Source organism: Adiantum capillus-veneris, chromosome 23, assembly GCF_014529385.1.
Source record: "Adiantum capillus-veneris isolate H3 chromosome 23, ASM1452938v2, whole genome shotgun sequence".
NCBI classification, from domain to species: domain Eukaryota; kingdom Viridiplantae; phylum Streptophyta; class Polypodiopsida; order Polypodiales; family Pteridaceae; genus Adiantum; species Adiantum capillus-veneris.
In genome coordinates this window covers 19,371,131-19,496,122 of record NC_140953.1, presented here as the reverse complement: position 1 = coordinate 19,496,122, position 124,992 = coordinate 19,371,131, and the positions used below count along the sequence as shown (strand labels likewise).

The 124,992-nt window shown below is 44.4% G+C and overlaps 3 protein-coding genes and 1 pseudogene across 3 annotated transcripts; 3 read left to right on the top strand and 1 right to left on the bottom strand.

The window, feature by feature from the left end:
• Positions 1-11,799: 11,799 nt before the first annotated feature.
• On the bottom strand, positions 11,800-117,083 carry CAND1 (cullin-associated and neddylation dissociated). The gene is made up of 29 exons (XM_086496345.1): positions 116,935-117,083; positions 116,438-116,552; positions 116,197-116,366; positions 84,216-84,426; positions 83,907-84,072; positions 50,121-50,250; positions 45,791-45,905; positions 45,486-45,646; positions 45,293-45,416; positions 45,119-45,169; positions 44,961-45,034; positions 44,787-44,871; positions 44,598-44,699; positions 44,415-44,513; positions 44,231-44,344; positions 44,069-44,152; positions 43,846-43,986; positions 43,646-43,738; positions 43,426-43,547; positions 14,865-15,027; positions 14,531-14,773; positions 14,199-14,444; positions 13,940-14,125; positions 13,716-13,862; positions 13,511-13,627; positions 12,822-12,990; positions 12,656-12,733; positions 12,435-12,573; positions 11,800-12,361 (listed from the first exon to the last, which is right to left on the bottom strand). Exons 2-29 carry the CDS (start codon positions 116,471-116,473, stop codon positions 12,232-12,234), a joined length of 3,696 nt encoding a protein of 1,231 aa, XP_086352471.1. The 5' UTR covers positions 116,474-116,552; positions 116,935-117,083; the 3' UTR covers positions 11,800-12,231.
• LOC147427488 (uncharacterized) lies at positions 52,228-52,891 on the top strand (annotated as a pseudogene).
• Positions 78,214-79,071, top strand: LOC147427487 (uncharacterized). Its single transcript, XM_086497750.1, has 2 exons — positions 78,214-78,993; positions 79,041-79,071. The coding sequence occupies exons 1-2, from the start codon at positions 78,284-78,286 to the stop codon at positions 79,069-79,071; spliced, it is 741 nt and encodes a 246-aa protein (XP_086353876.1). The 5' UTR covers positions 78,214-78,283.
• Positions 79,101-80,655, top strand: LOC147427486 (uncharacterized). Its single transcript, XM_086497749.1, has 3 exons — positions 79,101-79,667; positions 79,780-79,848; positions 80,527-80,655. The coding sequence occupies exons 1-3, from the start codon at positions 79,101-79,103 to the stop codon at positions 80,653-80,655; spliced, it is 765 nt and encodes a 254-aa protein (XP_086353875.1).
• Positions 117,084-124,992: the final 7,909 nt, after the last annotated feature.

Genomic DNA, 124,992 nt, shown 5'->3' with positions numbered 1-124,992 from the left:
ACTTGTCTCTTTCCCAAAGAGTAGGGAGGGGTGTCTCTTTTGGATATTCAACATATAGCCATCACAATAGTGCAAGTGGGTACTCAGGGCTCCCAACTATGAGTGCTTTTGGGCACTACTACTAAAAACATATTGAACCTGATGATTGTAAACCAGCATGTTATTACCATCAAGATTCAATTCTTTTGGATGCAACTTACCAAAGGCAAGAAAAAGAACATTTTTAGGTAGTGTTAAAAAAGTCCAAAACTATAAAATCCCAACTCGGTATACATGAATAGAATACCATATCAACATGACCAAAGCAACCAAAAAGTGAGCCAAAAATATTTGCTAAGTCGAAACTAGGAAATCCTCAACACCTCAAGCCTAGAAGCAGCTAAAGGCATTGCATAGTAGGCTTTTCAAACTGATAAAAGTTCATTACGTAAGCATTGTTATAGTAATCACTCACCCATGAGCTTATTGAGATCAGGTGACTATATTCAAGTGTATTGTATCAGAGAGAAGCATTGGATAGAGCAGTAAACCATTATAAGCATCCTCAAAGGATTCAATCTAGTTAAAACAAAATCCATATTCTAATCATATAGGTATTTAGTAAACTATCAAAACTATATGCTTTAGTAGTATCGAAGATCCGTTTCAAAGTGAACACCTTTTGTCACAAAGGTAGAACCAATATCTAGATTCTGGGGGTGTATCAAAGTTTCATGAAGGTTTATAAGAGGAAACTACGACCAGCGAAGGTATCAGGACAATGCCACTATAGCAAACCATATCCATTCTAAAAAACAAGCCATGCCAGAGCTGTGAGCTAGAAGATCCTAAAAGCTAACACAGTCAGATTCCAAATTTAAGTCAAGGTGCTTGGAATAAAAAATAGTAAGCACTAACCAAAATGTGATAGGCAGAACATTAGTAGGTAAAGAGTCGGCTACCAAGACATATTGACCGAGTTTTTAATTAGTTATCATGTCAACTCCATAGAGAAATATCAAAGCTAGTAGGCTAAAGGATTCAAAGGATTCTTAGTTAGAAAAACAAATTAGTAATCAAGCCATGATGTAGATGGAGTGCATCTTCAGCAATACAACCGTAGTAACAACTAGCAAAATTATGGCAAAAAAGTGCCAGTAATCTCAAAAGTGAGTGTTGACAAATTAAAACAAGAGTAGAAACCATATTTAAACTCAAGAGTTAATATGCAAAACAATGTGCCACATTTAATCACAAAGGCAAATTATGTAAATGAAAGTGGGTTGACCACGTTAGGCTTGAAAATTTGGTGTTTGGGGGTCTTTTTTATGGTCCCTAGGTAGTGATTTCCTACTTTGACTTCTCTCGAAAGGTTTGAGGCCTTCTTAACCTTGATTGCTTATCTAGCTCTTGAGCATGAGCTCTTTATCTAGTTTCCCTTGTCTGACTTGAGTGGACCATACTTTATTGATCATAAACTTTCTTGTCATAGGCTACTTTACAAGGATAAATATTTTCTTTGTGAGGTTTTTGATTGTATGATAACTTTAGTACAATTGATTTTGATTGTAGCATTATGATTTATTGACTTGACATTTTATTGATGATAGTATTTTGGTTTGGGTCTATCTTCCCGTTATTCTTTACTGTGATGACTTGATTCCTTTTTTATATGCTAAAATCCCAAAATCAATATAAGGTTCCTCCTAAGTAGCATGTTACCCAAATTTGATGATACTAGCAAACTTGCGAAAGTCTCTTCATGACATTGTTTGCTAGTTCTAAAGTACCTATCCGTTGTTGACATGAGGAGTAGATTTGAGCTCTTACTATTATATAAGATTAATGATATGCTATTGAAATTAATAACTAGGGTCTAGATTCTTGCGTTACTCCTAAGGGAAGCTACATTAAAAAGATTGCTTGACCTTTATGGTTCTTAGCAATGCTCATATTTTCTACTTTCTTTGCCTGTTTTGAGTACTAGTCTCTTGAGTGGATTGATTTGGATGGAATGGCTACAATTTGATTATAAAAAATTGTTTCAAAACCCTGGCATCTAGTTTTTTATAACTAGACCTACCATTTGAAAGCTTTGAAATTGTCTGGCATATGGTTTGTTGGTCAGAACCAATCCTTTGAACTTCAAAATCTGGTTGGAATGTGAAAATTATGGTTACTTGTAAAATGGTATTTCATGAATAGATTTCTTGGCTCAATAATTTTATCAAGATCTACTTTTATATCTCTAAAAATATAAGATTGGATTGTATAATCTCTTTTTGCTTGCCAATGTGTAACGCGTGGCTGCATCCTGAAACTGAACTTGTTTTACATCTGATTGGAACAGTCTCAGATAGCATTAACGATGATCAAAACTAGACTTAAGGGGTTTTTAACATTTGATAGGAACAAACTCATGATAGCATTAATCATGATCAAAACTAGACATAAGGGTGAATGATAATTTAAAATGAAGAAGGGTCTAGTAGTGAGCTTGATTTACAAGAGGACTCCTTTGATTACCTTTATACTACTCTAATAGTTAAGAAACCTATTGTGGTAAATCACACTCATTGATGTCATGCACTTGAAAAAAATTCAACTTTACTTGAAAAGAAAACCCAATCTACAAAACTCTTGGAACAAAAGAAAAGAAAATGGAAAATAGTCTAAAAAAGAATCATTAATTACTTCATACACCTTCACTTTAAAAATAAAATTTACACATTTAGGACAATAGCTAGTATAACAATTTTAATAACTGATAAGTTGTGTGACACGTGTATTACGCATCCAAGGTGAAAAAAATATATTGTCTTATTTATATGGATGCAAGTGAGAATAATATTTTTACTTAAAGAGGATTAGGTTTGTTGCAGTCCGACCTTGGAGATGAACACCTGTTTCATCCATAATTTCATTTTTTTCTCCAGATTTATATTCATTCTAGTTATATTGTAGGATTTATATAATAACTAGAATGATGCTTCATGTTTCATTCTGAATAAATTGCACATACATCATTTGAATAAAGAAAAGTTTATGTGCAAATACCTTCATGTTGTCAAAAGCTAGTTATCTTTTGAACATGATGTTATTTTGTTTATAGGTATTATCTTTAAAACAACAACACAGAAATAAGCTAAACACAAAGTCTTCTCAAGCAACTGGGTAGGCTAGGGTGATGGCTTTGGCTTACTATTATCTTTAGTCTTTGACAAGCCCACTGTTGGTAATTCTCTTCATGTTGAAAGGTGTTAGGTGGTGTGTCTATGACTATAGACAGGGTTCCTATTCACAACCATTTTGTTCCTTTGGCTTGGCTAGTTTTAAAAAGTAAGAGCTACGATTCCTCTTGCTAGATTTTGTATCTACATTTGATGTCTTTTATTTTGAGGATAAACTAATACTATATGAACTACTCGCATAACGATTATTTTTACACTGTTTTATACTCACTTACATATCCTTAAAACTCCTACTAGAGTGCAATATTCACAAAAACATTAACATTGATTGATAATGTTTATCAAGTATGGCTTTAATAATTATGACTTATGTCATACTTTCTTCTGTGATATTAAGGATAACAACTAGCAAGGTCTCACACTTGATTGTAATACTCTCATCGACTTGATGAGGCAGTAGGCCCATACTCAATGGGCCTACTATCGAAACATTGCCTAGGATAGGGTGTGCGTACACACACACACACACACACACACACACACACACACACACACAATCATTCTAATATTGGTGATGATTACTGCATGAGGAATGTACACCTCTACACTAGTCTCTGTTGTTGAGAAACTCTGGGCCTGATTTAGTTATCACCTCCCTATTGTTAACTACACATAAATTAGCAGGGGTTTTAACCCCATTCTACTGATTTGACCTTATGGTTTAGATCTTAAGAACATATCTTGTGGAGGCCCTCTCAAAAAAAAATGGCGCTCTTACATAGTACCCAAAATTTGGGGCTCTTCTCTTTATATTTCAAAAGTAATCTCCCTTAATCCTACTTAAACATTGGTGGGATCCTCCCCTAGCTAAAGTAGGGGTAGATGCTTGGAGTTTTGATTGAATTTATTGCTTCTCTCTCTCTCTCTCTCTCTCTCTCTCTCTCTCTCTCTCTCTCTCTCTCTCTCTCTCTCTCTCTCCATAACTTCTCCCAAGCGACCTATGAATAGTGCACACAATTTCTTTTCCCAATTGTTGACATTGCCACAATGTCTGAACCATATCAAAGTATGTTCCACCTCACCCAAATACTCTCCTTGTAGTGTGACTACTCTCCCCCTTGGATCTACCAATTGGCGCTCTTTTCTAAGGTAAGTTATGTAGGGGTCTACTATTACAAGACGATTCCTCTTCCTTGTTGATAGATTGTTTCTTATTTGGGAAAGAATTCCCAACCCTAAGCTTGCTTTGAGCATGTTTCCATTTGTATAAGGGAGTACACGTACACACACACACACACACACACACACACACACACACACACACACACACATACACGTAGCAATAGGCTCGTCTTGGTTCACCATCCTTTGGTGAATCCACTCCATCTTTGTATGTACCTCGACTCTAGCCCCGTCTAGTTTTTCACGTAGCTCATATTCCTAAGAATTAAAAGACATTGAAGGATGGGCCATGCTGAGGCTAGAAAGGACATGGATGACAGCATACTCTGCCCCTTGACATTATTTAAGGTCAGCGTTTTATCCCTCACTTTTTTGGAAATTCTTGTATGCACGGATAAAAAGAGTGAGTGGGAGGAACTGTGTGTTTGTGGTGGCATCTGGTTACTCTCTTATATATTTGGATTGCTTCTTCCTTTGGCACTTTTATGGTGATGATGAGGGTCCTTCTTATTCTTAGGCTACCTACTAAAAATATGATGTTATCTTGCCTAATTGACTTTATCTCATACTCATGGCTCTGATTTGACCCTGTAATGAATAATTTGCTTGGAAATTTTGTCAAAATTAAAATGGAATGCATTGCCAAGAAGATTTAGGCAAACTAATACTTCTTTGGCCGGTTCTCGACTTCATGCTTGAGAAAGTGTGTGAGTAAATAGAGGAAGATTTTTAGGTGACTAACCATTTTTGTGTTTGAATAGAACTTGATGCTTTTTACCTTGCAATTACCAGATAAGCTTCTTTTGGGATCTCTTTGAGAAGGATTATTACTCCTATTTGATTTTCTTAAAGCACCAACTTTTTGTAGTCTTTGAGAGTGCTTTGAAACTAGACAAGAATACTCTAAAATGGCCCTGATACTATGGCAAAGGAATTTTCTTTGCTCAAATAATTACAATTTAGCTCAAAAAAACAAAAGCAACGTCCCTTACTATGTATCAAGGACATTTTAGAGTATTCTTGTCCAATTGCAAAGCACTCTTAAAGACTAAAAGAAGGTAGTGCTTCAAGCTAATCAAATAGGAGTAATAACTTAATCCCTCTTTTTCTTTGCAGGCAAGAATTTCTAAAAACTGAAGGCTAAGTGAGGGCTAAAATGCTCTCTTTAAATAATTTCAAGGGGCAGAGTACGCTAGCATCCATTTCCTTTTTAGCCTCAACATGGCCCATCCTTCAATGTCTTTGGATACGTAGGAATAGGAGCTAGGCGACAAAGCAAAGGGGGTTAGAGTCGAGGTACATACAAAGATGGAAACGATTCACCAAAGAATGGTGAAGCAAGACAAGCCTATTCCTACGTGTGTATGCATGTGTTGGTGTGTGCGAGTGTGTATGTGTACTCCCTTACATAAATGGAGACAATGTATTCAAAGCAAGCTTAGGGTTGGGAATTCTTTTTTAAAGAAAAAACAATTCGTCAACAGGGAAGAGGAATTGACTTTCGTAGTGGAGCCCTACAAAAATTACCTTAGAAAAGAACAGCAACTGGAAGATCGAGGGGGGAGAGTAAAGTCACACTGCCATGGCAATACCGCGAAGGAGCAATAGCCTCTATACGTTTTGGACATGGTGGCGATGTTGAAATGGGGTAAAAAATCATCCGCACTATTTGTAGATCGTTGAGCTATGTGTTATGGGGCGGGGGGTGGGGTGGAGAGAGAGAGAGAGAGAGAGAGAGAGAGAGAGAGAGAGAGAGAGAGAGAAAGGCAATAAATTTCATTCAGAACTCCCAACATCCACGCCTAATTTAGGTAGGGCAGGAACCCACCAATGCCTAAGTAGGATTGAGGAGAGTAGTACATGATTACTTTTGAAATGTAAAGAGGTTTAGAAGAGAGCCAAAATATGGATATTATGCAAGAGGGCCAAAATTTTCCGAGAGGACAACCTTCCACAAGATATGAACTTCTTAAGATCTAAACCATCAAGTCAAATAACTGTAATCGTGGTGAAAACCTTGCCAGTTTATATGTAGTTAATAATTGGGAGGTGATAACTAGATCAGGTAGAGTTTCTAACAACAAAGACCAGTGTAGAGGTGTGCATTCCTCATGCAATAATCATCAACAATATTATAGTGACACATAATTGAGCGTTGGTGTCCAAGCGGTCTCTTATACCGCCAAATAAACAATTATTGAAGTATCCATTTCCATTTTCTATGCCAAGGTTAAGAGACAATTTTCCTCAATTGTTACCAAAGGTGGTGGTGGCCAACCACTCACATCAAAGGACACGTCTAGATTTGTGGTGTACCTCTAATGTTTCTTGAAATGGTCAGTGTCCTATTAAAATAGTATAGGAGAGAGAACATTTATGACATGATTACCACCTCAATGAAATCTTGAATTAAAAATCAACACTTGGGTCTATTCCATATGTTTGCAATCATCCAATGACTTTACAAAATAAAGGAAAAAAGTTGTATTATTTCAAAAAATACAGGTTAACACCATAGCAAAATAGACATCATTATCAACATGATAGTTATAATTTTGTAGACCAAATTGAACAACTAGAAACAATAGTCCATAATTAAGTAATGTGGATGAGCCTCACTATTGATTAAGAGAAACGTCATAAGCATACAAGCAACAAAACACATCTACAAATTTCAAAGGTCCATCGATAGGTTATTTAGGTTACACACAAACTACATTGTCTTTATACTTCCATGGTTAGTTATGTATTCTCATGAATTTATTGACTTTGGCATATCGATGCATCCACTTTAGATACCCAAGTGCGCACACCTCAGTGCCCATTATTGCCCAATGCGTTTAGGAGGATCAATCCCTAAGAATAAATTATATAGCTAACTTTAATTTTGTTAATAATGCATGTTTTAAACAAAACTAAGAATTAATAAGGAGAAAGAAAAGCATGGTGCTTGTCAAAATACCAAAGAGATACTTTCACACATTTTCCAATGTAGTATGGTCACACATGAAATAAATGACCGTTACATATCCATATGCAGGGTGGGATTCCCAATTTATATATAAACATTAATATCATAATCATTGGAAGTTGAATGCTCAGCATATCACACAAAGGCATTGGAAAGCATGAAACCTACTTACGGTAGTATTTGAATTCAAATATATAGAGAGCATTCAACTATGATTGTAGTAGGGCCTATCATGAAGTCATTAGAACGCTTTGGTAATTCTACTTGTCTTTGTTATTATTATTATTTCTTATAATCTTGTTGTGATCTACAAAGTGAGAATCTTTTGTCACAAAGGTGTGGGATTCCTTATTACTTAAACAAAATCAAGCACCAATGAAACTTTTAAGTTCCCCAAATTGACCCAAGACCTGAAAAAGAGCACATGCTGAGGATTTGCATCTTAATCACTATACATTACTCTACTTTTTAAATCACCAAGATAGTGGCATGGCATATGTACATCCCTTTGTGGTGTTATCGATGATTGCACAAGTCATCCCTTTGTGGTGTTATCGATGATTGCACAAGTAAATAGAGTTTCTTTGAATGCATGTAATCCCGAAATCTATCATGAGCCGAGAAGGTAGTAAATGTGTGTGCTACGACCAACAAGGGGAGGAAAATAGATGCTACCATTGAGTATCTTTGATGATGATAAGATTCCATGTAGTCGTGAGGTAGAAAAGCAAGGCAAACAACGGCATGAGCACTGGGTATAATCTATCCATAAACTCTATCAACAACAAAAATATATTTGCTATAATAGTCATAGGTACACGGCATCCGCATAGTTACTCACTTCCCAAAAAATGATATCATATCATGTGATCATAATAGAAACATCAATAAACATTGATCATCAATGAAGTATACCAAATAAATAATAAAGAATTATTGAAATATTCATTTTCCATTACGTGCTTAAATATCTCTTGCCCATCCTTTCAAGAGATACAAACAACATATATATCCCAAGAAGGGCATGGATACAAAAGCTGCAATAAGCCCTAATATACATAACTTTTTCTTGATCTCTTTAATACCCAAAAACGTCTCAACCAAGGTCTATGAAGGTTTATGTAGCATGCCAACTAGTAGTGCAATGCCAAGAAATATAAGGGTACTCTATGGTAAATTTAAGTTATGGAATTAAATGATCCTCACATCAATAGTTTTCTTCCATCGATATTTTTGCCAAGCTTTTGCCCTTAGTTATACTTTTGCGTAGCAATATTTATTGCTTGCAAAATGTGTAAAAAGTGGCGTCTTCAATGAGACCTCAAGGACCAAAACAAAAGACTTAATGTCATGATAGTTGCAAGGGCATAAGCCTTTTTTATGTAGTTGTTACAAAGTAACCCAAACTGTAAAAGGTGGCTTTCAATTATCTCCATATCTAATACATAGTTTGAATTTTCAATCGAATCGTTTTCTACTTTCGAGCAATCGTAATAATGGTGAAGATGAAGCCTGTATCCAAGACTCTAAACCTACGAGCTTGACTAACTCATAAATTTGTGCAACACGACAAGATACCATTGTTTTCGTACAAAAAATTGTCGACAATTTAATTCCCACAGCTTGTGCGTCTAAAGTACTCATTTTCTCACTCTTAACTTTTAACAAATTTTTTGTTAGCTCAACCATTTACCTCAAGGATAACAACTTGCTTGTAGTACACAATAGTTACGTCTAGTTCTAACATTAAATCTTCTTCTCATTCCACTCCCTTAGGATATATCCAATGCTATTGTCCATGTTCCCCATGCAAGAGGATTACATGAGACCATCACTATTAAAAAGAGCTTTGGATCCACCATGGTGATTTTGTCCATCATCACAACGCACGTGTGGCTTTGAGTATTGTTGAGCATGTGAGCTTTGACAAGGACGAAGGTCAATAATGTGATCTTTAATTCATTGCGGAGGAAGTCTACCAGGTAAAGATTAAGAAATAGTCAAAGTTGAAATTTAATAAATTGAACGCACGGAGTTGAACATGAGGCAACGTGTACAAATATGAAACCAATGTTCGTATGCATAAGCCCCCAACTAAAGTGAATAATGTTTAGCTGTCCCATGCTTTTCCAAAGAGACGCTCAAAAACAATGGATAGACCAACTTTGCAATGTGGTTCCAAACACAACCTTCCAATGCTTTATAAGCTCTGTTGTTTCAAACCTAGACTTCGGTCTTCATCGCGTATACAATTGTGCTCCTCTAATTGTTGCACATGAGCTGATGGGTCCTTCAAAAGTGGTCAAAATATACGTTGCATAACTGGATATTGAAAATGATATTTGAATACAGTTTATTGAAATGATACCTCAATTCGTATATCTATACTACCCCTTGGGCCACGTGTCAAAACATCCCGAGTACGAAACATGCACGCACGCACGCACACACACACACACACACACACACACACAAAGAGAGAGAGAGAGAGAGAGAGAGAGAGAGAGAGAGAGAGAGAGAGAGATGAAATGAAGTGAAGTGTTATAATAGCGTCTTCAAAAGGCCAAAGTGACCTATGAGACCAAAAAGTTACAATGTGGTGGATCTGATACAAAGTCAGAGTAACAAGATGACAAAATAAAATACTATGGAGATGGAGATGGAGAGAGAGAGAGAGAGAGAGAGAGAGAGAGTTCTAATAATGCAACACCATTTTAAATTTTAAATTGGCACGTCTAAGATTACATATTTTTGTGTTTTTGATCCCACCAAGTGCAATGTGCGATTCCCTCTTGATGTATTGCAGAAGTGGGGTTCTTCAGTAGGTGATATTGTGCATGCACAAGCAATGAGAAAGAGCAAACCAAGCTTTATTCAGACTGTACACATTAATAATTGGAGAAAAAATATCTCTCATAGATAATACAGACTAGCATAACAAAACATGATAAGCAAAGAGAAAAAATAAGAGACACAATAGAGCATCATAGACTTGCAAGAATCAATTGTTGGTTTCAAAAAATTGTAGACATATGTGAGCAAGGAGATATAGAATGCCACTCATGATCGGGCTCTATGAAAACTACTCAATAATAGCCATGGATAGCAATAATGTATACTCTTGAAAGTAACACTCTACATGGACAAGGATTTTTGATGTGAACAAGCCTCAAGTTCGATATCAAAGAATGACGTGGATTCTTTGAGGCACCCACATGTAAAACTCATGGTAACCAACAGGTGAAAGTCCGTATCGATATAATTGCTACCAAAATCCTCTCCAAGTAACAATATGCAAAGGCATGTACAAAAAAGCCAAGTGTCTTTGGCGAATATATTGCAAAAGAATCTTGCACTGTTAAATTGTAAAGTGCCTATGCCATGGTCCTCTATCCCTGAAATTCCTTTCCATCATCTATCAAATGATCCGCACGCAATGCTAACATTTGCAACCCTCTAATTCACGTGAGATAGCCCATAGTGCAAAGGATAAGTAGGACCCAGACAGCATAAATAATGAGCAGATACCTTCTAAACCATGGATTTACTTATCCCATCTAAGTAGTCTCTCTCAGAGTTTAAGAAGCTTGTTGCAGGCCTCAATGGTTTTTTCCTATGAAGGTAACATTCGTGCAAGTAAGCAGAGGTATCAAGGCCTTCTCTTTGAGGCTTGAGGCATAGCTTCACAAGGGAGAGAGAAACAAGCAAAGTCTTTGAAGTAAATTTCAAAGCTTCAAATGGGTTGAAAACTTCAAGGTTTTAAACTTCTAGGAAACTTCAAAGAGCTTCAAAGTTTCAAAAGCCTCAAGGCTTCTTTGAGAACTCAAAGAAAAGGACTCTCTCTAACACACACTCTCTCTCTTCCACGTAATTCTTCAAAAGCTAAAAATATTTGCATCCAAGGCACAAAATTTTTAATGTATGTCATAATTTTGATTTACAGGGATGATATCATTATAGTGCTCTTGTAAAGAGGTACACACTGACCTTGGCACACCGCTAGCTATTAACACCCCTCTATTTTGCACTAAGGGGGGCAAAGGGGTGAGAAGTTTGCTTTCAGTTCCACTTACCAAGCATGAGAAGAGGAAGCTTGGCATCATCAAGCCCACATTCTTTATGTAGAAAGCTCATAACATCCATAAACATGGAAAAGAGTACAGCTCTATTTTAATGTGCACGCCAGCAACAAGAAAATACCTTAAAAAATAAATGGAATGTCCGAAAAACACTACACATTCAGACTTAAGTAGTTCACAAAATCCATTTTTTTTCATTTGCAAGCCACAGAAATATCCGACTAAAGCAAAGGAGCATTTCCACATGTGACAAAATTCATTTAATCTAGAGGCCCTCAAAGAGACGTCAATTTACTAAGCTAAAATCACTTCAAACGAGTTGGCAATGCCAGCCACCCACTGGCAGCACAAGAAGATTCAGCTCTGAAGTCATTAGGGTTAAGACGGATACACACAGTGATCTTCAAAGCCTATCCTTTCTTTTTGAGATTTTGATAAGAGTTCAAAAATGCCCTGTGGTTGTAATTCAATACATTTTGGGGTCCTAGTGTGTTAAGATAACTAGCACCCTTGATCTACACATTTTGAAACCATTATACATTTTTTTTCTACATAGGGTCTACAATGCAGACCCTTCTGAAAAAGCAAGAGATGCTCAATTCAAACACACTCACTTCACCTCATTCAACTCGAGCAAGAAGTAAATGCATATAACCTGAGGTTTTCAACAAGCATACATTACCTACAGACCACCGCCAAAAAAAATTCGCAAACAGGAGGGAAACACAACACAACCATGCTCCATGCTTTCCTGTTCCGATGGTTAATCTACAGCTCAATGCAGCTTTTGGCGCTCTTGTGCATGCATCTCGTGCAAAAGACGAGAGCTTCAATGAACTAAAATGTCGCCCACGAGTGTGTCGCTCTCCTGCCGAACTGCATTGTATTTCACAGCAAGATGACCATTCTTCACAACCGTATTCATAAACGCCTTAAACTTGGCACTGCACTCGCCACCACTGCATAGAGAATACCAATCAGACATGCTTTGTACTTAAAAGAAAAACGTTTATCTGCTCACAGAAGTAATACCTTATTCGATGCAGAGAATCAATGGCACGTAGTGCACTACGTATCATATCTTCATTTCTGTCCACTTCTTGTTTTACAGCATCCTGCTTTGTCTTGTTTGTTACCGTCTTTTCCAGTGGCTCCACTAAAGCATCCAAAACTGAGGCCAGCAAACAGAAGATGATAAGAGGAACAAAAAAGGGATACAATCACCAGTATGAGTCAACTTGAGGGTATATCACCTGCCAAAACAGCTGAGCCACACTTCTCTGCAAGCTTGGACAAAATAAGATGGCATGGCATTTTTACATCATAGTGGTCTGAAAACGCACTCACATTAGACCACACTAGAATGAGAAGCATCTACATTCTTCTGAAATGAGAATCAGCAAACAAGGAGTTACAAACCTGAGAGACCCGATAGCAGGTAGGGATTGATGAACGTTGAATAGTTGATTTGGTCTGCACAGCTGTCTAGTAATGTGTCCACACATTCAAAAGCTCCCTTTCGAAGTTCAAGCCCATCATCTACCGAATGCTTGAATGGACCAAGATCAACTGTCCTGATAAGCTCTTTCTACAAGTCCAATCGAAGGATATAAATTACATAATGCATAATAATAGCAGCTAATACGAGTGCTATGTTAAAGATTCACGACTTGATATTTTTTTGATGTAAAGTGCGGAGGATTGATAAAATACACGTAGGTTTATTGAAACTTAGAAAGTTTGTATAAAAACATTATCAACACCTTGTACAGATACAAAAGTGAGCATTGTTTTGTATGGTTTTGCTCATGCTTGTCTCTTGGAAATTATATTAGCAAACGAATATTGAATCCCGATACTTAATGTTAGTAAAGTTGAAAGCTGAATCTGATTATGAATTTGTGTGTCATGTCAAATTACATATATCATTACTAACTTGTGCCTAGGGCTATGCAAGAAAATACTAAATAAAAAAACACGTTTCTTATTTGGGGTCCTTAAAAAAGACATCTAGTACCCATTTTATACTTGAACGCATTATATGTCCCATCCCCTACCTGGCTGCTATGTGCATAATAGCATTACAAACGGATAAGCATGAGCACTACCTTGATCAAGGTCTGATCATAGAGAAGAGGAAGCAGTTCAGGCAGTAGATCCTTGATTAGTGCAGGTTTGTTGTGCGCTGCTGTACTTAATGCTGAAACAGCAGCACGCCTCACATGCTACAATCGTTCAAAACAGGGAAGGTCTTGAGTTCACCATAAAATATAGCACTAAGAAAGGTGCAAACCTGCAAGGAAAACAACTTACTCGATCTGCATCCTCAATAAGCATCAGGAATGAGGAGATGCATGGCCTTATGTGATCATCAATAGGTTGAGGCCGTTCCAAGATAGTGTACTTGATTGCAATGACAACAGTGGCCCTTGTGAATGCTGAAGGACTTGTGCATCTTGCCTGAATGAATCATAAACTCCATCAAAACATGGAACAGAAAGCTATCTGAGTCAGCTTTTATCAAAAGTTTAAGATACCAGTAACGCCGGGAGAAGTTTTGCAGGTGCAATAAGGGCCAGCTTTCCGAGGCATTCTGCTACAACATTTCGAACACCCTCCTCATCACTTTCACAATGACTAAACAAAAGCGATAAGATCTTTTCTAGGTCTGGCTCCTTCAGCTCTACTTTCCCAATTTCACCCAAAGACGGTCTTGTAATTACCTGCCCCACAGGAAAATCCTTTCATCAATAAGCTAAAGCTTCATATCATAAGCTTCAACATTGCTAATCCAACCTCTTTCAATGAGTGAAGCAAAAGATATTGCTGTTTGGATTGGCTGTCAATCTGGCTCAGTATGAAAGGAAGATACTTGGCTAAATTTCCAACTGCAATATTTCCCAATGCGAACGATGCTGCTGCCTTGATTTCCTCCGATGGAGATTGAAATGACTCAATAATTACATGCTCTATGTTGGGATGAGAGCTCAAGTTTCTCCTCCTCCCTATTTCTCCAAGACACAGCAATGCCAGAAGTATTGTCTGATACACAGGAAAAAAATCAAAATGATATAAACACGGCCCTAGACAAAACAAAGCACGAAGAAATGTTCATGAAATGGACTGACCGTTGAGGAGCCATTGCTTCCCTTCAACATATCGATGAGCATAGAAACAGTAGAAGAGCAATTTGGATCTCCAGCCGCAAGACAAACAACAGCTGCACATTGTGCAATAGAGTAGTAGGCTTGCTTTCCTGCAGGTCCACCCCCAGTTGCTGAGCCCTTTGAAGCAGCTATTAAAGCATCAAACAAACTCTCGAAGCTTGTATGTGATGAGCGTACTAATGCAGCAAAAAAATTCTGCAAGGCCTGTCAAACAACTCCCAAAGTGTTGCACACATTTTTCATCATGCTTTAAGAGTTGATAAACCAGTAGAAACAAAGTCGATAGCAAGCATACCTGCAGGGCTTGACCCTGCAAAAGAGAACTGCGAACAAGAATAAGAGCTTGTGGAAGCACTTTCCCTGTTACTGTGGAGTCCACATTAGTTCGGTGCTTCTGATCTACCATCATTGTGCAACAAAGATCCAAAGCTAGAGCAGTCATATGCAAGTCTGCATCACTATTAACATAAAAAAACCTTCAGTGGACTGAAGACCAGCCAAGTAGGTCATTTCACTGTGTCTAAAGATAGAGAAAATAATTGGTCTGGCTACAAGTTTTCTTAGATGCAAATCAAATGTCGAACATGGACATATACAAAATTAGTTTGATTTGGAATCCTGGGCCGGATCAAATGCAACCCTAATCTTTTGGCTTTGTAGGTCAAATCCAAAAAAACACAGTAAGTATTTAAATAGAGCATTAGAAAGCAACGAGCATTTCCATCACATTATGATAATGAGCTTTAAGCTGTATCATGAATCCATGGCAATGGAAAAAGAAAGACCGTTCAAAACGCGAACGCTAAAACCTGGGGCTTAAGAGCTTAAAATACTACCGCCTATAATAAGTTGACAAAAAGCACCTCAAAACTTAAACCCGGTCCATCATTCGACTTTCTCTTTCCCTAGAGGAGAGAGTCGACATGTGCCTGAAATCGTGGAGTGCACCATCTGACTTTCTCTTTCCTCAAAGGAGAGTGAGCTTAGTATCTGAGTTCGACCGCCTTAAGGTGATGCGTCACAAAGTGATGACGTGGCATGGCTTAAAGGGCACAGCCCGGCCGGACAGAAGGGATATAAACCCTAGTGCAAGAAGCAAAAGAGGTTATACCAACCTTGAGGTTCCAGCCGTTTGTCCCAAAGGGGGTTATAATTAAAAATTTAACCCACCCAACTTATAAAACCTGGCCGAGGGGCCTAAAACCTTATGGAAAAAAAGCCCTGGCTCAAAATTGTGTAGCGCTGATGACATGGCAGACTATACGGATGCCCGCAACTTGCAGTATGATCCGTGGGGTGCTGATGTGGCAACAACGCGTACTCTTGTGAAAGGAAGCACCCACCTCATGGATAAAGTTCAAACAAGTTTTCACCTCCGCATGGCAAACTAAAGAATACGAAGAGGATGTTATCACAGCATGGAATCATCTTAGGATGACCAAAGAAGACACCCTGACGATTATTGCCAAAGGTTTTGGGATACTTTTCTACCAGCTTCGTCCTTCAAGAAAATTACATTTAAGCAACAAGTTGAGCGGTTTTGTTCTGTTTGCCCAAGGAGATTTGGCACAACTGTTTGCCAAAGGAGGAGGACTCCATTCAACAACTCATGGGTCACGCCAAGCAGGGATTCAGTATGCACGTCGGCACACAGATGTATCCCACAGACAAGTCTGTGTCTGCTCAACGAGGGCCAAACCAACCCAATGTGAAAAGAAGGGGAAGCAGCAAAAGAAGAAGCCAACTGGCCCTAGACTATCAACCGAGCAACGAGCTGAGTACTACAAAGAGGGCAATGTTACGGATGCGGAAATAGGGGCACGTTCTTGCCAAATGCCCTAACAAAGCGTCCAATGATCAGGCCGAGGACAAGCTAGAGAGTTTCAAAGTGGCAAAGGAGCGAGCAAAGAAAGGAAAGACCAAGGTAGGACTGGTTTTAGACTTTGTGGGGACCGACCCACAACAAATTGATGGAAGTACTGAGCTCTACAGAGGGTGGGGCAAAGTCCGAGATCCGTAAGTCCTTATTTTCTTCGAGAGAGGAGCCAAGGCCAACTTCATTTCGATTGAATTGGCGCTCGACTCGGAATCACGCCCGAGGAAATGGGACCACCGATGGAGGCAATTCTAGAGGCACAATGACGGGATGTTGCCCATTACACCTGTCATAAAAAAAACTTCGGTTGCATTGTAAGGGGTGTATAGGGCACGAGGACTTCTACATCATGCCTCTGGAGAGTTGTGACGTCCTTTTGGGAATCCCTTGGTACCACAAGAATGGTGTTGTGGTCGACTACATGGCACGAAAGGCAACGTTGGAGAACGAGACGAATAGACTCTAGAGATATTATTCTTGATGTACAATTAAAGGGCGAGTCCGTCCATTTGTATCGGCTTCGGCCATTTCAAAATTAATGAAATCCACTCTTTTTGTTTACTTGATCTACTTGAAAGAACTAAATGACAATCAAACGTCAAATATGTCGGACCCGCACAAACTGCTAAAGTGTAGCCATTGAAGACCCAAAGAATTAGGTCTCCCTAGCCCTAACCCTAGCCAACCTACAGATCCTAGTCAAGGGGCCTAAACCCTAGGAGAAGCAGAAGAAGAAGAAGTCCTCACCAACTTACAGATCCTCGCGGAGTGGCGTATGGGTTAGGACTAAAATCCTAACTCCCAACAACTTATGGGACACCGGCCAATAGGGCCTAAATCATTGAAGACACATTGTCACGGGGACGGGCACCACGTGCCAACGAGAAAGAATACACTGAACCAACGAGAAAGAATACACTGAACAACTTTAAGCACTTCAAATAACAACTGAATTGAAAATCTGTGGGAGGACTTGTGTCATCGATCATGACCCAGCTGCTCTTGCGATTGGACATTGTGGGCTTGGGAGTGTTGTCCACTGGCACGAGTACAGTGGGATCCTATAGGCTTTGGAGGGACCCCTTTTCTTCTGCAGACCACCTAGGTGTCCCTTTCTTTCAGTACACTATTCGACTGGGACGTCACATACTGGCAGCACAGAGAGAGGCTCGCCCTGCTGCAGCACCTCATTGGCAGGAGGAGGGTCTCATAGCTGAGTTTTTTGGGAGAGGTTGTGGGACTCCAAACTGCCGAGGCGAGTCACTTTGTTTTAGTGGCTGGTTGCACACAGAGCTACAGCAGTTGGAAGCTGGCTTGTGCATAGTGGCCTCTCGTCGGCATGTACAGCTTGTGACCACCTTGTGGAGAGTCAACGTCACTGTCTTTGGGACTGTCCCTTGGCACAGCAGGTGTGGCTTCGTGTTCTTCGGCTGATGCCTGCTCTTTCCACGGCTCGGCTGTACACTTGGGGGGCAGCTGCTTGGTCCACTCTCACGGGCCCGGCACTTCAGTTTGAGCTATCATCCACCAGCAGGATGATAGTGATGCAAGGGGGGCGACCTACACTCCAGCCTACCACAGAGCTTACTCCACAAGAGTGGTGCAGTGAGAGAGAGGAGTGTTGGGAGCTCATCAATGGCCTAACACTCTGGTTCATCTGGCGGACCCGTTGCTTCCGCATCTTCGAGGCGCAGCCTGTACCACCAACAGAGACCGTTCAGGATCTTTCGCTTGAGCTAGTTCATACTCTCAGAGGACAGTTCGAGAGACTCCAGGGCAGTTCCACTCGCATGCGGGAGCGCAGAGAGACTTTCCTTCGACTTTGGCGTCCTGGGCCATTTTTCACCATGGACCAGGGTGTGCTCAGATGACACTACCGTCCACCTGTGTGGCTCTTCCCTCCTCCCATCCCCTGATCTAGCCTCATTGTACATATGTTGTTTTTTCATTAGGAGTCTCCCCATCATGATTGTTGTAGTCCTCTCTTGTAGAGGAGGTTGTAGCCCTATGGGCAGTTTCATTAACTAATAGAAGGATCTTTTTCTCGAAAAAAAAAACAACTGAATTGAAAGAGATAGACGACACACGAGACGGGGAATGGCGGAGTTCCACCCCGAGAGAGCAATGGCCCCAAACCTTGGCACCCCTTTCGGTATTTCTTTATATTGCTTGAACTCAATATAGTGCCGATACTCTCGCTCCGCACCTTCACCTAGAAGCATGCCAGAGAATGCTCATATTTAAAGGCCCTTAGCCTATGAAAAGCAGTTACATAAAAAGCTTCAGACTCAAAAGCGTATGGTCACAAAAGCATTATCGCCAAAAGCTGCCAACATATTTTGCGGAAATCCGTACACGCTCCCATGTCATCAAGTCATTGCGAAATCCGAAAACTCAATCAATTTTCTCATAACAGATTGGAGCTCTTGATAGCCTGGGTTGTTGGCTTCCCATAAAAATCTCATCCAATAAGGAGTCTCATTCCTGATTGGAGCTCTTGATATCCTGGGTCATTAGCTTCCCAAAAAAATCTCATCCAATAAGGAGTGTTCAGTGGTTGACACATCACAATGCAACACAAATGCTCACATATGCATGTTACAAGACACAACGAACAGCGCCATTGAACACTCCCTTGAGACGGATGGTCTATTGTGTGAAGCTACTCAACGACTACCTCGTCACTCCCCCCACAAATAGCCTAAAAAGGTCCAAGCCATGAGTTTAGAGAACTGATACAACCAAACGCTCCCCAAACATCCCGTCTGCGTCGTTCAGAGATTCAGACAATACCAAAGCAACATTTCTCACTACTCCACCCACGAGTAAATCACCAAGCATTGAAACCAGTATTAAAACTAGAGTCAAACAATTCCAATCGACACCAAGACAGGTTTAAAACAAATATCATCCATTTCAAACAAATTCCAAACAATGTTTCAAACAATTTCCCAAACAGATTCTCAAACAAAGTTCAAACTTAAAAAGCAATCTCGACATCAGTCGAGCTCAAAAAGACAACTCGCTTTCCATCCTGAAACCTGCACCAAAATCAGGGTTAGATTCTTTCCATAAGGTTGTAGCCGACCGCAACATGGTCCATAAGCTATCGAATAGTCGAAACACGCCTCAAGAGACAGTGTTTCTGTGGCGATGATGGTAGTCCCAAGACAGCAATCACATTGGACCTCCAAGGTTACCAGCTCAAGAAGAGAGACCTATTGCGAGATGTCAAGTTATAATCTGCTAGGGTTTCCATGGCAAGCATTTCAGGATACCCCACTCTGCCAGAAGCTACACACCGAAGGAAGATGTCTGAAGGCATGTAACTTCGGGCAAAATAAATTCTTCTTTATAACTTTATGAAAGAAGTACTTCAAACTGGGAATTTCCGAAATGAATATGATATATGTGTGCTCTCTCATGTGAGTAGTGTTTGAGTGCATGTTTGAAAGACAAAATGACTGCAGCATTTGGGTCTTGATTTTCCAGAGAGATGAGATGGACATGATAGTAGGAAGATTTGGTCAATCGAGACATCTATGGAGATTTGGGATGACATGGCATGACCACATGGACGAACACTAGTAGAAAGTGCCAGAGGAAATTTTATAAGTTGTTCCAACTTATGGGGTCCCGACCAATGGGGCCCACGGGACAAAAGAACTCTATAATAAACTTTGAATGGAGCTGCTGACGTGGCAGGTAGTACGGTTTTCTGTGATTCACGCTGACGTGGCAGGCTGTACGGACGCCCGCAAATTGCGACACGATTCACAATGGCTGCTTTTGGGCGCTAGCTTGAGAGATGCTTTTGGGACTTAAAGCTTTTCATTGTAATGCTTTTAGGCCTAAGAGCCTTTATAAGGAATTGCCAAGGCCTCTCCCTCAGATTTGGGAGCACTGAGCAAAGAGAGGATCCTCAAACATTGTACTTTGCTAAGAAATAATATAAAAATAAATACCGAAAGGGGTGGCATACTTTGGGGCCAATACCTCTGGGCACAAAAGTACGCTAGGCAGTGTCATCTCTCTCTCTCTCTCTCTCTCTCTCTCTCTCTCTCTCTCTCTCTCTCTCTCTCTCTCTCTCTCTCTCTCTCTCTCTCTCTCTCGTGATTAAGTTACTTTTCAGTTTCTCTCACGTGTGTTCCATCACATTCTCGACTTGGGGTGTCCAAGTCTGTTACAATAGGATTGTTGTCGCTAGAGTTGTTTTGCCTACAGCTTAGCAAGCTCCTTGGGATGTTAGAGATGTGCAGGCTCATGCAATAATTGCATTACCTGTGAAGGGCACTATTACTCCTCACATTCGCTTGGCTAAATCAGCTAAACAAGCTTGGGATATTTTGGCTGGTCTTTATGCAAGTCACAATGAGTCAATCGAAGATTATGCATAAGGAAGATGACATGGACACTTTCCTTGCCGGTATCAAGGATATTAATGAGCAACTCATTTCTGCAGGCAAAGTCATTTCAAACAGTTCCCTTGTGCAGATTGTTCATGATGCATTGCCAGATTCCTATTAGACTTTTGCTAGTACTTGGAGACTTATGACCCAAGAAAATCCTCATGTTGTCAAGTTTCATGCATTCGAAGTAATTTTCAAGAAAAAACAGGGCTAAACAACATGTAGTTGAACAAGTTTTTATTGTTGCTCAAAGGACCGTGGTAACAGCAATGTAGCAAGTTCTCATGGTTCTTCAGCGAGTGGCAAATCACCTATTCCTAATGCTTCTGCTCGAAACACCTCGTCTGGGAATTCTGGTGAAAAGAGCAAAAAGCAGATGCGTTGTCATTCTTGCAAAGCTAATGATCACATGATCAAGCAGTGTCCTAAATTGAAGGCAAAAGTGGCCAAGAAGAAAGAGACAGGTTCTACTACAACTACAGCTATTATGGAATCTTTTGTGAAAGGAGATTGTGATGTTGATGTAGATGCAGAGTGGGCGTTTAGTGCAGAGTGCACTTATAAATCTTTTGTCCATGATGAATGTTTCACCAGGAGGTGTATTTTTCCTGTTGCCTTCCGTAAATAAGTATTAATATATTTATTTTATTTTTACTTGTTTGTCCCGAAACCCTTGAAAAGGTGCAAGTGGACATTGCATGGCCAGTGTGAAACGGCTGCAACCAAATGGGTTTCTCACATCGGGGATCTAGGTCGGTCAGACAGGGACTGCCCGGGCCAGTTAGCACTGAATTCTGATGAGTATGGAAGCTCGTGTGCGCCAAACTGGAATCTGGGCCACTCGTCAAGTCACTACAACTTCATAAGTTGAGAGGGGCCAGTAAATTAACCCACATTGTAGATGTTGGTCAAATGGTAGTCTTCAATGATGGTCAGGAGACCGATAGGGACGCCATGGAAGCATCTCCTAAAATTTAGGGAATTGCTATTTTTCACCGGAAAATGTGTTCGCGTCATTAGCTCTGGAATGACAAGGGGTACATTTTATTGCTCTGTTGCCAAGTCAACTGACGCACCAGTTGAGATATTTTTAGCAGGGAAAGCCCAAACTCGGAAACTGGGCGACGTGTCAGCTTGTGAGCGATTCTGCCACTCTGGGAGGCAAAAACGAGCTGCATATCAACAAAGGGGGCGCCATTATTTTCAGCCTCAGGTGGATTGTAGCAGGTACAGAAGCTATGGAATGCTTACCTTGCCCTCTATGCACAGTATGGTGACGGGAGTGATGCCCCGCACGCTACATACTGCTCTCTTTCTCCCCTACGTACAGTATGTTATGCCCCACTAGTGGGCTTCTCATTTGACCTATGTACAGTTCTGGGGGTTTATGTGCGTTTGCCAAGGCAAGAGCCTTCTGAACAGGAACCGGATTAGCTAATTGCTAATCCCCCACAGGTACGCACAGTTCCATCACGAAAGATTGCGAGTTTGGAGAGTTTTCTCGCGTGAAAACTCGTCCAATTCATAGGGGAACTATCCCATTGCGTGCGGGAGCCCTTGGGACACACGTAGGCGTGTTCGCTCCGCTAAAAACGATCCGAAACAGGGAATTAGAGCCTGCTGTGTTTTTCTGCAGGTTTAGGGTTTCGCACCTAAACTGCAAGGGAACATCGGGGGAGCCTCGTGAGAGCCTTGGGATGCGTGTACAGGCTTTTGGGCTCCCCGCAGTGAAAAACAGAGAATTACAGCCTGCTGAATTTCTGTGACAGCTCACCAGAAAGCTTCCAGATATCGAGGGAATCCGTCCTAGACAGGTGTTTTTGACCTACAGGGGTTTTTGCGCCGTTATGCTGTCGAAATCCGGTCGAAAACCTGCGTTTTCAGCCCTCGCCAGGTTTGGACAGCTTTGTGAAAGCTTGTGCTAAGTGGTCGGATCGTCTACCTTAATTTGAATAGAGAAATACCGAAAGGGGTGCCAGTCTTTGGGGCCTACAGGGTGTCGGTCTCGTGTGCGTAGTGACATTCTAGTCGCTGGACGCAATTGTGTTCTCTTCCCTTCTCAGTGCTCTGTGTAAAGTTAACAGGTAATTGAAATAGTACCGCCTTCTACGTTGTACGGGCCGGTTATATGGTTCCATCGACGGGATAGTCACTTTTTCTTCAAAAAGTGCAGCGTGGATTGTTGTGGGTGAAAGCAACACAGAGCTTGTCGATATGGCAGAGAAGAGAGACCAAGTACCTGAAGAGGGATCTTCCTCACATGGCACAGAGAAAATTCCTTCAACTCTTCAAGAAGAGGACAGGTTGTTTAGAACTCAACTGCGTTGTTGCATGGACATGTTTCAGCAGTTGGCTAACAACCCAAGGATGCAGGAATTCTTACAGGCTTCGACACGGGGTTTTCAGCCTCCTACACAGGGCATGACTGAGCCGTTGCAGGAAAAGGACATATCCAATGCGAAGAGGACTCATGATGCTCGAGGGAAAGCCCATGTGGTTGAGCAACTAGTGGTGTCCAATGATCCAAAGCAACTTGCTTTAGGTGGACAGGAACCGTTTGTGAATGGTCAAGGGAGCAATGAACACGCTATGCGTCAGACCCTTCGATTACCTAATACTTATCCTGGTTATTTTCGAGGTGGTTCAGTGTTTCAAGCTATGGCTGGACCTTCCACAGGTTATATGCCAGGGAATGTGTTCGGGACAATGCAAACAGGCATGGGTAACCCTATGTACGCGAACATGGGTGTCCAACCAGGTTTTCAGGGTGCCTATGGCCAGTTTCGAGTGCCTGGAACACAATTTGGTATGGCTGGTTTTTCGCAGCCATACGTACAAAATGCAGATATGACAGGGAAAACAGTTGATGCGAGTGCTGGAATGAACACTCATGGAGCACCACTGCTACAGGCACCTGTTTATGATAATGTGGCTCCTTTGAGTCAGCCTAAGGATTACAAGGAAGGTGGGCAGGGAGTGAAGTTTGAAACTTTCAGAGGAACTGAGGATCAATTAAAGGCTTTGACATTCATACAGCAATTCGATGCAGCTTATGCTGGAGGAAACTTCACGGAATCTTCAAAGATACGCAAGGCTGCCACTTTCTTGAAAGGGAATGCGCTCCAATGGTGGACCGCATTGTTGAACCAGGGTCAAGCCCCAACAACGTGGGTCCAATTCAAACAACTTTTTGCGCCTGCATGGTTGACAAACACTTTTGAAGTGGATGTAATGACGGAATGGCACGAGTTGAATGCTAAACAGTGTACGGATCTGGAACAGTACAGTAAACGGTTTTGGGCCGCACTGTTGCCAGTCACCTCTTACAGGTTTGTGCCTTTGTCAGAACAAATTAAGAAGTACTGTTGCGGATTGCCCAAGAAAGTCAGGGACTACTGCACAAAGACTACTGTCATGAATATGTTTCAATTGATAGAGAATGCAAGAGTGGCCAGCAATCTCTCGAAGGGAGATTCCGATGGATTTAATAGCCACAAGAAAGGGTCCCAAGGCAAACAGTTTTCAGCCAAGGGCAATGTTGCAGCAAAGCCTTCTGAGCCTCCCACAAAGAAGCCCTCCACTCAAGAAGGTGATACGTCCAAGAAGCAGTCTAAGTCTTCTTCGGGACAAGGACAAGGACAAAAAAGGCATTTTTCTGGCAAAACTTTTCAAGAAAGGAAAGCTGTTAGGGAGGCCAAGAAATGCTACATTTGTGAACAGGAAGGACACTTTGCAAATGAGTGCCCACAGAAGAAGTCACAGGATAAGGATGACAAGTCAGACCATAAAGGGAAGAAGCCAAAGCCGAGTGCAGGACTTGTTCCAGATTTGGTTGGAGATCAGCCAAACACAGATGCCACGGAGCTGTGCAGAGCTTGGGGCAAAGTTAGAGACCAGACAATGCTGGTTTTCTTTGATCCAGGAGCCCGTGCAAATTTCATATCACCAGAATTGGCATCAAAGTTGGGCATTCGTGCAGAGGAGATGGGTATGACAGGCAAAGCAGGTTTGGCATGCCCAGGACATTCAGAGCCTGTTACTCCCATTCTGGGAAAGCTTCGTCTGCACATTCAGAGCTATGTGGATGCAGAAAAATTTCATATTATGCCGCTTGAGGGCTGTGATGTGTTATTGGGTATCCCATGGTGTTACAGGTTGCATGCTATGGTGGATACTTACAACAAAAAGATTACCCTTGTACATAGAGGAAAGACTCGTGTCCTTGATGTAAAGCTTAAAGGCGAGTCTATTCCAGTTGTTTCTGCTTCTGCTATTTCATCTGTAATAAAGAATCATCTTTCTCTGTACTTGATCTTTGCAAAAGAAGTACCTCAAGTTGTATCTAATTTGTCTACCTTAGATACAGACAGGTCAACTTTTTTGAGTGGTTTCAGTGATTGTTTTTCGGACTCTTTGCCAGGGGAGTTACCTCCTGAGAGACCTGAGGATCATACTATAGATATTGTGCCAGGTTCTAGTCCACCGAATAGACCACCATACAGGGTTAGTGCAGCCCAGCAGAAAGACATTATCGGTCAGGTCAACGAGCTTTTAGAGAAGGGGCTGATTCAGCCCAGTTCATCCCCTTTTTGTTCGCCTGTACTCTTAGTGCAGAAGAAGGATGGTTCATGGCGCATGTGCATTGACTATCGTGCCTTGAATAAGAATACTATCAAGAACAGGTTCCCCACACCGAGGATAGATGACATTCTTGATCGGCTTGAGGGAGCGTCATTGTTTACAAGAATAGACCTAAAGAGCGGGTATCATCAGATACGCATTAGACCAGAAGATGTCCATAAGACTGCGTTCAGGACAACATTTGGTCTCTATGAGTTTCTTGTCATGCCATTTGGTCTCACAAATGCTCCTGCCACATTTAATAGAATGATGGATAGAATTTTTAGACCACATAGAAACTTCGTGGGTACCTTCTTTGATGACATGATTGTCTACTCAAAGTCTGAAGAGGAGCATAGGGATCACTTGACCGCAGTTTTCAATGAGCTACGCAAGAATAGGCTACTCATTAATGCGAAGAAAAGTGAGTTCTTTTTGCAAGAGATTCACTTCCTTGGGCACATTGTTTCAAAGGATGGGGTACGCATGGATCCCGCTAAAGTGGAAGCAATTAGGTCATGGCTAGACTTGAAGTCCGTACATGACATTCGAAGCTTTCTAGGCTTATGTTCCTACTACAAGAGGTTCATCCGAAATTTTGCTGAGATTACTTCTCCACTCCATGCACTGCAAGGAAAAGGAGTTACTTTCAAGTGGACAGCCAAGGAAATTTTAGCGTTCAAACACTTGAAAGAGAAGCTGACTTCATATCCGGTAATTATTTTGCCAGATCTTTCTAAACCTTTTGTGGTTCAATGTGATGCGTGTGGCCATAGTCTTGGTGCAGTTCTAATGCAGAATGGCCGAGTAGTCGCATATGAGAGCAGAATTCTTTTGAAGATTAAAAGGAACTTGCAAGTCTATGAGAAAGAATTGCTGGCAGTAATTCATGCTCTCACTAGTTGGAAACACTATTTGCTAGGGGCTGATTTTGTTGTCCAAACGGATCATCAAACCTTGCGATATTTTCTTACATAGACGAAGTTGTCTGAGAAGCACATGAGATGGGCAAACATCTTGTCAATGTTCCATTTTCAGATTGTGCATGTGCAAGGGAAAAAGAACGTGGTGGCTGATGCGTTGTCACGAAAGCCCCAAATTTCAGCAGTGTCAATTCCGTACCATTGTGAACTAGACGAAATGAAGACACAATATGTTGAAGATTCAGATTTTGCAAGGATCTATGACCAGCTTGTTGATGGGCAACATCATGAGCACTATATGCTTAAGAATGACTTTCTCATGATGCATGGAAAGTTATGCGTTACTAAACAGTTATGGCCAAAGATTTTGATGGAAAGTCATGCTCCACCTTATGCTGGGCATCGTGGAATTGATGCGACAGTGAAAGGGGTTGAGGCATTCTTCTATTGGCCAGCTTTGCGTCAAGATGTTGACACATTTGTAAGATCATGCTTGGTATGCCAAAAAGTCCAATTTGACAGACAAAAGCAACCGGGATTGTTGCAGCCATTGCCGATCCCTGATAGGCCATGGGAAAGTATAGCAATGGACTTTATCTTTGATCTTCCAAGGACGCAAACAGGAAATGATGGGATTTGGACTATCATTTGTAGGTTCAGTAAGCAGGCCCATTTCATTCCTATTAGGAAGAAGATAAAGCCAGAACACATGGTCAAGATATTCATGAGCAATATCTTTAAATATCATGGGATGCCTCAGTCAATTGTCAGTGACAGGGATCCACGTATGACGAGTCTTTTCTGGAAGGCATTGTTTGAGAACATGGGCACTACGCTCAAGTTCTCTTCTTCGTTTCATCCGCAAACTGATGGACAGTCAAAAGAGGCAAATTCTACTGTCTTGGACCTACTCAAATGTTATGTCTCAGAGCACAAGGCAACTTGGGAACACCATCTCCCATTGGTTGAATATGCTTACAATAACACTGTGCATACATCAACAGGTAAGGCACCATTTGAGATAGTGGAAGGAGGAAAGAAAGTCCCACCCATTTTGCAGACTAAGGACAAGATATTTGAGGCAGACAAGTATGTGCAAGATATGGATGAAACATACAGGAAGATAAAGATTGCTCTTGAGAAGACTCAAGCTTACCAAAAGAAAGCTGCTGATCGTCACCGTCGTGAACTTGTATTTTCACTTGGTGATTGGGTACTTTTGCGCTTTGAAAAGGCCAGGTTAAGGAAAAGGAAAGGCAAGGAACGCTTGTTTCCTAAGCTCAGTATGCGATATTATGGTCCTTTTCAGATTTCAGAAAAGATCAACGATGTAGCTTACAGGTTAAAGCTACCAGAAGGCTGGAAAATACATAATGCTTTTCATGTCAACCTTCTAAGGCCCTTTGTTGGTGATGTGCCAGAGAATATGCTTGATGAGGAACAACCCGAAGTGGAAGAATTGGATGAAATCCTTGTTCCTGAATAGATATTGGCACATAAAGAAAGAAAGGTTAGAGGAAAAGTTGCAAGACGCTATTTGGTGAAGTTCAAGAACTATCCATCATTAGATGCCAAATGGATGGAAGAGTCTGAATTGCTTGATTCACCTCAGCTATTGCAATTGTATCTTGAAGCCTTTCAAATGGAACCCACAGTGACTTGATGCAACCTTTTTGGAGCAAGGCAAGAGCATGGTTCATGATGCTCAAGAGAGTAGTTAAGCAATTGTATCTTCTCTTTCCATACAGAATTTAGCTAGAGAATTTTGTGCTCAAGAGTACACTAGAAGACTTCTATGCTTGATATATGTGTCGTAGCCAGGTTGGTGGGATTGTTTAATCGTCCAACGCTACATTTCCGGAAGCATGTATATCTTGGATTCCCATCATAGAATATATGTGATATCAGGAGATATCTGCATGTATTATTGGCATGCAAGCGAGGTCGCTTGCAGTATTTCAAGGGTGGGGTGTGTCACCAGGAGCTGTATTTTTCCTGTTGCCTTCCGTAAATAAGTATTAATATATTTATTTTATTTTTACTTGTTTGTCCCGAAACCCTTGAAAAGGTGCAAGTGGACATTGCATGGCCAGTGTGAAACGGCTGCAACCAAATGGGTTTCTCACATCGGGGATCTAGGTCGGTCAGACAGGGACTGCCCGGGCCAGTTAGCACTGAATTCTGATGAGTATGGAAGCTCGTGTGCGCCAAACTGGAATCTGGGCCACTCGTCAAGTCACTACAACTTCATAAGTTGAGAGGGGCCAGTAAATTAACCCACATTGTAGATGTTGGTCAAATGGTAGTCTTCAATGATGGTCAGGAGACCGATAGGGACGCCATGGAAGCATCTCCTAAAATTTAGGGAATTGCTATTTTTCACCGGAAAATGTGTTCGCGTCATTAGCTCTGGAATGACAAGGGGTACATTTTATTGCTCTGTTGCCAAGTCAACTGACGCACCAGTTGAGATATTTTTAGCAGGGAAAGCCCAAACTCGGAAACTGGGCGACGTGTCAGCTTGTGAGCGATTCTGCCACTCTGGGAGGCAAAAACGAGCTGCATATCAACAAAGGGGGCGCCATTATTTTCAGCCTCAGGTGGATTGTAGCAGGTACAGAAGCTATGGAATGCTTACCTTGCCCTCTATGCACAGTATGGTGACGGGAGTGATGCCCCGCACGCTACATACTGCTCTCTTTCTCCCCTACGTACAGTATGTTATGCCCCACTAGTGGGCTTCTCATTTGACCTATGTACAGTTCTGGGGGTTTATGTGCGTTTGCCAAGGCAAGAGCCTTCTGAACAGGAACCGGATTAGCTAATTGCTAATCCCCCACAGGTACGCACAGTTCCATCACGAAAGATTGCGAGTTTGGAGAGTTTTCTCGCGTGAAAACTCGTCCAATTCATAGGGGAACTATCCCATTGCGTGCGGGAGCCCTTGGGACACACGTAGGCGTGTTCGCTCCGCTAAAAACGATCCGAAACAGGGAATTACAGCCTGCTGTGTTTTTCTGCAGGTTTAGGGTTTCGCACCTAAACTGCAAGGGAACATCGGGGGAGCCTCGTGAGAGCCTTGGGATGCGTGTACAGGCTTTTGGGCTCCCGGCAATGAAAAACAGAGAATTACAGCCTGCTGAATTTCTGTGACAGCTCACCAGAAAGCTTCCAGATATCGAGGGAATGCTGTCGAAATCCGGTCGAAAACCTGCGTTTTCAGCCCTCGCCAGGTTTGGACAGCTTTGTGAAAGCTTGTGCTAAGTGGTCAGATCGTCTACCTTAATTTGAATAAAGAAATACCGAAAGGGGTGCCAGTCTTTGGGGCCTACAGGGTGTCGGTCTCGTGTGCGCAGTGACATTCTAGTCGCTGGACGCAACTGTGTTCTCTTCCCTTCTCAGTGCTCTGTGTAAAGTTAACAGGTAATTGAAATAGTACCGCCCTCTACGTTGTACGGGCCGGTTATAGCATGTATGTCAGTTGCTGTAGATTCACATGTGTGATACTTTGATAATGGTGCTACAAAGCATATTACACCACATCGTGACTTGTTCACCTCTCTCGAGGCTATACCTCATGGGAATACAGTCACTTGTGCCAACAATGCCTCTTATCCGGTCCAGGGAAAAATATTGTGTTTATCTGCTGCGAATGGTACTTCTTTCACACTTCTTGATGCACTTTATATGCCTGAGATTAAAAAAAAAATTTGTTTGTATCTACATTCGCAAGACTTGGTCGTGTTGTGAAAAGTGGATGATAGATGTTCAATTCATGATCTCAGTTTTGGTGATGAAACTGTTGCATATGGCATTTTATGCCCTGGATTGTATAAGCTCGCTTTGTATGACAAGTGTGGGCAGTGTGCAATTGTGGATTCAAAGGTTGTTTCGCATGCAAAACTTTGGCTTACACGTTTTGGGCATCTGAATTTTGTCAGTTTGCTGCCTTTGCACAAATCTGATATGGTTGCTTCTTTGCCGCCTCTTCAAGCGCATGTGAAGCATGTTTGTCAAGGGACGTTCGAATTTTCCAAAGGATGGTTCAGTTAGGGCTACATGCAGATTGCAACTTGTGCATTGTGATGTTTGTGGGCCATGCAAACTCCGTCCTTGGGCAATTACCTTTACTTTGTGACTTTCATTGATGATTACTCCAAGCATGCATGGGTGTATCAATGTCACAAACAGGTGACGTGGCGTGCCCACAGTAAACACACATACACCCTCCCCTGGCAGGCAGTCCCGGAGGATGATGTGGCACTGCTCTACAGCTTCCCGAAAAACGCGGCAGATTCTATGGGCTGCTGACGTGGCAGATTGCATACGGAAATAAAGCAGCTTTGTGTGGGCAGCTTTTGGCTACATAAGCTCTACGCAAGAGAGAGAGTTTTAATTTTTAGAGTTGCTTTAATTAACAAGCAAAGCTTGTGAGAGAGTCAAAAAAAGTTGTTTCTTTTTACAAGGCTTTTAATGGCCAGCTTTTGGGGCTCTGCTTTTGGCATCCCTTGTAAACCTTTATAATTGTGGCATGGCCTCTCACTTCTCAGAGCATCTGGACGCAGAGTCTCAGAATGAGACCCAGCCACTCCGTGTACTTTGTGCAACAGATTAATACAAAAAGAAATATCGAAAGGGGCGCCGCTCTTTGCGGCCAATATCTCTAGGCACGGAACTCCGCCGGGCTGTGTCGAATCAATTGTGTACTGTGAACTGTTTTAGAGTGAATTCTTGTCGTGTCGCGGTAGAATCTTGACTTAGAGTGTCCAAGTCTGTTACAGTGGTATCACAGCACAGTCGATTTCTCTTCTACCGGGAAATCCGATCCTTTTTACGCGGCACTTATGGATTTAGACAGAGATCAATCGACTTCCTCTGCATCTAGAGATGCATGAAGAGATCACGAAGAGGATTCACGCGAGGAGTACGGCCCGCCTTGGCCTACTCAGGCGGAGCTTGAAGAGATGGAGCGTCGACGATTGATCGACGATGCAATAAAGATGATGCTAAATTTTGCGAAGGACCCGAAATTTGCAAAATTTATGACTCAGACCTCCTTCAACGAGGTGCATTCACAATGGCGGCAAACCACAGAACCATCCCTCAAAACGGCACTCAAGAAAACCCCTTCTCAAAGGATGTTTACAGAGCAAGAATTAGAAGAGGTGGTTGATGCACGGATTTCTCAGCTTTTTGGCGTGCAGAACAAAGCCGAAAAGCACGACAAAAAGCAGAAGAAAGGCACCGACTTCCCGGGTTATTTGGGTTGTCAGTCTACATTTGCCTCGGCAAGAAAGCAGAAGAAGCATGTACGATTTGAAGGAGTAACCAGTTCTTCTTCTTCTTCTTCTTCTGACAATTCTTCTAGCTCCTCTGACTCGAGCGAAGGAGACAGAAAAGGAAAAAAGTGAAGCAAAAATCAAAGCTTTGGAAAGGGCAAGAAAAAGGCAAAGAAGTCTAAATCTCGCCCAGTTGTTGACAGTTCTACAGAGGACTCGTCTTCGGATAGTTCTGACTCTGACGACAGCAGCTTTTATGCAAAGAAGAAGAATTTCTATAAAGCCAACCAGTATGACTTTCTGGAGGATAAAAGCAAGAAAGACCGAGAGTTTAAAGAAGGTGGACAGTCAATTAAATTTGACACGTTTTCTAGGTATTGAGATGCTTCGAAGGCTTTGGCCTTCATACAAAGTTTGACATAGCTTTCTCTGGAGGTCGATACTCAGAGCACTCCAAGATTCGGAGGGCTACCTCTTACTTCAAGGGAAATGCTCGAACTTGGTGATCCACGCTTCTATTGAACAAGAAGGCGCCAGTTAAATGGCTGGAATTTAAAAGGCTTTTTATTTCTTCTTGGCTGACTCGAGAGTACGAACGTGACATACGAACTGCTTGGAACCATCTTCGGATGACCAAGAAGGATACATTGGACGCATGTTGCGAGAGATTCTGGAGCTCTTTTCTACCAGCCTCTTCATTTAAGAAGATCTCGTTCAAAGAACAGATTGAGCGGTTTACCTTGGGACTTCCTACAGAGATCCGAGATCACTACTTAGAGCAACAGTCAGATTCCATTCAGGAAATGATGAGTCATGCGAAACAAGGTTTTGCCATTCATTCAGGCAGTTTGACCTATCCCACAGATGAAATCATGACGCAAAGGACCGAACAGACTTCGAACAATGAAAGTAGAAAGAGGAAGAGCAACCCAGAAAAGAAAGAAAAGGATGCACGACCCAAGCTCACTCTTCGAGAGAGAGCTCTCTACATCAAAGAGGGGAAGTGCTTTGGATGCGGGGAAACTCGGCATATAACCGCGAAGTGCCCTAAAAAGGCACCGAAGGAACAAAACGACAAGGATGAAGACAGGTGAGGGTTCGAAAGCAATTGAGGAACCTGGATGAAAAGGCAAGATGAAAGCAAGACTGGTTCCAGATTGCATGGGTATTGACCCAACACGATTGACAAGAGTACAGAACTTTGCCGAGCATGGGGCAAAGTGAAAGACCATGAAGCCCTGATTTTCCTTGATGGAGGAGCCAAGGCCAACTTCATTTCACCTGAATTGACGACGTGGCTCGAGATCACACCCGATCGGATCATAGTTATCCGGAACGGGAACGGGGAACAGGAACGGGAGGGTCCAGAATGGGATGGGAACGGGGAGGAGAAGGGGGGACCAGAACCGGAACAAGGCTTGAACGGTCAACTTAAGCAATGCTTAAATTACCTCCATTCAACTTAGTCCCAAATCAACTCCTAAACAGTCGCAAAAATGCCCCCAAACCTACCCTCAAACTGCCCCAAATATGTCCCCCAAACAGCCTCCAAATGCCTACTTTTGCCCGTTTCGCCATTCTACATCACGTTCCGCCCCGTTCCCCCTCGTTCCGGAACACCGTTCCGGTTACACCCTGTTCCGGAACGGTGTTCCGTTCCCGACTCCATTTCGGGAACGAGACTCGTCCGGAACGCCATTTCGGAACGTTTGGGCTGTGTTCTGCCCATTCCCTGTTACACTGGATCGGATGGGACCACTAGCAGAGGCAGCTCTAGCGGCACCCGACAGGGACGTAGCCATCACACCTGTCATTGGCAAACTTCGGTTACATTGTCAGGGGAATTTGGGGCATGAGGACTTCTACATAATGCCCTTGGAAGGTTGTGGTGTCCTCTTGGGAATTCCTTGGTACCATAAGAACAACGCCGTGGTCGACTATCGGGCAAGAAAAGCGACTTTGACTACAGAGAAGGTTTGTACTTGATGTAAAACTTAAGGGCGAGTCTGTCCCTATTGTATCGGCTTCGGCCGTTTCAAAATTAATGAAATCTAGTCTGTTTGTTTACTCGATCTTTTTGAAAGAGTTGAATGATGAGAATAGGACAAATATGTCTGAACTTGATAAAGAACGCCAAGATTTTCTCCACTCATGCCGGCCAGGCGAGTTACCACCCGCTCGTCCTAAGGATCATACCATTGATTTGATACCTGGAAGCACACCACCGAACTCGCCACCTTACCGTGTGAGCCGAGCCCAGAATGAAGAGATTATGAACCAAGTGAAAGACCTCTTGGAAAAAGGGTCTTGTCCAGCCTAGTACTTCACCGTACTGCTCTCCAATGTTGTTGGTTTTGAAGAAAGACGGATCTTGAAGAATGTGCATCGATTATAGAGCTCTCAACAAAATCACCATCAACAACAGATTTTCAATTCCTAGGATCGATGATATACTTGATCGACTATAGGGATCCTCGTGTTTTAGCAGGATCGATTTGACAAGTGGATATCATCAGATTCGAATCGCGACGGGAGATGTCTACAAGACAGCTTTTCGGACGAATTTTGGGCTGTTTGAGTTTTTTGGTGATGCCTTTTGGCTTAACCTATGCTCCTGGGACATTTAACCGGATGATGGACAGAATTTTTTGAGAGTACAGACTATTTGTTGGCACTTTCTTTGACAACATCATTGTTTTCTCCAAGGATGAGGTAGAACATAGAGAACATCTGCTACAGGTCTTTCAGGCATTACGAGATCACAAGTTAGTGATTAATGCAAAGAAAAGTGATTTTTTCCTATCAAAGATACACTTTTTGGGACACATTGTGTCAGCAGCAAGAGTGCAGATGGACCCGACCAAGATAGAGGCTATCCGTGATTGGCCCGATTTGAAGAATGTCCATGAAGTTAGAAGCTCCTTGGGCTTGTGTTCATACTACAGGCGGTTCATTAGGAAGTTTGTAGAGGTTGCTTCCCCTTTGCATATCTTGACACAGAAAGGAGTCCCTTTCTCGTGGGGACCCAAAGAGGTGACTGCCTTTCAGACACTGAAAGAGAAATCGACTACAGGACCAGCTTTGACTTTGCCGGATTTGCAGAATCATTTGAAGTATATTGTGATGCTTGTGGTCGTAGTCTGGGTGTGGGCTTAATGCAAGAAGGCGATGCCATTGCCTACGAGAGCCGATTGTTCTCAAGGCGAGAATTGAAAGCACAGACTTAGGAAAAACAGCTTTTGGCGGTTATCCATGATCTTTTACTGTCTTCACAGACCATCAGAGTCATGCTACTTCTTGTCATAGAAGCAACTATCGGAAAAGCACATGCGGTGGGCAAACATCTTGTCACAGTTTCACTTTCAGATTGTCCATGTGCAGGGACAGAAGAATTTGGTGGCAGTTGCATTGTCCCGGAAGCCGTTGGTTCAAGCTATTTCCGCGATACATCATAGGAGCTTCGAGGATATGGTCAATCAGTATGCCACAGATACAGATTTTGCAGATATTTTCACTCGGATACAGAATGGCGAGATAGTAGCGGAATATTCCATTCGGGATGGCTACTTGATGAGGAAAACCATGTTGTATGTTACACGGCCGTTGCAGGAAAATGACCGAATGCCGCTGCCCACCTTTTACGGGTCATCGCAGCATTGCTACCACCTTGAAAGGGGTAGAGAGATACTTCTTTTGGCCGAGACTCAAGAAGGACATGGACGATTTTGTGTGCAGTTGCTTGGTATGCCAGAAGGTCAAGTTTGACAGGTATAAAGCACAGGGATTGTTACAGCCTTTACCCATACCCACCCGCCCCTGGGAAAGTATTGCAATGGATTTCATTTTTGATCTTCCGAGAACACAGAGTGGTCACGATGGTATCTGGACTGTTATTGACAGATTTAGCAAGCAAGCTCATTTCATTCGAGTGAAGAAAACAGTCAAGCCGGATCACTTAGCGAGACTGTTGGTGGCCCAGATCTTCAGATTACATGGCATGCCCGGGACGATTGTCTTCGACAAGGACCCCAGATTCACGAGTTTGTTTTGGAAGGCTATTTGGGAGAACATTGACACGCGGTTGCAGTTCTCGTCATCTTTCCACCCGCAAACTGACGGGCAATCTGAGATTGCCAATTCAGTGGTACTAGATTATTGAAGTCTTACATCTCGGATTAGAAGACTCAATGGGAAAAGTATTTACCTTTGGTGGAATTTGCCTACAATAACACGATACACTCTTTGATGGGGAAGGCGCCATTTGAGATAATTGAAGGTGCTACGAAGGTTCCACCCTTCCTAAGCACGAAAGACAAGATTTTTGAAGCAGATGAGTACACGCGTGACTTGGATACGGCTTTTGCCAAGGTCCGCGAGGCTTTGTAGAAATTTCAAGAAAGACAAAAAAGGGCAGCAGATCGCCATCATCGCGATTTGAAATTGAAGGAGAACGATTGGGTGCTCTTACGTTTTGAGAAGGCACGCTTGAGAAAGAAAAAGGGAAAGGAGAGGCTTTTTCCAAAGCTTAAGATGCGATACTACGGACCTTTCTAGATCTCCAAAAAGATAAATGATGTCTCCTTTAGACTGAAGCTGCCCGACACTTGGAGGATTCATAATGCTTTTCATGTGAGTCTCTTGAAGCTTTTTAAAGCGATGTGCCCAAAGATGGGAAGCCTGATGAGCAACCCGAAGTGGAAGAAAACGAGGAGATCCTTGTTCCCAAACAGATATTGGCACATAAAGACAGAAAGATGTAGGGTAGAGTGATAAGCCGGTTCTTGGTTAAATTCAAGAACTATCCTGCATTGGATGCAAAGTGGATGGAGGAGGAGGACCTAGCAAATACTCCTCAGATTGTGAATCTTTACCTTGAAGCATTTAGATTAGCATAGTCTATTCTAAATGGAACCCCGAACGCAGCTTGGGCGGAATCTGGTGCAGTGGGTATGCACAAGAGGGGAGTTACTCCTCTCCTTTGTCAACAGATTGCCTCGATTTTTGATATTAAAGTCATTGATGTCTCTTTGAGTTTCAGGGATACTGTGAGCAATGGAGCCAATTTGCAAAATAAATACTAAGGTATATATGTATTCTGCTGTATGACTATATGAACTAGAATTCCTAATAATATGATACTGATTTGTTCTTGACTTGTTTAAGTGCACGAACTGATAGACGAAATGACTGCAGCATTTTGGTCTGAATGATCTCGAAAGACATGGTTGCAATAGAGATTAGTCAATCGGGCATCTATGAGGTCCTGAGTGGATCTAGATGCGATTGCTAATTGCTTTGCCGATAAATCATGGTCTGAGATCCGAATGAATGTTGAATGTGATTTGTCATGTGATGTCGTGTGATGTGACTGTCGATTAGTACATGTGCTAGATGTGTGTTCCTAGTGCGTCGGTACTAACAGTGGGTGTCTGCTAAGGCAGTTTATGGCTTCTGTCTATATTGCAGGCGTAATCGAGGGCGATTACAATGCTTTCAAGAGGGGAGTATGTCACAAACTGTGACATGGCGTGCCCACAGTACACACACATACACCCTCCCCTAGCAGGCAGTCCCGGATTCTCCGCTGCAGGATGACGCGGCACTACCGTACAGCTTCCCAAAAAACGCGGCGGATTCTGCGGGCTGCTGACGTGGCAAATTGCGTATGAAAATAAAGGAGCTTTGCGTGGGCAGCTTTTGGCTACGTAAACTCTACGCAAGAGAGAGAGAGAGAGAGAGAGAGAGAGAGAGAGAGAGAGAGAGAGAGATTTAAGCTTTGGAGTTGCTTTAATTAACAAGCAAAGCTTCAGAGAGAGTCAAAAAAAGTTGTTTATTTTTACAAGGCTTTTAATGGCCAGCTTTTGGGACAGCTTTTGGGGCTCTGCTTTTGGCATCCCTTGTAAACCTTTATAAGTGTGGCTTGGCCTCTCACTTCTCAGAGCATCTGGACGTAGAGTTTGAGAGTGAGACCCAGCCTCTCCATGTACATTGTGCAACAGATTAATACAAAAAGAAATACCGAAAGGGGCGCCAGTCGTTGGGGCCAATATCTCTAGGCACGGAACTCCACCGGGCCGTGTCGAATCAATTGTGAATTGTGAACTGTTTTGAAGTGAATTCTTGTCGTGTCGCGGTAGAATCTTGACTTGGAGTGTCCAAGTCTGCTACAGTATCAGCTTAAAGCTAAGTCCGAAGTATTTATGTGCTTCAATCAATTTCTCGCTATGGCTAAAAATGTCTCTAAATGTACTATGGGCACCCTCCGTTCAGATTGAAAGCGTCTTATGAATTTAATGCATTTTTGGCTAGTCGTGGGATAAAACACCAATGTACAATGCCGTACAACCTCAATAAAATGGTGCACTATGTATGGTCAAGAGTCAAGCTTTACCACATTCGTTTTGGCTTGAGGCTGTCATGTGTGCTTCCTATGTACTCAATAGGTGTCCTACGAAAGCTTTGAAGTCTATGACTCCATATGTCACAAGACAGGCACCACGTGCCAATATAAAAGAACGGATTGAACAGACTTTTAGCACTTCAATAACAACTAAATGAGAGAGAGAGAGAGAGACACGATACGCAACACGAAGTGGTGAAATTCCACCCCAGAGAGTATCGGCCCCAAACCTTGGCGCCCCTTTCGGTATTTCTTTATATTGCATCAACTCAGTACAAGCCGGTACTCCAAACTCTGCACCTTCTCCAAGAAGCATGCCAGAGAATGAGCCCTTAGCACATATTTAAAGGCCTTAGGCCCCAAAAGCAGTTTACATGAAAAGCCTTCAAAACTCAAAAACTTTTGGTCCAAAAGCAATGCCAAAAAGCTGCCAGCGCGATTTGCGGAATTCCGTACAACTGCCACGTCATCAGTCAGCGCAAAACGCGAAGCGTCTGTACAGCTGTCACGTCATCAGTTTTGCGCGCACGTGTGTGTGTGTGTGTGTGTGTGTGTGTGTGTGTCCTGCTTTATTTTAATTATGTCACTGGGCCCCCATCGGACGGGGTCCCCATAAGTTGGTAGGACTTCTTCTTCTTCTACTACTTGTTCATCTTAGGGTTTAGGCCCCTCAGCCGGCATCTGTAGGTTGGCTCCATTCTTCAAGGCTTTGGCACGTCAACAGTTTGTGACACCATATGAACCATGGCATGATAGATTCAATTTGGAAACTATCCACTTGGCCATTGCATGTGCGTCTCCATATTGTCCAGTGCATTCTCGTGGCTTATGTGCAGTTTTACTTGCCTTTGTTATCCTGGTCTCAATTGCACTTGCAATCCGTTATGTCTAGTATTTTGGAGCATTTTTGGTGGACCTCGTCTAGCACGAAGGGTCTTCGGCTTTTATCTATAGACAAGCTCTGTTCTCCCAAGCGACTTGGAGGGCTGAATATTTTGGACCTGCGCGTCATGTTCTAGCTCGGAAAGCTAGCAGCAACCCTCGGCTCTCATTGTCTCGCATTTGTGTATCACGCCAACTTTTAGTCATCGGCAGTCGACATTTTGGGATATTATTTTTGGTAAGCTTGAAGGACGCATTCCTCGTCGTCCCTTTACTTCTTCTTTTTTACTTTTTTACTTTTTTGGGCTAGAGCCGGCAAGCCAGCAAGGAACTGCCTTTGCTTCGCGTGCACGCAAACGAGTCAAAGACAAGTTATCTTGCGGACTTGCCGACAAGGGGAAAAGCGCCTCCATGCCGTATCGTGGCATGTCAACGGGGAATGGAAGCAACGGGGAATGGAAGCAGGTTTCCCCCTCGAGGGAGTAAAAAGTCTTTTCATGCCATGTTAGTCAGTCCATGTTCCCTTGTTAGTCACGCCACACGAGGGTAACGTCGAAAAATCACCAAACGAATTCAGTGATGCATTTAAGGACCAAGGCTGAGAGAGAGGGACAAACCCTTGTAACTCACAGACCGTGTTGAATCCTGCCCAGGTACTCCAGGATTTTCGCCTGGTAGAAAAAGGCCCCCGACCAGCGGATGTCCGGTAGGACTGCCATACCCAAAGTGGGCGTCGGCTCAAAGGAGGCATCCCGATCCGGCCAACCATGTTCGCCAACGCCCGCTCGGAAAGCCCCAGGACCATGTTAGGCGAGACCGCACCGTACACAATAACTACAAGCCCTACGAGCTTCAAACACCCTCATGGGCCAAAGCATTGTAGTATCGCGGTACGGCCCCGCAAAGGAATGTTGCAACGTTATCCGCATAGGCACTCCTCAGCTGCGGTCCACGACGACCATTATGGGCCCCACGAGGGACAACCCAACCTGGCAATCGCTTTCCGCTAATCTCCCCTCCCAGGAGTAACACTTCGGTATCTTCACCGCTAGGATTGTTTAACAGCCGTCTAGCATGTTCCAAACAGGGTCGTATTGAGCTTCTGAGATTGTCCACTTCAGGGCACTGTACCAACAGGTGCGTAAGTGACCTTGAACCTTCTTCCATTCCGCACAACGGGCAAGTCCTCGACTGTGCCCGTTCAATCTTATCCTTAAGCATTAAGGATAAGATTGGAAAGCTGCCACTTCGCATTTGGCATGGCATGGTAGACAATCCTCTGTGGGTAACTCCCTTCATTTGGAGAGTTTGCATTGGAGCAAGGCCTTTTCTTCCACTTTGGTTCAGCGGTCTCCTCGCCAAGCGTATTTTCTTTCCCAAAAAGGTATCTGCCAGGTGCATCAGGTGGTGGATGACGCGGATCATGTTCTTTCGTTCGCTGATGCGATGTCCCATTTTCGGTTAGGTCTCCACTATTCTCCTTTCCGGCAGGAACTTCAAAAGATGCTTGCTGATCACTCGCCCATTCCTCCTTTGAGTGTGGAATCTCACTTCTCTGATTGGAACTTTGCTGCTACCAGATTGGATTGCATTCAGTTGGCAATGTCTATGTCCTCCTCCAATCTCATGTGTGGATTGTGCATCATGGTAATTAGTTGTGGTCACTCTCCGAGTCATCCTTGTGGTGGCAAGGAAAATTGTCCAACCTTTGGCAGAGTCATCTACCTTTGAAGAAATGTATTTTCTTGTGGCGTTGCTTAGTGGGAGCTCTACCTGTTGGCAGTGTATTACATGCCCGGCATATTGCGCCTTCTCACTGCTTGAGATGCCTGGAAGCTGAGGAGACTGTGCCACACTTATTGTTGGCGTGTCGTTGCTCCAAAGCCTTCATTCGACAAGTGTCGACTGCTCTTTGGCTGTGTTTTCCTTTCGGAATTTTTCACAGACGGTTTTGGCTTTTTGAGGTGCTCCAGTCTCCGCAACCTCAGTTTACAGTGTTCTTTACTTGCGTCAGATTTTGGGTTTTGTGGGCCATCTAGCACCATAGAAACTCATTAATGTTTCAAGGCACTGATGTTGACCCCTTTCTCTATTTCAAATTGTTGCTTGGTCAAGCGCTACATTTCGCTCTTGACGCTGGGGACATCACTCGATGCCTACAAGATGTACTTTGACTGTTCTAGCCGTCCGAGTCTCATCGTGCTCCGCTGTTTGTATCTCTTGTTTTTCGTGGGTTTTCCTCGCTTGTAGGTTTCCCACTTGTAGATTCTATCAACATGATTTACCAAAAAAAAAAAGTGTGTATGAGTGTGCTTGAGCATATGTCTACGTGCTTTTCTTTTGTTTGGTTTTAGTTTTGTGTGTGGGTCTATGTATGTTTATGTTTGCTTGCACGTCAGTGTCTGTGTTATTCGCTCGCCGGATCCATCCAACACACGACATGACATAACCCATACTCACACAATGACAAGCATAGAGAGCAGACATCAAACTCACCTCCCAACCATAGAGCCAATACAAGCTCACCCTCGAGCCAAGGAAACTGCAGCTAAAAGACTAGCCTCTATCGCAAGGGCTAGTGTCCCATACCACCAAGCCCACACCAAGTGGGTGTGTAGGTAGAGCTGCTAAGGGCCTAGAGTCTTGAGGTACCTGCTTACCAAGGCCAAAGTACGGTGTATGCCAAGGTGTCCTGCGCTTGGAGCATTGTGAGACTCTCTTACGGATATCCTCATCAACGGGGACACGCACTTTGCCTTGCTTAAAAAGCAATCCACCACGAAGGGAATACTTTTCCGCTACCTTTCTCTTGATAGACAAACGATGGGCGTTCGGACTGCCATTGCTTTTCGGACTACATAATCCTTCTTGGACTCGTCGCCAAATCTCACCAAAGTGAGGATCTGTCTCGCAACGCCCCTTGAGAGAAAGATAGAAACTAGTCGCGATTTCAATGAACGAAGGAGCATTCACCTCCAAGATCCTACTAAGGGCAATCCTTGTCGTCGCAAAAGTGGCCGGTTTAATGGCAATCATAGCATCAATTCTTCTTTTGATCCTTGGCACGAGAAGCTTTGCCTTTGCCATTCTCCGTGAATTTCTTCCGCAGAGGTACAATTGACTCATTTGGAGCTGCTAATGTAGCAAAGCGCTTAAACTTTGACGTAGAAGTGCCGTGGTTAGAGGTCTCCCCCGCCGTCAAGCCACTCCCTGACACGGCTAAAGTATTGTCGTGATTCTTCGCAAGCTTGTAGATGTCCTCCAATGATGCAACGGGATTGTGCAATACCTCATTTTGGTATGCCCGGAGCAATCCGAATAAATATAGCATTTGTAAATGACTTTTGGGTCTTCCCAAGCCTTCGTCTTGTGGACGAGGTCATTAAATTCCAGTGCAAAACCTTCCTTCCACTCTCCAACTTGAACAATTTCTTAAGCATTTGATTTTGTCCACCTGCATGAAGCGAGCGCAAAACACGGATTGCAAACCTACCCCAAGTTGTCAACTAAGATCATAACCTGGCCCACCACACATAGGCCTTGCCTTGCAACATGATTTGTATTTGACTAATGCTTTGGACATCAGTAAGGTGAGATACAAATAGAAGTAGGCAATAAATTTCGCCAACCATGAGTCAATGGCGGCCTCTTCACATTCCTCCTTCTCTGTCACAAAGTGATGATGTGGCATGGCCTAAAGGACGGAGGCCAGACATAAGGACCTAAACCCTAGTGAAAGAAGCAGAAGAAGACGTTGTTCCAATTTGCATGTTCATGCCGAGGGCCGGGGGCCCACAGGGGTTAGCAATTAAATTCCTAAACCGCCCGACTTATGGAACCTGGCCAAGAGGCCTAAAACCCTTAAAAATAAAGCTAGGATACAAATTGCGTAAAAATGATAGGTGGCAACAGCGTACGGACTGGCCCGCATTTTATGGCGATGACACGTGGCAATTGCACGGATTTCCGCGATTTGCGGCGCATTTTACGGGTAGCCCGTTGGGCGCTTGGCTTTTGGGTCAGATGCTTTTAGAAGTAAAGCTTTTCATGTAGCTGATTCAGCCTAGGCCATTGGCCTTTATAAGGGTGCCAGGGGCTCATCTCTTGGGCAGTTTTTGCTTGGAACATTGCCAGAGAGAGAGGACCCTTAGACCTTGTACTTTTTGAGGCATAACAATAAAGAAATACCGAGAAGGGACGCCAGTCTTTGGGGCCAGTGCATCTGGGCGTGGACTTCGCAGTGCCATGTTGTCTCTCTCTCTATTTTCAGTTCTGCTCACTTGTTTCTAGTTTCTCACATGTGTTGCTTTAGATCTTCGGCTCGGAGTGTCCAAGTCTATGACTGTGTCTGTGTCTGTGTCTGTGTCTGTGTGCGTGTGTGTGGGTGCGTGTGTGTGTGTGTGTGTGTGTGTGTGTGTGTGTGTGTGTGTGAGAGAGAGAGAGAGAGAGAGAGAGAGAGAGAGAGACCTGATTAGTGATGACAGCTCAGTAACAATGGATTCAAGGCTGGATTTGCTGATTTTCTCACTGTAAGCAACGAGCAATGCATTCAGCGTGTATAGGGATGCCTGTCGCAAAGGTCGGTTCGCCTACAAAATTGCATTATCGTCAAATACATACATATACTAGAGAAGCATACTATTTTGAAGATGCCCACAAATTGCTTCAAAGCAAAAAGAAAAATTACTTTGCGCAGGAATGTTGTCAACTCGATAATGACTTGCTCAAGAACACAAGAGAGGTCAATTTTCAAAGGAGACTCTGCGATTGTTGCAAATGCCTTTGTACACCCATAGAAGTAAACATCATCAAGCATAAAGAAAGGTCCAATAAAAGTTTCCACTAAGAATCACAAGACTTCAGCCACTCTACTTAATCTTTACTAACCTTTACAGCAGTGAGACGAGTTATTTCGTTTCTGAGACGCTCCAATAAAACTGGCAAACAAGTTCCAAGCTCGCGTTTGAGGTGGTCACCAAGGATAGCAATTACCAATCCCATGCAGTAAATTGCACATTCTTTAACTTCCTGAACCAGGGAAATGAAAAGTTAATAAAATAAGAGCACGCCTTCCTTCAAAAACTGTCACTATAAAGTAGCAACACAATACCTGGTCTTGATCCTGAGCAGTCAGTCGCTTCAAAATACTACCATAAATAGGTTGAACATATGGCTTGAAGTCAAAACTAGATGCCTACAAAGATGTTTAAACTTATATCCATACATAATTTTCTAAAGCAAACAACAAGGAACAATCAAACTGGGCACAAACCAGATAACTTTGTGGTCGCACGACTTTCACAAGCTCTCCACAAACTCTGAGAGCCTCTGCTGTAACCTTGTAATAGCGTTCATTGACAGCAAAGAGAACAGGTTCCAACAATGCCTACAGCATAAAAATAACAGTATTTTCTGATTCTAATTGCCAGTTCAGACCTCATTGACTACATACATACCTTTACATGGGGATGAAATACAGCAGGCGAGTGTGACGTCATAACAAGTCTGGTAAACACCAAGGCCTCTATTTTCAAGTTGGAATTTGAAGATTTGTCCTGTCAATTTTTAAAAATCAGGAACTTTGATGGAGTGAGCGACCAAATAACAAGTTGATGATCCATGCAAACAACATGCCTTACATTGAGTGCCTTCTCTATGCCTGGGATCAAGGAAGCCATGTGATCAGATAAACAGTTCGGTAGCACTGTTACCAACTCTTTCAAAACAGAGAATGCTCCTACCTGTAATAATCAGAACCAATGAATTTGTTTTTACCCGAATGCAAATCGGCAATCACAACTCTTAACTTTTAATAAACAGAATCTTGCCTTGGTTTTAACAGCTTTCTCCCGCAATTGTTTATTTAGTGATTTCACCAATTTGGGCACCTCTAGCTCCAACATGTTCACCGGACTGTTGATGCCACATCAAAGCAAGAACCTCAAAAGGAAATAACAGACTACAAACTCATGAGCAACTGTACTGATTTTGAAAGTAAAAACCTTGAAGAATCAGAACCCTTTGTCACATTTCCTGTCTGCCGGAGTAAGTCGTTGAAAGCATTGAAGATGTCGATCTGCCACAGAAAGAAATGATCCAGCTTCAGAGGGCATGTAACAATGTAACACACAAAGCCTTGAAAAGCACAAAAGACAATCACCTTCACATTCTCTTCTCTTTCCCTGAATCTTTCAATCAGTTTAGGGCATGCCTGAGAAGGATACCCAAGCAATGATTACTACATACCAAATTGAACCATGTTGTGAAATGCAAGTGAAATGTGCACTATTTTGTCTTCGTCCCTGCAACAACAGTAGTTGAGCGAGAAACCCACCTTCGCATAAAGTGTGGTCATCATTTCAGGTCTAGACATTATCACAGCTGAAAGGCACTTCACTGCAGCTCTTCGAACTTTCCAGCTCATATCTTCATCATCGCTGTACTCATCACCACTATCTCTGCACCACAAAGGAAGAAAGTAGGCACTAAAGCTTTTCACAGCAAGCAAGAGAAAAGTTTTCACTCACTCATCCTCATCTTCATCAGCAGTCATGTCTTCATCTTGATCATCATCCATATCATCAGTAAAGTTAGGATCATAACTCAGATACTTGAGACAAATATCTAATATTGTCTCACAGTAAGGAGTAACTTCTCGAGCACAACGCAGGACAAAGCTCTCCAGCGCCTAAAAAATAAAGCCAAATATTTCAAAGAGGAGCACCACATAATTATGCATTGGAGATGTGCGCTGCACAAAATCACCAAGATCACCAAGACCATAAACCTTTTGTGACTTATATAACAAGAATTTCAATAACTTCGTTTTCACCTGAAGACTATTTTCTCGTAGCTCATCATCATTTTCAGAAGCATTCTCACAATAGCTGATTAGAATGGGTACAGCTTCTGCCAAATGCAGCCCAAACCTGTATCCAATAACTCGACTGGAACCAAACAAAGCATTACACTACACCGAAAAAGAAAGAACAAAACAAGCTGAAACAGTTCGTAAACATCACAAAAAATCCATGACATCATATGCTTGAATCAGGAGTGAAAAAATAACAACAATCCTATCAAAAAAGTACGGGAGACAATCCACGACAATGTGACATTCCTTTCAGCAAAGACTTCCTACAAGCACATACCGCATATTGCTGAAAGAAGAAAAGATTCCTGTCAAGAGATGGGTATACATCACATAATCATATCATCTATATGAGTCTAAGCCTTCATATAAAATTCTTGACGGAGAAAATTTTCCTAAGCAACTTCTTCATCAAACATGTGGGTGAGTTAGTAATTGATCAGCTACATCAGCTTTCACTCCTGCTACTCTTTGTGCAAAGCCTGGCACCAAACATTTTGTATATTTAATCTACCAAAAATACCTTCATACTCCTTAACAGAGGATGGATCGCCTGTTGTATATTTACTTTTTTTGTTTTGTGTTTGGAGTCGGGTAGGGCACGCCCGGCCACTCCCCTCATACACCAAAAAAGTATACAAAAAGAACAACCAAGACTATGCACCCAAAAACCGAAGGCAGACGCTTTTGTCACTAGTTTCATCTGGACTACGAGAGCCCAGAATTATCTACACTCTTAGGGCCATGACTAATCCCTTGAGAGACCCATTTCGCTAACTTGATTTGGGCGTGACACCGACCAAGTACCTCTGTTCAGAGGCCCAGGTACTGCGGGACTTGCTTTGGTCTTCCCTTTGAAGTTGCCTCCTCCAGGTAACTTATCGCTCACCTGACTAAACTGCCTTTGAAACCCGACGGTTTTCCCCTAGGAAATGCCATACCCGCTTGGAAGGGCGTCGGCTCACAGGTGGTGTCCGCTGAGGTTGGTGGTGTCTCCCTTTTGCACCTCCCAACCCCTTTTAGGTGAAGTTGACCCCCGGGGGGGGAATGGCACTTGGGCACTCTTGTACATCATCTGGCTTCGCTTGGGGAGAATTACATCATTTCCCTCGGAAAGGATCGGATTCAAAATAACAGCATAGAAAGGGGAGCATTATCTCCCCATCCGCCTATGCAGAGCACCCAAGTACCGGGGTACAACTTCACCGAGGAACTTCGCCACAGGCACGTGCCCTGCGGTTCCGTCCCTCGAGTGCCGATCACGGGGTACCAGAAGGGCATCCGCTTCCCGCGAGCCTCCCCACCAAGGAGGATAACGGTCTTTTCTGCAGGGTCCAACGAAGGGTCGATTACGTTGAAGGTGGAGTTGAATCGGTCTAGCCACATCCCCCTGGCTTCATCAATTGCCGAGCAGTTCATCAACAAATGCGAAAGCGAACGACCCTCTAACTGGGAGCACAGCGTGCAAATGCTGTGTCCGCGCATGTAGCTGTCCGCCAGTTTGAGCCCACCTACTCTCGCGAGAGCCAACATTCTCTCCTCCTTCCTATCACTATAGTGCTCCTATTGAGTTGCAGCAGGTATCCACGTGTTTGTTCAAAGCCGGCCTCCTTATAGGGCTCCAATGCCCGGCACGAATGCCTCTCGTCCCAATTGTCCCATGCGTGGTAGCGAACTGAGCTAAAGTCAGCCGCTGGGATATACTTATTCATCCAATTCTGGGTTCTTGTCGTCCAAGTCCACTTCTTGAACGGTTGGTTCTTAGGCTTCTTGTTTACCAAGGACCCTATCCAGGTAGATGAAACCGAGCGGTACTTGTCAAAAGTCCTTGCTCGTTGTCCCCCACAAAAGGCAAGTACTGGTGGTATGTTCTCTCCTCCTTCCTATCACTATAGTGCTCCTATTGAGTTGCAGCAGGTATCCACGTGTTTGTTCAAAGCCGGCCTCCTTATAGGGCTCCAATGCCCGGCACGAATGCCTCTCGTCCCAATTGTCCCATGCGTGGTAGCGAACTGAGCTAAAGTCAGCCGCTGGGATATACTTATTCATCCAATTCTGGGTTCTTGTCGTCCAAGTCCACTTCTTGAACGGTTGGTTCTTAGGCTTCTTGCTTACCAAGGACCCTATCCAGGTAGATGAAACCGAGCGGTACTTGTCAAAAGTCCTTGCTCGTTGTCCCCCACAAAAGGCAAGTACTGGTGGTATGTTAAACTCGTGATGGAGAGTTGACGTCCCTATAGAGGTTGACCTTGCTCCCTTTCCGAGTAACATTCGCATCCCGGTGGCAACGAGGCGCTGCAGAGAGTGAAGGACACGCTGATCGCGGGCCCCCATAATTTCCGCGCCATAACAAATCACTGGATATACGCACCCCTTAAAAACAGCGAGTCGAGACCATATAGGGATGGCTCGGTTCGCTAGTAGGTGCTGACATGCGAATAGACTTTTCCTCCCCTTGTCCGCTCGCTCCTTGACGATACGTTCAATGGAAAAGATCGAGTCTACGTCGATGCCAAGGTACTTGTACGTTTCACCCACTGCAACCATCTCACCACCCAGAATAAAGATCCTCATAGAGAGATCCTGAAGGTCTCCGTGGAACACCGTGACCATGCATTTGTCAATTCCAAAGGTCATGCCCCAGGTCTTTGCCCATTCACTTACCTTGTCAAGGCTCGTTTGTAGGCTTTCAGGAGAGTCAGCAAGTAGAACCAGGTCGTCAGCAAAAAGAAGTCCTTTAACTCTCTTGAGGAGGTTAGGTACTTCTAGGCCCCATGTTTCCCCATCTGCGTCTAAAATATCGTTAATGTATATATTGAATAGACAGGGCGATCCCGGGCATCCTTGGCGGGCTCCCCGCTGCACCGGAATCGAATCTGACAGGTGTTCCATGTCTCGGACTTTAACAGAGGTGGACCTGTAGAGCGCTTGGAAAAATCTAATTGCTCGACCTTGCAGGCCAGTAGCAGCGAGCTTTAGGAACAACGCCTCGTGCGGTACTGTGTCGTACGCCTTCTTGAAATCAATGTTGGGCGCATAGGTTGGTTTCCCATCCTTATGACGGGAGTTTCACGATCTCCTTCAGACATGCGACCTTCCCTATGCATTCCTCATTAGTACAGAATCCTGCTTGGCCGGGATTGAAGAAGTTCCTCTTTTCAAGTATCTTAGTGATCCACCTAATCACGACCGTAGTGAGGACTTTTATGGCAACGGTGATTAACGCGACCCCGCGATAGTTATCAGTGTCGGTCAAATCCCCTTCTTGGGGATTGACACAATCACTACGTCGCTGGCACCGGCCGGGATGTCTCTGGTGTCGTAAATGCCCTCAATCATGTGCAAGTATGCCTTGCCCATCTCCGATCGTGGCTTACGCGGATCCGACCTAAGCCCCTTATCTTTCACAAGCAGCTTAAAGAATTCGGGTGGTAAACCATCGCCACCTGCTGCCTTGTGCCTCTTCAACCGCCGACAGGCCTCCCGTACTTCATACGGGTTCAACGGGTCACATATACATCTGTTTACAATGCAGTAATGCTCACAACATGCAACAGATGCTCATAGCATGCTTTCATGGACATCTTCTCATGCACATCGATAACACTACATGCAGAGGATGGCACTTTGTGTCAATCCTCGCCAAACCAAATATGCATCAGGGCATAACAAAAAAAAATCTAAGTGATTCAATCACCCAAACTGCATCTTTGAGATTTCGTTTTCTTGGTCTTCAAACTCCATATAGCCATAATGGCCTGTTCTTTAGCATTTGATCAGTAGCTTTGAAACTTTGTTTTCTCGGCTTGTCACTAGCAGTTCTGCCCCTTCCCAACTATTTTCTTGAGGTGGGTAAAGAATTTCTTCAAACAAAACGTGAGCCTCTAGAGCCAGTAACAAACGGCCTATGATATTAGTCTAGAGCAAACACATAATGTGGGTTCTAAAGAGAGAGAGTTTGATAAACAGCCATTACTACCATTGACACCTTGCATGGTATTGTTATTTGGTCCTACAGCAAAAGCCCTGGATCTGATACCAAGAGAGAAATTCGAGGCCCCAAAATAAGCCTGATTGATGATACCAGATATAAGCGCATGCAAGCACAAGGATCCAAAAAGTTTCTTGCAAATTCTGAAATGCACATCCATGCTCACGAAAAAAACTCACTGTCAATATATGGGGACGACAACTGATATTCTAGCACACTTTCAAATATGGTGGTCAAATACCGCAGTAACAAAACAAAGTTTTACTTGCCAATATCAGATAACACAGTAATCGTTTTCACCTGAATGCTCCAATCATCTGTATGTTGCTTCGAATCATTTCTGGCTTCAAATTCTTGTGCTTTAAAAGCTCAATCACATGTAGAATAGCTCTTCCTAGCAGATCATCAGATAGACTACATGCTAGCATGGCTGCAACAAACAAAGCATCAAAAACCTCTCTCTCTCTCTCTCTCTCTCTCTCTCTCTCTCTCTCTCTCTCTCTCTCTCTCTCTCTCTCTCTGTGTGTGTGTGTGTGTGTGTGTGTGTGTGTGTGTGTGTGTGTGGATGGTTTCCTACGACGTTAAAACTCTCTTCTTCTCGGGTGTGTGTGCTAATAAAAAGAGGAAAATGGTATAACCTTTCTATCACCCAAGTGTGGTAGATTGGTTATGCCATTTCCCTCTTGAATAACAGGTCTTGAGTTCAACTCTCCTCGTCGGATAGATCTTTAAGGTCTCTTGGGACGGTTCCTACGACATTAAAACTCTCTTCTTCTCGGGGGTGTGTGTGTGGGTGTGCTTCTCGGGTGTGTGTGTGTGGGTGTGGGGGTGTGTGCTAATAAAAAGAGGAAAATGGTATAACCTTATTATCACCCAAGTGTGGTAGATTGGTTATGCCATTTCCCTCTTGAATAACAGGTCTTGAGTTCAACTCTCCTCGTCGGATAGATCTAAAGGTATCTTGGGATGGTTTCCTACGATGTTAAAACTCTTCTTCTCGGGTGTGTGTGTGGGTGTGGGTGTGGGTGTGGGTGTGTGTGCTAATAAAAAGAGGAAAATGGTATAACCTTTCTATCACCCAAGTGTGGTAGATTGGTTATGCCATTTCCCACTTGAATAACAGGTCTTGAGTTCAACTCTCCTCGTCGAATAGATCTTTAAGGTCTCTTGAAATGGTTTCCTACGACGTTAAAACTCTCTTCTTCTTCTTCTCTCTCTCTCTCTTCCTTCCCTTCCCCCTTCCAGTACTCACTGGATGCGCCCTCTCTGACTCTTACACAGTCCGAGATCACCAGGCTCATTCGCCAGGACTTGGCTCAGCTAGACACCAAGAGGACATGGATACAGCCAGCACAGGAGCTGGGCAAGAAGATGGCTTTCTACAGAGAGCATCTCCTCCAGCTTACAGAGGATGGTTTCGTGACGAGGCCCAGATACATGGACACCCACTTGTCTCATGGGATACGATGTGCTATTGGCCAGATACGCACATCTTCACACCAGCTACGGATCGAGACTGGGAGATACAGCGGAGTACCAACAAAGGACAAGACATGCCCCCTGTGTGACATCGAGCCTCAGACAGAGTTGCACTACACATGCCACTGCCCCGTCTACTACGAGATACGAGGCCGATTCCATTGCTTGTTCAGAGAGGGCTTTGGACCATTCTCTAGAGTCATGCGGTACGAGGATCAGAGATGCCTGGGTTTGTTTTTGCTCGAGCTGCGCAGACACAGAGAGAGCCTGATGCGAGGAGAGGCTAGCCAGTCTCAAAGACAAATCACAAACTTCTTTAAAGCTGCCACTGGACACCCAGAGGAGTTATTACCACAGCAGAGCTCGTCGCTTTACACCAGAGGCATACTGATCGACCGAGCGACTAAGCTGGGGAGATCCAGACACCCACGACTGCGGAGGACTACACAGCATCGATGGAGGCTGCATCAGAGGATTCGGGGCACTTTGGCTCAACATGCACGACACCCGGTCAAACTACTGACCATGGAGGAGATTGATGAGATCCGCCAGCGACCGATGCTGGATCTCCTGTGATCTAGCTATCCCAGTTAGCTGTTTAGCTGCTTAATCCACACCTAGCAGTTTAGGATTCCATAGTAATTTATTTTGTCATTCTATCATTTTGTCATCTTATTACTCTGACTTTGTATCAGATCCACCACATTGTAACTTTTTGGTCTCATAGGTCACTTTCGCCTTTTGAAGACGTTAATATAACATTAGCATTTCATCTCTCTCTCTCTCTCTCTCTCTCTCTCTCTCTCTCTCTCTCTCTCTCTCTCTCTCTCTCTCTCTCTCTCTCTCGGAGTGGCCAAATACGCACATCTTCACACCAACTGCGGACCGATACTGGGAGATACAGTGGAGTATCGACAGAGGGCAGGACATGCCTCCTGTGTCACATCTATCTATCTATCTATCTATCTATCTTATCTATCTATCTATGAATCTATCTATCTAATCTATCTAATCTATCTATCTAATCTATCTATCAATCTATCTAATCAATCTATCTATCAATCTATCTATCTATCCTACCTATCTATCTATCCTATCTATCTATCTATCTATCTATCTACCTATCTATCTATCCTTCTATCTATCTATCTATCTATCTATCTATCTATTCTATTCTTATCTATCTATCTATCTATCTATTCTATCTATTCTATCTATCTATCTATCTATCTATCTATCTATTCTATCTAATCAATCTTATCTATTCTATCTATCTACTATTCTATCTATCTATTCTATCTATTCTATTCTTATCTATCTATCTATCTATCTATTCTATCTAATCAATCTTATCTATTCTATCTATCTATCTATCTATCTAATCTAATCTATCTATTCTATCTATTCTATTCTTATCTATCTATCTATCTATCTATCTATCTATCTATCTATTCTATCTAATCAATCTATCTATCTATCTATCTATCTATCTATCCTACCTATCTATCTATCTACCTATCTATCCATCTACCTATCTATCTATCTATTCTATTCCTATCTATCTATCTATCATTCTATCTAATCTAATCTAATCTATCATTCTATCTAATCTAATCTATCTATTCTATCTATTCTATTCTTATCTATCTATCTATCTATCTATTCTATCTAATCTATCTATCTATCTATCTATCTATCTATCTAATCTATCTATCATCTATCTATCTATCTATCTATCTATCCTACCTATCTATCTATCCTACCTATCTATCTATCCTTCCTACCTATCTATCTATCCTTCTACCTTCTATCTATCTATCTATTCTATTCCTATCTATCTATCTATTCTATTCCTATCTATCTATCATTCTATCTAATCTAATCTAATCTATCTATCTATCCTACCTATCTATCTATCCTTCTACCTATCTATCTATTCTATTCCTATCTATCTATCTATTCTATTCCTATCTATCTATCTACCTATCTATCTATCTATTCTTATCTATCTATCTATTCTATTCTTATCTATCTATCATTCTATTCCTATCATTCTATCTAATCTAATCTAATCTAATCTAATCTATCTATCTATCCTTCTACCTATCTATCTATTCTATTCCTATCTATCTATCTATCCTTCTACCTATCTATCTATTCTATTCCTATCTATCTATCTATTCTATTCCTATCTATCTATCTACCTATCTATCTATCTATTCTTATCTATCTATCTATTCTATTCTTATCTATCTATCATTCTATCTAATCTAATCTATTCTTATCTATCTATCATTCTATTCCTATCTATCTATCTACCTATCTATCTATCTATTCTTATCTATCTATCTATTCTATTCTTATCTATCTATCATTCTATTCCTATCTATCTATCTACCTATCTATCTATCTATCCTTCCTACCTATCTATCTATTCTTATCTATCTATCCTACCTATCTATCTATCCTTCCTACCTATCTATCTATCTATTCTATTCCTATCTATCTATCTACCTATCTATCTATCTATTCTATTCTTATCTATCTATCTATTCTATTCTTATCTATCTATCATTCTATCTAATCTAATCTATTCTTATCTATCTATCATCCTACCTATCTATCTATCCTGCTACCTATCTATCTATCAATTCTATTCTTATCTATCTATCATTCTATCTAATCTAATCTATTCTTATCTATCTATCTATTCTTATCTATCTATCATCCTACCTATCTATCTATCCTTCTACCTATCTATCTATCTATTCTATTCTTATCTATCTATCAATTCTATTCTTATCTATCTATCATTCTATCTAATCTAATCTATCATTCTATCTAATCTAATCTATTCTTATCTATCTATCTATTCTTATCTATATATCATCCTACCTATCTATCTATCTATTCTATTCTTATCTATCTATCAATTCTATTCTTATCTATCTATCATTCTATCTAATCTAATCTATTCTTATCTATCTATCTATTCTTATCTATCTAATCATTATATTCTTATCTATCTATCTATTCTATTCTTATCTATCTATCAATTCTATTCTTATCTATCTATCATTCTATCTAATCTAATGTATTCTTATCTATCTATCTATTCTTATCTATCTATCATCCTACCTATCTATCTATCCTTCTACCTATCTATCTATCTATTCTATTCTTATCTATCTATCTATTCTATTCTTATCTATCTATCATTCTATCTAATCTAATCTATTCTTACCTACCTATCTATCTATCTATCTATTCTATTCTTATCTATTCTTATCTATCTATTCTATTCTTATCTATCTATCAATTCTATTCTTATCTATCTATCATTCTATCTAATCTAATCTATTCTTATCTATCTATCTATTCTTATCTATCTAATCATTCTATTCTTATCTATCTATCTATTCTATTCTTATCTATCTATCAATTCTATTCTTATCTATCTATCATTCTATCTAATCTAATCTATTCTTATCTATCTATCTATTCTTATCTATCTATCATCCTACCTATCTATCTATCTATCTATTCTATTCTTATCTATCTATCAATTCTATTCTTATCTATCTATCATTCTATCTAATCTAATCTATTCTTATCTATCTATCAATTCTATTCTTATCTATCTATCATTCTATTTAATCTAATCTATTCTTATCTATCTAATCATTCTATTCTTATCTATCTATCAATTCTATTCTTATCTATCTATCATTCTATATAATCTAATCTATTCTTATCTATCTATCATTCTATCTAATCTATTCTATTCTTATCTATCTATCAATTCTATTCTTATCTATCTATCATTCTATCTAATCTAATCTAATCTAATCTAATCCAATCCAATCCAATCCAATCCAATCCAATCCAATCTAAATTCTAATTCTAATTCTAATTCTAATTCTAATTCTAATTCTAATTCTAATTCTAATTCTAAATCTAAATCTAAATCTAAATCCAATCCAATCCAATCCAATCCAATCCAATCCAATCTAATCTTATCTATCTATCTATCTATCTATCTAGTAGCTTTGTGGACATCCGCAAAGCATTTGACACAGTACCCAGAGCTAGATTGATACGCAGACTACAGAAGATGGGAGTACCCACAGAGCTCATTTAGGGGATCATGACATTATACAAGTCAGTAGTGGGGCATGTACGCACGTCTGAGGGTCTAACTACACCAGTTCACTCCACTATTGGGGTGAAGCAGGGTTGCCCGCTCTCTCCTACTCTATTCGGTATGTATGTGGATGAGGCTGCTGACTACATTGAAAGCGATAGTGATAGAGGCACACAGCTAACAGGGACATGGATTCCACTATTGTTATATGCTGATGATATTGTGTTGATCTCCGACTCCTAGGAGGGGATGCAACGTCACTTGGATGCTTTGCATAGGTTTGCCCACAAAAGTGGTTTGTCTGTCAACCTAGGTAAAACCAAGGTTATGGTGTTTAATACCACCCCACAGTGGATCAGGAGGTCAGCACGTACATTCACATACGGCCAGGAGACAGTGGAGTATACTGATGCTTACACTTACCTTGGAGTGGTTTTTAGTGGACCAGCATTTTCATTAAGGAGGGCAGCAGAGACCAGATTGACTAGAGCCCATGCAACTTTGGGTAGATTGGAGAGGATGTGTTTGCAGGTCCAGTTACACGAGCCCCGGACAAAGCTCTGGCTCTTTGACACTTTGGTGGCTTCTGCACTGCTCTATGGAGCTGAGATATGGGGACCTTCTATTGATAATTACGGGAGGTCGGGTCACACTAATGGATGGGGGGACATGGAGAAACCTTTGGTCTCTATGATCTCGCGGCTCATTAGAGCCAAGGCTTCAGTACCACATGCCATTATCCGAGCAGAGCTAGCAGCCCCCCCACTAGTGGTTGAGGCGCTCACCAGATCAGTCTCCTTCATACACCACATATGGGAACTTCCTAGAGACAGATATGCACTTGAGTCATCTCGACAGTTAGCCATGCAGGGAGATACAGCATGCTGGTATGTGGAGATGGCATCATGGTTTCAGGCGCATGGGTTCAGCATAGACAAACTGCCACCCTTCCAATACTCACTCGATGCGGGCTCATCCGCAAGGACTTGACTCAGTTAGACACCAGGAGGACATGGATACAACCAACACATGAGCTGGGCACGAAGATGGCTTTCTACAGAGAGCATCTTCTCCAGCTTCCGGAGGATAGTTTTGTGACAAGACCCAGTGTCACGGGTCTGTGGCAACTAACTTTACTTGTTGATTTCTTTTTGGGGGAAATTTATTTGACTTGTTTTAAAGCACCCCTCTGGAAATGTCAATGCCCGAGTTGCATGGTGTGAAGCGGACAATGAGAGTCTAGGCCGTACGGCCAGTGAGCACTAAAGTTGGATATTTAGGTTAGCCACGGTGGGGCTACGAGTGTAAATCACTTGATAGCTGGCCGACATTGCATTTTTAGATGTGATTCCAGTGGTGATTGATGGTCAAACGACCCGTGTGAATGCCATGGAAGCATCTCCTAAAATTTAGGGAACTGCTATTTTGGACCTGAAAATGTGTTCGCATCATTAGCTCTGGAATAACAAGGGGAACATTTTATTGCTCTGCTACCAAGTCAACTGACGCACCAGTTGAGATATTTTTAGCCAAGTTGGCCAAAGTCGGAAACGGGGTGAGGTGTCACTCTATGAGCAATTCTGCCACTCTGGGAGAGATGGGGCGAGCCTACAGGAGAAAAGGGGCGCCATTTTCAGCCTGCAGGTGGATTGCAACAGGTGCAAGAGCTACGGAGTGCTTCCTTTCCCTCTTATGTACAGTGCGGTGACAAGAGTGATGCCCTGCACGCTACGCACTGCTCTTTCTCCCCCCTACGAGCAGTTACGTTATGCCCCTCAAGTGGGCTTCTCATTTGACCAATGTACAGTTGTGTGGGTTCATGCGCGATTGCCGAGGCAAGAGCCTCTTGCACAGGTACTGGATTAGCTAGTGGCTAATCCCCCCCCCCCAAGGTACAGGTGAATTCGGAGAGGTTTCACGTGAGAAATCTCGTCCGATTCAAAGGGCAAGTAGCCCTACAAGTGCGGGAGCTCGAGAACTTGCTACGGATGCAACCGGCACGCGAAATGGAGCCCGAAACAGGGAATTACAGCCTGCTGTGTATTTCTGCAGGTTTAGGGTTTCAGCCCTAAACGGTCCCTAATACCCCCAAGAGATTCGAGAACGCGAGGGGACCGCTGTAGAGGTGATCCGGCGCATTTTCGGGGCAGAAAACAGAGAATTCAGCGTGCTGCAGATTCTCGCCAGGTTTTGCAAAGTGTCCGTATGCGTCGGGAAAGTCATCTATTGCGTGGGGATACTGACTGTGAAGCGTCCTAGTACAGTTATGCGACGAATACGGGAAAGTCATCTATTGCGTGGGGATACTGACTGTGAAGCGTCCTAGTACAGTTATGCTGCTGAAATCGGGCCAGAACGGATGGAATTCAGCCCGGATTATGCTGGACACCTTGTAGGAAATCACAGGTTTTTTTTCCCGAGAAAAAGATCCTTCTATTAGTTAATGAAACTGCCTATAGGGCTACAACCACCTCTTCAAGAGAGGGCTATAACAACCATGATGGGGAAACTCTCCCAATGAAAAAACAGCATATGTACAATGAGGCTAAATCAAGAGATGGGAGGAGGCAAAAGCCACACAGGTGGTCGGTAGTGCCATCGGAGTACACCCTGGACCATGGTGTAAAGAGGCCCAGGACGCCAAAGTCGAAGGAAAGCCTCTCTGCGCTCCCGCATGCGGTCGGAGCTGCCCTAACGTCTCTCGAGCTGTCCTCTGAGAGTGTGGATCAGCTCCAGCCAAAGATCGCGAACAATCTCAGCTGGTGGCACAGGGCGAGCCTCAAAGATGCGGAAGCAACGGGCCCACCAGATGAACCAAAGTGTCAGGCCACTGATGAGCTCCCAACACTCCTCTCTCTCACTGCACCACTCCTGTGGAGTAAGCTCTGTGGCAGGCTGGAGTGTAGGTCGCCCCCCCTCCATCACTATCATCCTGCTGGTGGAAGATAGCTCAAACTGAAGTGCCGGGCACGTGAGGGTGGACCAAGCCGCTACTCCCCAAGTGTATTGTCGAGACGTGGAAAGAGCAGGCATCACCCGAAGAACACGAAGCCACACCTGCTGTGCCAAAGGACAGTCCCAAAGACAGTGACGCTGACTCTCCACGAGATGGTCACAAGCTGCACATGCGGCCGAGAGACCACTATGCACTAGCCAGCTCCCAACTGCTGTAGCTCTGTGTGCGACCAGCCACTGAAACAAGGTGACTCGCCTCGACTATCTGGAGTCCCACAACCTCTCCCAAAAGGCTGCCAAGAACTCAGCTGTGAGACCCTCCTCCTGCCAATGAGGTGCTGCAGCGGAGCGAGCCTCTCTCTGTGCTGCTAGTATGTACGTCCCAGTCGAACAGTGTGCTGAAAGAACGGGACACCTGGGTGGTCTGCAGAAGAGAAAGGGTCCCTCCAAAGCCACTCTCCAAGATCCCACTGTACTCGTGCCAGTGGACAGCACTCCCAAGCCCACAGTCTCCAGTGTCCAATCTCAAGAGCTGCTGGGTCAGGATTGATGACACAAGTCCTCCCACAGATGCCCACCACTCGGATCCTCTGAAAACAGCACTCTGCCACCTGCGGGGCCTCTACTGCAACTCGCTGTAAGCGTCCCTCACCCTGTACATGAAAAAAAGGGATGGAACAGTCTCTGAGCATGCCCGGACTGAGATGAGAACCTCCAGTCGTGTGAAGGCTCCCATCCACCTGGGTGCTACTGGCTCGAGAGGTGTAAGCCACTCAGCTCGAACTACCTCTGAGATGTCCTGGCACATGCTCTGCACCCCTCTCATGCCCTGTAGCTGGAAACCCTATAGCTCCTCTAACAAGCCTGAAAACTCTAACCAGTCACCTAAAGAGCGCTATAGCAGGCTACAGTGTCACTTTCACAAGACAGTTAGTACAATTTGGACTTTACAGTTGCTCGGTTCACACTTGACGGACTCGCTGGGCAGTGACACATGGTAGGGATATGATGGTCTAGTGGACATCATGGCCACGTCACCACCACCACTCAGTGGAGATAGACTTAGGTGTTGTCATTTATGAGCCGTTGGTGGCTCTTTATGGTTGTATATATGAGTAGTAGCGGTTTGGTCATGGGCATCTTTACGTAGTTGTTTAGAGTGAGTCTATACACAGAGCACGTCTTCACCATCCCTGCACATTTAAGCCTCGACACCCCATTGTACCTGAGAGTCCTGGGCTGGAGCTGAGTGTGCTACCACGCCAGAGTCTGTATCAGTTCTTTGAGATAGTCGAGTCATTTGTTGTGGTAAACTGCTGCTGTTGTGTCTATGTGAGCTCAGTTGTTGTCTAGTGTTTCCTGTTTTCAATCCGTTTTGAGTGAGATTGTCACGCACATTGCACTGACGAGCACCCACTGTAGAGAGCACGACACACTATCTACGCTACAGGTGCTCTCATTTTGGCGATCACGATGAGATCTCAACTGAAATCTCACTCTGTGAGGTACAAATCTTGAAGCTAGTTGGGTCTATCTAGCTTCGCCTACCTTGCCTAGCTTCGTCTCCCTTGCCTTGCACTGTTCTCCTCTCGCCTGGTCCAACTGGTTTAGTCCTCCCTCGCCCTAGTTATCTCTCGCCCTGGTCCAACCAATCCTCATCCTGGTCTAGTCCTCCTGGCCTAGTCCTCCTCTACCTTGGTCTAGTCCTCCTAACCCTGGTCTAGTCTTCCTCGTCCCTGGTCCACCCAGGTCTAGTCACTAGCCTGGTCTAGTAGAGTCGAGACCAGTCTTCAGCCAGTTCAAGGTTTTCTTGCCCAAAGGTTGGTTGGATTGGTGGTCACTGCATGACACATACAAGGCGGTCAGTCAAGCGTCAAAGCGCACTACTGAGCCCTCTGAAGTACTATAACAGAAGACTACCTTTGGTACCAAGTAGAAGTCCATCAAACTCATCACCCATACCTCCACATAAATCACCCATTCCTTCATCTGGTTCCACATCTTCCAGATCACCTTCTCCAGTAAAGCTCTCTCCTATTCTGCTACAGCAGACTATTGAGCAACAGGCTCAGCAAGGGGCCATGGAGGCTTTGGCAAATGTTTTGGCCAAGGTGAACATCAAGTTTCCCACCTTCAAAGGACTCTCTTCAGAAGATGCTGACGACCATGCAAGGAGGTTTGTATCTCTCTGTAGGGGTCGTGGTCTTAATAGAGAGGATGCTTATTTGGTACTCTTTCCATCTACCTTGGATGGCTTAGCAGACAAATGGTACAACCAGTTTGCAAAGAACCATTTTGCAACTTGGGCAGCCTTAAGACAACAGTTTTGTGCAGCATTCAAGCCAAGTGACTATCAAGAGAAGGTTTTGGATGAGTTGGCCAACATGGTGCCCCAGCCAGAGAACTTATGACAAAAACCAAGTCTTTGGTTGCCAAGCTTTCCCGGCAACCACGTGAATTTATGGTTAAGAAGTGGGTAGAGAAGGCGCTTCCCAAAACTTCTCAGCAAAAACTACGAGTCTCCGACCCGACGCCACTCTGGAGGAGTTCATCGCAGCTGCTACGAGGGTAGAGGAGGCTAGGAAGCTGTTCACCAACCCCCCTCACATAGAGACCCCCTCTGTGTTTTTGGAAAGTCCTTCTGATCCTTTAACTTCTTTACGCAGGGAACTGGAAGCCCTAAAGATACAGCGAGCTCTTCAAGAGGAGAGGTCCTTCTCTCTTAGAGAGGAGAAGCCTCCACATCACGAGGCATTGGAACAGATCAAGCGCGAGCTAGAAGAGCTCAAGGGTCAGCAAGAGACTAAGGCTACGGTTTAGTGTAGCTCATGCCGCTCTCCAAGGCACCCTCCACAAGAATGCCCCCTTCGGGTTTACTACCACTTCTATGAAAAATCTGGACATGAGGACAAGGACTGTTACTACCTCAAGGGATTGCGACAAATATAGCAAAGTCTTGGTCCTACTCTTCAACGAGGGCCAGCACCTGCATCCAACATGGTTTCTCCTTGTGGCCATCCACACCATATGCCACCTTTGCTGACAGCCCCTCCTATGCAAGGTATGCAAAGTACTTTTCCGTCTCAGAGCTTTTATCATACCCATGCTCTCTCATCCCCTCAGAACTTCTATGCCTCCACCTCCAACTCCATGCACCGGGAGCAAGGACCACCTCGTCCGTCGACTCGCCCTTTGAATCGGCCCATTTTTTGCTACAGATGCAGGGAATATGGGCATTACCAAAGCAAATGCCCCTTGCCAGAAGGGTCCCCTCCTTGCCGTCATTGCCTTGAAACGAAGGATCACTACAATAAGGATTGCCCTAAACTTCGTGCATCCACGGCTTCGAACTCAAGTCAAAGCCAGGATGAGTTTGCCTTTCCCAAGCTCAACTTGATAGCAGTGAGCACCGTTTTTCAGCCACCCCCTTCTACCCACGTGGTTACCCCTCAAAATAAGCCGCCGCAGTTGGCAGAGGAGCCATCGGGCGTCCTCACCCGGGCCCAGAGAGCCGCTCTCGGTCTTAGCATACCAGCAAGTTCAACTCCCCCACACATTCTCACACCAATGGATACCCTGCCTGCCAACTGTTAACAAGCCATCCCCCAGTGCCATGAAGGAATCCAAATCTTTGCTCTCTGATCTTGATGAAGCTTTCTTGGAAGCACCTTCAAATCTACGGAAGATCAAGGTACCTGAGGAACAACAGGTAGAAAAAGAAAAGCTTACAGCAGAGACAATCTTGAAGAACACCTTCCAACAAGTGTCCCTCTATGACATGTTGCGGCTAGATGCAAGTTTTAGAAGTGACACCCTTGCTGTTATTCAATCACTTTACCCCGGAGCAAGTCCTAGTGGCGGGCACCTCCCAGTGCGATCATCAGAGTCCTATATGATATCCAATCCCGCTACTCCACTCACTGATTATAGAAGCCCTCGCGTGACAATGTCCGTTTTGGGTCGGCAATTCTCAGGAGTGATAGTGGATGGTGCATCTGGCATCAACCTGATGCCCGAGTTCACTATGTTAGCTCTAGGTCTACAACCTACTCGCCCTGCTCCCTTCATAGTTACATTGGCCGACCAGCGGACAGTCTACCCAGTGGGCATAGTGGAAAATGTGCCTCTGCAGGTACAAGACTTTACTTTTAACTTGGATTTTGTTGTCCTTCTTCTTCCCCAGGTTGAGGGCGGATTTCCCTTGCTCATTGGAAGACCATGGCTGCGACACACTAAAGCACTTCATGATTGGGGAAACGATGCAATGTGGATACATACTTCTGGCTCCCCGATGCAACCCATTCTCTTAAAAGGAGGTATGGATCCAGTGGTGCAGCAAGTTTCTTTGTTAATGGAAACCAACCCTGAACAAGAGCAGCCTACTACACCTGAAGGGTCAGACGAAGATCTGTTGGAGTGTTTGGAGGCTACCAAATCTATGCCTTGTTATGGAGTCTCTATTCACTCTTTTCCTGAAGGTACACCCTCTTCAAATGTTTCCACGGTAACTAAACCTAATGAGCCACCGGAGCCTATGAAGAAGCATAGAAGCAGTAAGCAATCTCCTCTACAGGAGTTCACTCCCCCTCAAACATCAACCCCTTTGGTGTCTGCTTCTCCGACCAGAACAAAGCTCTCCTCTGTGTCTAGCAAACTCCCTTCTCAGAGCCCGTCTTGGAAGATGAATTCCAAGATCATGATAGCGGTCTTGCTCATGATAGTTGTCTGCTCCTTACTTGTACCTATCTACCCTTATCCCCTCGACCTTACCCACAATCAGAATGCCCACATCCTTAGGGTTCACAGTTGTGGCAAAGAGATCATCAAGAGCGCCGAACATTGTTGTTCCCATCATCTACAAGAGAGTCACCAAAACAATAGAAAGCAGGCACTAATGCTGTCCCCTGTTGCTGTAGGCTCCTGGCGGCAGGCCCTCCTCCATTGGTGCCGGCTCCCACAGAATCCTCCCTTGGTGCCGGCTATTGCATTCTGTTGTTCAGCAGACGAAATTGTCGCTTTCCACAGGCACAAGCATGATGATCGCCTGTGCGGTAGGGCGGTTGTCGCCTTGGCATATCTTTTCTCATATTGACTTTGGGTTGCAATCAGTAACAGTAAGCAATGGCGAAGCTCAGTATAACTCACCGGCCGCTTAAAGCATACGATATTGCATGCAGATTGTAGCAAGAAGCTTAAACGGTAACTGCAGGCTGGTGGAGGAGAGCAGCTGCATGTGAGCTCCATCATCCCCCGCCACTCCTTGTCCCCCTACTCACCCTCGTCCCCTTGCCCAGCTCTCGCCCTATTCACCCCACCCCCTCCCTGCCCTCACCCCCTACACACCCCTCTTGCACTCGCCCCTACCCACCCCCTCTCGCCCCTAACCAGCCCCCCTCACCCCTACCCACCCCCTCTCGCCCCTACCCAGCCCCCCTCGCCCCTACCCTCCCCCTCACATTCCTTCGCCCCTACCCAACCACCCCTACCAAGTAGCGAACGGGCAACCCGAGAGGATCCAATAAAAGCCCTCTCCCAACATCCACTCAGGCGTGGGTGCATCACCAACCCAATAAGCAACTTTCACCAGTTGATCAATGCTCTGATGCACAACAAAACACCTCCAAAGCCTGCTCACACTTGTGTAAGTTGGCCTCACAGCCCTCCAAAAACATGCCCAAGTCATCAGCAAACTTAGCGTCCACAAGCTCCTCTCCCCGAATGGGTGATTGTAGCCCACGCAAGCCAACCTCCTGTGAGGTCAAAAATCTGCTCATCGCCTCTGCATAAAAAAGAAACAAGAAGGGGGCAAGCGGACAACCCTACCGTACTGAGCGTGTAAGCATGAAGCTTTCCCCTCGACCTCCTACTAGCAACATCTGACTATGAGCATAGCTATAGAGAGCAGACAACCCTATGATCCATCCATCTCAAAAACCCATCCTGCGCAAAATACTAGCTGAAAAATAATTTAAATGAAAGAAGAATACATGAGAGATGCTCTCTCTCTCTCTCTCTCTCTCTCTCTCTCTCTCTCTCTCTCTCTCTCTCTCTCTCTCTCTCTCTCTCTCTCTCTCTCTCTCTCTCTCTCTTTTTGAAAAATCAGGGCTGTATATTACTAAGTACAAGATAATCCCCAACGGATGCCAAAATAGCCTATCACGTGGGGTGTACAAGCTGAATGTAAGGTTGAGAGCCACTATAGTGGCAACTTGACTAGAACAATCTCATGGTGGTCTGTATGAAGAGTGGAGGAGAAACCACTGAGGAGGTGCATAATGCCATGTAATCTGTCCACCTGTAAGTGTGAAGAAGAGTGGAGATCGGGCCCAACGCCGAAGGAAGTCAAATCGACCAGCTTCGGCTGCTCTAGATGTACCTGAGGAAGAATCCCACTGCCAAATGAGGGTGTGAATGATGTCCAGCCAAATGGCAGTGAGGGTATCCGGAAGGAGCTGTGGAGCCGCACTCAGAATATGAAGACAACGAGCTCTCCAAACATTCCAGAGTGCAATGCTAGTGATGACTGAGAAGATTTCATCACGTGTCTGAGGATCCCCCTGCCAAGCAATCTGTGGTAACATAGCCAAAGTCCCTCGCAGGTAACCAGTCGAGGTAAGCATAAGAGCTGGATCTGTGTCTGAGCCCTCGTAGAAAAGATGCGGTCCAGGCATCGGCATCAACCAGGAGACAGATTCCCAAGTGAGGAATCCATGCTGAACACCAGCTCTGCTAAGTAAAAAGCAAACTGCTAGCCACACTGCATGAGAAGACGAGCATGACCAAAGGCAGTGTGCAGGTGACTCAGGTAGGCGCAAAGAGCAGCGAGTACATAACGGATCATGACCCATAGAAGCTAACCAAGTCCCAACTGGAAGTCCTGCATGTGCAATCATCCACAGGAAAAAGGAAATACGACGAGCCACATGTAAATCCCAGATGGCTGACCAAAACTGCTGTAGATAGGCATGGGAGAGACTTGAATGTAACCAAAAACGCATACGAGTGGGCTGCTCCGGGTGCTGTCTCATCAATGCGAATCTTCCAATTCTGACTGTGTACTCAAAGAATGATACATGTGCACCGGTGGGGTTAGAGTGAGGCCAATGCCACTCTCCTAGGTCCCAGTAAAGCTGAGATAGGGCACGACCCTCCCACACCCAAAGCCTCCAAAGTGCAGCATCAGCGGAAGCGAAACGGGGGTCAACACAACGACGCTTCCCGCGGGAGCCAACTACTCGTATGGCCTCCCATCGAGCACCGGGGTAGACAAGGTGCGGAGAGGTAGTAGCATATGTCAGCCTAGCATGCATCCCCGAAGAGTAGTCAGTATCAACTGTGAACAGCATGGTGTCGAAACGAACTAATAAGAGAGTGCTCTGAGTAAAGAGGCCTTCCCAGCCACAATGTGGAGGCATCTGAACCGTGCCTCGCATGACTGCGTCCGAGTTTGAAGGAATGGCAGAGCCAATCTCAAGCAGTCTGTCTGTTACCCCGCGACCAATGTCATAATGTTCTGCCACAAAATCCACATCCAGCATACGTGTCTCATGAAACAACCGCATAGAGGCAGCAGGGCCAGTGTCCCAAGCAGCCCAATCAATGTGAGTCCTCTCTCCAAGCTGACGGGGTGGATTAACCGAAGAATCAAGAACTGCATCATTCCAAATCAGAGGCTGGCGCTCAATCTCCTCAGAGCATGAGGGAGGTGAGCGTTTGATAGCTCGTCGCATGGAAACCCAAATCTGAAGGAGCGAGCGGATGAAGGGTGAGAGAGTGCTGGTGCACAAGGGGGCATCCGTAAAGAGAAAACGATACCCTGTTTGCCAAGTATGGCCATCTCTAGTGCCAAGGCGCGGAGTCGCTGTGGAAAGAGCGGCCTGAAGAAGCATCTTCCAAGGTTCTTGGCCGGGAAAAAGACCCCGAACAATAAGCTTGGTAAGAAGGGCGCGGCTCTGTAATTCTGGATCAATAATGCCAAGGCCACCCTCTGATCTAGGACGAATAATCGTGGACCAACGAACTCGAGCACGAGTATCAGTAGTCCCATCTGTGCCACTCCATAAAAAGTTCCGCAAGAGTCTGCGGAGCTGAGCTATCACACCAGAATGTAGCATCCAACAGGAGGCCGTATACCATACTGTAGCCAGAATGACCTGGTTGGCGACCAATGCACGGCCAGCCAACGACAGATGACGTGAAGACCAATGACAGAGCTTCCTGCGAATAGACTGAAGTACGGATGTAAACTGTTGCTGTGAGGAAACGTCAAATCAAACCTGAGAGCCCAGATATCTACATGTCTGACCTGGCTGTAGCCATGTGAAACCATCAGTTACCCCCCAAGTAGGTATGTCATCACTGCCAACCAATAACCCATAGGATTTATGCCAGTTAATGCGTGCACCACTGGCAATGCAGAAAACCTCCAGGGCTCCCCGCATGGCATCAAGAGTTGCTAGCAAATAACGCAACATCAGCATAGTGTCATCAGCAAACTCCTGATCGATAAGGTCCGGAGCTGAAGGTACTGGCATGGTCAAGCCACGAAATGCATGACTATGAGCACGAAGAAAGTCGGACATAGTCTCTCCCACAAACAGATACAGGTATGCTGCTAAAGGGCATCCCTGACGGACAAATCGAGAGAGCTCAAAACTGCGACTGACACGACCACCAATAGTAATAGCACTGCTAGTAGTCCTGAAGAGAGCGGAAATGCCTGAGATCCATCTCGAAGGGAAACCCATCCTGGCTAATGATCCTTCGAGAAACTCCCACTCAACACGATCGTATGCTTTCTCGAAGTCAAGGATGAAAAAAGCGAGAGGTTCAGAAGATGATCTGGCCCACTCTACTGCCTCATAAAAAGTGAAGATATTATCCAGTATGCATCGATCCATGACAAAGCCTGTCTGAGAAGTGTGAATAATATCTGGTAAGAACGGTCACAAGCGATGGCTGATCAGTAACGCTAATATCTTATAGACCGAAGGGAGTAGGGTAATAGGTCTCCACTGGCGAAGCTGAGTGGTGTCACCCCCTTTCGGAATAAGAGATATGAGACCTGAACAAAGATCCGGATGCATATATCCTGATGCAAAGATATCCTGACAACCACGAAGCAGTGGTATATGCAATACATCCCAATAGGTCAAAAAGAAAGCTCTAGTGAGGCCATCCTCGCCTGGACAGGAAGATGGATCTAGACTCTCGATAGCAGCATGAAGCTCTGCAAGTGTGAATGGAGCCAACAAGATCTCTGCCATAGTGTCTGTACAACGACGTCGGGTGTGATGCCAGATCTGCTCACGGGCAAGTAAAACCTCAGTAGTGCATACATCAGCAGTGAACAATGCCTCAAAATAATCTGCAGACATATCAAGAATAACATCAAGATGCATATAAAGTGTTCCTTGAGCATCGCACAAAGTCCTGAGGGTGGTGCCAGGAGGGCGCTCTTTATGCGCAGCGAAGAAGTCCTTATTCATTCGATCAGCTTTAGCTATCCAATGAGATACTAAAGCATGATGAGTGAACTCAGACCTAGCCTCCTGTACGCGACGAATTTCCTGTGTGAGATCTGTCTTTCTAGCAGCGAGATAAGCATCCTGAGGCCACTCCTCAAGCAAGCGTTGTGTGGAACCAAGAGGAATGTGTAGGTCAGACTCGCGTACTCTCAACTGACGATGAACACTAGCAGTCTGATCACGGCAGTAAATACTAGACTGAGTAATGCAATGAGCAAGGAACTCTCCAGGGGGACCACAATAAGAAGCACCCGTGGACCACAAGTCACGAATCTGCTGCTGCAAAACTTCAGTGTTGAGAACACTGTTAGGGATGCGGCAGCCTCGTCTCTGTGCAGCGGATCTAGTGAAAGAGATAAACAATGAGATGGGAAAATGATCTGAGAGGCTGGTCCCTCGCCAAATAGTAGTAAATCCACCTAGAGTTGCTGCCCAAGGGCCAATGTAAAAACGATCAAGTCGCTCTAATAATCTTCCCTGCTGTCTCTGAAACCCCCACGAGTAATGAAGTATAGCAAGGTGGTGACCAAAAGAGGGTATGTGCTAGGCTCAACACCTTGAATAGCTAGAAGAAATCGATCCCAAGCTGACTGCTCATCTGGAGAAATGGATGATAGAACTGGAGGAGTGATCGATCGCCAGTCGGAGTCGCTCTCGACGTTGTTGAAGTCGCCTCCAACAACCCAAGAGTCTACAGCAGGTAGAGCAGCAGCCAAGGAGGACCAGAAATTAGCTGTCTCCCGAGGAGTAGTGGGTGCATATACTGACATAAAACCAATGATAGAGTCCCGAATCCGAATAGAAACATAGACTGCTCTGCCAGAGACAAGGGTGCCATGCTGCTGAACTGATGCCAAGTATCGTGGCCCCACTGAAATGCATACACCGCAACTCTGTCCATGAATGCCTAGAGCAAGCTCCCAAAAAGTGTGAGCACCCGAGGGCATGAGATTACCAAAGGGAGTGGCAATCTTATGCTCATGTACTAGTAATATATCCACAGTGCCTACTACATGAGCGTGTAAATCTCTGCGAAGTAAAAGCTTACGTGAACCTCTTACCCGAGAAGTCTGTAAACCATTAGTATTCCAAGAAACTACATGTAAATCCATAGTCTGCATGAAAGAATTGGTAAAGCATCTGACTAACTGCGCATCTTCTTGGAGGCAGCTGGGCCATCCAAGGGATGAGCTTCTGGCGGGAGAAAAGCAACCCGCAAGCCCTCTCTAAAATATGGTGTCTCATTGCACCAGCTGCGAACCTCAGCTTGTTTACATTGCATGACCGATGCGGCAGCTTTGACACCCCAAGTGCGCATAGACATAGGAAGCACCACATCTGAGGATACATGAATGATCATAGGCAATGAATAGCAAGCATAAACATCACTCCATTCCATTGCACCAATACATGAAGGGAAGTGTGGAGACAATACATCTGGAGCGGAAGTAGACAACCATAAATTAAGCTGAGCCATAGTTTGTGCATGCACAAAATGCACAACCTGATCCTCAGACCATTCCTGAGCTGCATGGAATGGAAGGAAAAAGGAATGGGTAGGCTGAGAGCGACTGCCTATTAAAGAGGGAACACAACCTGGCTTGTGATGCATAAGGTAGAGTTGCACCCGCAATGGTCCTTCTGAGTCACCGCACATTTCAGCCCGATGAGTGCCCTAGGAAAGGGGGCAAGAGCTGAGAAAACTGCGTGGGACGTAAGTATGAGCGGCTGAGGGAGGGGGTGGACCAGAAGGTGGAGAAGGAGCGGGCAGGGGAATGGCAAGTGAATGAGGAGCAGAGGTAAGTGATCCTGGGCTGAAGAAGCAGAATGGCGAGGAGAAGCTGGGGGTAAGGGAGTGGCGGAAACTTGAGAGGGAGCAGGAGAGTTAACACTGGGGGTTGCATGCGGGGTGGGTTGCTGACGAGGACGGAAGGAATGGTTACGACCTACTGTCTATCATGCAGTCTCAGTAGGAATTGAAGCAGAGGGAGGAACATGGAGGGTTGGAGCTCTGGGAGCACCCTTAGGCTGCTGAGGTGCTCGAGTAGTAGTAGTAGGAACCGACTGTGGATGTTGACCACGTGGCTGGGCGTGGTTGCCACGAGCTGGCTGTTGTTGTCGCCGATGGCGTGGCTGAGTGGGGCAATCGCGTGCCAAGTGTCCCATTTCGTGACAACGTAAACTCTGTCCTGGGCGGCTAGTGACTACCATTCGGCAAGAGTAGTCTCGATCACGCACAGCCACAGTAACTGTATCTGGTAATGAAGTATCCCCAAACACCACGACCTGAATGCGAGGTGGACCAGATGAGAAGATGCAGGATCCTGGAACTACTGTGCCAAAATGAGCAGCAATCATCTGAAGGAGATGCTCATCAATAAAATGGAGAGGCATATCCGGGAAGGAAAGCGTAAGAGGGAATCTGGGAATAAGATGCCGACTGTCAAACTCCTCAGTAGTAAACTCGGGATACCACCTCGTCAAGTATATCATTCTGCGATCAGAGAGTATCTGAGAGCGAGCCAGGAGAGCTGAGGCAATGGCGGGATCTGAAAGACGTACCATGAATATGCCTCTGCCAAGTAATGTAAGTTCCGAGACCCGTCCCTGAGTAGTGCCCAATGCAGTCTGACACCAATCACGTTTAGAAGAGCCAGGTGGAGACTGTCCAATCATCCGGCCAACCAAGGCATGCTGTGCCAATTGTTGAATTTTGGAGTCAATGCGTGTCAACAGGTCACCAGTACAATCCACACGACAAGCAAGTGGTGATGGAGCGCTGTGTGTAGCACTCAAGACCGGCAAAGCCGCCATGAAGAATGGGGGAGACTGGCAAACGGGAAAAGCAAGACCCGAAGTGGAGCTTGAACTCTGTCACTCTCTCTCTCTTTGTCTCCTTCCCTTGCAGGTAGTAGAACGATGCACACGGTGAAGGTTTGAAACAGGTGGGGTTGGCGGACTGTTAGGGTTTCGGAGAATTAGGGTTGCAGGATATTAGGGTTTCAGGGATTAGGGTTTCAAGAAATTAGGGGTTGAGGAAGGGACTGCAGGTACTCGGAGGCAGAGACGCGTGGGGCAGCTGAACGCGTGGCGGCAAACTGCAGGCAGCAGAGCGCGAGGTGGCGGCTGCAGGCAGGAGACGCAGCGACAGGATGCAGGTAGGGTTCGCGCAGACAAATTCGCGCAACAAGGAACAGTTAGGTTTTCGTGCAGCAGACAGATTCGCGCAACGCCAACAGTTAGGGTTCGCGCAAGCAGATTCGCGCAGCGGGAACAGTTAGGGTTCGCGCTGTAGAAGCTGTAACAGTTAGGGTTCGCGCTGTAGAAGCTGTAACAGTTAGGATTCGCGCTGTAGAAGCTGTAACAGTTAGCTCTCTCTCTCTCTCTCTCTCTCTCTCTCTCTCTCTCTCTCTCTCTCTCTCTCTCTCTCCAACTTGAGAGGAAGTCAAGGAATGTAAACGCTCTCTTGTGGACTTGAATGCTTTAAAGGAGCGCATGAGCAATGTAGAGCATGACCATGTATTGAAAGAGGACAAATTTGACACCATGAGCCGGGATGTATGCGACATAAAAAATGTATGCACAAACAGGTCTTGGGCTGATGTATGTGGTAACAATGTGGTTCCTAATTCCTCACTGATGCAAGCTATGGTTCAAACAAAGAATGTTGAGAATGTGGATGTGGAGGAGTTGAAGGAACGGGAGCGACATTCCAAGAACATTGTTATTCGTGGAATTCCCGAAGAGAAGTTAGAGACACCTCCTTCTCTTGCCATTGTTATCGAAGATTTCTTCAAAACCCACTTTGGCATGTCCGGAGTTATGGTCTATCGAGCACATGGAGTGGGGAAGCAAGGAGCTCCTCGCTCGGGAGAACGGCCAATTGTATGCACCATGTCGGATAAGACCAAACAAAAGATTATCCTTGATAATAATTAAATATATTTGAGGGATACAAAATGTTTTATATGTGAAGATCGCACTATTAAGCAACAAAATATGTGTCGCAAGGCATATGAGGAAAAGAATAAGAAAACCAAGGAGATCTCTCACGACGAAAATGTGCCCAAGGAGGAGGCAAGTCCCTCGAGCAAATAGGGATGCGTGACCTATGTGACCGAGTTACAATTGAAAATATGCTTTTGGAATTGTAACGGATATCCATGGAATGCGGGGGTTGGCATTTATGAACTAACGAGCAAAGCCGATGTTGTACTTCTTGTTGAAACTTGGGAGCATGATACACAAAGGATTCACCGCTTAGAGGATTACAATGTACATTCATTGATGTGGTCAAAGAATCTCGAGCAACGAAGAGGATAAGGAGAGGTAGCATGTATGGTTAAGAAAGGATTGAAAGATTTTGTATCAGTTGTGAAAGATAGCAAGTACAAACGTTGATAGATTCTTGATCCTTCTCAACCGATGAGCTCCCAAAGCGAGCAATTCTACTTTCAAGCACGAGGGATATGGTTATGCAGGTGCTAAAATGGATACAAGATACATATATGCGTAAACCTCAGAGATCGGAGCCGCCTACATGCAAAGGGTGGACTTCAATTCGCCTTGAGCATGAGAGGACTAGCCAACCTATAATAGAAGAGGGGTGTTCATGAGGCCCTTGCTAGAGATCAATCCAGGGAGTGTCTACTTCGGCATCACCATCCATTGCCCGCTCTTTTTGCAAAGATGGCTGAGGGTCGGACGCCATTGCTTATGTTGAATGGGAACCACATTGATATGCTTGATGGGCCTTGGTACGGTTTAGGATGGAGTCCTTAAAGCATACTCAAGTTGACGTAAAGGAGTCCAACGTTGATGGTGAGAACTCACTCTTGCTCGATCTATTAAGGTAAAAAGAAAGAAATACATTTTTGGAATCGTCTGCAACGATGGCGGCATGGGCCTGCACGTGAAAGGCCGCCATGGAGAAGCTGGGCGCCATGAGAAGGTCGAGGGGCAGCATGGGCCACGCAGTTGAGAAGACTCGGAGGCCACCCACTTCAACAAAAGGAGAGCAGTCAGCTTTTTTGCATTAAGCTGAAAGCCGCTTGCAATGATGGAGGGATGGTATGCACGTGGGCGCCGCCAGCAAGAGAAAGGGAAGCCGCGAGGCGAGGTGAGGGGAGCCATGCTGAAGGCTCCCACTTACAGAGCAATATAAAAAGGGGGAGCCGAGCAAAAGGAGGGGCTGCTCGAGGATTGTAGAGGGCATGCAATGTAAGGGGGAGCAGGAGGGCGGCAGCTCGTTTTGGAGAGCTTGCCATGCCAAGCAGGGACCTGAGCCTTGAGGAGGGCTTTAGCTGAGAGGGGTCATCCAGAGCAGCTAGAAACGGACTGCAAGGTCGGCTTCATAGGGCGGCAACTACACAAGTTGGAGAAGGGGGAAGAACCATGCAGAGCCGTACTCGGGCTAGAGCTAACAAACGAGAAGGAAGCACCTGTAAGCAAAAGGAGTTGGGGCGATGTGTTGCAGGGCGGCCAGCTTGAAGAGAAGGGAGGCAACCCTTTCGGGAGGTAGTCTCGGTGGAGCTTAAAGAGAGAGCTCATTGAAGGATCGTTGAAGCAAGCACACAAGGTGCAAGGGCTGTCATGCTCAAGATGGGCATCGAGAGGCCGTAGTCAAAGAATGAGAGAAAGCTCATCCTAGGCCGCCAGGTCAGGAGCGAGACTATGTGAAGCAAATGTCAAGAGCTCAGAGAGCTTGTATTCAAAGGAGCCCCTATCGTGAATAAGGAAGGGGCATCATAGCTTTGGAGCTCCTCTCAATGCATGAGACAAGCTCGCCATAGGAGAAGGGCACTTTGATTTTGCATAACTATGTAAGTAGCTTCCTTCTGGGGATGGTCTTCAGGACTGAACAAGGCTGATGATTCAACCATGTGAGTGTGTAGAGAGAGAGAGAGAGAGAGAGAGAGAGAGAGAGAGAGAGAGAGAGAAAGAAAGATTTTTAACGTCTATGTCAGGCCGAAATCGGCCTATGAGACAAATCAAATGTACATGGTGTGTATGTCATCCGTCTATCGGAAAGACAAATGAAACAAAAACTGATACAAAACTGAACTGAGTGTAGGTAGTGGGGTATCTGAGGAGGGATGGAGCTCTATCTCTAGGGGTATATGCATGTCTATATGCTCAAGGTAGTACAATCATGAGAATGCATCAAGCTATCTAGCTCCATCCTGTACTAATGGGGGGATGTAAGATGTGGTACATGGGCGGGTCTGGTGCCAAGGCTGCCCGGATGAAAGCTGTCGGGTCGGCCCTCATCCGGGCCACTCGCTCCTCAGTGGCACGGCGCTCCCGGGCTCGGATCTCCTCGATCTGTCGGTGGTGGGAGCTCGCGCCCCTGTAGCCTGTGACTCGTGGTCGTCGTCTAGTTCGGCTCACCTCCGCCTGTGGGAGTGTCACTCCCCTCTGAGTGTCTGGTGGGGGAGGGGCGGTAATCCTTTGAAAGAAGTCTGTGAGCTGCGACTGTCTCCCCTCTGTCTGTGTAGCTGTGTGTGGCTGTAGTAGTGTGTCCCGATGGCTTTGTATCTCTAGTAAGAACCGTCCGAGAGAGAGAGAGAGAGAGAGAGAGAGAGAGAGAGAGAGAGAGAGAGAGACTCCTATGTGTACTCTAGAGTGAGAATAGTTTTTTGTTTAGAGAGGTTTCTTCTAAAAAAGTTTGCCAGTGTGTGCTTTGAGGCAACTGAAAAGAGTCTTAAGGATTGTGTATGGGTGTGTTTGCCTGAGCGCCATCATCTTTTGGCGACCCTGCTGGGGAACAATGTTTTTTGTATCGTAAAGCTCCCAGATAAGTCTTGAGGGGCATTTCCAAGGATAACTCCAACCGTACTGAAGTTTTGAAGGCCAAGGTGTTGCAGATGGCGTATTCCAAGATTGACGGGTGGTTTAGTGGAGCACCAGGGCAGAGGATTCGACCTTAGATATGGCTGGTAGAGCTAGAGATGGAGGAGTTGCATATCCAGACACATGAAGCAATGGCAGATTATGTGTGGCAAGGGCTTCGCGGAGCTGCATGGAGGATCTATTGCAATGGGCAGCCTTGCCATGGCAGCATACAGAGGTGCAACAGGTTCCAGAGTCGGTGAGCGGCCGCGGAGAGGTGTCTCCGGTAGTAGACTCTGTGGGAACTGATGGAGATGCAATCTTAGAGTGCGGGTCATCATGTGTCAAGGACGAGGAGATTTTCCCTCTACGTGATGGTGATACCAACTTGGAGTCTGAAAAGGTATGGGATGAATTCTTGTCTTGCTTAGCTAATGATGTGGTGGTTGAGCCAGTGCAATCAAAGGAGGAGAGATTGGCGCGCCATGCGGTAGAAGCTCTGCCAGAGCAAGGGGTTGGGCAATTACCCACTGTCGAGGAGCAGGTGGTAATAGAGTTTGAGGCTGTACCAGATGAAGTCTCTGCTGAAGAGGATGAAGTGTTAGCACATGAGTCTGCAGATGAGGGCTTGGTTGGTCCTTTTGCCAGATTGGAGGCTTTGGATATGTTGGATGACAGAGAGGACGTGGATGTAGATGATGAATGGGGTTTTGATGACCTAGATATTCCGATGGACCCATCCCAGGTTGTTTATGTCAATGAGGCTCTTGACAGGATCAAAGCCATGAGAGCGCTGAACAGTGTTCGTGAGTCAAAAAAGCAAGAAATGCAACAGTCAATGCTAGATGAAACCTCTCTCAACACTCATGAAGCAGATGTAATCAATCAAGGAGATGCCTTTCTCACACAGGGCATCTGCTTTTATGTCGGTGGCAATTTTGAATGGTCTTATCGTGGTGTGGCAGCTACAGGTCCCAAGCTTCAGGTGGAGAGTATGGCATGTATGCACACCTTGTCTATATGCTCGTGTTCTTGTGCCGAGGCTTTATGTTCAAGGTACAAGCCTCAAGAGGGTGCCCAATTTGTTTGGGATCCAGGCGAGAATCGGTCTTCAAGTAGGGAGGCTCAGAGCTTTCCCTTTGATCCAGGTGGGATTTCAGTTCGAGTATCCAGTAGGAGGAGGCAGTAGAGGAACAGTCTCAAAGCGGCCTACAATGTATATAATATGGTTTTTTTTTTCATGGTTTTAGAGCTCTCAAGCATATTGTACAGGTTTCTTGGCGACATGTGCTCATACTTCTCTAGTGAAGCTTGAGTTGAGCATCAATGCTCAACTAAGGGGTTGGGCAAAGATGATGGTTTCTAGATTTTCCTCATAGAGCGCATCCAAGAGCAGGACAACCCCATGGTTGGCGGCTTCCGTAATGACTCTCCAAGTGCTAAAGCAGGTTTGAGGTGTATTTGACTGAAAGCTTCAAAATGTTGAGCTCATTGGGACCGGTCCATGCTAAGATCAACCTATTTCGAAGCTTAAATCTAACTGTCATGCAAGACAGACTCCAACCAGTAAGACAAACAGGCATCGTAGCATGTATATGCCTGAAGATAGAATCCCAAAGGCTACTTTATTGGGGATTGAGTCCTCCTATTTTGGAATCAAAAGTTGCCTTGTGGCATGGAGAATCATCATAACAATATTGGCTAACCCTTGATGGTCGGGATGAAGGTTCAAGTCAAAGTCACCACTCTCCATGTACCCTTGAGGAGAGGGCTGAAATTATGGAAGCTGAGAAGGTTTCATGAGAACAAGGCCTTGGTGGTTGTTTTTTCTGATCTGTCAACGTTTCCAGCGGTCAAATTGAGCACGTGAAGTAAGGAAGGCTTGAGGGCGAGATAATCATGGGCATGGGAGAAGGCTCTCGAGGCCTGCACGAGCTTGCCTAAAAAAGGAGTTGCACTAGAGCTAGGGGGGACCATCTCAGGAGGAGCTACAGAGGGACGCTAGGCCTGGTACCTGAATCGAAGAAGGGGGTAGCCGTGGACCACCGAGCTGCAAACCAAGCTCTGAAGCGAGCTCACAAGGGGCAGAAGGAGGCTGCCATCCTGAGCAATTCTGGAGGGAGCACCATAGAGAGAGCCCGGATTCGACCTGCAGACAGGAAAGGGGGAAAAAATCTGACGAGCTCAGTAGGGAGCCCTCAAGGGAGGCTGCAAGGGTGGTGAAGGCAGGAAGACGGTGTGGCCATCATCGACAAGGACAGCCAGGTGTGAGGGCTTGCAGCATGAGTCTACGAGGGGCACTGCCCGTGGAAGCTTTTGGGAAGCCGTATCTGAGGGCAGTAGCTGCCACGGGGTTTGGTAGTCAAGGGAAAGGACAATAGAGGGTGATCACTCAGAGGTTTCCATCAGAAGGGGTCGTCAATGCATATTGAAGGATGGCCGTGAGGAGAGAAAAGACAGCTCCCTACTAGCGCTTTCACTAGGTGTTGATGAGGGGCAGCCAACGGGAGGAAAGCACCAGAAGAGTGATGTATGAAGGTGGCCATGCATGCCGCTGTGGAAGGGAGAGAAATCTGAGAGCAAGAGTTGGAAAGGCCTTCAGAACTGTAGATAAGAGGCGTTAGCCTTGGGGAGTGTAGGCGACTGGAGTTTGAAGCTGAAAAGCAGGTTCAGAGGGCTGCAAGAAGGAGTGCGGCCTGAAAGGAGGTGGTCTCCGGTGGAGTTACAGGCTGAAGTTAGAGTGGGAAAAAGTGACTTATAAAGCAAAGTTGATACAATAAAGGAGGGGATCGTTCTTTCTTGGTCGACCCGTCAAAGTATGCATGGGGATTTATAAAATTTCATCATTATGCAGCTGTTTTTTTAAAGGATTCTGCCATGATATAGGCTATGTCAGCTTTGCTCTAAACCCATGTCTATTTTCTCTATGGCTCTCGTATTTTATGGTGTATCGGGTGTGAGAAAGTCCAAAGTGGAAACAGGTGATGCAGAGTAGATGTCTGTAATCATCGACAATGCCCTTCAATATTTATCTCCAATAAGGAAAGTATTAGATCACAAAACTGCACAGGTTCTCTGACAACAAAAATAAGGCAAGGAGGGGTAAGAGAGAGAGACTTTCAAGCCTCTGGGTAGAGTAGATGTGGTGGTCTGGGTGTGTTTGCCCAAGGTGTCATCATCTTTTGGCGATCCCGCTGGGGACGGGTGTTTTTTGTGTTGAAAATCTCCCAGATAAGTCTTTGAGGGCAATGTAGAGATACTTTCAGTTGTTTTAAAGCCTTAAACCTGCCAAGTGGATGCAAATGGCGCAGTCAAAGATCGACAGTTGGTTTAGCGGAGCGCTAGGCCAGAGAATTCGACCATGGATATGGCTTGTGGAGCTAGAAATGGAGGAGTTGCAGATCTATGAGGACCGAGAAATGGCCGACTATGCTTGGCAAGGACTAAGAGGAGCTGCATGGAGAATCTACTGCAACCTTTCAGCAATAGAGTAAAAGAGTTGGTATCAAATAAAGCTGGCGTTGCTTATGGCCTTTTGTGAAGATCAAAAGAGGTTCATGGGTTCGACAGCCATAGCAGAGGCAGTAACTGATGATGAAGAATCATCGACATCTATCGATAGCGGATATATGGGCGAGTCTGAGGACAATGGCAGTGGCAGAACCTCAAATAGTGCCGAAGATGTGGGAATCTCGAGCAGGATTTTGGATGCAGTGCCTGGTGGAGTGCATACTGTAGACGAGCAAGACAGTGAGGAGGATGGTGCATATTCTGGTTGTACACCCAGTTCAACTGAAGGCTTCCAAGGGATATTGGAAACTAGTCTGTCAAAGCAAGAGGGTGGGCAATCTGACCATGATCAGCAGCACGTGGAGGAGAGTCTGGTTCCAGAGTCGATGTGCGGCCATGGAGAGTTGTCTCAGATAGCACGCTCTGTAGGAACTGATGCAGATGCAGCCCTAGAGTGCAGGCCATCATGTGTCAAGAACCAGGAAATTTTTCCTCTGCCTAATGTTGATGCAGACTTGGACTCCGAGAAGGTATGGACTGAATTTATGTCTTGCTTGGTTGATGACGTAACTATTGAGCAGGTGCACTCAGAAGAGGTAATAGTGGTCTGCCAGCTGATAGAGGCGCTGCGAGAGCAAGGGGTTGGGCAATCGTCCAATATCCAAGAACAAGTGGTGATTGAGATCGAGGCCGAGGTGGAAGAGATCTCTGCTGAAGGCGATGAAGTGTCAGTGCATGATTCTGCAGATGAAGAGTTGGTTGCTGCTATTGCAGATTTAGAAGCTGTGAGCGTGCTCGATGGTGATGAGATTCTGTCCAAAAAAGGATGGCAGTATGTGTGGGGATATGGCGCAAGTAGGGAGTTCTTTTGATGATGGAGATGATGATATGGCTTTTTTTTATAGTCTCTTATCAGAAGAGGGTGATTATGAGCCTACATCTTCTCCCTTTGATGCCGATATGTTTGAAGACATTACTTGTGAGTATCTAGATAGTTTGCTTGATGAAGACGTGCCTCTTGAAGTGGTCACAGGTGTTCCGAGGGAGTTTTTGCCTTCTGCTGATGCCTCTAATGTCTTCAAGGGCTTAGTATACCTCTTTGCAGATGATGATTGGGGTTTTGACGACCCGGATGTTCTGATAGACTCTTCCCAGGCTGTGTACGTCAACAAGGCTCTATACAGGATCAAAGCTGTGAGAGCCCTACACAGTGTTCAAGAGTTCAAAGAGCTAGAGATGCAGCCACTAGTGCTCGGAAACATAGCTCGCGGCACTCATGAGGTCCAAGTCAAAGAAACCATTCAAGGAGATGCCTTTCTCACACAGGGAATCTGGTCTTATGTCGGTGGCAATTTTGAATGGTCTTATGGTGGTGTGACAGCTACAGGTCCCGAGCTTCAGGTAGATAGTATGGCATGTATGCACACCTTGTGTGTATGCTTGTGTTCTTGTGCTGAGGCTGTGTGTTCAAGATACAAGCCTCAAGAGGATGTGCAATTTCATTGGGATCCAGGTGAAAGCCAATTCTCAAGTAGGGAGGCTGAGAGCTTCCCCTTTAATCCGGGAGGATGTTTCTCTTCAGGTTGGAGGGCACGAAGCTTTCCCTTTGATCGAGGAAGGGTTTCTTTTTCAAGTACCTAGTAGGTGGAAGTAGTCGAGAGAGTGATGTCAGAGCTGCTAACAATGTAAATATGTTTTTTTCCAAGTTTTTGGAGTTTTCAGCATGCTGTACAGGTTTCTTGCCGACAGGTGTACATAGTTTTCCAGAAAAGCTTGGGTTGAGCATGAATGCTCGACTAAGGGGTTGGGCAAAGATGATAGATTCTTGATCCTTCTCAACCGATGCGCTCCCAAAGCGAGCAATTCTACTTTCAAGCACGAGGGATATGGTTATGCAGGTGCTAAAATGGATACAAGATACATATATGCGTAAACCTCAGAGATCGGAGCCACCTACATGCAAAGGGAGGACTTCGATTTGCCTTGAGCATGAGAGGACTGGCCAACCTATAATAGAGGAGGGGTGTTCATGAGGCCCTTGCTAGAGATCAATCCGGGGAGTGTTTACTTCGGCATCACCATCCATTGTCCGCTCTTATTGCAAAGATGGCTGAGGGTCGGACGCCATTTCGCTTATGTTGAATGGGAACCACATTGATATGCTTGATGGGCCTTGGCACGGTTTAGGATGGAGTCCTTAAAGCATACTAAAGTTGACCAACGTTGATGGTGAGAACTCACTCTTGCTCGATCTATTTAGGTAAAAAGAAAGGAATACATTTGTGGAATCGTCTGCAACGATGGCGGCATGGGCCTGCACGTGAAAGGCCGCAGTGGAGAAGCTGGGCGCCATGAGAAGGTCGAGGGGCAGCATGGACCACGCAGTTGAGAAGACTCAGAGGCCACCCACTTCAACAAAAGGAGAGCAGTCAGCTTTGCTGCATTAATCTGGAAGCCGCTTGCAATGATTGAGGGATGGCATGCACGTGGGCGCCGCCAGCAAGAGAAAGGGAAGCCGCCGCGAGGCGAGGTGAGGGGAGCCATGCTGAAGGCTCCCACTTGCAGAGCAATATAAAAAGGGGGAGTCGAGCAGGAGGAGAGGCTGCTCGAGGACTGTAGAGGGCATGAAGTGTAAGGGGGAGCAGGAGGGTGGCAGCTCGTTTTGGAGAGCTAACCATGCCAAGCAGGGACCTGAGGAGGGCTTTAGCTGAGAGGGGTCATCCAGAGCAGCTAGAAACGGACTGCAAGGTCGGCTTCAGAGGGCGGCAACTACACAAGTTGGAGAAGGGGGAAGAACCATGCAGAGCCGTACTCAGGCTAGAGCTAACAAACGAGAAGGAAGCACCCGTAAGTAGAAGGAGTTGGAGCGCTACTATAAAAAAGGATATGTGCTGCAGGGCGGCCAGCTTGAAGAGAAGGGAGGCAACCCTTTCGGGAGGTAGTCTCGGTGGAGCTTAAAGAGAGAGCTCGTTGAAGGATCGTTGAAGCAAGCACACAAGGTGCAGGGGCTGTCATGCTCAAGCTGGGCATCAAGAGGCCGTAGTCAAAGAATGAGAGAAAGCTCATCATAGGCCGCCAGGTCAGGAGCGAGACTGTGTGAAGCAGATGTCAAGAGCTCAGGGAGCTTGTATTCATAGGAGCCCCTATCGTGAATAAGGAAGGGGCATCATAGCTTTGGAGCTCCTCTCAGTGCATGAGACAAGCTCGCCATAGGAGAAGGGCACTTTGATTTTGCATAACTATGTAAGTAACTTCCTTTTGGGGATGGTCTTCAGGACTGAACAAGGCTGATGATTCAACCATGTGAGTGTAGAGAGAGAGAGAGAGAGAGAGAGAGAGAGAGAGAGAGAGAGAGACTCCTATGTGTACTCTAGAGTGAATAGTTTTTGTTTAGAGGGGTTTCTTCTAAAAAAGTGTGCCAGTGTGTGCTTTGAGGCAACTGAAAAGAGTCCAAGGAATGTGTCTGGGTGTGTTTGCCCGAGCCCCATCAACGTTATGTATGGCTGTAAATTATGACACCAAAAAGAGCACCCGTTTTTATAGCCGGTTCCTACATTCCTCATCATGATTCCCTCTTTTATACTTGCATGGATAGAGATCAGTCATTTTTTGATTTAGAAGAAGACATTGCTTATTTCAAAGGTGAAGGTGATGTTATTGTATTTGGGGATATGAATGCTCGCACAAAAATATTGCAACATGACACTCAACAATTTGATATGCCATACATTTCAAAGGAGTTGGAGGAAGTTCACTTGTATGATCGAATTCTTGGTAGGATTTTGGAAGCGCTTGTGGGACAGCAGACAGTCAAGGAGAGTCACTATGTTCCAATTGCCAGTTACACATCGAGCTACTGCAATAGGAGTTGGTTCGTGCACAACCGCCTCTCGGTGGTATGTGCCACATATGACCACCCACTTGAGACCCAGCTTCACTGTTTGTGGGACTGCCCATGGCACAGCAGGTCTGGCTTCCAAATCTTTGGTTGATCCTGCACTTTCTACAGCCAGCCAGTACACTTGGGGTGCTGCAGCTTGGTCGACACTCATGGGTCCAGCACTTCGCATTGAGATGGCTTCCGTCAGCAAGATGATTGTGATCCACGAGGACCAGCCTACACTCTAGCCCGCCATAGAGCTTGTTCCTCAGGAGTGGAGCAGAGAGATAAGAGTGTTGTTGGGAGCTCATATGCAGCAGCTTGACACAGTGGTTCATTTGACGAGCCCACTGCTTCCGCATCTTCGGGCTCGACCCGTCCCACCGGCGGAGACTGTCCATGACATTTGGCTGAATCTGATCCATACACTCAGGGGCTAGTTCGATACTTCAAGGAAACTCTGACCGCATGCAGGAGCGCCGCGAGGCCTTCTTGCGACCATGGTGACCAGGGCTCTTCTTCACCATGGTTCATGGAACCCCTAGATGGCAATACCATCCACCACTATGGTTGTTTCCTCCTCCCATATCCTAATTTAGCCATTATTGTACACATCTTACCTTTTCATTGGGAGAGTCTCCCCACATTTTGATGTAGCCCTCTCTAGCAAGGGCAGGTCGTAGCCCATTGGAGTTTTTTTTAACTAATGGAAGGATCTTTTTCTTGAAAAAAACCTTGGATTTCAATGCCAATGGCTCAAACACAAGCAACGCTAGTGGCCTACTGGCCATGCATCGTCCTTGAACCTCCAGGCCTTGTCCACTTGCTCGTAGCAAGGGCTTGGGGCGAAAGAAAGAAAAATAAGATAAAATTAAAATAACAGGAAACAAAATAAAATAAGTAGACAACAAGATACACCTCATGGTGACAAAGTGTAAATGTATGTGCCATGTGTGAGTAAGCGAGAGAATGTGTATACGTGCGTGCGTGTGTAAGGATGTGTGTCTTGGACGTAAGTGTGTATGAGGATAGGGGCTGCAGAGGCTTGAGTACACGGCTATGCGACAAGGGGCACAAGTTCATGCAAGGATATGATTGGAGATTACACTAGGACAGAAGCACAATTCTTTGCGAATGATACAACACAAAGGACAGAAAGCCCCACATGCCACATATATAGTAAGCCGGGGCATATATCTCTATCATATACCACCACCTGTGTGGGGACATGAAACAGGCTATTAATGTTTGCAAAAGGCAAAATACCTATGTGACCAAATGCTATACGCATCGTATCTTCAGTGAGAGCGTTATGTTCACCTTCCAGATGCTTTTCCTCATGCTTACAGGCTTTCTCATCACGTGCACTGGCCCTTGGTTGTGGGTTGGTCCATTTCATCCCCCCCCCCCCCCAAAAAAAAAAAAAAAAAAAAACATATATAATCTGCTTGTAAGTTGTACCTTAAATTAAATAAACCAAACATGATATTTCCACAAGTAATTGTAAACACGCTGACCCCATACACTCTTTTACTCAGAGGATTACCACTACTAGTATCCCATTTAAAATCGAAGGCCACACTTAGGGTAGAATCTTCTCATAACATAGAACCAAATACTGCTTTTCCACAAACAATTCCAACACATTGATGACATACACTTGCATTATACTACTAGAATCCCCTTCAACATCAAAACTACAACTCCTAGTAGCACTTCTAGTAAAATAGCTCCCAGAAAACAGAAATTAATGTCCTCACCAAGACATTGGATGGCCCTTTTTCGCAGACTAGCTTGATTGGAGATAAGCTGCACAAGCAGTGAACTCAACAAGTTTTCATGCTCTGCTACCATCAAACTGCCAAATCGATGAAGCACGTCACACATAATATCGAGACACTCGCCTTTAACTTCAGAGCTGGTTTCCTGAAAACATTTAAATAGTAGCTCAATAATAGCTGCCAAGGTATCTCAAGTTCAGTGTTTGTAATGCTTAATGATTAAACAAAAAAATATGCACAACAAAAATAAAAAGAATGAAGCATGTAGGTCGACACAAAGGTACATACCACTGCAGAGATTCCTTTCACCAATTTGGGTGAAAGCAATCCCACAACAGCTTGCGCAATGGAACCACTGTTAATCTCTGCAACAACAGTCTTAAGGGCAATGCTAGCAATGTCTCGTTGTTGTTCTTTCCCTGTCAAAAGCCTCTTGCATAACGTATCCACTATATCTACAACGCGGCCCTCGCTGACCTTTTTAACCAATGGAGCCAAACTGTATCAAACAAGGTGATAACTGCTCAAGACCAGACAACTAGAAAAAAACAAAAGATGTGGCTAATATGTTGCCGTTGCACAAACCAGCAAGGCGTTCAAACATCCATAATACAATCAGCTGAGCTAGCAGACATGCAATATTGATTTATAAACAAACTCTCCAATATGGCGTGCAAAAGCCAATCAAAATGAAGATATAAGCCACTTGTGAAGATTGATACTCACTTTTGGTTGGGGGTTTGGGGGGGAGGGGGGCAGACGCAGGTATCTACAGGTTCTAGAAGGTCAGAGGCAAAGAGAGCTATGAGGAGGCAAGCAAAGACAAGGAGGAGAAGAGGACAAAGGCAGACAGAGGCTCCTCGGACTTTCACACGTTTATAGACGTAGAGATCCTATTCCACAAGATCCACCTCTGGATGCTTCATCTTCTTCGGCAACCATACCACGAGGTTCTAGATCTTCATACGGCTCTTGGGGAAACTGTTGTACTTTCATGTAGTTCTAATAGAGATGAGAGTTTAAACATCATCGGTTCCATATTCTGTTCTGTAAGAAAGGGGTCCCCAGGTGATCAGCCAGAGCAAAGAAATTCCCCCAAAACCACTCCCCCAGGTCCCACTGTACTCCCACCAAAGGGTGGCTTTCCCAAGCCCAGAGCTGCCACTGTCCGGACTCAAGATCTAACGGGTAACGGTCTATGACCTCCCACTAATGCCCACAACTCTTGATTCGCTGAAACCAACACTCAACCACCTCTGGCGCCTCGGCAGTGACTCTGTGGAGGCGACCCTCCCTCTGAACCTCAAAGAACGGGCAGGAACCTACAAGCCCTGGCTGCAATGAGGACCTATCAGAAGATGATGTGTCCACCCGAAAACTGACAAGATTTAAAGTTACAAGTTCTTCCAACGTATTGGGTCCCGTCCGACGGGGCCCTGAGGGGCACAAGGAAAATTAAAAAGGGAATTGCGTGAAGGCTGCTAACGTGTCAGGCTGTATGGACATCCCCCGCGTTTTACGCTAACTGCTGACCTGTCAGGATTGTAAAGATTTTCCGTAAATTGCATTGTTGTGCTGACGTGGCAGGCTATAAGGATTTCCAAAAATTACGCTAGCTGCTTTTGAAAGTCCCCAGCGCTAGCTTTTGAGAGCAGATGCTTTTGGGTTTAGTGCTTTTGAACTGAATGCTTTTGGGGCACTGCTTTTGAGCATCCCTTGTAAGTTTATAAGAGCCCCTAGGACCTCACTTTGCATAGCATTTGGACGCACAGTCTGAGAGAAAGGTCTCTCGGGAGTTGTAACTTGGCAATGATTAATGATAAAGAAATACCGAAAGGGGCGCCAGACTTTGGGGCCAATACCTCTTGGGCACAAAACTTCGTCTCTTTCTCTCTCTCTCTCTCTCTCTCTCTCTCTCTCTCTCTCTCTCTCTCTCTCGACCGAGCACTGGAGCTACAGAGATCCAGACGGCCACGATTGAGGAGAGGGGCTACATAGCATCGACGGAGACTACAGCAGAGGATTCGAGCCATACTCTCTCGACATCCATAGTGCAAATGAGGATAGATTCTAGTAGTAGTATCTTTGTTCTAGTTCTTTTGTACCCAGACATGGTATTAGATTCACTATTTTGTAACAGATTGGTCTCATAGGTCATTTTGGCCTTTTGAAGACGTTAATATAACATTTCATTTCATTTCATTCATTCATTCATTATGTCTATCTGTCTGTCTATCTGTCTGAGCACACAGGACGAGGTTCAGGAGGAGTGGCAGTCTTATTCAGGGAGAAGTTACAACCTCTGATACATATAGCTCGGAGGGATGAGCATGCTAGGTATATGTAGGTAAGACTAAAGGCAGAGACAGGTTGTTAGGTGCAGCGGAATGAATGTTTGAACTTTGCTCAAGATGAGTGCTCCGAACTGTGCTCAAGGTTCCTTTTGTTCTTATGGAAGGGAGAGCCTTCCGCTCCTTTAATGAGAGAGTGCAATGGACACAAACAAAGTGAATGGACACTGTGAATGGAAGTGCATGAGACTGAGAGATAGAGAAGAGAATACGACACCAGACGTTGTAAAACCCTCCTCCGAAGGCCCCACTCTCTATGGCGAGAGCGGTCTACTTATGATTGCACAAATCTCTACAATGCTTGGACTTGCCGACGATGTCGACGACGATGAGGACGACGACGAGACGGGCTGAAATCTGAAAACGCTAAGGGCTGAAATCTGCAAATCTACTATCTGCTGAATTCTGACTCTATGTCGGTGACGATGTCGATGGCGACGGTACGACGACGACGCGCTGAAAACGCAGATGCTAAAATCTGCGTTTTCCCGACTGAAACTGTAAACCTTGTGGAAACTGACCGTGCGGCGAGGAACTGCTACGGGAAGGTGAGATCTGCGAGGTTCGGGACTTGAACTGTGGTGTCAAGGGCTGAAAACTGAAAACGCTGGTGGTTCTTAATGTTCCGTCGCGGTGAATCTGCAAAACGCCGGGACCAAAAACGCTAGGGCTAAAAACTGTTCTGTTGTCGCCGGATGTCCTGCAAATGCAAAACGCTAGGCTGATCTAATGTGTCGTGATGACGCTGGGCTGACCTGTTGTGCACAAATCGCCAAGGCTGGTCTTGTGGATGAAAAATGCTAGGGTTGTCTTGCTCATGCAGAAAACGCTAGGCCTCTTGGGTTCTGCTGAGAAGTTGCCTGTTGAGCGAGTGCTCCTACTGCCTCCTCTCCCCAAAAGTGCTAGCGCTAGCTTTACTTATATACTTGCTTGCTAAAATTGCCCTACCCAGTTTTCCAACAAAAGTCACTTAAAAATAATAAGTGAAAATTGGCTAAAATAGGGAAAATAGGTCTATGCACTGTAAAAATGCTCCTGATGGGTTCTGATGGTCATGATGTGCACAACCAAAGAATATGCATCTACTCTAAGTGCCTCGGCATGTAAGGTCTGCAAACAGACTCACAAAAGTGCCATATCACGTCCTATTCTAGACTGACTTGACTGGACTCAACCCTGGTCATGTTGTAGCTTGTCCACGGACACATAGGGTTGGATGTGTCACGTGACACAGGCAGATACCTCTACATCGCTATTTGCTATTTCCCTCCTAGTACGTCAGTATATGCATCACCCAAAGGACAATCCCCCTTCTATATTTTGGATGATGATATATGGGAGTTTTCTAGGGAAGGCAACATTATTATCTTGGGGAATTTCAATGCTAGGACTGCCCATCACCAGATAGTATTCTATGATACCTCGGAGATGCGGGAGCTTGATATTACAAAAATGGACATGTCTAGATTGTCACAGGATGAAGAGCACACTGAGTATGGAAGATACTTGATTGATATGGGGACTGCACATGGATTGGCCATTTTGAATGGTGTCACCAGCGTGTGACTACTATCTATCCTTTTTGTTGATTTCTTTCTTATTATTTATTTACTTTCACTTTTTGGAAACACCCCTCGCAAAACCTAACTGCCCTGCATTGCATAGTTAGTGTGGAATTGTTCAGAGGGAGTCCAGGCTTGAGGGCAAGAGAGCACTAAGGTTGGACAAGGACTATGGTTAGCCAAAGTGGGGTCATTGACTAGCCAAAGTGGAAACCTTTGCTACAAAGGCTACATTTCAGTTCTTGGTGTGGCTGCAGTGTACAAAGAGGGTCAGATGACCTAGAAAGATACAATGGCAACATCTCCTAAAATTTAGGAAACTGCTATTTTGGGACCTGAAAATGTGTTCGCGTCATTACCTCCGAAATGACAAGAACATTTTATTACTCTACCGTGAAGCCAACTGGGCGACCGGTCGGGAGATTTTTAGGCGGCAACCCCGAAATGGGAAATGGCCTGTAAATGTGCCAAGTGGCACATTTCTGTGCACTTTCCTCATGCATGAAGAAGTGGCGCTGATTTTAGAGAAGAGAGGCTCATTTTGCAGTTTCTCTCACAGGTTGAGAGCTATGGAGTGCTTCCTTTCCCTCTTATGTACAGTGCGGTGCCAGGAGTGATGCCCTGCACCCTACGCACTGCTCTCTCTCCCTTATGGCACTATGTTATGCCCCTCTAGTGGGCTTTTCAATTGACCAATGTATAGTTGTGTGGGTGCATGCGCAATTGCCGAGGCAAGAGCCTCTTGCACAGGTACTGGATTAGCTAGCGGCTAATCCCCCGCAGGTACAGGTGATTCGGAGAGGTTTCACGTGCAAAATCTCGTCCGATTCAAAGGGCAAGTAGCCCTACAGGTGCGGGAGCTCGAGGACTTGCTATGGATGCAACCGGCACGCAAAACGGAGCCTGAAGCAGTGAATTACAGACTGTTGTGCATTTTTGCAAGTTTAGGGTTTTGGCCCTAAACGGACCCTAATAACCCCAGGAGGTTCGAACGCGAGGGGACAGTTGTACGGGTGATCTGGCGCATTTTCGGGGCAGAAAACAGAGAATTCAACCTGCTGCAAATTCTTGCCAGGTTTTGCAAAGTGTCCGTATGCGTCGGGAAAGTCATCCAATGCGTGGGGATACTGACTGTGAAGGGTCCTAGTACAGTTATGTTGCCGAAATCGGGCCAGAACAATTGAAATTCAGCCAAGATTGTGCGGGGCAGCTTGTAAGGAACCACAGCTTTTATTTCCTCTTTTAAAGAATAAAGAAATACCGAAAGGGGCGCCTATTTAGGGGCCAATCTGGTGTCGGTCTTCTCATGTAGGTGCAGTCTAGCATCCCGTATCCCTTTCCCCTTTGTTGTGTCTTGAAAGTACAGGTAAAGTGGGCGACAAATTAAATGGGTGAAAGCAAATAAGGTTTAAGTTTAAGGTCTACCGCCCTTTTTGGATTAAACAGGCCGGTTTCATGGTTCCATCCCCGGGATTAAATCACTTTTTCCCATAGAAGTGAGCCTTGGTCAGTTTGAGTTTGAAGACACACGGGATCATAGACCAGACACAGGAAATTGCAATTATGGCTGACAGACCAGATGATGTGACTGCAGAAGTTTCCTCTTCGCAGGGTCAACAGACACATGAAGTGGGTGAGTCTTCAAGACCACCACAGACGGATGATGATATATTCAGGACCCAGTTGGCTACTGTTGTGGCTATGTTCACACAAGTAATGCAGAACCCGAGGTTTTTAGCCTTTCTGCACCCTCCTTTTCCGTCTCAGCAAGTTGGGTCACTAGATCATATTCAGAAGCCTGTTAAGGCTCAAGCACAGGTGATTCATACTGCAAAATCAATGGAAACACCTGTACACTTGACGGAGACCATGCAGTCTCCAAAACCTATGCCTACGGTGTAAGAACAGGTGGCTGAAATGCCAGTCTTTCAAGCTGTACCAGTTCAGCCAGCCACCTTTCAGCAGCCTATAGCTGGTTCTAGTGGGCAGGGAAGCAACCTACAGGCTATGCAACAAGTCTTCCCACCACCTTCAGTACACCCTGGCTATTTTGGAGGTGGATCGGTATTCCAGAGCATGGTTGGTCATGCACCTGGAAATCAGTTTTACACGCCAGGAACAGTGTTCGGGGGTGCTCAAACAATGATGCCTAACCCTATGTATGGTGTCATAGGCATGCTACCAGGGTTTCAAAGCACTCAGGGCCAATTTGGGATGCCACATGCAAATTTTAATATGGCTGGAATTACAAATCAACAGCCAAATATGGCATTTCCAGGTCAACTTAATAGCGGTCAAGGAACACAAATGAACCCTAACAGTGTTCCCAGGTTTCAGTCACTTCCATATGACAACTTAACGCCGCTGGAGAGGCCAACTTCGTACAAAGAAGGTGGCAAAGGTTTGACATTCACGACCTTTACAGGGTTTGATGACAGGAAGAAGGCTCTCTCATTCCTCCAACAGTTTGACGAGGCCTATGCAAGGGGAAACTTTATAGAGGCTTCAAAGGTCCGCAAGGCAGCCACTTTCTTGACAGGGAATGCGGGACAATGGCGGACAACTTTATTGCTTCAAGGACAAGCTCCGTCCACATGGATTTACTTCAAGCAGATTTTTGCAGCAGCATGGTTATCTGATGACTTTGAAGCAGATGTCATGACAGAATGGCACCAGCTTAATGCTGCCACTTGCAAGAATCTGGATGACTACAATCGGAAGTTTTGGAAAGCTCTACTTCCAGTAACTTCCTATAGGTTTGTGCCATTGACAGAACAGATTGAAAAATATTGTTGTGGCCTACCCAAAGGATTGAGAAAGTACTGCACGAAGACCAAAGTCACTACTTTGACGCAGCTCATCGAGGTAGCAAACACTGGCAATGGTTTGCTCAAGGGAGAAAATTGTGAATTTAATACTGGCGTCAAGGAAGGATCAGCCAAGAAAAATTCAGCGAAGAAGTACGTTCCCAATGAGGTTCCTAAAGGGACTCAGGAGCTAGCCAACGCAGGGAAAGGTAAAGCTACGGCTGAATCAGAAAAGAGACCAGCAAAGAATTGGAAAAGACGTTTTCCTCGCAAGTCGGAAGAGCAAAAGAAGGTCTTGAGGTCATTTGTGAAGTCATTTGTGGTCCAGTGTGACGCCTGTGGTAGTAGCATTGGTGCAGTGCTAATGCAAGATGGCAAGGTAGTAGCCTTTGAGAGTAGAATCTTGCAAGGGCCAGAAAAGACTATGCAAGTCTATGAAAAAGAACTGCAGGCCATCATTCATGCGCTCTTAAGTTGGAAACACTACCTGCTAGGTGCAGATTTCGTTGTCCAAACGGATCATCAGACCTTGCGATACTTCTTGACACAGGCAAAGTTATCTGAGAAGCATATGCGATGGACAAATATCTTGCATGTTTCATTTTCAGATTGTGCATGTGGAAGGCAAGAAGAATGTTGTGGCTGATGCCTTGTCAAGGAAGCCACAAATTTCAACTGTGTCAATTCCTTATCATCATGAGCTTGATGATATGAGGGAACAGTATGCAAATGATGAAGATTTTGCAAGGGTCTTCGAGCAACTAATGAATGGACAACGTCATGAACACTATCTTCTCAAAGATGGCTTCATGATGATGCATGGCAGATTGTGTGTCACAAAGCCATTGCGACGCAAAGTTATGGAAGAGAGTCATGTCCCACCGTATGCAGGGCATCGTGGTATCGATGCTACAGTTAAAGCGGTTGAGACATTCTTCTACTGGCCTACATTGAGAAGAGATGTGGATGCCTTTGTGCGAGAATGCCTAATATGCCAGAAGGTCAAGTTTGACAAGCAAAAGGCACCAGGGTTATTGCAACCACTACCTATTCCAAATAAACCATGGGAAAGTATTGCTATGGATTTTATCTTTGATCTTCCGAGAACGCAGACAGGAGACAATGGTATTTGGATCATCATTTGCAGATTCAGCAAGCAGGCTCATTTTATTCCTGTCAGGAAGAAGATAAAGCCAGATCAGATGGCACGATTGTTTATGAGCAATATTTTCAAGTACCATGGCATGCCACAGTCGATTGTTAGCGACCGTGATCCACGCATGACAAGTTTGTTCTGGAGAGGCTTGTTTGAGAATATGGGCACCACGCTCAAATTCTCTTCGTCATTTCATCCTCAAACAGATGGGCAGTCAGAAGAGGCAAATTCTATTGTCTTAGATCTGCTGAAGTGCTATGTGTCAGAGCATAAAGGGAAGTGGGAGCAGTATTTGCCATTGGTGGAGTATGCATACAATAATACAGTGCATTTATCAACTGGCAAGGCACCTTTTGAGATAGTTGAAGGTGGCAAGAAAGTTCCTCCCATACTGCATAGAAAGGACAAGATATTTGAAGCAGATAAGTATATTCAGGACATAGATGAAATGTACAAGAAGGTCAAAGTGGCCTTAGAAAAGACTCAGGCAAAGCAAAAGAAAGCAATTGATCGTCAACGTCGTGAAGTGGTATTTTCACTTGGTGATTGGGTGCTTCTGCGATTTGAAAAGGCAAGGTTAAAGAAGATGAAGGGCAAGGAAAGACTGTTTCCAAAGCTCAACATGCGTTACTATGGGCCTTTTCAAGTATGCGACATAATCAATGATGTTGCATGTAGGCTGAAATTGCCTGAGACTTCGAAGATTCACAATGCGTTTTATGTGAGTCTTCTCAGACCCTATGTAGGTGATGTGCCAGAAGCTATGCCAGCTGAAGATCAACCGGAAGTCGAGGAACTTGACCAGATCTTGGTCCCGGCACAGATTTTGGCACATAAAGAAAGAAAAGTGAAAGGCAAGGTTGCTAGGCGTTACTTGGTGAAGTTCAGAAACTATCCACCAATGGATGATAAGTGGATGGAAGAAGGTGAGCTTGCAGAGTCACCAACTGTGTTATCACTTTACCTTGAAGCCTTTAATTTGCAACCTACCTTGACCCCTTGAGTTTCAAAGCTACATGGATTGTCAGTGTGACAATGGCTTCTGAAAGAAATGATGTACATGTTATTTAAAGTGAGCTCAAATGAAGTACATGTTACATGAATGTTAGAGTTGTACAGATTGTCAGTTTGGCAATTGCTCTTATGGAAAGTCCAAAAGTTTTGTTAGTGCTATAGAAGTGAGTATTTCTTGTCAATTTGTCAAGGATACAGTAATTGCTTCTATTAAAGGGTACATGTGTAACTGCATTCTTAAACTGTCGGTTTGGGTATGCTCGATAGTGTTCTGGAGCATGTACGACATAGATGCAAACGAGGACGTTTGAGATTTCAAGAGGGGGGTATGTCACCAGCGTGTGACTACTATCTATCCTTTTTGTTGATTTCTTTCTTATTATTTATTCATTTTCACTTTTTGGAAACACCCCGTTGGAAATCTAACTGCCTTGCATTGCATAGCTAGCGTGGAACTGTTCAGAGGGAGTCCAGGCCCGAGGGCAAGAGAGCACTAAGGTTGGACAAGGACTATGGTTAGCCAAAGTGGGGTCATTGACTAGCCAAAGTGGAAACCTTTGCTACAAAGGCTACATTTCAGTTCTTGGTGTGGCTGCAGTGTACAAAGAGGGTCAGATGACCTAGAAAGATACAATGGCAGCATCTCCTAAAATTTAGCGAACTGCTATTTTGGGACCTGAAAATGTGTTGGCGTCATTACCTCCGGATGACAAGGGGAACATTTTATTACTCTGCCGTGAAGTCAACTGGCAACCGGTCGGGAGATTTTTAGGCGGCAACCCCGAAACGGGAAATAGCCTGTAAATGTGCCAAGTGGCACATTTCTGTGCACTTTCCTCATGCATGAAGAAGTGGCGCTGATTTTAGAGAAGACAAGCCCATTTTGCAGTTTTTGTCACAGGTTGAGAGCTATGGAGTGCTTCCTTTCCCTCTTATGTACAGTGTGGTGCCAGGAGTGATGCCCTGCACGCTACGCACTGCCCTCTCTCTCCCCTATGGCAGTATGTTATGCCCCTCTAGTGGGCTTTTCAATTGACCAATGTACAGTTGTGTGGGTTCATGCGCGATTGCCGAGGCAAGAGCCTCTTGCACAGGTACTGGATTAGCTAGCGGCTAATCCCCCGCAGGTACAAGTGATTCGGAGAGGTTTCACATGCGAAATCTCGTCCGATTCAAAGGGCAAGTAGCCCTACATGTGCGGGAGCTCGAGGACTTGCTACGGATGCGACCGGCACACAAAACGAAGCCCGAAACAGTGAATTACAGCCTGCTCTGTATTTTTGCAGGTTTAGGGTTTAGGCCCTAAACGGACCCTAATACCCCCAGGAGGTTCGGGGATGTGAGGGGACCGCTGTACATGTAATCTGGCGCATTTTCGGGGCAGAAAACAAAGAATTCAGCGTGCTGCAGATTCTCCCCAAGTTTTGCAAAGTGTCCATATGCGTCGGGAAAGTCATCCAATGCGTGGGAATACTGACTGTGAAGGGTCCTAGTACAATTATGTTGCCGAAATCGGGCCAGAACAGTTGAAATTCAGCCAAGGTTTTGGAGCCGGCCCGTGGGGCGGTAGGCGTTGGCTTTCACCCGAAATTCTTTACTTTAGACACACACACACACACAGCACTTTGCAAAAAGAACCTGCGACGGGAATTAATACTTGAATACACACACGGCTCGGAAGCTAGAATTCCCCGAGCACATGACGACAACCTGTAGGCCCCAAAATTGGCGCCCCTTTCGGTATTTCTTTATTCTTTAACAGAGGGAATAAAACCTGTGATCTCCTACAAGCTGCCCCGCACAATCTAGGCTAAGAAACACCTGTTCTGGCCTGATTTCAGCGACATAATTGTACTAGGACGCTTCACAGTCAGTATCCCCGTGCAATAGGTGACTTTCCCGACGCATACGGACACTTTGCAAAACCTGGCGAGAATCTGCAGCACGCTGAATTCTCTGTTTTCTGCCCCGAAAATGCGCCAGTTCACCTGTACAACGGTCCCCTCGCGTCCCCGAACCTCCTAGGGGTATTAGGGTCTGTGTAGGGCCGAAACCCTAAACCTGCAAAAATACACAGCAGGCTGTAATTCCCTGTTTTGGGCTCCGTTTCGCGTGTCGGTCGCATCTGTAGCAAGACCTCGAGCTCCCGCATCTGTAGGGCTACTTGCCCTTTGAATCGGACGAGATTTCTGATGTGAAACCTCTCCGAATTCACCTGTACCTGCGGGGGATTAGCCGCTAGCTAATCCAAGACTTGTGCCAGAGGCTCTTGCCTCGGCAATCACGCATGAACCCACATAACTGTACATTGGTCAAATGAAAAGCCCTCTTGTGGGGCATCACATAACTGCACGTAGAGGAGAGAGAGAGCAGTGTGTAGTGTGCAGGTCATCACTCCTAGCACCACACTGTACATAGAGAGGAAAGCAAGCACTCCATAGCTCTTAACCTGTTGACAGGTTCTCAATGAAGCATCCCCCCAGTATAAATCGAGCGCCCCCTCTGCTACCCTTGACCTGTAATGCATCTGTGAACAAATAGATGCAAAAAGGGGAAGATTTCCACGGCTGCCAAAACCTGTGTATCGCTGAAAATGTAGCAAAACTGCCCTGTAAACACGCATCTGATGCCTTCCAATGCTGAAAATGAGCTCCTTGGTCCTAGATAAGGTCATGGGAAGCTCAAAAATGGAGAGAAATGGCTAAAAATCACAGTTATCAGCCTCCAAAACTGCTCCAAAAAGTCAGTTACGAGTTCTGTTTTCCCAAACTTGGTAAATTGACCAAAAAGTGCCACTTGGCACTCATACATGCAATTTTCCCACATTGGGCTTTCTGCTTAAAAATCTCTCAATTGGTGCATCAGTTGACTTTGCAGCAAAGTTGTAAAATGTTCCCCTTGTCATTCTGAAGCTAATGACGTGAACACATTTCACGGCCCAAAATAGCAGTTCCCTAAATTTTAGGAAATGATTCCGTTGGGCTCCCTGTGGTCATCTGACCATCTATCCTCACTGGGACCGCATCCAAAAGTGCAATGTGACCCAACTGTCGGATATTTTCTGTTGGTCATCCCACTTTGACTTTATGCCTTTATTGAGTTCACTTCCTAGTATCCACCAACTTGCTAAGTGCGACGGGGGGACCTATATGATTTTGAACTGAGAAATCCTTTTACTTTACGAGCTCCAATGCCGACCAACTTCCCGTCTGCGGGTGAAACTACCGTTCACATTGGCCATACAATGTCCGACCATTTGCAACTTCAAAAAGAGGGCCTCAAAAATAAAACAAAAATCATTGGAAAGAAACCAACAACTAAGCTTAGCAGTTGCCACGTCCTCGTGACATACCCCCCTCTTGAAATCGCAAACGTCAACAAGGTGCTGAATACACCATGGCTGACAATGAGCATGTATGTGTCGTGCATGTGTCGACTGGTGTGCGCACACCCGAGTGTTGACTGTGAGCATGTACGACATAGATGCAAACGAAGACGTTTGAGATTTCAAGAGGGGGTTATGTCACCAGCGTGTGACTACTATCTATCCTTTTTGTTGATTTCTTTCTTATTATTTATTTACTTTCACTTTTTGGAAACACCCCTCAGGAAATCTTACTGTCCTGCATTGCATAGCTAGTGTGGAACTGTTCAGAGGGAGTCCAAGCCTGAGGGCAAGAGAGCACTAATGTTGGACAAGGACTATGGTTAGCCAAAGTGGAATCATTGACTAGCCAAAGTGGAAACCTTTGCTACAGAGGCTCCATTTCAGTTCTTGGTGTGGCTACAGTGTACAAAGAGGGTCAGATGACCTAGAAAGATACAATGGCAACATCTCCTAAAATTTAGGAAACTGCTATTTTGGGACATGAAAATGTGTTCGCGTCATTACCTCCGGAATGACAAGGGGAACATTTTTTATTACTCTGCCGTGAAGTCAACTGGCAACCGGTCGGGAGATTTTTAGGCGGCAACCCCGAAACGGGAAATGGCTTGTAAATGTGCCAAGTGGCACATTTCTGTGCACTTTCCTCATGCATGAAGAAGTGGTGCTGATTTTAGAGAAGAGAGGCTCATTTTGCAGTTTCTGTCACAGGTTGAGAGCTATGGAGTGCTTCCTTTCACTCTAATGTACAGTACGGTGCCAGGAGTGATGCCCTGTACGCTATGCACTGCTCTCTCTCTCCCTTATGGCAGTATGTTATGCCCCTCTAGTGGGCTTTTCAATTGACCAATGTACAGTTGTGTGGGTTCATGCGCGATTGCCGAGGCAAGAGCCTCTTGCACAGGTACTGGATTAGCTAGCGGCTAATCCCCCGCAGGTACAGGTGATTCGGAGAGGTTTCACGTGCGAAATCTTGTCTGATTCAAAGGGCAAGTAGCCCTACAAGTGCGGGAGCTCGAGGACTTGCTACAGATGCGACCGGCACGCAAAACGGAGCCCGAAACAGTGAATTACAGCCTGCTGTGTATTTTTGCAGGTTTAGGGTTTTGGCCCTAAACGGACCCTGATACCCCCAAGAGGTTCGGGGACCCGAGGGGACGCTGTACAGGTGATCTGGCCCATTTCGGGGCAGAAAACAGAGAATTCAGCATGCTGCAGATTCTCGCCAGGTTTTGCAAAGTGTTCATATGCGTCGGGAAAGTCATCCAATGTGTGGGGATACTAACTGTGAGGGTCCTAGTACAGTTATGCTGCCGAAATCGGGCCAAAACATTTGAAATTCAGCCAAGATTGTGCGGGGCAGCTTGTAGGGAACCAGAGCTTTTATTCCCTCTTTTAAAGAATAAAGAAATACCGAAGGGGCGCCTATTTAGGGGCCAATCTGGTGTAGGTTTTCTCATACAGGTGCAGTCTAGCATCCTGTATCCCTTTCCCCTTTGTTGTGTCTTGAAAGTACACGTAAAGTGGGCGACAAATTAAATGGGTGAAAGCAAATAAGGTTTAAGTCTAAGGTCTACCGCCCTTTTTGGATTAAACAGGCCGGTTTCAAATGGCCTACCAAGATTCCCTGCAACAGGTGGTTTTACACGCTTCCCACACCGGCACGGCGCTAGTACAGTGGATTATGTTATGGCTCTGCCACGACCCGTTCCTTCCTTTCAGGATTTCATGGTGGGAACTAGGCCGGTTGGGATAGCAGTCGATGATGCTATCTTGTCTTTCACTGTATCATTCCAGTTCAGCACAGCTCCATTGGGAGAGGTCTCCACACATACTCGGTATACTTTCACGAGGGAGACGGATCTAGTGTACACTGATGAGATATACAGGCAGTTGTGCACTCAAGAGCCAGACGGCCACTAGATGAGCTCACCCAGATTTTGACAGAGACGCTCCATGATGCAACATCGGAGGCATATCCCCACAGCCAACCTCCACACAGACAATCTGGGAGCATGCCTCAGGATAGTTGGTATAATGAGGAGTGTAGTGAGACGAGGATCAAATTACAAAGAGAGGTGCTCATGGGTACTACTACACATAGACAGTCACAGATTATCTTTCGCCGCCGAGTGCGACGACGAAGAGGGCTTACCTATCTCAGTTAGGGCGTGACTTGTATCAACTGTTTACGAGTCAGGACTCTAGTGAGGCATGGAGGCTTTTCCATGATCACTCTCCACCGCCAGTCATCACTTCCACAGAGACATGGGGGGAATATGCTACATCTCTCTATACAACATCAGGGAAGCCACCTTTTCCTGACCCTCCAGAGGCATGCCCAGAGACATGTACTTTCTTTACTGCTGAGAGGATAAGGAAAGCCATTGACAAGATGAAGACAAGAAGAACACAGAATCATGATGGTCTGGCATCAGAGCACTTCATTCATGCCAGAGATATGCTTGCAGAGCCTCTTGCTATGATGTTTAATAGAGCCATGTATGAGGGTTTTCTTGAAACCTGAAGTATGTCCACGATTGTGGCTATCTTCAAGTCGAGAGATCCTATGCTTCCCAGGAATTACCGCACCATCATGGTTGGTCACACTCTGGCTAGGCAATATGCATCAATTCTTGAGCATGAGTTGAATAGATGGGCAGAGAGAGAGGGCATACGAGCAACATGACAAGTAATGTTCAGGAGAGGTTTCTCCACTCTTGATCAGATTTTGACACCCAGAGCCATTATTGAGGAGGGCAGACAACATGGCACGAGGATTTATTGTAGCTTTGTGGATTTCTGCAAAGCCTTTGATACAGTACAAGGAGCCAAACTCATAAATAGATTGCAGGACATGGGGGTGCCCACAGAGCGGATTTGGGGGATTTTAGCTTTGTACAAGACAATGCTAGGGCAGGTACGTACTACTCAGGGCATGTCTGGCATGGTTCACTCCACAACTGAGGATGAAGCAGGGCTGCCCCCTATCTCCGACTCTCTTTGGGATATATGTAGATGAGTTTTCAGATTATGTACAGACAGAGGGTGATAGAGGTGCCCAACTGACAGGGACGTGGATCCCCTTGCTATTATATGCTGATGATATAGTGTTTTGCATTTATTGATCCAAAAAAGAGTCCCTTTCTCGTGGGGACCGACAAAGGTGACTGCCTTTCAGACACTTTAAGCAAAAATTGACTATTGGACCAGTGTTGGCTTTGCCAGACTTGCAAAAGCCATTCGAAGTTTATTGTGATGCTTGTGGTTGTAGTCTGGGAGCGCTCTTGATGCAAGGAGGCCATGTGATTGCTTATGAGAGCAGAATGTTTTCAAGGCTAGAATTGGTAGCACAGATTTATGAGAAAGAGCTATTAACAGTGATCCATGCTCTTACTCAGTGGCGACATTATTTACTCGGAGTCGATTTCACGGTCTTTACTGATCATGCTACTTCTTGTCACATAAGCAGCTTTCGAAAAGCAAATGCGGTTGGCTAACATCTTGTCACAGTTTCACTTCAAAATTGTCCATGTCCAAGGACAAAAAAACTTAGTGGCAACTGCATTGTCTCGAGAGCCCCTCTTCTTGGCTATTTCCGCGATCTATCATAGAAGCTTCGAGGATATGGTTGACCAATACGCCACCGATCTGGATTTTACCGATGTTTTTACTCGGATACAGAATGGGGAGATAGTGCCAGGATATTCCATACGGGATGGCTACTTGATGAAGAAAACAATGTTGTGTGTCACACAGACGTTGAGGGAAAAGGTTTTGACAGAGTGCCATTGTCCACCATTTACGGGGCATCCTGGCATCGACACCACCTTGAAGGGGGTGGAGCGTTATTTCTTTTGGCCGAGACTCAAGAAGGATGTGGATGATTTTTGTTCTTAGTTGTTTAGTATGCCAAAAGGTCAAGTTTGACAAGCATAAGGCACAAGGATTACTACAACCTTTACCCATTCCTACCCGCCCTTGGGAAAGTATTGCGATGGATTTCATCTTTGATCTCTCGAAGACACAGAATGGGCACGATGGCATTTGGACTGTCATTGACAGATTTAGCAAGCAAGCTCACTTCATTCCAGTGAAAAAAACACTCAAGACGGACCATTTAGCGAGACTGTTCATTGCACAGATATTTTGATTACATGGCATGCCTGAGACAATAGTTTCCGACAGAGAGCCCCGATTCACGAGTTTGTTTTGGAGGGCTATTTGGGAGAACATTGGCACGCGGTTGTAGTTCTCGTCATCATTCCACCCACAAACAGGTGGGCAATCGGAGATCGCAAATTCAGTTGTTCTGGATTTATTGAAGTCCTATATCTATGATCTAAAGACTCAATGGAAAAAGAAAAATTCCTTTGGTGGAAGTTGCCTGCAATAACACGGTTCACTCTTCAACGGGAAAGGCGCCATTTCAAATAATTGAAGGTGCTCAGAAGGTTCTATCCTTTCTCAGTACTAAAGACAAGATTTTTGAAGCTAACCAATACACGAGGGACTTGGGACACTACTTTTGCCAAGGTCCGTGAGGCTTTAGAGAAGTCTCAAGAACAACATAAGAAGGCACCAGATCAGCATCGATGAGACTTGAAACTAAAGGAAGACGATTGGGTGCTCTTACGTTTTGAGAAGGCACGCCTAAGGAAACGAAAAGAAAAGGAGCGGCTTTTTCCAAAGCTTCACATGAGGTATTATGGCCCTTTCCAGAGTAAAGAAAAGATAAATGATGTCTCCTTTCGACTCAAGCCGCCCGATACTTGGAAGATTCACAATGCACTCCATGTGAGTCTCTTGAAACCTTTTAAAGGTGAGAGATGCCAATTTATGGGAGCCTATTCAGCAACCCGAAGTGGAAGAGAGCGAGGAGATAGTTGTTTCTGAACAGATTTTGGCACACAAGCAAAGAAAGATGAAAGGTAAATTGATTCGGCAGTTCTTGGTCAAATTCAAGAACTATCCGACATTAGATGCAAAGTGGATGGAGGAGGACCTAGCAAATACTCCTCAGACTTTGGAATTTTACCTTGAAGCATTCGGTTTAGCTACCTCTACTTTGATAGATACGGCAGATCGACAAGGTTGAACCCGGTGCAGAGGGATTGCACAAGAAGGGAGTCACTCCGATCCTTTGTCACAGATTACCTCGATTGAATAGAGTCACTGCTGTCCCCTTTGGATTTCGGAGATACTGCTGGGCTGACAATATTCTTTATGGAACGGAATTTCCAAAATTGAATATGTACTCACTTATTTGAGTGCAGGAACTGAAAGACGAAATGACTGCAACATTTCGGTCTCATAAATCTCTATAGACATGATCGCAATAAGGATTAGTTAATGCCGCATCAGTGAGGTCCGGGATGGACCTAGATGCGGTTATTAAATACGTTGTTGGCACTCATGGTCTGAGATTTGGAATGAATTTTTCTGTGATTGATTTGTCATGTAATGTCATGTGCAATGATGTGACTATCGTCTTTGTACAAGTGCTAGATGTGTTGTGTCTAGTGCGTCGGTACTTAGAGTTAGCGTCTGCTGAAATGGTTTATGGCCCTTGTCTGTTTTGCAGGCGTAATTGAGGGCGATTACAATTTTTTCAAGAGGAGTATATCACAAATTGATGACGTGGCAGTGCTACCCGGAGACACACTCACACACGGCAGACAGATGACGTGGTAGATTGTACGGCAGAATTACTGACATGGCAACAGTACGGACGCCCGTAAAAAGCGCTGACAGCCTGTACGTACTGCTGATGTGGACACACACACACACGGCAGACAGATGACGTGGTAGATTGTACGGTAGAATTACTGACATGGCAACAGTACGGACGCCTGTGAAAAGCGTTGACAGCCTGTACAGACTGCTGATGTGGTAGATTGTACGGCAGAATTACTGACATGGCAACAATACGGACTCCCGTGAAAAGCGCTGACAGCCTGTATAGACTGCTGATGTGGACAGCGTACGGATTGCTAACGTGGCATTGTACAGACGTCCGCTTTTTGCGCTGGCATGCTGACGTGGACATTGTACGGATTTTTGCAATTTGCACTGCTGCTTTTTGTTGGCAAATTTTGAGTCAAAAGCTTTTGGGACTCAATTGTTTTTTAGTTTAACACTTTTGGGACTCTCCTTTTAGCATACCTTGTAATGTTTATAAGTGACCCAAGGGTCTCACTTCTCAGAGCATCTCGACGCAGAGTCTGGAAGCGAGCACCCATGGGAGTTGTACTTCGCTCAAAGATTAATATAAAAAGATATACCGAAAGGGGCGCCAATCTTTGGGGACAATCTCTCTTGGCACGAAACTAAGTTGGGCTGTGTCAACTCTTAAATTGTGAAGTGTTTTTGAAGTGAATCTCTTTTGTGTCGCGACAAAATCTAGACTTGGGCTGTCCATGTTTGTTACAATCACAATCATCAGTGAGGTCCAATGTGGATCTAGATGCGATTGCTAAACATGTTGCCGAGAGATCATGGTCCTAGATCTCGATGGATTTTATGCAATTTGATGTTCAATGACTGTCATCCTTGTGCAAGTGCTAGATTTGTGTCGTCTAGTGCGTCGGTACTTAGAATCAGAGTGTCTACTAAACTGGTTCATGGCTTATGTCTGATTTTGCAAGAGTAATCAAGGGCAATTACAATTCTTTTAAGAGGGGGGTGTGTCACAAAATGATGACATGGCATGTCTGCCTGAAAACTGACAAGATTTAAAGTAAGTTGTTCCAACATATTGGGTCCCGTCCAATGGGACCTTGGGAGACACAAGGAAAATTAAAAAGGGAATTGCATGAAGGCTACTGACGTGTCAAGCCATATAGACAGCCCCCGCGTTTTACGCTAACTGCTAACGCGGCAAGACTATACGGATTTTCTGTAAATTGCGTTGTTGTGCTGACATGGCAGGTTGTACGGATGTGCCACTCTACAGGTACAACCGTTACAATATCCTGACACATGCTTTGCATCCCCCTCATGTCTTGTAGTTGAATGCCTTGCAACTCCTCAAAAAGTACTGTAAACTGCAATTAGTTCCCAAAAGAACAAGCTAGACACTCTACCATGGAACCCCAAGACACATGAGGTCTACTACCAACCATGTGGCCTCGCTGTGTGTTGACCATAGGGTTCCAAACAAGTGGTTGCCTCAAATGCTCCTCAATGAATGTGGGTTGGTGTTGCTCAAAGCCACTCCGCAGCTGCTCCCAACATGGAAGCAAGCTCGAGCAAAGTAGTCCTCCGATCTCTTGCTCTGGCCAACTCTGTGCATCTCTATGAAAATCCAGCAAGTGGAAGGGCTCTATGGGCCGCTCGTCTATGGGACCCAGCCCCGAATCCGGTGTAGCAACAGCTCCTTCAAGGGCTTCTCCCTTGGCTCTTACGACAAGCTTCCAAGGAGGGCTCTACACCGTGATGGGTCGATGATCCCCAACCCTCCCTAAGAGCAAGGTAAAGTGATGACCTGCCAGGAGACCTTTGCCTAAGCCAACTATGTGTCCTATCCTATGTCACAAAGTGATGACGTGGCTACGGACAGCAAAAACCCTAATTTCTGCTAGAAACCCTAAAATTCCTGCAAACCCTAATTTTTGCCAAAAACCCTAATTTCCAGAAATCGCGGAGGAGAAAAAAGCAAAAAAAAGCAGAAAAAAAAAGGAAATTTTGAGCGACGCAAATCTCAGCTTTTTGCGGAGAAAGAGAGAAAAAGAGAACTTGCTTTTTACTGGCTCTCATTGAGAGAGAGAGAGAGAGAGAGAGAGAGAGAGAGAGAGAGAGAGAGAGAGAGTCTGCTTTTGCTTTCAAGCTTTTGGGGCTCTGCTTTTGGGCATCCCTTGTAACCTTTAAATAAGTGGTGAGGGTCTCACTTCTCAGATCATCTGGACGCAGAGTCTGAGAGGGAAACCCTAACCGCTCTCTTGTACTTTGATTATTGATTAATACAAAAAGAAATACCGAAAGGGGCGCCAGTCTTTGGGGCCAATATCTCTAGGCATGGAACTCCGCCGGACCAGTGCAAATCTATTGTGATCTGTGAATTGTTTGAAGTGGTTATTTGGTGCTGTCGCGATTGATTCTTGACTTGGAGTGTCCAAGTCTGTTACAGTGGTATCAGAGCACAGCCGATTTCTCTTCTACGGGAAATCCGATCCCCAAAAAAAATTTCCGCGGCACCTATGGCTTCACGCAAGGATCAGTCGACTCCCTCTGCATTTGGAGATGCGGGTTGGGATCACAACGAAGATTCAGGTAGAGAGTATGGCCCACCCACCTCAGCCTACTCAGGCAGAGAGACAAGAGATGGAGCGTCGTCAATTAATCGGCGATGCAACGAAGATGATGCTCAATTTTACGAAGGATCCCAAATTTGCAAAATATATGAGCGAGACTGCTTTTCAAGAAGTGCATGAGCAGTGGCAGAAAACCACTACACCACCCCCGAAATCTGCTTTCAAGAAACCTTCTGATCCCAAACAATATTCAGAGAAGGAACTAGATGAGGTGGTTGATGCACGGATTGCTCAGCTTTTTGGCGCACAAAAGAAAGCCAAAAAGCATGGCAAAAAGCAAAAGAAAAGCACTGACTTTCCAGGTTATTTGGGTCGTCAGTCGACATTTGACAAAGCAAAGAAATAGAAGAAGCGTGTTCGATTTGAAGGAGTACCCAGTTCTTCTTCTTCTTCTTCTTCTGACAGTTCTTCTAGCTCCTTGGATTCGAGCGAAGAAGACGGAAAAGGTAAAAAGCAAAGCAAGAAGCAACGCTTCGGAAAGGGCAAGAGAAAGGCAAAGAAGTCTAAATCTCGCCCAGAGACTAACAGTTCTACTAAGGACTTGTCTACACACAACTCAGATCCTGATGGAAACTTTTATGCGAACAAGAATTGTTATAAAGCCAACCAGTATGACTTTCTGGAAGATAAAAGCAAGAAAGTCCGAGAGTTTAGGTGGACAGTCAATTAAATTTGACACTTTCTCAGGATACTCAGATGCTTCGAAGGCTTTGTCTTTTATACAGCAGTTTGACATCGCTTTCACGGGAGGACGCTACTCAGAGCACTCCAAGATTCGGAGAGCTGCCTCTTGCTTTAAAGGGAATGCTCGCACTTGGTGGTCCACTCTTCTCTTAAACAAGACTGCGCCAATTAAATGGCTGAAATTTAAGTAGTTCTTTTATTTCTTCTTGGTTGACACAAGAATATGAACGAGATGTACGAGCTGCTTGAAACCATCTTTGGATGACCAAGAAAGACACAATCAATGCTTATTGTGAAAGATTATGGAGCTCTTTTCTACCCGCCTCTTCATTCAAGAAGATCTCCTTCAGAGAACACATTGAGCGGTTTACCTTGGGTCTACCTACAGAGATCCGAGATCACTGCTGGGAACAGAAGTCAGCTTCTATTCAGGAGTTGATGAGTCATGCGAAGCGGGGCTTTGCCATTCACTCTGGCAGTCTAACCTACCCCACAGATGAGGCCATGACACAACGAGCCGAACAGACTTCTGGGAATGAAAGTAGAAAGAAAAAGAGCAAACCAGAGAAAAAAGGATGCACGACCCAAGCTTACTTCTGAGGAGAGAGCTCGCTTCATCAGAGAGGGGAAGTGCTTTGGATGCGGGGAACATGGACATATCTCCGCGAAGTGCCCTAAACAGGCACCGAACGAACTGAATGATAAGAACGACAACAGGCCTGAGAGTTCGAGAGCAGCTGAGGAACGTGGCAGAAAAGGCAGATAAAAAGCAGAACTGGTACCACATGGCGTGGGACCTGAACCGAATTAAATGAATGAAAGTACAAACTTTGCCGCTTTTGGGACAAAGTGAAGGATCAGGAAGCTCTTTTCAAGGAGCCAAGGCCAACTTCTTTTCACTTGGAATTGGCGGCTCGATTTGGAATTACGCCTGACAGACTGATGCCACAGGCGGAGGTAGTTCGACTGGCACCCGGATGGGATGTTGCCATTACACCGAGCATTGGCAAACTTCGTTTGCAATGACAGGGGTGTTCAGGGCATGCGAGTGACGTTCTACTCGGAATCCCCTGGTACCACCAGAACAACGCCGTGGTTGACTACCAGGCCGAGAAAGTGACTTTGATGAATGAAGGGCTCAGAGATTGTACTTGATGAACTTCAGTTTCTTTACTCATTCTTTTGGGAGAGAACTGAACAATGGAAAAAGGTTGAATATGTTTTGACCTGAACAAAAGAACGCAAAGATTTTTTCTCCACACTCATGCCGACTACTTTTTAGAGGGCTTGAGGATCAGACCATTGACCTGATACCTGGAAGCACGTCACCGAATCGGCCACCTTACCGTGTGAGCCGAGTACAGATTGAAAAGATTATGAACCAAGTGAAAGACCTCTTGGAAAAGGGTCTTGTCCAGCCTAGTACTTAACTGTACTGCTCTCCACTGTTGTTGGATTTGAAGAAAGATGAATCTTGGAGAATGTGCATCAATCATAGAGCTCTCAACAAAATCACCATCAAGAACAGATTTCCGATTCCTAGGATCGATGATATACTCGACAGGTTACAGGGATCCTCGTGCTTTACCAGGATTGACATGAAGAGTGGATATCATCAAATCTGAATTGCGCCGGAAGACGTCTACAAGACAGCTTTTCGGACGACTTTTGGGTTATTTGAGTTTTTGGCGATGCCTTTTGGTTTAACCAATGCTCCTGCGACATTTAACCGGATGATGGACAGGATTTTTCGAGAGCACAGGCTATTTGTTGGCACTTTCTTTGATGATATCATTGTTTTCTCCAAGAATGAGGCAGAACACAGAGATCATCTGCTTCAGAGATACACTTTTTGGGACACTTTGTCTCAACAGGAGTGCAAGTGGATTCGGCCAAGATACAGACTATACGTGATTGGCCTGATTTGAAGAATGTCCATGAAGTTGGAAGCTTCTTGGACTGTGTTCGTACTACAGGCGGTTCATACGAAAGTTTGCAGAGGTTGCTTCCCCTTTGCATATCTTGATACAAAAAGGAGTCTCTTTCTCGTGGGGATCCACAGAGGTGACTGCCTTTCAGAAATTGAAAGAAAAATTGACTACGAGACCAGTTTTGACTTTGCCGCACTTGCAGAAGTCATTTGAAGTATATTGTGATGCTTGTGGTCGTAGTCTGGGTGCGGTCTTGATGCAAGAAGGCCATGTCATTGCTTACGAGAGCCGATTGTTCTCTAGGCCGGAGATGACAGCACAGATATATGAGAAAGAGCTTTTGGCAGTGATCCATGCTCTTACTCAGTGGCGACATTACCTACTCGAAGCGGATTTTACGGTCTTTACAGACCATCAGAGTTTGTGCTACTTCTTGTCACAAAAGCTTTCGGAAAAGCAGATGCGGTGGACGAACATCTTGTCACAGTTTCACTTCCAGATTGTCCATATGCAGGGACAGAAGAATGTGGTGGCAGATGCTTTGTCTCGGAAGCCGTTGGTTCTGGCTATTTCCGCGATACATCATAGGAGCTTCGAGGATATGGTCGATCAGTATGCCACAGATACAGATTTTGCAGATATTTTCACACGGATACGGGATGGGGAGACGGTAGCTGGATACTCCCTTCGGGAAGGCTACTTGATGAAAAGACTATGTTGTGCGTTACACAACCGTTGAGGGAAAAGGTTATGACTGAATGCCACTATCCACCTTTTACGAGTCACCGCGGCATTGCTACCACCATGAAGGGGGTAGAGAGATACTTCTTTGGGCCGAGACTCAAAAAGGATGTGGAAGAGTTTGTGCGCAGTTGCTTAGTATGCTAGAAGGTCAATTTTGACAAGCATAAGGCACAGGGATTGTTAAAGCCTTTACCCATACCCACCCGCCCCTGGGAAAGTATTGAAATGGATTTCATTTTTGATCTCCCGAGAACACAGAATGATCACGATGATTTTCCGATTACATGGCACGTCTGAGACGATTGTCTCCGACAGAGACCCCAAATTTATGAGTTTATTTTGGAAGGCAATTTGGGAGAACATTGGCACGCGGTTGCAGTTCTCGTCATTGTTCCACTTGCAGACTGACGGCAATCTGCGATTGCCAATTCAATGATTTTAGATTTATTGAAGTCTTGTATCTTGGATCAGAAGACTCAATGGGAAAAGAACTTACCTTTGGTGGAATTTGCCTACAATAACACGATACACTCTTCGACGAGGAAGACGCCATGTGAGATAGTTGAAAGTGTTGTGAAGGTTCCATCCTTCCTGAGCACGAAAGATTAGATATTTGAAGCGGATGAATATTCGCGAGATTTGGATACGGCTTTTGCCAAGGTTCGCGAGACTTTGCAGTAGTCTCAAGAACGACAGAAAAAGGTAGCGGATCGCCATCATCGCGATTTGAAATTGGAGGAGGATGATTGGGTGCTCTTACGTTTTGAGAAGTCACGGCTACGAAAGAAAAAAAGGGAAAGGAGAGGCTTTTTTTTTCCAAAGCTTAGTATGTGATACTACAGACCTTTCCAGATCACTGACAAGATAAATGATGTCTCCTTCCGATTGAAACTGCCAGATACTTGGAGGATTCACAATGCATTGCATGTGAGTCTCTTGAAACCTGTTAAGGGTGATGTGCCTGATGATGGGGAGCCGGATGAGCAACCTGAAGTGAAAGAAAACAAGGAGATCCTTGTTCCGGAACAGACTTTGGCACATAACGATACAAAGAAAGATAAAGTCCAAAGGCGGTTCTTGGTTAACTTCAAGAACTTTCCAGCATTTGATGCGAAGTGGATGGAGGAGGAGGACCTAGCAGATACTCCTCAGATTCTGAAACTTTACCTCGATGTTTTGGTTTAGCATAGTCTACTCCAAACGGAACCCAGAATTCAGCTTGGCCGGAGATCTGGTGCAGTGGAATGCACAAGAGGGGAGTCACTCCGCTTCTTTGTCAATAGATGCCTCGATTTTGATACTAAAGTCACTGATGTCTCTATGAGCTTCAGGGATACTGATAGCTAACAATATTCTGCTGGATGACTTTATGGAATGGAATGAGAGAGAGAATGTGCTTTTGCTTTCAAGCTTTTGGGGCTCTGCTTTTGGGGCTCTGCTTTTGGGCATCCCTTGTAACCTTTAAATAAGTGGTGAGGGTCTTAACTTCTCAGAGCATCTGGACGCAGAGTCTGAGAGTGAAACCCTAACCGCTCTCTTGTACTTTGATGATTGATTAATACAAAAAGAAATACCGAAAGGGGCGCCAGTCTTTGGGGCCAATATCTCTAGGCACGGAACTCCGCCAGGCCAGTGCAAATCTATTGTGAGCTGTGAATTGTTTGAAGTGGTTATTTGGTGCTGTCGCGATTGATTCTTGACTTGGAGTGTCCAAGTCTGTTACATCCTGACCACAAGAAGTTCCTAATCAGCCTCTCCAACTGACGAAGTTCCTAATTAGCCTCTCCAGCTCGCTGATGCAAGAGCTCGAGAAAATCCAACGAGCCGTGATGTACCACATAGTAGCCAACAAGACATGGTTCGCCAACACAACCTTGCCAGCAAGAGAGTCGTGTCGAGCTCCAATGGAGCAATTTCCTCCTAATAGAGAGGAGGGGAGCAATCTGTTGCTCTCGAGATAGATCCAAACCAACCTGATAGCCCAAGTAGCGTACTTGGTGTCCCTGGAGGAATCCACCTAAAGCCCTCTCGAGGAGACCAATTAGGCATGGGAGCACTACCAACCCAGAAAGCCACTGACTTCCGTCAGTTGATCAGTGCTTCCGACGCACAACATAACACCGCAAGCGCCTGCTCACACCTGTGCAAGTTGGCCTCCTAGCCCTCCAAAAACATGTCTGAGTCATCAACAAACTCAGTGTCCAATAGCTCGTCTCCCACAATAGAAGCTACAGACCACGCAAACCAACCTTCTATAAGGTCATGAACCTGCTCATTGCCTCAACATAGAAGAGAAACATGAAAAGGGCAAGAAGCCTTGTCAAACCAATCATGTGAGCATAAAGCGTTCTCCTCTGCCCCCTGCCAACAACACCTGACTGTGCACACTTGTAAAGAGTTGGCACTCCCCTAATCCATGCATCTGAAAACCTTATCCGGCGCATAGTGCCCTCAAGGAAACACCAATCAACTTTGTGACTTGTCATATGCTTTCAAAATCGAGAAGTACCACTAGATCCTCTCCTCGAAGACATGCAAGGGCAATCGCCTCGCAAAAGGTAAAAATATTGTCAAGGATACTGCACTCCTTGACAAAGCCCGTTTGAGTCTCATTTATGATGTTCTCAATTGGCGGCTCAATTCTCAAACTCACAGCCTTTGCTAAGATTTTGTAGGCTGAGTTGAGAATGGTGACGGGTAGCCACTGCCAAATCTCGTCCAAGGAGCCTCCCTCCTTGGGGATAAGATAGATCAATCCCTCACTCATATTGTCTGTGTTAAGAGTTCAGATTCCTGTTCAGTGGTGGCTCCATGTCATGTGCACATCTAACCCTCTGTGTACGTGGACAAGCTGTTCCTACTTCTAGGTTTTAGGAAGCCTAGGAAGTGTGTGTACTAACAACCTTGTGAGCATGTGCACATGCCGTGCATGTCCAAGCACTTACGAGTAGCTGCATACCCTCCAATTGCACAACCCATAGCATTAGCATTTTCTACCGCATGGTTCCAATTTCCGACCTCGCGTGTGAAACAACTCTTATAGTCATTAATTTTATAAGAATCAGCCTGGCATTTTCAGATTTAGCAAAGATCAGCCAGTGTTGTGCAATTCCAGCCCAGATCAGCCAGCGTTTTGCATTCTCAGCCTTGCACGACTCGGCGGTTGTTTTGCAGATCAGCCCCACAATACCGCCACAGTAGCAGATTCCCAACAAGACACCTAGCTTTCAGCATTGACCTTGTTGTCGTCGTCCTCGACACCATCATCGTCATCGACATAGTCATCGCCATAGCCATCGTTGTCGTCATCATCGACATCATCGTCATCAAGTACCACAGCATCTAGAAGCATTGTACCAAACTTTGTGCAATCTAAAGCAAATACCTCTCTAGCAATAGAGAGGGGTGCCCTTGGAGGGGGTTTTGGGACCAGGGCCGAAAATTGCCACCCTTCCTTTGTTGCTAGCCCTGCACCTGTTGCAAATTTATAATAGCCCTTCCTAAGGAAGGACATGTTGTTCAAGTGGCCTTGCCCCAAGGAAGGGCTTATTTTTGCAAGCCCTTCCTAGGGAAACCTCTCAAAGTGCCTTGCAAAGGTTAATCATGCCAATGCTTGGAATTGGGACTTTTGAGTTGGACCTAGAGGATGTTCTATAGACTTTGAGAGTCACTAATAAGTGTGGAGTCTAATTATGAAGGTTGTTCAAGCGTGCAGTGTAGTGCCGTGCACCTTAGAAGTTAAAAGTTAAGGTATGCTTTTCATTATATGGAATTTTTAGCGCGTTGACATATTGTAGAGGAAGCGAAGCACCATGATTGAAGTTTGAAGATTGAACTCAAAAATTCAATCGCTCACAAGTTTTCTAACATAAGCAACGGGCTACTCGAGTAACAAATCTTGAATCTCGAGTCTCTCGCCGACCAAATGTTGGCTGAGAGCTTTCTTTACAGGTTACAATTGTTCAAAAGCACATGTTTTTGGTTAGTTAAAATGCACTCATAAAAAAACTTGTTTTTGGTAAAGCTTTGATCAGAAGGGCACGGAAGATTTTGCCCTTCATTTTGAAGGTCGAAACGCCAGAGAGACCTTCCCATGGGATGGGCACTCTTGAAAATTTCCCTTCCCTAGGATGGGTAAGGGTGCCCTCCAATTTTTAGGCCTGTTTGGGACTCTATCTGGAGTCGTTTCCTCTCTCTCTCTCTCTCTCTCTCTCTCTCTCTCTCTCTCTCTCTCTAGCACTTTGTTGCACACTCACTCAGTTTGCATTCCACTCGTGTTTAGATCATTGCACATTCTCTCATTAAGTCAAGGAAGGCTCTCCCTTCCCATGAGTAAAAGGAACCTTGAGCATCCACCGATCACTCATCCTAAGCCATACACCATCATTCACTTATGCTGCATGTTACACTCCACTATCTCCCAGAAGCAGATTAGGGAGTGAGACGGCTATTTTGTGGCTGTGCTCGGCCGTATCTCAGATAGACATGCCTTTTCTCGGTGATGCACTCCATTGTGTTGCCCACCCGATAGGCTGGTATGAGGCGGGACCCTTTTCTAGGGTTACCCTAGATTAGAGTCTCGAGTGTTATGCAGTTCTCCTACTAAATATATGTCCCACGTTGGTTTTAGTGTATTTATTAGCATTAAGTGGCCATTTTATGGATCGTGGGGTTTTTATGCTTGGTAGGGTAATTTTCCTATTGCCCTATATATGCATGCAAGCCCCCCCTTGTAGTTTTAGCATGGTGTATAAGTGCAGAGCTTCCAACATTTGGGCACACTCTTTCTCTAGCGTTTTTTTGTGATACCATCGATCTCTCTCCAACGTTTTTGCCAATGATACCTCTCTAGCGCTTGACTTCCCCTCTACGGTGAGCCCCTACATGCACACGTGCACTTGCAGATTGCTATGAGGAGGTTTGCTCGCAGTTGCAGACGAGATCATCACCCGATTCACCCTTTTCCACTCCACCTTTGACATAGTATCAGAGCCACGGCTTGCTCTCAAATCGGATTGGTGATCTAAGAGAGTTTTTGGTGCTTAATTTCCGCGACAGAGAGATTAATGTGCTGTTTTTTCTACGTTTTTCACCATTTGGGGCTGATTTTGGCTATAGAGATCGCGGATTTGAAGATTTCCCTTCTTCAACGTCGACCTAGCCTTGTCACATGCCCAAGTTCTCTTACACGATGGAGAGGAATGATGATTCTAACATGAATTTGGTCCATGATCAAGAAGTGCAACCTGAGGTTGCTACCGACGGTGGTGGTGAACCACCCGTCAACGAGGAGTGTGGGGAGATTGGTCCCAGTTCTACTCCCGCGTAGGTGATCAACCAATCAAGATACCTACCCTCCCTACCTTTCCCTCGGATCGGTAATTGAAAGGTGAGAGCTATGCCATTTGGAAAGTGACCATGATGGCAGTCTTTGACGCTTACGAGCTTGGAGGCTTTGTTACGAGCAACTTTCAAAAGCCAAAGGATCCTGCGCGAACGAAGTTATGGAAGCGTAGCAATGCTCAAATCCGGTCTTTCATAATCCTCAACAGTACACCATCAGCCATCAGTCACATCCAATTGATGAAGGACGGGAAGTTGATTTGGGATCGGCTTTCTTCACTATATGATCGAGTTTCTCCAATGCAGCAAATAGCCTTACAGGTGCAGTTGAGGACCCTAGACGCGAAGAACTCATCCATGAGGGATCAAGGCTCGAGATCACTCGAGATCACTCCCGATGGGGATGGGACCACTTGCGGAGGCTGTTCTAGCGGCACCTGGCAGGGATGTAGCCATTACACCTGTCATCATTGGCAAACTTCGGTTGCATTGTCAGGGGTATTTGGGGCATGAGGACTTTTACATAATGCCTTTGGAAGGTTGTGATGTTCTCTTGGGAATTCCCGGGTACCACAAGAACAACGCCGTGGTCGATTATCGAGCGAGGAAGCGACATTGACTACATAGAAGGGCAGACCCATTGTACTTGACATTAAACTGAAGGGCAAGTCTGTCCCTATTGTATCGGCTTCGGCCATTTCTAAATTAATGAAATCCAGTCTGTTTGTTTACTCGATCTTTATGAAAGAATTAAGTGATGAGGATAGGACAAATATGTCTAAACTTGATAAAGAAGGCCAAGATTTTCTCCACTCTCACGCCGATTGCTTCTCAGAGGGCCTACCAGGCGAGTTTTCACCTGCTCGTCCTGAAGATCATACCATTGATCTGATACCCAGAAGCACACCACCAAACCGGCCACCTTACCGTGTGAGCCGAGCACAGAATGAAGAGATTATGAACCAAGTGAAAGACCTCTTGGAAAAGGGTCTTGTCCAGCCTAGTACTTCACCATATTGCTCTCCAGCATTGTTGGTTTTGAAGAAAGACGGATCTTGGAGAATGTGCATCGATTATAGAGCTCTCAACAAAATCACCATCAAGAACAGATTTCCGATTCCTAGGATCGATGATATACTCGACAGATTACAAGGATCCTCGTGCTTTAGCAGGATTGAATTGAAGAGTGAATATCATCAGATCAGAATCGCGTCGGGAGACGTCTACAAGACAGCTTTTCGGACGACTTTTGGGTTATTGGAGTTTTTGGTGATGCCTTTTGGCTTAACCAATGCTCCTGCGACATTTAACCGGATAATGGACAGGATTTTTCGAGAGTACAGGCTATTTGTTGGCACTTTCTTTGACGATATCATTGTTTTTGCCAAGAATGAGGCAGAACATAGAGATATCTGCTTCAGGTCTTTCAGGCATTATGAGATCACAAGTTAGTGATTAATGCAAAGAAAAGTGAATTTTTTCTACCAAAGATACACTTTTTGGGACACATTGTCTCAGCAACGGGAGTGCAAATGGATCCGGCCAAGATAGAGACCATCCGTGATTGGCCCAATTTGAAGAATGTCCATGAAGTTAGAAGCTTCTTGGGACTGTGTTCGTACTACAGGCCGTTCATTCGAAAGTTTGCAAAGGTTGCTTCCCCTTAGCATATCTTGACACAGAAAGGAGTCCCTTTCTCATGGGGACCCACAGAGGTGACTGCCTTTCAGACATTGAAAGAGAAATTGACTACGGGACCAGTTTTGACTTTGTCGGACTTGCAGAAGTCATTTGAAGTATATTGTGATGCTTGTGGTCGTAGTCTGGGTGCGGTCTTAATGCAAGAAGGCCATGTCATTGCTTACAAGAGCCGATTGTTCTCAAGGTCGGAAATGACAACACAGATTTATGAGAAAGAGCTTTTGGCGGTTATCCATGCTCTTACTCAGTGGCGGCACTACCTACTCGGAGCGGATTTTATTGTCTTTACAGACCATCAGAGTTTGCGCTACTTCTTGTCACAGAAGCAGCTATCGGAAAAGCAGATGCGGTGGGCGAACATCTTGTCACAGTTTCACTTCCAGATTGTCCATGTGCAGCGACAGAAGAATGTGGTGGCAGATGCTTTGTCTCAAAAGCCGTTAATTCTGGCTATTTCCGCGATACATCACAGGAGCTTCGAGGATATGGTCGACCAGTATGCCACAGATACAGATTTTGCAGACGTTTTCACTCTGACATCTTCTCTCTCTCCTTTCATTCTGTTTCAATTCCATTGTTTTCGAGTTGTTTAAAGTGATACAGTGTTCCAAAGTGTTGTACATTGTATTTGTCTCTGTGTTTCCATCCGATCCCTCACCAAAAGTGATTACAGTGGTATCAAAGATTCACTTGCACCTTTGCCCTCTACAAACCAAAGCACAGTCCTCACATTCAACAATCCTTCCACCCAAAAACTTCTAGCGGAGACCCATGCTCAATATGTTGTACGTTATCTCACCAAGCAACAAAACCAAAACCCCATGGAGTCCGCAGTGGCAGCTCAAGATCGTCGGCAATCAGACACCTTCTCTCTCTTCTATCACTTTGTTCCGATCGCACATCTTCTCTCTCTCTTATCACTCTGTTCCAATTTGATTGTTTTCGAGTTATTAAAGTGAAAAAGTGCTCAACATGTTGCAAATTGTAGTCGGCTCTGTGTTTCCCTCCAGTTCCTCGCCATAAGTGATTATATTTGCCTTTCACAATGTTGTGCACTGCCAATAAATGAGCCAATCACTTTTCTCCTCTTAAGTTTTTGCCTCTAGAAGAGGGAGAGTTTCTTTCTACACACAAGCATGCTCGCTTAAAAAAACACACCTCCTAAGTTCAACATAAACCTCTAAGAGCTAAATTGGTACCTATAGCATGCGTTCATTGTCATACACAGTACACCAACAATTTGCATTTCCTCTAAAAACATCATAAAACCAAAACTTACCACTTTACAGCAATCCCAGAGATATCTCCACTTGCATCATCCAATTGTGACAAAACTATGTGTGAAACTTTTCGCTCCAAATCAGAATCTGCTCTAAATGTATCCTTTTGCAACTCATTCAGAAGATCAGAAGTAGCCATGTATCGAAAGTCCTTGTCCTTGGAAGCAATCTGCAAAGATGCCAGGTTAGATATCAATGCATCACAAATTTCACAAGAAAGTAAAGAACGGGAAGACTTACCTTCTCGAGGATAATGCCAATCGCTAAGTTCGACATTTTGCAACTGTCTCAAAATTTTGATATAAATACTTTGCAGAACTTTGAGGCGTCAAACCTTTACCATCCAGCAGCAGGTCTGATTGAATCAGGCAAAGAAAATTTAATTGATGAAATGTACAATGGTGAGTGCGCACTCCAGAAGGCCTGCATGTGCACACTTGTGTGCATGCGTGTGTGTGTGTGTGTGTGTGTGTGTGTGTGTGTGTGTGAGAGAGAGAGAGAGAGAGAGAGAGAGAGAGAGAGAGAGAGAGAGAGAGAGATTCCACATGAGAGACCAAAAACACAAAATGTGCATTCAGAGAGCTCTTTGCATTACTGAAGTATATGAAATTTGCAAAGGCCTCTTTTCCACTGGCTTAACTTCCTTCTTGCGTCCAGGGGGGGGAGAGAGAGAGAGAGAGAGAGAGAGAGAGTCTTCGTGTGAGAGAGAGAGCTCAATCAACACAGTAGGAATTCACCTGGAAGCGTAGAGGTTTTGATGATCGCGAGAAGGAAGGTCTCTTGTTGTCGTCTCTCTCGTCTGTCGTGAGCACAATTAGCTCCTGCTTTTTATATATGAAGCACCCTAATATTGGAACCTTTAAAATGCAAGTTCAAGTATTCTAGGTAGCGGAGAAATGAATAGAAAACGCACACGTCTTGCAAAAATGGGAATTGGGGCTTCTTGTTCTCATGAGGAGAGGACGTAATTGGAAAATGATTTTATGACATCAATTGAATTCCAAGTATGCCTTCCCTAACCTGTAGTAGTTACTATCTTCAAATTATATTCTTGCTATATGTATATAAGACAAATTTTCAATTCAAACACGCTTTGGATAAATCAAATGTTTGGGTTTATTGTGGCTGCATAGTATTTGTTGGTCCTTCAAAGCTTTTCTGCCAAATCGATTCAACCATTTTCCTATTGTCAAGTGAAAATTTTCTCCTTAAATGACCTCTAGCTGTTAAATTTCGTTCCAATGGCTTAAACTGGGCTTAGCTAACTCGCTTCGAGTTAATCGGTCCTTTGCTTTGCTCAATTTGTTTGGACCGTTGGTTTACTATACAAACATGAGCCGAACATTCTAATACATAATGGACATAAGTTTGGTTGCTGCAAGCTTTAGGCTTGCATTGCCATGCATAAGCTTGAGGTTTGTTGGCCTCTCATTATTCTCATCTTGTGAATTTATTCAGTGTTTGCACTTTTGCATGTTAAATTGAGACTATTTGTTTGTTTTCTCATGCCAATGTTGGTTTAATGAAACATTTAGATTCAAGTATCATGGACTCATAAAGGTATAGCAATCAAAGCCAAAACCATTTGTAGGATTATAGTCAAATGCTTGCATTTTGGCAACCATGTTATTAACAAAAAACACACACATGGACACACAAAACTGCATGTACATCATACTACCACATACGCAAGTAGATTGTATATGTGGCTACACCGAGAAAAACCTCTAGTCTAAAGAGTTCCCTAGTAAGGATGAATAATGTGAATGTGTGCAAGCTTTTTAATTTGAGTTGTAGATAGGCACAAAAAACTTGGAGAAGAAGATGGAGAAGCTCAAGGACACACAACACAAGAAGTCATATTACTCAGTGTGCAAGTGTAAAAAATCAGTGTTGCCCTAGGGCTATGGGTGTGTATACAAGCTAGAGGGAAAAAAAATTAGTAGAGAGGGAAAAAAAGAATCCCTAATCGGTCCTAAGTTTGTTTGCACAAGTCACCACCATATTTTGGTAACAAACCCTCCTCCTAGTGATGCATTGAACGTTTGGCACTCATATATACAGAAATGCTAGACCCTATACAATGTGATCATTCCACAGAGGGGAGTAAGCCCAAAGAGTTGCCAAAGTCTTTCAACTTTCTCACAAGGCAAAGCCTTTGTGAAAAGATCTGCAAGGTAAATCTTATGTCTCCTATAGAAAAAATATGTTCGTGACATAATGATAATGCACCATTTGAGTGTATTCGTGCAAGTATAAAACATTGGGCTCCTCACAATTGTTGCTACACTTAGACTATGAGTAAAGATAGTGATGATCGATTGCAATTTAGCACTTAAATTATTCAGAAGTTTTTTGAGACAAACGCACTCACCCGTAGCTATGAAAGTTACAATGTACTTGACTTCACAACTACAAGTGGCCATAGTATGTTTCTTTTTGCTCAACCACAATATGCATGAGTTACCAAGCATGAAGCAAAAATTACTTGTGGACATTCCAACCATTATACGCTGTTGTGCATAGATGCTACTATTGGGGTGCGTTTGCGAATCTCCAAAATACAACACCTCTGCGAACTTGCAAACTGGTGCCTCTATGAACGTCTTGTTTTATTCTCACGACGGCGTCTGCTGTGGGCTCTTGCTTCGACTTAGTTTGTAGATGAGTGCTGTTTATTACTTGTTTTCGTTCGATAATTCAGATAGATGCTTTTTTGTGTTGTAGATAGCGCAAATGTTATTGTAGCGTTGCTTTTTTTTTAAATAAATATTTTTTATTTATTTTTATTATGCCACGTGGTGGCCTGTGGCTGCAGATAGCTTTAAAAGAGCCTTTGGCTTACCAAGTAACTAGTGTGCATGCATTTAGCAAAAACGGATCTGAACCTACATTTTCATGACTGTATTTGCCAATTCTTATGGTGGATGTTATGCTCAAAGCACCCATGGAAGAGAAGGTTAAATAATTCTATGGGAAAAAACTAAACACTACCCACTACAAGCACTTGAAAGCCTTGCTAAAACTTTTGTATCATAATAGAGTGTGAAAAATGAATCACCTCTAGGTACAAATAATGGAACATTTTCATTAACAATACATAGTTTTGCTACGAGAGGCAATAACTTCTTCTTGACCTTGGGCATGTGCACCGTATCCGCAAAGTGTGACAAAGAGTTGCCACTCATAGTACTAGATAAGAGGCATTACTAGCACACATGATAGTATTCCCTATAGGAATAACCTCTAGAGAAGTAAACATGTCACAATGATATGTAAGATGCTTTAGAACACCACTATCAATCAAAGTTCCATACATCTGAATTGCAGACATTGCCATATATGCATCATGTTAGGGTTGGGGTGGAAGTGAAATTAGCATTCATGGGGTGGTGTGTGTGTCAGAGAGGGGGGGGGGGGGGGGGGGGGGGGGGGGGGGGGGAGAGAGAGGAGAGAGAGAATCTTATATTAAACTAATCACTTGATTATGCATTATGAAAAGATACTACAGAGCCTTATTTTATAGGCATAACTCACATGCTTCTTATCACACGCATGTCTTGGTTACACACTCTTCTCGCCTCCATAATGGCCCATAATTGCACTCACATGGTGCTCATCCTTTCTAGACTATAGTAGGTTGTCAATATAAAGGTCATACGTCATACACCATACCCAGCAACAATCCCCTTGGTCTTTGGACTAAGACATAATGAAGAAGACACTCAAGGCCATACATGAGACTGTGTTGCATAGGCTACTAATGCTTTACATGCTATAATGCCACAAAAGCCTCCACACGAGATAAAAAGCCCTCCCCTTAATAAGATAACCGTGGTAGGATAAGCTTGCCAACATCTCCAAAAATGACTTCAAGACTAAGGTAAGAGGAAACTTGTATCTCCTACAACACTCAAAAGTTTCATGCTTGATCTTCTTCTTTGGTCAAGGTCTTCAAGGGGTCTTCATCTTGTCAAACTTGGGTCGATGTCCTTTCATGATTATGCCTTTGGGTCTTTACTTGTGATGATGATTTTTTCTCTCCTTGATTGAATTAAGTGAGACAAGTTTTTATATACAGAATCTCCAATCATTTCATGAGCTTCTAACTACAAAAGGTTTGAATGAGTGAGTGTAACATACATTTTTCTAGTGAGTACTTGGAACACATTGCTACTTTTACAAGTAAAAAAAGACCTTGATTGTCCTTAAGCTGTTAAAAAGGCTAAAAACATCTATGAATTGTGGCTATTTGATATGCCCAAGTGGTACTATTTGTCGATGTTTACTTTGTAGTCAACATGGTCACATGCTGACAATTGCATCACTAAGTAGGTTGGTTGGCCAATTCTACTATGTGGAAAACTTTGCAAGTTGGTATAGTAAAGTGTTTGGTGCTAGCTAGCAATGTTGTTGCCAATTATCATCTACAAAATAATTATGTTGTTATGTTATGGGATTCTAGTATGTTGATTGGGCCTTGATTATGCATCGAGCACACTATTTCCCTTTGACTATTTGAAGCCAAAATTATTGCTAACCCACTATATAGTGATATACTATTGTAGCCACCTCGAATGGGCTTTTAGAGAGTGAAATAGATAGAAAATTCCCACAAAAATAATCACAAAAGAATAAATTTTCTATGACACAATTTGATTACCACTAAATAAGGACTATATGTGGCACAATTATATCAAGAAATCTCTCCTTACTTAGGTAGGGAAATGTATGTATTGAGCCGTGTAGTGAGCTCGTAGCAAAAGCAATGCACACACAATGATGATCCTTTAGGTGCAAGACAATGAGGTAGTAGGTGCCCCCAATTTATTTTAATTGAAAGATTTATTTACAAGTGAATGACAAAAGGTTAATAATCTTAGATAGGAAATGTGAGCTTGCATGGAAAATGAATGGACTTAAGGATGTGGAAAGTAGAGAGAAACCTTGCATGTTATTATATTCTCTCTCTCTCTCTCTCTCTCTCTCTCTCTCTCTCTCTCTCTCTCTCTCTCTCTCTCTCTCAAATAGTCAAATTTGTCAGGTGTTGGATGTGATATCCTTAGCCATTCCCTAAAGGAATTATCTCATAAATTAATTCACTTTTTCAAAAGTAGAGACATTAGGAGATATAGATATTAATGAGGTAGTTAAGGTGCAAGACACAAACAAAGTTGAAATCAAATAAATCAAGTCCTTTTACTTCTATCTTTTAATGAATGGAAGCTATTAAAAAGAGTGTTGCACTTACATAAATAAGATATAGCAATTGAAAGTCAAGTGCATACGATTATTAATACAATGAAGGGAAAAATAAGGCTAATTGGATTGCAAAGTAGAGGAGAATGAATCACACCTTGATGATAAGATTGTGAAGTGCTTGACTAGAGATATTATAATGGTTGCACTTAAAATAATGAAGAGATTAGGAAATGCTTGATTGATGGGCTTTATTATAGAGTTTTTTGTAGCTTAACCAAGTTCACAATGAAGGTAGGAGCTCAAAACATATCCCACAATCATGCATTGATAGGGTAATAGATTTCCTTAAGGAGGTAGTTTCATCATCTGCGAGTACCATTTTTTACATCAGTGACGATTGATCTCATTGTTCACAGTTTGTGCATCCTTATTTCTAGTAGCATGATTGTTTTGTCCATGAGCACCACAATACATACTCTAAGCGCTATATTTGGTAATGTTGATAGTGGCATGCGGCTCACAAGCATACACTAGTTCCATTAACTATTAAAATGGTGCACAAGTGGGTCCACATGATTTAGTCCATCTTCGTGGTATATTAATGGTCATAAGGTGCACATACTCTGATAATGCGGCAAATCATAAATTTCTGCTTTGGTGAAGCGATTGAAGCTTCCACAGACAAAGAGAACACATAGTTACACAGTGTCTCCTTTGTAAGAGCAAGGCTCAGACGTTTGGAACACTATGGTTAAGGATGTGCCATTGGAGGTCCAAGGCCATCCAAAGAACATCAACTTTTAGATTATGAACATGTTAAGAGCTGATATAGTTCTTGGGCATGAGTGGATGTATAGCTTAGGTACTACTTGGAAGTGTAGTTACTCTCCACTTTCAGACTGATGGTAATCATGTTTTGTTTTTTGGAGAATGGAATGTTCCCTCTTCTCCTATCATATGTACAACCGAGTTTCACTTATAGCAAAAGGAAAATAATGTAGAGAATTGTTACCATATACATGTGGTAGTGATATGTGTGAACACAATTACGACCGCCGGGGCATTTTTTCCCTCACTAGGAGGTTTTTTATCCCGTGCATTGTATATACGCCCATCACTCTAAGGCTATTTTATCTTTCCATTGCACACTAAGTAATGCACTCTCTATTGTGTGCCTTGAGCTTCCTTCGTCTTCTCCAAGTTGTGTGTGTTTTCTTGCAACCCTAATTCCAACAATTGGTATCATAGCAGGTTGCGTCCTCCCAGGGTTAGTCGCCAGTAGCTCCAACACACGCCTGCTCACTCTCCGATTTCTGTGAGCTTTAATGAGCGTCAGCAAGTTTGCTCAAAATTTCCATTTGGGTTCATTTCGGCCTCTGTTTCTACTACAGGCAGTACTGCACATGCTATTTTGTCATTTTGTGCAAATTTTTTGTTAGTGTCATTTTCTACATAAAAGGTTCCTTATAGTCTACTACGGTTTGTGCTATATAGCACATGTTGTTTTTGCTTTGTTTCCCCTCTTTTCGGGCAGTTTTCACATCAGGTGCAACATTTGCCATGGCTGACAACAACACATATATGTTCAAGATGTTTGTTGCTGAGGATAGATTAGATGGGGACAATTACCCTATGTGGGCTTATATGATGCAACATGTCCTTGTGTCAAAGGGCATTTGGAATATTGTGCAGGGCATTGATGTACGTCGTGGTTCTAAGGATGTAGGCGATGTTGAGGATGTCGTAGGTTTTGGTGGCAGGATTGCTGTTGTTAGAGTTGTTTTGCCTACGGCTGAGCAAGCTGGTTGGGATGCAAGTAGGCTCATGCTTTGATTTTGTTGTTTGTGAAGCGCACTGTTAATCCTCAAGGATATCAATGAGCAACTTATTTTTGTAGGCAAAGTCATTTTTGACAGCTCCCTTGTGCAGACTGTTCTTAATGCTTTGTTATATTCTTACCGGACTTTTGCTAGTACCTGGAGACTTATGACTCAAGGAAATCCAGAAGAAGTCAAGTTTGATACATTATGCACGTTGTTGTTGCAAGAGTCACTTTCCAAAGAAACAGGGCTAAACAGCGTGCAGTTGAGCAGGCCTTTATTGCTGCTCAAAGAAAAGGTGGTGACAGCAATGTAGCCACTTCTCATGGTTCTTCTGCGAGTGGTAAATCACATGTTCCTAATTCTTCTGCTCGCAACAATTCGTCTGGGAATTTGGGTGAAAAGAAAAAAAGAAGATGCGTTGCCATTATTGTAAATCTAATGATCACTTGATCAAGCAGTGTCTGAAATTGAAGGCAAAAGAGGCTAAGAAGAAAGAGGCTGGACCGTCGGGACATTTTCCCCCTCACTAGGAGGTTTTTTCCCCCGTGCATTATATATGCGTCCATCACTCTAGGACTATCTTATCTTTCCATTGCACACTAAGTAATAGGATTCTTTGTTGTGTGCCTCGAGCTTCCTTCATCGTTTCCAAGCTGTGTGCGTTTCCCTTCAACCTTATTTCCAACAATTGGTATCAGAGCAGGTTGCGACCTCCTGGGCTTAGTCGCCAGCACATGCCTACTCACTTTCTTAGATTTCAACGTGCTTTGGTGAGCGTCAATAGGTTGAAAAATACTTTGAGACTGCTTGTAGAGCTTGGTCAGCTTAGATTTTCCATTTGGGCTTATTTCGGCCTCCGTTTCCACTACATGTAGTACTACGTAGGCAATTTTGTCATTTTGTGCAAAATTTTTGTCAGTGCCATTTTGTGCATAACAGGTCCTTAAAGTCTTCTTTGCGTCGTGCTATATAGCATGCGTTAGTCCTGTTTTGTTTCTCCTCTTTTTTGGTAATTTTTACATCAGGTCATTGGCCATGGATGACAACAACATAGATGTGTTCAAGATGTTTGCTATTGAGGATAAATTGGATGGGGATAGTTACCCAATGTGGCGGCCTCTCTATGAACCCGTCTACCAGTTGCAACTTCATCCGTATCTTCCTGAGGGCTGGTCTTCCCTACTTCTCCTAGATTTCTTTTGTAGCTATGGCTACTCCAACCCCGCTATCAAGTACGGCTATTGGTTTTATTCCCTTGTGCTCTAGTGGCAAGGTGGTGTTTCCTTCTTCACCTTCACAGTAAATGCCCACCTTGTTTACTGGCACAGGTTTTGCTTTTGGTTTCTTTGGTAGAGTTTTACCCATGTTTCATCTACCAAAACATCTATAGGAGGGATCTTTAGCCCCAACCTTCCCAAATTTTTGCCCATCTGCCCCATCGTGTGGTCTAATCTACAGGAGTTCTAAGAGAGTGATGATACGTCTTATTGGAGATGACATCAATTCATGGAGGCTCTTTGTGTCCACCATATGTGGTACTGGATTCCATTGAGAGAGCACAACTTAACCTCTGATCTCGTCTCGTGCTCCCCTACTAGAAAAGACGGTAAAGTCTTTAACATTCCAGGTTTACTCTCTGCAGACACTTACGTCCTTGCATCACGATACAATGACTGGATATCCCCAAGCTAAAACTCATGATCCATGTTGATTTCTGGGATAGGTGCTGACTTAAAAGTTGCATAGCCATCTTTGCAGTTCCTAACTATT

Coding starts and splice junctions, on each gene's coding strand:
- CAND1 (XM_086496345.1), bottom strand. CDS start 116,473: ATGTCGAACTTAGCGATTGGCATTATCCTCGAGAAG. Junction 44,345..44,414: donor TATTTCATCCCCATGTAAAG/GTATGTATGTAG, acceptor TTTATGCTGTAG/GCATTGTTGGAACCTGTTCT. Junction 12,734..12,821: donor CCTGCTATCGGGTCTCTCAG/GTTTGTAACTCC, acceptor GTGCGTTTTCAG/ACCACTATGATGTAAAAATG.
- LOC147427487 (XM_086497750.1), top strand. CDS start 78,284: ATGGCCTTTTGTGAAGATCAAAAGAGGTTCATGGGTTCGACAGCCATA. Junction 78,994..79,040: donor TCTGCTGAAGGCGATGAAGT/GTCAGTGCATGA, acceptor CTGCTATTGCAG/ATTTAGAAGCTGTGAGCGTG.
- LOC147427486 (XM_086497749.1), top strand. CDS start 79,101: ATGTGTGGGGATATGGCGCAAGTAGGGAGTTCTTTTGATGATGGAGAT. Junction 79,668..79,779: donor CTACAGGTCCCGAGCTTCAG/GTAGATAGTATG, acceptor ATTGGGATCCAG/GTGAAAGCCAATTCTCAAGT. Junction 79,849..80,526: donor GGGAGGATGTTTCTCTTCAG/GTTGGAGGGCAC, acceptor CGATCTATTTAG/GTAAAAAGAAAGGAATACAT.